Source organism: Solanum lycopersicum, chromosome 5, assembly GCF_036512215.1.
Source record: "Solanum lycopersicum chromosome 5, SLM_r2.1".
In the NCBI taxonomy this organism is placed as follows: domain Eukaryota; kingdom Viridiplantae; phylum Streptophyta; class Magnoliopsida; order Solanales; family Solanaceae; genus Solanum; species Solanum lycopersicum.
The window spans coordinates 68433284-68555179 of NC_090804.1; the positions used below are offsets into that span (position 1 = coordinate 68433284).

The 121896-nt window shown below is 32.9% G+C and overlaps 17 protein-coding genes, 2 long non-coding RNA genes and 1 pseudogene across 22 annotated transcripts; 9 read left to right on the plus strand and 11 right to left on the minus strand.

The window, feature by feature from the left end:
* The first annotated feature begins 7712 nt into the window (after positions 1-7712).
* Positions 7713-8168, plus strand: LOC138348448 (uncharacterized). Its single transcript, XR_011221050.1, has 2 exons — positions 7713-7867; positions 7979-8168. It is a non-coding gene; the product is annotated as an uncharacterized lncRNA (long non-coding RNA).
* A 9565-nt stretch (positions 8169-17733) lies between these two features.
* Positions 17734-21877, plus strand: LOC101263211 (probable protein S-acyltransferase 15). The gene is made up of 7 exons (XM_004239654.5): positions 17734-18410; positions 19824-19916; positions 20003-20104; positions 20180-20251; positions 20955-21053; positions 21135-21230; positions 21317-21877. Exons 1-7 carry the CDS (start codon positions 18138-18140, stop codon positions 21410-21412), a joined length of 831 nt encoding a protein of 276 aa, XP_004239702.1. The 5' UTR covers positions 17734-18137; the 3' UTR covers positions 21413-21877.
* Positions 21878-22458: 581 nt separating this feature from the next.
* Positions 22459-24667, plus strand: rpl38 (ribosomal protein L38). Its single transcript, NM_001247010.2, has 3 exons — positions 22459-22515; positions 24108-24291; positions 24469-24667. The coding sequence occupies exons 1-3, from the start codon at positions 22513-22515 to the stop codon at positions 24489-24491; spliced, it is 210 nt and encodes a 69-aa protein (NP_001233939.1). The 5' UTR covers positions 22459-22512; the 3' UTR covers positions 24492-24667.
* A 112-nt stretch (positions 24668-24779) lies between these two features.
* Positions 24780-26376, minus strand: LOC101262917 (uncharacterized). Its single transcript, XM_019213877.3, has 2 exons — positions 25385-26376; positions 24780-25292 (listed from the first exon to the last, which is right to left on the minus strand). The coding sequence occupies exons 1-2, from the start codon at positions 25895-25897 to the stop codon at positions 24948-24950; spliced, it is 858 nt and encodes a 285-aa protein (XP_019069422.1). The 5' UTR covers positions 25898-26376; the 3' UTR covers positions 24780-24947.
* A 4619-nt stretch (positions 26377-30995) lies between these two features.
* LOC112941585 (uncharacterized) lies at positions 30996-38371 on the plus strand. The gene is made up of 2 exons (XR_003247014.2): positions 30996-31151; positions 37932-38371. It is a non-coding gene; the product is annotated as an uncharacterized lncRNA (long non-coding RNA).
* Positions 33131-35081, minus strand: SP6A (protein SELF PRUNING 6A). Its single transcript, NM_001329447.1, has 4 exons — positions 34887-35081; positions 34053-34114; positions 33493-33533; positions 33131-33255 (listed from the first exon to the last, which is right to left on the minus strand). The coding sequence occupies exons 1-4, from the start codon at positions 35079-35081 to the stop codon at positions 33131-33133; spliced, it is 423 nt and encodes a 140-aa protein (NP_001316376.1).
* Positions 38372-40473: 2102 nt separating the features above from the next.
* LOC101262312 (uncharacterized) lies at positions 40474-41309 on the minus strand. Its single transcript, XM_069298637.1, has one exon. The coding sequence runs from the start codon at positions 41241-41243 to the stop codon at positions 40680-40682; it is 564 nt and encodes a 187-aa protein (XP_069154738.1). The 5' UTR covers positions 41244-41309; the 3' UTR covers positions 40474-40679.
* A 945-nt stretch (positions 41310-42254) lies between these two features.
* Positions 42255-59359, minus strand: LOC101260822 (protein transport protein SEC24 C-like). Of its 2 annotated transcripts, none has more exons than XM_019213878.3 (25): positions 59250-59359; positions 58086-58920; positions 56963-57193; positions 56646-56720; positions 56371-56469; positions 54929-55040; positions 53688-53815; positions 52793-52912; positions 51852-51932; positions 50951-51028; positions 50730-50822; positions 49411-49465; positions 48180-48256; positions 47673-47744; positions 47460-47543; positions 47219-47338; positions 47048-47116; positions 45973-46050; positions 45559-45697; positions 44443-44607; positions 43791-43936; positions 43500-43679; positions 43334-43422; positions 43062-43093; positions 42255-42527 (listed from the first exon to the last, which is right to left on the minus strand). In XM_019213878.3, the coding sequence occupies exons 2-25, from the start codon at positions 58278-58280 to the stop codon at positions 42421-42423; spliced, it is 2625 nt and encodes an 874-aa protein (XP_019069423.1). In that variant the 5' UTR covers positions 58281-58920; positions 59250-59359; the 3' UTR covers positions 42255-42420. The 2 variants fall into 2 exon arrangements, with proteins under 2 accessions (XP_019069423.1, XP_025887058.1); XM_026031273.2 differs by lacking the exon at positions 59250-59359 and adding an exon at positions 57654-57745 and having other exon boundaries at positions 58086-58225.
* LOC138348988 (protein transport protein SEC24 B-like) lies at positions 58419-58897 on the minus strand. The gene is made up of 2 exons (XM_069298616.1): positions 58476-58897; positions 58419-58428 (listed from the first exon to the last, which is right to left on the minus strand). The coding sequence occupies exons 1-2, from the start codon at positions 58895-58897 to the stop codon at positions 58419-58421; spliced, it is 432 nt and encodes a 143-aa protein (XP_069154717.1).
* A 981-nt stretch (positions 59360-60340) lies between the features above and the next one.
* LOC101262011 (2-alkenal reductase (NADP(+)-dependent)) lies at positions 60341-64112 on the minus strand. Its single transcript, XM_004239652.5, has 5 exons — positions 63659-64112; positions 61949-62126; positions 61375-61541; positions 61197-61279; positions 60341-60930 (listed from the first exon to the last, which is right to left on the minus strand). The coding sequence occupies exons 1-5, from the start codon at positions 63923-63925 to the stop codon at positions 60552-60554; spliced, it is 1074 nt and encodes a 357-aa protein (XP_004239700.1). The 5' UTR covers positions 63926-64112; the 3' UTR covers positions 60341-60551.
* Positions 64113-65490: 1378 nt separating this feature from the next.
* LOC101261711 (L-ascorbate oxidase homolog) lies at positions 65491-67642 on the plus strand (annotated as a pseudogene). The gene is made up of 3 exons (XR_011221475.1): positions 65491-66503; positions 66619-67081; positions 67164-67642. The product of XR_011221475.1 is annotated as an L-ascorbate oxidase homolog (transcript).
* A 690-nt stretch (positions 67643-68332) lies between these two features.
* On the minus strand, positions 68333-73776 carry LOC101261413 (probable methylenetetrahydrofolate reductase (NADH)). Its single transcript, XM_004239651.5, has 11 exons — positions 73235-73776; positions 72256-72316; positions 72084-72166; positions 71773-71946; positions 70784-70957; positions 70574-70674; positions 70381-70492; positions 69941-70021; positions 69684-69861; positions 68992-69326; positions 68333-68639 (listed from the first exon to the last, which is right to left on the minus strand). The coding sequence occupies exons 1-11, from the start codon at positions 73634-73636 to the stop codon at positions 68550-68552; spliced, it is 1791 nt and encodes a 596-aa protein (XP_004239699.1). The 5' UTR covers positions 73637-73776; the 3' UTR covers positions 68333-68549.
* Positions 73777-75032: 1256 nt separating this feature from the next.
* On the plus strand, positions 75033-77805 carry LOC101261120 (inositol diphosphatase DSP3-like). Its single transcript, XM_019213882.3, has 5 exons — positions 75033-75563; positions 76243-76336; positions 76779-76833; positions 77039-77082; positions 77363-77805. The coding sequence occupies exons 1-5, from the start codon at positions 75418-75420 to the stop codon at positions 77615-77617; spliced, it is 594 nt and encodes a 197-aa protein (XP_019069427.1). The 5' UTR covers positions 75033-75417; the 3' UTR covers positions 77618-77805.
* A 323-nt stretch (positions 77806-78128) lies between these two features.
* LOC101260537 (probable WRKY transcription factor 26) lies at positions 78129-81841 on the minus strand. Of its 2 annotated transcripts, none has more exons than XM_019213879.3 (5): positions 81643-81841; positions 81335-81550; positions 79472-80055; positions 79164-79322; positions 78129-79071 (listed from the first exon to the last, which is right to left on the minus strand). In XM_019213879.3, exons 2-5 carry the CDS (start codon positions 81410-81412, stop codon positions 78513-78515), a joined length of 1380 nt encoding a protein of 459 aa, XP_019069424.1. In that variant the 5' UTR covers positions 81413-81550; positions 81643-81841; the 3' UTR covers positions 78129-78512. The 2 variants fall into 2 exon arrangements, with proteins under 2 accessions (XP_019069424.1, XP_019069425.1); XM_019213880.3 differs by having other exon boundaries at positions 81335-81554.
* Positions 81842-83926: 2085 nt separating this feature from the next.
* IDI2 (isopentenyl diphosphate isomerase 2) lies at positions 83927-87074 on the minus strand. Its single transcript, NM_001247924.2, has 6 exons — positions 86961-87074; positions 85669-85724; positions 85244-85335; positions 84930-85032; positions 84695-84832; positions 83927-84402 (listed from the first exon to the last, which is right to left on the minus strand). Exons 1-6 carry the CDS (start codon positions 87023-87025, stop codon positions 84149-84151), a joined length of 708 nt encoding a protein of 235 aa, NP_001234853.1. The 5' UTR covers positions 87026-87074; the 3' UTR covers positions 83927-84148.
* A 4354-nt stretch (positions 87075-91428) lies between these two features.
* On the plus strand, positions 91429-97578 carry LOC101260819 (uncharacterized). The gene is made up of 8 exons (XM_004239649.5): positions 91429-91654; positions 92908-92931; positions 93041-93146; positions 93305-93373; positions 93842-94335; positions 94917-95178; positions 96978-97186; positions 97302-97578. Exons 1-8 carry the CDS (start codon positions 91650-91652, stop codon positions 97366-97368), a joined length of 1236 nt encoding a protein of 411 aa, XP_004239697.1. The 5' UTR covers positions 91429-91649; the 3' UTR covers positions 97369-97578.
* Positions 97579-97946: 368 nt separating this feature from the next.
* On the minus strand, positions 97947-101805 carry LOC101260233 (DNA repair protein recA homolog 3, mitochondrial). The gene is made up of 8 exons (XM_004240132.5): positions 101659-101805; positions 101525-101582; positions 100222-100439; positions 99811-99898; positions 99450-99622; positions 99186-99332; positions 98816-98950; positions 97947-98648 (listed from the first exon to the last, which is right to left on the minus strand). The coding sequence occupies exons 1-8, from the start codon at positions 101716-101718 to the stop codon at positions 98271-98273; spliced, it is 1257 nt and encodes a 418-aa protein (XP_004240180.1). The 5' UTR covers positions 101719-101805; the 3' UTR covers positions 97947-98270.
* Positions 101806-105134: 3329 nt separating this feature from the next.
* Positions 105135-109358, plus strand: LOC101260535 (probable protein phosphatase 2C 33). The gene is made up of 5 exons (XM_004239648.5): positions 105135-106647; positions 107195-107581; positions 107670-107787; positions 108266-108489; positions 108575-109358. Exons 1-5 carry the CDS (start codon positions 106402-106404, stop codon positions 109010-109012), a joined length of 1413 nt encoding a protein of 470 aa, XP_004239696.1. The 5' UTR covers positions 105135-106401; the 3' UTR covers positions 109013-109358.
* A 260-nt stretch (positions 109359-109618) lies between these two features.
* Positions 109619-116692, minus strand: LOC101260231 (aspartic proteinase 36-like). The gene is made up of 10 exons (XM_004239647.5): positions 116316-116692; positions 114433-114562; positions 114049-114290; positions 113648-113872; positions 112389-112527; positions 112187-112260; positions 111627-111717; positions 111035-111110; positions 110503-110574; positions 109619-110098 (listed from the first exon to the last, which is right to left on the minus strand). Exons 1-10 carry the CDS (start codon positions 116543-116545, stop codon positions 109944-109946), a joined length of 1434 nt encoding a protein of 477 aa, XP_004239695.1. The 5' UTR covers positions 116546-116692; the 3' UTR covers positions 109619-109943.
* Positions 116693-117073: 381 nt separating this feature from the next.
* Positions 117074-121673, plus strand: LOC101259936 (flavin mononucleotide hydrolase 1, chloroplatic). The gene is made up of 7 exons (XM_010323030.3): positions 117074-117315; positions 119064-119139; positions 119287-119338; positions 119823-119937; positions 120118-120188; positions 120884-120971; positions 121323-121673. The coding sequence occupies exons 1-7, from the start codon at positions 117074-117076 to the stop codon at positions 121465-121467; spliced, it is 789 nt and encodes a 262-aa protein (XP_010321332.2). The 3' UTR covers positions 121468-121673.
* The last annotated feature ends 223 nt before the right edge of the window (positions 121674-121896 follow it).

Genomic DNA, 121896 nt, shown 5'->3' on the forward strand with positions numbered 1-121896 from the left:
TGTGTCTGATATTTGCTTCGATATCGGACTTGACTAATTTGAATTCTCGTCGAGAAGTACTACTTTAGAGGGTATAACATTCTCTATCAAATGTAACTTCCTACCTAAAGTTGTGACCAGAAACATTTGATTAAGGACGACATATTACATTTACCAATACGATCTATCACAATTATTTTTGACGGCCTCATCAATTTTCTAACTTTTACTTTATATTTTATATAACGATGAATTCAAATTTTAAATGATATAAATTCTGAGTTAAAAAATAACTTTTTGAATACGTATCTAACTCTATATATTATACTATTATATATTAAGTACCTTTTTTTTATACTATAGTATGTTATCAACATTGATGTGACCTCTAATTAAGAGAAAAAAGAAGAATATGATCATTGCCCTTTTTATTTTGTTCATTTCTTTATATATTAAAAAAACAATGTAAATGTTATATTATTGGGGTTTTAATTAATAAATGTTTTATGAATTCTTTTAAAAGCAAATACAAGATCTAGACCAAAATTATATATCGATTTGGTTTAATGGTAAAATCAAATATTTTACTGAGGTTCAAAATATGAAAAACTAATTAATACAGGAAGTTATCGAAATGGAATACAATGTTTACACTACAATATAAATAAAATTTAACAATTTTAACATTCAATATACAATGTATATACAAAGTTGTTTAGAATTTAATTTTATTTCTTAATTAATATCAAAATTACAAAATTTAAAACTCATAAAGCTAAAATTTTGATTCTTTTTCTATTACCGTGGATTCATGTTGGCTACTGAAATTGTCACATAAAATTGTTATTCAATCCTATTTTGCTCATGCACTCTAATAGCTAAAAAAGAAAAGAAAAAAACATTAGTTGTACAACTAAATTATTATTTTATTTTATTTTTGGCCTATATTAATTTATACATAGGTCATGTGAAAATTTATGTATTATTTTATAAAAAGTAGAAGAAAAGTATAGATATTATAGTAAATAGTAACACATGAATTATTTTATTTGACAAAATTGCTCTCACTATCCTTAGATTTATTTTCTGATTTTTTTTCCTTGAATATATTCAACAAGAAAATGACCCCTTAAAAATTAATTGTCCTTGAATAAATTAATACAATTCATGATTTGAGTTTTTTAATTTTACTTAACTTGTCTTCGAACCAAATGACTTTTAAAGAATATTAACTCGTACAAATAATTATTGGATCAACATTCAATGATATAATTTCATTCTTAATTTGTTTTTTTTGTACAAATTTAGTTTATATATAAGCATAGGTGTTTAGAACTTTATTAATTAAATGCATGCATGTATAAATAATATATATAGTTCGAGCACACAACACACACTATATTTGATCGTAAAGAGAGAACGTATTCTTTTCTCTGAGCGAAGGAATGATGACTTTTTTAAAGAAAAAAAAATATTTTTTCAATAAGTTGTTGGTGATTTAATTTTATTATGTCAAAATTGAATAGGAAACACTCATGCATAGGTGATTAGACTGCACAATAGTTTAATACCAAATTTAACCCTTAATAATTGAACATTGAATTAATTCGTTTTGCTAAAGAATATTTCTTTGTAATATTAAAAAAATTTAATGCCACTTGAAATGTCTTAAGGTTTTAGTTAGACCACGTAGTCTTTTTTTAATTTGGATTATCTTAATCTTTTATCAAGGATTAATTAGTGGTTTAAAATTAACAATGGCAGAGAGGGTATTATTTAATTTTGTGGTTCTTGTTTCCATTAACTTTTTTCCATAGGATTATCATTGCCATATGTAAATGGACTAATTTTCATACAGTTAACTAGCAAATGTCATTATTATTTTTCTACCGTAGCGATATTTAATTTGACTAATTTAATAAGCTATATAAAGCAACTTTCACATATAGCAAACACAAAATTTATATTTGTATGTTATAGCAAAGTTTGCATTATTGCGCTCAGTAGCAAACATAAATATGTGTATTCGCTATACATATACAAAGAAACCAATTGTATGATTCGCTATACATATACAAAAAGAAAGCAGTTGTATACAAATCAATTATATAATTTGTGTACGTATAAAACGAGAAAGACAAAAGAAATTTGGGTTGGGGAATATTTGTATTGTATAGTTATAAGTGTATAGGACGAAGATGTATATATTTGCATGTGTATATATAATTTTCTCTTGCTTTATACAAACAGAAATACAATTTATACATTTTGCTTCTGTTTGTATAAGCGATAGAGACGAGGGTGGCGAGCGAGATCCGGGAGAGTGGCGAGCGAGATCTGGGAGAGAGGAGAGAGGTGAACGAAAATATATGTATATATATATAAAAAAAATTCTGGCTTTATGCAAACACAAACACATTTTATACATTTGTGTTTGTATAAAAGTGAGAGGGAGCGAGCGAGAGATGGAGAGTGGCGAGCGAGAGTTTGAGGGAGAGAGATGACTGACAAACAATTTGCTACAGGACACAATTAAACTAAAGCGTGGTTATAATATTTAATTTAATTTATTAGTTTGACATTATATACAATTTTTTTCATTTACCTATTATATAGGTGGACAACATCCCTTTATTCGAATTTAAAAATATAAGTAATAACAATTAAGATTATTGGGCTTGTAACACAATCTCAATTATGGGCTAATCTATGGTAAGCATAAAGGAACTAAAATTATGGGCTTTCCCAACCCCACTTTTTGATGAAATAAATTTCCATAGATAGCTATAGTTTGGATCATAATTATCATTAATAGTTATAATTTATCTAGTTACGACTTATAACAATAGTTTGAGAGAGGAGATAGGTGAGCGAGATGGAGGGAGGAGAGAGACTGACAAGATTTTGGAGAGAGAAGAGAGATATTAGATACAAATTGATACATCTGATATTTAATAAATACACATTGATACAAAATTGTAGCAATCAAAAAATTTTCGATAGAAGTAGGTCCTCAGAAGGGGCAGAGATAAAAATTGCTAAATTGAAACTTTAGTTTAAATTTAATATATATATTAAAAAATTATTAAATACTTATAAAAAAATAAATTCAAAACCTAAGTAACTAATACATAATGTTACTACTAACCAATTATATTATCACATGAAATAGCATTATAGAAAAATTTGTAAGAATCAATAATATTGATCAGCATGTGTAACGTAATTAAAATAAAATACTTTGATATATATTTTTTTCTTTTTATTAACTGCAACCGACCATATAATAAAATATTTATTTGTTAAAACATGGATTTATTAATGAAAGAGCCCACTGTTCCAATGGAAACAACATTAGCAAAATTAACCAATATTTGTTGTACTTTTTGTTTCTTCCCCTTCTTTGTTAAATTTACTAATTTTTTATATGATATTCGATATTTATTTTAAGGAGAATTTAAATAACTTAATTATTTAAGTTACTTGAACTTTCATCTTATTGGTGGATTCAATTTCACCTCGTAATTCCCCCACCCACCCACGCACAAATTTTGAAAAAAAGTAATTATCTGCAGTAAGATAAGAAACGCTCCTTTCAAAATCTTTTTCATTCCGAAATGCTAACCATTGTCCATTTTCATTCTCTTTAAATTCATAAATTTATAGTGAACTTTTGATTACTACCTTCATGTCAAATACTAATATTTAGCGTCTAACGCATGATTAATTTAACTATGTCATAATTTAAAAACCTATATGTAGGTATCGAACTATTTATAATAAATTTAATTTTTAACAAGAGATTTTACAAGTATTTTTAACTATTTTCAAAATTTATCGTACATTTCGTTTTTTAAAAAAAAATCTCAACGATCCAAAATGATTAATTTGGATTTTTCTACACACTCAAAAAAAAAAAACATGTGTAAAGGAATTTTTAAAAAATAAATATTTTTATGAAACATTTTTGTTTCTTTTTAGTGATTGCCACCGACCAACATGAAATGTTTAACATAGGTTTATTATAATTAATTAATAAAAATGTGTTTAAGATAATTCTAGTGAAAGTAATCATAGACATCTAATAATTATTGAAAAGTTAAATGTCAAATTGATCTTGTTAATATTTCATTAAGTTTTTTTTTAACGTTTATAAATTTCAAATTGCTTTTAATATATTTATTTAAACTAACATGGATTTATTCTTTGGATCTATTTCATCATCTTTCTCGTTTCTATATTCATTTAACTAATCATAATAATGATATAAAAAGTGAATCGAGATTTTACACGTATTTTTTATATTTAAATTTAATTAAAAACTCAAAATAATATTATACATAATGCACATGATCACATGCTCGAACATATCATATTATTAAAATATTTCTGATAAGTAGAATTTTTAATTAGAGATTTCATAAATATATCTTTAATTGTATTTTCTAAGTTTAAGGAATCTAAGATACCACCTTAGTGGAGCACATAGTTTATATGTAAACAACCAGGAAAATATAAATCTACTTGGGTGATAGTGTCAAAATTTTTATTAAAAGAATTCAAAAATATAAAATATAAACACGCGAGAATAATAACTTTAATCACATATTAATAATGTAATGTTTTACCGTAAGAGGCTCAGATGAATCTCATCGATCCTACTTAGCTTCGTGAATCTAGCTATTATGTGACAAGCATTCTTATTTTTACTTTAAGCTAATTATGATTAAAAAATAAAATAATTGATTGGGTATAAATATTTGGTTCAGTTTCTCTAACAATTTTTATAATATACGAACGTATGATGAAATAGAACATCTAATCAGAAATATCAACGAATTCTTGTGAAGTACTCATAAAAATAAATTATGAAATGACAACGTTATATTTTTTTTTAAAATGAAAATAATACGATAAATGCTTACTCGTCCATGTTATTTATACTAAATCGATTCAAATTACAATATGCATATAAATTTATATAAATATTGACACAAATTGTGTCATGAATTGGCATAAAACTATATCAATGTGACATTACTTTGACATTTAATTTATCACTATTTGTTTGTTGCATTTTTGGAATATTAAATTGAAGCAATAACTTCTTTAAATGAAGAAAATAAAAGTTTGCAAATATAGGTACCTCGTGAGATAATTTTTTTTTGGTCCAAATGATAAGATCAAAAAAGAAAAAAACTTCTTATAATTATGAAAATTAAACATACATAGCCCATATGGCCTAAAAAATTATGAAAATTAAAGATTCATAAATTCATTGTGTACTAGGTTGTTGGCCATGATTAGGACATTATATACCCCACTTTTAATTATATGCACTATGATTTTTGTTCTATAATTATTTGGTATTTGATGGAGAGCAAATTATTTATATATATAAAGTTTATAGTATTTATATATATATATATATATAGATCATATGTTTTAGTAATTAGTACATGATGATTATTTAGATTTATATTTTTTGAGGTGTCGATTTTTCTCAATTCACACAGTGTCTGATTAATAAATGAAATTTAAATATTTGTTAAATATAAATCGACACCAATATTATAATGATACGCTTTCTATAGAGAATTAAAGTAGAAATTATGAAAGAATTTTAATGTAAATTGACATCAATGTTATAATGATGACACACTACCAATGTTATTTAAGATAATTATGTTGATTATGTCAACATTAATATAAACAAAAAAGTCTTAGGATGATTATCTTTATTTTTTGTCTGTTGCTGGTAATGATATCATATCAAGATGAATATATATATATATATATATATATATTTTTGTTGTTTTATGTGTTCATAGTCCAATTATTTATCATGACTAGATTGAACTAAATGTTCAAATAGTGGTTTTGAGTTTAAATTTTAAAAATTTAATTTATTTAAAATTTTATATATAAATTTTATATTTAAATTAATTAATAATCTAAAATAATATATATCGAACATTAAATAAGTAAAATTAATATTTATATGCAAGATATTTTCCAAAATACACTTTAAAAAAAAGAGAATAACCAATAAATGTCTTTTGTTCCACCGGATCGAGTTTATATATATATATATATATATATATATACACACACATCATCTAACTATGTAAAAGACTTCATAAATTGTAAATCCATAAATCTCAAACTTAGAAATAACGTAAATAACCTATCACACCAAGTTCTACCCCTTTTCGACGTGGCACTAGCTTAAAAAAAAAGTTAACATACGCTGGGCCCACAAGATAGTATCGCATAGATTGAAAAGGAGTAGAAAATTATTTATAAAATAAATTTAGGGGGATAATAAAATTTTAGTATAATATAAATGTGTTTCTGAGATTTCGAGCGTATGTTAAAATAGTGCTCGTATATTTTCCCTAAATTATTTACATAATTATAATGGATGAACCTTATCATTATCATAACACCTCTCCCCCTCTTCCCTATTCCTTAACAACAAATAAAAAAATTACATATAAACTCAGTAAATTAAATCTCATAAGTGAAATTTGTAGATTTAATCGTGTATATTACGTACAGATCTTATCTTTATTTCATAATAAAAAGGTCATTCTCATAGTTCGTCGATTCTTTTTTTTTTAATATGATAAAATTTAGATTAAAAATAAATAAATGAATAAACCTATTGGTAACAAAAAAATAAGAAAAAGTCCAGCTAAGAGGTAGGTTAATTAATTTTCTATATAAGTATATCCTTCTCTTTTCTCTTCTCAACTCATTGTCTATATTCTTCAATTTTTTTCTTTTTCATTTTCTTCTATCTTTTTTTTTGTCAAAAAATCCAAATACTTTTTCATATAATTCTTTTCTCTTTACTGAATTACTTTCTACTTATATGAATAATATAATATGCATCTAGGTTTTGTTTTGTATAGTATTGGGGTAAAATGAATTTTATGTTCGAGCGATATGAATAACGACGATTAATATAATTTAGTCGTGATTCATATGTTATGTTTTATGATTTTGATTATCTTCTTTCATTGAGTACTTGTCGATTCATCAGATGATTGATTCATGTTTTTATATTTGTGATTTTTTAGATCGTAAATGAGATTTTTTACTCATTATAGACATCGATTCCTATTCAGGGTTCTTTAAACTCGTGAATAATACTTGAATTTTTAGTCTTATTTCAAATTGACTTTTTCTTAGCTCTTAGAACTAGATTTGTTCTATTATATTAATTATTTCTCTCTTCAATTATATTTCAATTTTAGATCCACCTAATTATTCACATCATTTAAAGGATATGACCCCAAATGTAAAGATTCTCATTTAGAAAATACATAATTTATTTTGGTCCTTTTTGTCTGCTTGATTTTTTATTTTTAAATTTTTAGTTTGATTTTCATTTTGGTGTCCGATATATATATATATATATATATATATATATATATATATATATATATATATTTCTTATTTTTGATATATATATATATTGATATATAATTAAAATTATGAATTTGCTTTTAGATTTGCACCTTTTTAATGAATTTTTTCGTTATAATTTCTTACTCAACTACTTAATAGGAATTGTCTCTATTTTTGTGAAGAATGAGTTAAAATCTCATGTATGAATCGATAAATCACTTTAGTACAAACTTAAAATTTAGAGTTTGTAAATTTTTTGAAGATACGATTTATTTTATTTTTAATATTATTATTCTGCCTCGACATACAGTTGTTACTTGCTAGTGCAGCACCATTAAGATTCACATAGAAAATATGGAACGAAATTTGCTCAATTTTTCAATATATGAGAATCTTGATGATGCTGCATTGGCAAATCGATGACTTGATTCTTTAATTCCACAAGAAAATTTGGGCAATTTATCTTTATTTGGTAAGTTTTTTTTTTACTATGATTAATTCTATGTAATTATTTATTTTGGTTAATATGATGTAGTTCTCTTGATATAAAATCCTAACGATGCGATTTTTCAAATAAATATAGGTTTTGATGCAGAGGATGAAGAATTCGTGGCTAAAATATAGTTATATCGAGCAAAAATTATGTTATTTTTAATATGTTGTTCTTCTTTCGCGTATTTTTTTTTGTGAAATCAATTATAATACAGAAATTAGAAATTAATTTTTTGTTTTAAAATAATTTGATCTAGATTAATATTTTGAAACACTTTAAATTGAGCCTCCATTGATTATTGACGCGTTGAAATTTATAAATTCATGAGTTTGATATTTCAAACTTATGATTAAGAGAAGACTAATGATATTTGTCTTTATTAATAATTATTTGTCACATCAATAATCAATAGATAGTTATATATATAGTTATTTTTTAGGTGATTAGTTCGTATTAAAAAAAATAAAACTATAAATGTGGAGAAGTAAAATTCGATTAATATATAAAATTCTACTTTGGACATGTATGGGACAATACATATCGAATTATTATATTGAAATTATTTTTTTGATACGGTAATTTAATTATTATGACATTAGGATGTATTTTAGAACTTTTAGTATTCGATATATCGATACAATATTTTTTTTTTGAATACCATGCTAATATACTTACATATAATACTAATAAATTTATAAACTCATATTGTTTTTCTAAAAAAACAAATAATCGCGCAAACATTAAAATTTTAATTCTTTTATTTTTATTGATTTCTTTTGGGGGTGTAATAGATATTACATGTTAAAGGTGTAATTGATATGACATAATTCATATGTTTTTTGAAAAAAATTAAAGTCACACTTCTATGTTAAAGCCGAACAAATTATGGTTAAATTTATCGAACCTTAAAATACTTCAAAATATTGAAGTCAGAACATAAAAATAAGAATCATGCCAAATTAAAATTTTGATATGATAATGATATAACTAACATGATTTCCTAATTATAGATTGGTAAGTAACATAATTTAAAAAATATTTCATCAATAATTTTACTAAAAAGGACTTATAATATTTTTATTTTTATGTTAAATAACAATTAATTTAGATATGCATAACCAATTAAAGAACAAAAAAATGGTCCAAATTTGTATATTGAAGACAAAAAATTAATTTTGATCTTCCATTATATTATAAAGTCAATATAATTCATATCTTTTATGTACTATAAAATAATGGGATGTCTGATTTTTTTTTTATGTGAATATAAATAAGACACATTTCCTTTTTGTGAACCATTAAATTTAGAAAAATCTGAAAAATAATTATTAGTTGGAGATTACAACATTTTGTTTAAAAGGTACAACTAATAATACCTAATTGGTAAGGTCCAAAAATTAAAATAATAGTACATCTTGAAAGGAAAAGAACAATGTTAAAAAGGTACAACTAATTAAAGAACCAAAAACAAATATCAGAGAGTGTATAAAGACATATCTCGATTTATTTTATGAGATATTTATTGCAATATAACTTTTATCGACAGAAATATGGGTGATCTGTTCATCAATTTTCTGAGATACTTACTATGATGTAATTTCTACTGACATTAGTAATTAAAAAATGAAAACTAATATCAGGAAGCATTTTATCTTTAAAACGAGACATACCTCAATTAATTTTCCGAGGTAGCTACTACAACGTAACTTCTATTAGTATAAGTATTGGGTGATTATATCCATTAATACTTAGACTGTTAGATATATGAAAAAAAAAATCAGTTAAACATTCGGTGCGGGTAATTTTTTTCTAATTACTTATCCATTTTAACAATTCAATAAAAGATAATTTTTTTAAAACTTATTATATCTTCAATTAAATGACTAATTACTTTAAAAAATAAAAACTTTTAATCCACTTCATAATTAATAGGGTGAAAAAATTATAAATTCACTATAACATCATTAATTATTTTGTTAATAAATATCTTAATTTAAAAATAAACAAATAAAAAAGGACCGAACAAATAATTCTCAACTTATTTCATTAAATGTTAAAGCCCACATTTGGGTGCATGTTAGACCCGCAATCTACTTGATCTAACTACGTGCAGACATGCCAAGGACTTGGGCATTGGTCTTGGCATGGATGATGGCAAAACAGTGCAACACAAGTTCAAGGTGCTTGGGTGTTGGCAAGGCAGCTTGAACGTGCATGGCTTACGTGCGGGCTAAGGGCGTTGGCAAGACAGCATGTTGACTTGATGAAGCAAGGCTGTGAAGACTTGGCAAGGTCAAAGACAAAGGCAGTTCACCCGAAATTGCTGAAATAAAACTAAGTGTGGAAGACAGCTAAAATATTCTAAGTGTTGGAAGCTGGCAGGATTATTCTAAGTGTTGGAATGAAGCCTGAAATATTCTAAGTGTTAGAATATTAGTATTTCGTGTAGATAAGAATGTAATTTGAATTAGATTCTATCTGTTGGAAATATAGCTGTTGGAAAGTTCGTTTTGAACCCTGGGCTGACATGTGTCGGACAGGTGTCATGTGTAACCGCCGTATGTAACTGCTTGTAACTGCCATTGTGCAGAATTTTGATTTAAGGTGGAAATTCGTCTAAGGCAAGACAGAGAGTTTTCTAGCCTTAGACTGATTTATGAAGCCTTCCTTTGTATTAATTATTGATTAATAAAGGTTGGAACTTGTTCCTGTAAACGCTGCCTGTTTATTGTTTGACATTGCTGTTTAAGTATTTCTATACTTAGTCAATTATGTGGGTGTAAGTAGGCTGAAGTATTACAGACGCTGTAAGACTGCCTAGAGTGGTGTGCGAGAAAAATAAGTCGACCCTCTTTCAATTGGTATCAGAGCAAGGTTAAACAATGGTGAAAAACGCAGAATTGTGGAAATTGGCAAGAAAAATAGAATCCTTCGTCGGGTTTACTGAAGATATCCTGGCAGACCCTACGTTTGTGGATTTATTCACACAAATCATTGAGTTGAGAGTGGACGCTGAGAAAGTTCAGGGAGAAATTGGTGGATATCGACAGAATGTTGATAACCACATTACTGAAATCTTGGACTTTCGTACTACAACTACGCAGAAACTAGAGGGACTGCAGAAGGAAAATGAAAACCTTCATGCAGAACTCGTTGTTTTGTGTCGGGCTGTGGCTGCGTTGAGTTCGACTCGTGTTGAATCATCTAAGGTTAAGATTCCAGATCCTAAAGCCTTCAGTGGCGCAAGGAGTGCTAAAGAACTTGAAAATTTCATATGGGACATGGAACAGTACTTTACCGCTGCAAGGGTGCCGGACGCTGATAAGTTAAACATTACCACAATGTATTTGTCAGGTGATGCGAAACTTTGGTGGAGGACTCGTAATGCAGACGACGTAAGTGCTGGTCGTCCTAGAATTGATACATGAGATAAGCTTATAAAAGAAATGCGCGATCAATTTCTTCCTAGCAATGCATCTTGGCTTGCAAGGGATAAATTGAAAAGGTTAAGGCAGACGGGTTCAGTGAGAGAATATATAAAAGAATTTACCTCTGTGATGTTAGACATACAAAATATGTCTGATGAGGATAAACTTCACAATTTCATTTCGGGCATGCAAGGCTGGGCTCAGAACGAACTACGAAGGCAGAATGTTAAAGATCTACCCGGGGCTATTGCGCTGCTGATTCATTGGTAGATTTTTGGGCGACTCGTCTTTCGACAGACGTCCCCTCCACTTCAAAAACTAAGAAAAAGAATGAGAAGAAAGGGGAATGGAGAAAGGAAAGTCGTAAAGACAATACAAATGATAAAGGAAAGACACAAATGAAGGATGAGAAAGACAGGCCAAAGAATAAAGATGGAAATTCGAAGGGCTGTTGGACTTGTGGTGGTCCTCATTTGACCAAATCTTGTCCAAACCGGGAAAAAGTGAATGCTTTGCTTGCTGGTAATGTGAATCAAAGGGAGGAGGATGAAGAAATTGTGGTTGCAATGGCAAATCCATTGGGATTGTCTTTTAATCACATTATGGGGATCAACACTGTTGGAGGAATCTCCAGCACTTCGAATCCTCATGCTTCCTTAAGTCATATAGAAATGAAAGTAAAAGAACAATGTGTGATGGCAATGGTTGATACAGGGGCCACACACACGTTTGTTGATGTGAAGGTTGCTGCAAAATTGGGGCTGAAGTTGTCTAAAAGCCCTTCCTATGTCAAAACAGTCAACGCGAAGGCACAAGCCATTGTGGGCATGGCTTATAGTGTATCTATGTCGACTGGAAACTGGGTGGGAAAACATAATTTGATGGTGATGCCGCTTGGAGACTTTGAAATTATACTTGGGATTGATTTCCTAAGAAAATACCAGTTTGTTCCGTTTCCTCACTTAGATGGAGTGATGATAATGAGTGGGAGTGATGCTGGTTTTCTGAAGGGTGTTCATCCGTTTGGAAACATTAATAAAATTGTGAAGAAGAAAGACAAGGAAATGTTGTTGTCTGCTATGTCAATCGACAAAGGGCTAAAGAAAGGTGAAGACACCATACTTGCTGCCTTGGTCAAAGTGAAACCTGACGTGAAGATGGAAGTGCCTGATTGTGTTGCTGAATTACTTAAACAGTATGCTGATGTTATGCCTCCTGAATTACCAAAGAAATTACCACCAAGGAGGGATATTGATCACAAGATTGAGTTGCTGCCTGGTACGGTTGCCCCTGCACAAGCTCCTTATCGTATGACTCCTAAAGAATTGGTTGAACTACGCAAACAATTGAATGAATTGCTAGATGCTGGATTGATTCAGCCGTCTAAGGCTCCGTATGGTGCTCCTGTTCTATTCCAAAAGAAACAGGACGGAACAATGAGAATGTGTGTGGACTATCAGGCATTGAATAAGGCAACTATAAAGAACAAGTATCCGGTTCCGTTGGTGTAAGATTTAATGGACAGGTTAAGCAAGGCATGCTGGTTCACAAAACTTGATTTGAGGGCATGCTATTGGCAGGTTAGGATAGCAGAGGGTGATGAACCAAAAACAACATGTGTAACTAGATATGGTTCCTATGAATTCCTTGTAATGCCGTTTGGGTTGACTAATGCCCCGGCAACATTCTGCAATTTAATGAACAATGTACCGTTTGACTATCTTGATGACTTCATTGTTGTTTACTTAGATGATATTGTTATATATAGTCGAACGTTGGAAGAACATGTTAATCACCTAAGTCTGGTTCTGTCTCAATTGAGAAAATACACACTTTATGTCAAGATGGAAAAGTGTGAATTTGCTCAACAAGAGATAAAGTTCTTGGGGCATCTTGTTAGTAAAAACCAGGTTCGAATGGATCCTAAGAAAGTGCAGGCCATTGTTGATTGGCAGACACCTCGTCATGTGAAGGATTTGAGGTCGTTTCTTGGCTTGGCTAACTATTATCGAAAGTTTATTGCTGGTTACTCAAAGAAGGCAGCGTCTTTGACAGATCTATTGAAGAAAGATGCAAAATGGGTTTGGTCTGAACAGTGTGAAGAAGCATTTCAAAATTTAAAGAATGCTATTGCATTAGAACCTATACTCAAATTGCCTGATTTTGAGTTACCGTTTGAAGTGTACACTGATGCGTCAGACAAGGCGATTGGTGGCGTATTAGTGCAGGAAGGTCATCCAGTAGCCTTCGAAAGTAGAAAGTTGAATGATGCTGAACAAAGATACTCAACACATGAGAAAGAAATGGTTGCAGTGGTACACTGTTTGCAGATTTGGAGAGTTTATCTCTTAGGTACTCGATTTGTGGTAAGAACTGATAATGTAGCAAATATATTTTTCAAAACACAGAAAAAGTTGAGTCCTAAACAAGCACGGTGGCAAGAATTCCTGGCAGAATATGACTTCATGTGGGAACATAAACTAGGAAAACACAACCAGGTTGCTGATGCGCTGAGTAGGAAAGAAGTGTTTGTTGCAGTATATTCAATTTCAAAACTGGAAACTGATTTCTATGATAGAATCAGGTTGTGTGCTGCAAATGATTCGTTATATGTTAAATGGATGGGTCAGGTGCAGGACGGCACAATGAGACGGTATTGGATCGAGGACGATCTGCTCTATTTTAAAGGGGGGAGAATCGTTGTGCCAAATCAGGGCGGGTTGCGCAAAGACTTGATGAAAGAAGCGCATGATTCTGCTTGGGCTGGACATCCAGGTGTTGAAAGGATGTTAGCCTTACTGTCTCGTGTGTATTTTTGGCCGAAAATGGAAGACGATATAGAGGCGTACGTTAAGACTTGTCATGTTTGTCAAGTCGACAAGACGGAACGTAAGAAGGAAGCAGGTTTGCTGCAACCTTTGCCTATTCCTGAAAGGCCATGGCTATCGGTAAGTATGGATTTCATTTCTGGATTCCCTAAAGTAGATGGCAAAGCATCTATCATGGTGGTAGTTGACAGGTTTTCAAAATATTCTGTTTTTATTGCTGCTCCTGAGTTATGCTCATCTGAAGTTGCTGCTGAGTTATTCTATAAACATGTGATTAAATACTTTGGTGTTCCGACTGACATTGTGAGTGATAGAGACACAAGGTTCACGGGTAGATTTTGGACAGCATTGTTTAATATGATGGGAACTGAATTAAAATTTTCTACTGCAAATCACCCACAAACAAATGGACAGACGGAAAGAATTAATCATTTGTTGGAAGAGTACTTGAGGCATTATGTGACTGCAAGTCAACGGAATTGGGTGGCATTGTTAGACACTGCGCAATTTTGCTATAATCTGCACAAGTCGTCTGCAACAGAAATGAGTCCTTTTGAAATCGTCTTAGGCAAACAGCCTATGACGCCACTAGACATTGCTAAATCTAAAAATCAAGGAAAGTGTCCAGCAACATACAGAGTTGCAAGGGACAGACTTGAAATGTTATCCGAGGCACAAGATAGTTTGCGCAAGGCTCAGCAGCGCATGAAGAAGTATGCTGACCAACATCGTCGCTTAGTTGAGTTCAATGTGGGTGACAAGGTGTTGCTGAAACTTACCCCACAAATCTGGAAACAGATTGTAAGTAAGACCAGACATCGGGGTTTGATACCTAAGTATGATGGTCCATTCGAAGTGGTAAAACGAGTGGGCGAAGTTGCTTATAGGTTGAAGCTGCCAGAAAGGTTGAAAATTCACCCCACCTTCCATGTGAGTTTCTTGAAACCTTACTTTGCAGATGAAGATGATCCGGACAGGAACAGATCAAAGAGGGCTCTTCCATCAGTACCTACACAGTATGATGCTGAAATTGAGAAGATCCTTGATCACCGGGTTTTGGGCACGAGTAAGAAGAATACTAAGACTGAGTTCTTGGTCCATTGGAAAGGAAAGAGTGAAGCAGACGCTGTTTGGGAGAAAGCAAAAGACCTATGACAGTTTGATGCTCAAATCGATGACTATCTCAAAACAGTCTGGATGAGGACATCGAGTTCAAGTGGTGCGGGTTGTCTGTTAGACCCGCAATCTACTTGATCTAACTACGTGCAGACATGCCAAGGACTTGGGCATTGGTCTTGGCATGGATGATGGCAAAACAGTGCAACACAAGTTCAAGGTGCTTGGGTGTTGGCAAGGCAGCTTGAACGTGCATGGCTTACGTGCGGGCTAAGGGCGTTGGCAAGACAGTATGTTGACTTGATGAAGCAAGGCTGTGAAAACTTGGCAAGGTCAAAGACAAAGGCAGTTCACCCGAAATTGCTGAAATAAAACTAAGTGTGGAAGACAGCTAAAATATTCTAAGTGTTGGAAGCTGGCAGGATTATTCTAAGTGTTGGAATGAAGCCTGAAATATTCTAAGTGTTAGAATATTAGTATTTCGTGTAGATAAGAATGTAATTTGAATTAGATTCTATCTGTTGGAAATATAGCTGTTGGAAATTTAGTTTTGAACCCTGGGCTGACATGTGTTGGACAGGTGTCATGTGTAACCGCCGTATGTAACTGCTTGTAACTGCCATTGTGCAGAATTTTGATTTAAGGTGGAAATTCGTCTAAGGCAAGACAGAGAGTTTTCTAGCCTTAGACTGATTTGTGAAGCCTTCCTTTGTATTAATTATTGATTAATAAAGGTTGGAACTTGTTCCTGTAAACGCTGCCTGTTTATTGTTTGACATTGCTGTTTAAGTATTTCTATACTTAGTCAATTATGTGGGTGTAAGTAGGCTGAAGTATTACAGACGCTGTAAGACTGCCTAGAGTGGTGTGCGAGAAAAATAAGTCGACCCTCTTTCAGTGCCCCAATAAGTTAAACATCAAGGTAGCTAATACAATGAGGACATTGATAGATTTACTGTCCGTCTCTCTTTGCTTGTTCATATTTTTTTTTATATCTGTTCCTGCTTAATTGTCTAGTTTAACAAATCAAGAAAGGATAATAATTTTTTTTTTCTAATATGCTCTTATTTAATTCTAGAAAATTTCTAATGCTACTAAGTTGTAAATGCATACTTTTTAAAATCAAAAAACACACTTATTATATTTGAAGGATAAAATTGTAACTAATCGATAATAATAATTGGTGCCTTAATATGTGTGTCACTTTTAAAATGAACAACTAAATAGAGACAGAGGGAGTACTTCTCTTAATAAAATGAAGCACCATCTAATAATTTGTACCCCAAAATGTGCAATAAATCCAATCATATGTGGTTAAATACTTACACCTTACATAGTACAATCTTTTAATAGAACTTTTTCTTGGTTGATCAACTTGGTACCTTGTAGTATTTATCATTATTGAATTTTTCTTATTTTTGAGTGGTTGACATTTGTATTAAAATTGATTGAAAAGGATAAAAATTTCAAAAAAAAATAAATTGAAAAAGACTTTTTCAAAAACATTTCGTATTCAATCAAATATCATCAAATGATTGATTTATAAATTATTTCCCATTTTCTTAAAAAAAAAATTCCAAAAAACTAAAATTTAGTGACCCCATGAAAAGTAAATTAATTGAGACCATGAAGTGTTGGTACAAATAATATATTTCATTTACTTTTTAAATTGTTATTATTATTAGTTTGGGAGACAATATAATATTTTTATGTCCCTCTGTTTATAGCAAAATAATTATTATTGTCTCATATTAGTATTGCAAATAAACATAATTTTAGGTCCCTCAAGTTTGGGCAAAAGGGAACAATAATATATACCATAGTTAAATTGTAATCACCTAATAAATGATCTGATTATGTAAATATTATTATCATGCATAAAACTTAAAACTTATTAGCTTTTTACACACAAACATAGCCATAACCCAAATATTCTCTAGACAAGGATCTAGGAAGCATAGTATAAACTATAATTCAAATACGTTTATTTATTTGAATATAATTGATGTTGAGTCTTAGATTTTTTGGTATGTTTTTGTTTGTTATTTCTCTTTTAAATACGAAAATTTAAGTATGACTGCAGATTGTATATTTTAAATCATGTTAATAAAAAATTTCAATTTCACCGCTACTCTTTTTATATAAAGTGTGTTCATTCTTTTTCCTAAAAGAAATTTATATAAATCGAAACGAAAAAATAGCATAATTTATTATCGATGTATAGTTGTAGAGTAGTTCAAAACTAATTAAGGACATTGTGATGATCACATGCTATTGTTTTGTGGACCACAAATGTTACATTTATATCCTTAGGTTTTGATGTGAACTTGTGATAAACACCGACCTAGATAATTGCATTTTTATATTTAGTATGGTAAAAGAGAGAGTTAAATATTTCAAGTCTTTATTATACAAAAGAGAGTAATTATACGTTATTGTGAAGTTTTGAACTTTTCAGCTAATACAGAGTTGTATGATGTTGTTGTATTCTGGAGAGGACAAGTCTAGAGTTGCTTGCTGTATTCTTTTTGTGGAGTTTTTCCCTTCCAACGAGAGCATGTATGTCTTTAATTTTGTCACTATAATGAGTTGATTTTTAATTTTTGCTCTTTAATCATCGAACTTATACCTAGTGTGACGTGTATATAACTTATGCGATATTATGATTCAAAAATATAAATTTATGGCTTGTGAATCAACCCTATGGGCTTAATGAAAGGTGACAACTATTTGGGCTCAAGGCCTGTTATCAAATTATTATTTTCATGGGCTTTTAATTGGAAAATTAAGCCCAATTTGTTGGAATGAACTGAAACTTGAAGAATTTTTTCACCATAGAAGCTTCCATTTTTCTCTTCTCCATCTCAAAAATCATCAATGGAGCTCAAGAAATTCTTGTCAATTCACATTCTATGTGTGTTAATTTTTGTGGGTTTTCTTTACTATTTCACAATTTTCGTTTTTTTGGATGATTTGTTGAGTTTACAGAGCTCAGCTGGCAAATTTCACTCTTTTTTCTTCACTTCCATGGCTTCTCTCTGTGTGTTCAGTTTCTTTGTTTGTGTTCTCAAAGACCCAGGTGGGGTTCCCTTTTCATATCTTCCTGATGTTGAAGATCATGAAGCTTCAGATCAAGAATCCAAAAGATCTGTAAGTTTTTTAGTTATAAAAATTGTGTCTTTTACTACTTCCTTTTGTAATCAATGTGTGAATTGAGAAAATTTAGTGCTAAAAAATGGATGATTAGTGGTAGTAGTGTTGTTGCAGCTTACATCAAAATGGTATAAAGTTCTATATCTTTATGTTGGATCATATTTTTGTTTCAATATATGATGAATGATATTTGGTAGTCTAGTGTAAGAAGCTGTATGTACAAGGTCAAAATTATTAGTATTTATAGATGGTAGATGTTGAAATCACTTGGCTTTTTCGTGTGCCGACCCTGCTGACATCCAGGTGAAGAGGGGCATTATTTGTGTAGCATCTTTGAATTTGAGAGAGGGCTTTCCGCTTATCTCTCAAATTATAGGCATTGAAGCGATTGAGAGAAAGCGAGAAACGATATTTTGAATCCTGTTAGTGTAAGTCTTGGTTCCGCGATCTTAGAACCTCTGATAATAAGGTTGTGCGGTAAGAGTTAGCAAGGAAGCAAAGGAAAAGATGTCCAATAGCTGGACCAAGCTTATAGGATTACATTGCATACCCAAGCTTTGGCTTGTTGGAGCAGAAGTCTCAGTAATTTTAGACCTTTAGAACAATTTTTGGGTGGTTAATACTCCTACAATGTGGCAAGGTCAAGGATTGTTAATAGAGAAAATGGCTTTATGTTTTTTTTTATTTCCCTTTGATCATGTAATAAGAGAAAATGATTTTTATGGTATTGGTGATCTTGCATATCAGAAAGAGAGTTTTTTCGGAACCTCTTTCGAGTAAATTGTGTAACCCCAGGACAGCCATAAGGATCTTAGCAGAGTATAGAGAGGATGCAGGGTGAAATTGAATGCAAAGAAATTGCTGGAAACACCTATTTGCATAATGTGCTCTGTGTGGCTGGAGAAGAGACAGAGATTCCTTTGAAGAATGTGTAGCACTGCATATATTGAATTAATGTTTATATCTTCTGTTTTCTTGGTGCAATCAAACACATATAGTGTGAGTGTAGCACTATTTTCTGTACACATGGGAAAGAGGAAGTGCTACATAGTCTCCCGGTCGCTCATAAAAAAAGTTACAACATGCTTGGCTAGTGGAAAAAAAATAACTTCAATCTTCCAAGTGAGATATCGTGTTAAAGGAACATTTAAGTAAATAGAAGTGTGATTTCCATAATAGTTTAAACTTTTAGATGAGGCGGTCTCGCAATTCAACATACTTCATGCATTATCCATTGCATTCTCACCACATCTTTTTGTAATTCCAATACTGTTTGGTTGTTCTTTTACACCGGAGCAATAACTCTACTAACTTATGAACATACTTAAAAGAAATGTGTGCAAAATAATAGTACCTAATTACTGTTTGTACACTCACCATCTAAGAAAATGTTGAATACCTGACATTCAGGGTTTGCTTAAGAAGAAATGTGATAAGTGTTCAGAATACAAGCCGCCCAGGGCTCATCATTGCCGTATCTGCCGAAGGTGTATTTTGAGGATGGTGGGTGTCTCTTATCTTTTTAACAAATCCTCTTTTACATGCAAAACAATGTATCTGTCTGCTAATTTGCCATAATATTTCAACAGGATCATCATTGTGCCTGGATAAACAATTGTGTTGGTCACAGGAACTACAAGGCATTTGTAGCTTTAATCTTCTATGCAACTGTTGCTATAATCTATTCCTCGGTATGGTTAATTTAGTCATATATGCTTTAGCTACTTGTGCTCAATCTGTGCGAGTATAATGTTTGTTGTTTTCAGGTTATATTGGTGAGCGATACAATTCATAAGGATTGGAATTTGGATGGAGTGATGCATCTCAAGCTATTTTACGTGAGTCAGTTATCATATTATATACTAATTAACATGTTTGATGTCTAGTGTATTGGGTTTTGGCCTTTTCTTCCCCTTTTCCGTTTTTTAGGTGATTGTTTATCTAAAGCTTGTTGATTGTTAGATTGGTTGATTGTTCTTTAGTATGTTTTTGGTATGACGGGAAATGTTTTCGTGAATGTTTCTTCAAGAAGATATTTTTCAGAATTTGGTTATATTGATCGAATTTCAGCATTTCATCTTCTAGAGAGTAGGGAGCATGGGACTCTTTCTCCATCAGCTGCATATACTGTGATTTTCGACCATTACCAGACTGTTATGTTAGGTGCTAGGTCCACCATTAGCAATATCCTGACCTAAAATCTATGATGCTTAGACTCTTCAAAAATTACTATCGGGCGTGTGTCGGATCCTCCAACAGCTATGCATTTTGGATAATCCGACATGGGTGGAAGGTCTGAGCCAGAGCAACACAGAAAAATATTTCCAATAAGTTATTTTATTTTCAAGTGGACTTCATATTTCCTTCTTATCTTTTCCTACTTGATATTAGGTTGTTACTCTTTCCAATGGGGTGAGTTCAAAATAATGCATTGAGATGAGCCTAACCAAATAATTTTTGCTTCTACTCTCGCTTTCCCTTATAGTGTGGTAGAGTGAATTCCAGGTGGTTGGAGAAATCTAATGTATCATTCTTAAACAGATTGCTGCTGGTGTTGTGCTTATTGGCTTAAGCTTGACACTTGGAACTCTCCTGGGCTGGCATATCTACCTTACAATGCGTAATATGACAACTATAGAGGTAATCACTCTGTCGAATGCACTAGTTTCACCTCATGGATTTCCCTATTGATGTAATTGCTAAGCGGAGGTTCTTTAACAGTACTACGAGGGAAAACGAGCAGCATGGCTGGCAAGTAAATCTGGGATGAATTATCATCACCCTTATGATGTTGGCGCTTACAAAAATATCAATCTGGTACCGTCTCTCTTCCTCCCTCTCGTTCTCTCCTACATAAATTGTAATGAAGTTGCATTCTGTGTTGACCTATTGATATTTAACAGGTATTAGGTCCGAACATGTTAAAATGGTTATGTCCCACCGCGGTGTCCCATATAAAAGACGGACTGAGCTTCCCTACTTCACGTGAATATTCATAACACGATCTCCATTAGCAGCAAGTGTAAATCTTAGTCAAGATCGTTGCCTCAAAACGAAGGTAACTAACAACAACGATACAGACATCATTTCTATAACTTCAAGACAATATGCAGTTGCCTTCCACACACAGTAATCAGGTCGGAGATTTTCCCATGGCATATCCGTCTACTGCTACATCATTCGAAAACTCTCAGTATATGTCTGTTTGTCGCGCAAGAAGCGAGATTGTTGTACATGAATTATGATCATATTGTTAGTATAGTTTTATACTTCATCACTTGTATTCTTTTGGTGAAACTACCCTCTGTAATATGTTGAAAGAATTGAAGAGGAAGGGAAGGAGTTGATGTTGCAGCAGAAGTGTTTTTTAGTATCGTTAGAGATTTATATGTCAGTAGAAAGTATAGAGAACTTTTACGAGAATCGGATTTAAATGGAGCTAGTATTTGGACAATTACGATTCATATAGTCGAGTTCAACTTACTTAGAATTGAGATATAGCTATTGTTGTTTATTGTTGTGTGAAATGTGCTGTTAATACCCTTAAACCAAATAAGTATACCTTTGTTTTTTTTAATTAAATTGAGGTTTAAAAGGTGGAAAATTGAATCTTGTTAAGTTCAATACAAATTGTTCGAGTTTGAGTTCTGATTATAAACACTTTGTCCCTTAAAGTGGAATTTTTCAACGCGAATACAGATTAATCACGTCCCAAAGCAGTTACCAGATACGTTTTTTTTGAAAGAAAAATAAAATAATATTTGAAATTAAAGTTTAAAAAAACATTTGAAAGTAAATTTGTGTTTATACCTGAATTTCACTTGGAAAAAATTAAAGTTTTTTTTGGAAGTACTAATCAAATTCGTATTTCGAGTTTGAAATTGAAATAATAAACTAAAAAAAATAGATATTTTAAGTTTGAAGATTAAATAATATTTAATAATATTAATTTATCCAAAAAAAAAGAAAAATAATTTTTTAAGTGATTAGGGTTTTAGCAAAAAAAAACATATATATACATCTCTCTTCACTTCACCTTTTCTCCATCTCTTTGAGCTCGCCGTCTTCTCCTCCTTAGCACAACTTTTCTCTACCAAAAATGGTACATTTTCTGCTTAATCTTCTCATTTGATCTCTAATATATCAATTCTTTGTATTATTTGCTTTGTTTTACAATATTTTTACTTAAATTTAAAGTTTTGAATCAACTGCTATGATGGTTAATTAGATCTGTATTATGTTATATTTGTTTATAATGATTCTGGTTTGTAATGAATCTTTATTTTGTGTGTTTCTTTTATTTGGTGTTTTTCTTGTTCCATTTTTATGTAAAGGTAAAAAATTTAGTTGTACAATTGATGTTTTTTTGAGATAAAAATGGAGGTTTTTGGAGGAACTAGTGTGAATAGTAGAGATTCATCCTATTAGCTTTAGTGGGGTTGCTCCAAGATTGTATTTTGACACAAGTTTGGTTATTTTATTGGAAGTTCTAGTTTTGGAATTGATAAGTTTGGTTTATAATATTTTTGACTTGAATTTTGTAGTTTCAAACTACAAAACATGATAGTGAGATCTGTATTAGTCTTTTGTTTCGTGGGAATGCTTTTTTTTTCTGATTTGATTTGTTGTTGAAAAGGTATAAATTTTAAAATGTTTATTGAGGTAAAAATAGTGTTTTGGGAGGAAGTGCTACAATGTGTAACTAGTGGTAGTATTGGAGTCATATTGAAACATGTTTTGCTTTTTTCAATGGAAGCTACAATGTGTATAGTAGTACAAGTATTGGAGTCATATTGAAACATGTTTTGCATTTTTAATGGAAGCTTCAGTTTAGGAATCAGTAATTTGAAGTTTCAAACTCAATACAATGATTGTTATTTTGTATTATGTACGATTTTGAAATGTAATGAGTCCTTATTTTGTGAATTCCTTATATTTTGAACAAGTCTGGCCATTTTATTGGAAGTTTTAGTTTTGAAATCAATGGTGTTAGTTCTTGAGAAGATAAAAGGAAAGAAATTGGACACTTTTGGACTAGCATAACTTGAACTGATTTGGGGTCGCGAGGTAAGTCTTGATTGAGTTACCAAGAAAGTATGTCCATTTTATTTGAAGTTTGATATTTTAAATCAAGAATCTCGTTAAGGTTGTTATTGATAAAATGTATCGAGGAGAAGCACTCTGTTGGTTGCACTTGGGAAACAAGTTCATGATATGGATGAATTACATATAGTTTGCGTTTCTTTCATTTTGTCAGGGGAGGTTAGATGGTATAATCCATCAAACTAGTTGGATTTGAACTCTATATCTGTTCTTCTCTATCCCAATTTTGTTCTGTTCCTCAATTCCACTGTGTAGTCGCGTTTTCTTTAGTTATTACTTGTAAAAAAGCCTTTTTAGTATTATCTTGCTTGCTTATTGAGCTCCTTTGTAATATGTGTATATGCCTAACATCGTCATGTTTGGGGATGGAGATCTCTCTTGTCGTTTTGTTCCATCCTCAGGGTGTAATTATCTGTGTACTTGTTTTCCGTTAATTTTCAGTTAAATGCTTAACTTTGATTGTCTTTGCCAAATGTTCCATAAGGAGATTTGATAAGTTGATACTGTATTTCGGCCTGTTAACGACTATCTATTTTTGTTCATTTTTATTCAATTTGCCGTAATGAGTGTTTACATTATATTTATTTGTAGCCTAAGCAAATCCACGAGATCAAGGATTTCCTTCTGACAGCCAGAAGGAAGGATGCCCGGACTGTCAAGATCAAGAAGAACAAGGATATGGTCAAATTCAAGGTTCGCTGCTCCAAGTACCTCTACACACTCTGTGTGTCCGACTTTGAGAAGGCTGACAAGTTGAAGCAATCACTTCCTCCAGGTTTGCACTCTTTGACTGCTACATTTTGCCAATTATGGTGAAATTTTCTGTTATGTTTATACGTCCATGTCTTTATTAATTCTAAGCTTCTCCGCCTTGATTTAACACACCCAAACTCTGTAACGGAACATTTTTTTAAAATTGAACTTGACTGTTGCATTACATTACTACTTGTAGGTTTGAGCGTGCAGGATCTGTGAAGAAGGATTTATGCTTTTCAGAGTTACTAGGGAATGGAGAATTGTGTTTTTTTTGTGATGTCTTGCCCTTTGGCATGTCTAAGATTTGAGCTTTGAGATATTACTTTGGAAAAACATTACTCATATTGACAATGAATTTTGATTGTTAGAAGCCAAAGTAATGTTGTTTCATGGTCTCATTTGAGTTCTTTTAAGTTATTTTCACTATCTTTAACGTATCCGGTTTGATACTTGTGTTGATGAGAGGTGACAAGTATTTGACGGAGTAAGTCAAGGTGAGTACTGCTATTAGTAACACAAACATGTACTTCATTATTTTGCCAAAGTTACTAGTGGGACATCATTTGGCATTTCAATATACACAGTAGGCAAAGAGTGAAGTTCCACCAGTATTTTTGGGATTAAAGACTCCTATACCAGATCTATAACCATGACCAACATAGAAACAGCCATTGCTCACTGACATACCCCAAACACAGTTGCACCAGTCTTGTTCGACCACAATATCTTCCCAGTTTTCGCGTTAATAGCGTAGATGGGGCCTCTTGGATTTTGTGAACCTGCTAACAGGACTCCATTGGCAACAGGGTTTGATCTACCATTGTCTGGAACTGCAGTTGTCCATAAGATTTTGCCGGTTTGAGCATCCATTGCCACCCAGGCTCCGCCTGTTGTGATGTTCGTCGATGGATACAGTGTGTAGTTTAAGTCACCGGTGTTGACAATGCCGGTGTATACCCTCTTTCTGTCTGTGGCTGCTCCCCATATACCTCCTCCTCCTGTACCTCCAGGACCAGCCTCCTGCACACATCAACATCATTTCATTGCTTATATGAAATGAAATAGTCGAAGCAGACACAAGCTGATCAGATAAACGATTGTTCTTCACTCACCGTAGTCCAGAAGAGTTTGCCATTATCACGCTTCAATGCCCAAGCGATTCCACTCTTCTGCACAGCTGCTACAATGTCTACCTTCTTCCTTCCATTAACAACCACACTAAGCATCATCGGAGCTTCCCCAAAATCATAATCCGGGCTCGGGCCAATTGGGCAATTAGGGTTTGTCGAATTTGCACATGCAACAAACCACACATCATATCCTCCAAGTTGTTTATACCATTTGATCTCACCGGAATCCAGATCCAATGCCATAACCGAGTCGGAGTGGTTCTCCGGCTCGATGCACTTGTCGGGTTGGGTCGGATCTGTATGGTTCTGCTCCTTTTGGCAATCTTCGATGCGTTTGGGAACAGAGTAGAGGTTTCCGGTAGCAATATAGACATGGTTTCGCCGAATCGATGGATGGACTACTTCCCCATACCGCAGCGCCAGAATAACCACCCATTTTTCCGCCGTTCTCCGGCAACATGAAGGTTTTCCATAGAATTTTTCCGGTAACAACATCTAACTTGAGGACGCTACCGCGAAAGTAACAACATTCATCGATTTCAACTCCTCCTTCTAGCGATGACGTAAAAAGCACTGCAAAATGGAACTATTAAAAACAAAAAAAAACGATTGAAATTTCACAAGTGCGATCTGAAGATAAAGTATGTCCCAGACATAGTGACAACACTAGCAGGATGTTGATCCAATTTTGTACTCCAAACAAGATTTCCATTACTTCTTTTCAATCCAAGAACCAAACTTGGTCCATAAACACCAACAATCAACAAATCCCTATCAAACACAACACTTGGTGTTGGCCCTTTAAACTCCCATTTTAGCCTCAATTTTGAAGCCTAATTTTCGTTTCTCCATAAGCATATCTTTGATTGTACAAATCACCACCATGGTTTATCCAATTTCCTATGGTGTGATGCTGGGAAAAACAAAAAAAATCTTTTACATTATACGATGATAAATTTTATTGGCGGTTATTCAACTCTACATCGATGATATTGATAGCTCCAAAATTATTTCTTTCAAAGTTTTTTATATCATTTTTGATATATTTTATATGAATTTGAGTAAAATTCTTTGTTCGAAAATTGTGATGAATAAATATCGGCTAACTTTTTTTTATACGTAAAAATCATTTATCTTCTTTCATCTTCTTCATATTTGTTCCTTATTATTATGAGATTTGAAATAAATCATACGAAGATTTTCTTTCAAATCAAAATCTTCGTAGTTGATTTTCATTTATCTTCATATTTGGAAGATATAAATTTTTTGTATATAAAAAGAAAAAGAAAAAAAACAACGTTGGGGCTAAAATAAAGAAAGTTCTGTAAACTAAATTATGAAGAAGATGATAGGTAGTGGAGTGCTTTCCTTTTTTGAAAAATGTGTAACTAAAAGAAGAAAAATATTTTTTAAGTTAATTATAATGCCAAGTGTCAATAAAAGAAGAAAAAAATATTTAAAAAAATAAAAAAGACATTGTTTTAAGTCTTTTCACGAGCTCCAGGGAAGTGCAATACACATTTTTTGTCATATCTGTATTTTGTGTCTGATAGATACATGTTTTGAACAATTTAGGTGTTCAATAGGTACAAGTCTTAGTTGAGGTGTCTAAGTGAATTATGCGGACAACTTTGAGGGGCGGTCGATGACTTAAGCCATTATTATAAGTGGGAACAAAAAAAATTAGAAATTGAATTACGATTTTACCCTTACTATAAATTAAAAATTAAATTACCATTTTATCCCTACATTTAATTAAAATGTAACAAATTATTAATAAATTAACTATTAAATAATAACTATATCATATTGTTTCATCCGTCTTTTGACTTTTGATTTTCTTCCTAATCTAAATTACTCTCCCATTATCTATAGTTATTCACTTCTATTATTAAAGAGGGTGAATGAACAATTCAACGGTATTGATTATGACTTTATAAGAGAAATGCATGACTAGTATATATATATATGTAACAAAGTTTATTCGATGTACTTTAATATAACAAATGAAATACAAGATGCTAGCGAAATAATCGATCGAATAGTAACTAGGGTTAAATGATGTATAGAGAAAAATATACTTACATTTGGATGAGAATTGACACTAATTGAAAGCATAGAGAAAATCCATAATATAAAGAGGAACATATTGTTAGAACATTGATGGAATATTGCCATGGGAAATATAAATAAGTATTGGTTCCCTTAAAGAGTTAATTTATATTTCTATATATAGAAAAATAAAAATATAAGAGCTTAATTGTGGTGGTGGTGGGGTGTTTTTTTTTTTAAAATTTAAATTCGTAAGATTTGACTTTTCATTTTTAATTCAATATTTGATTAACTTGTAAGTCATGGACAAATTAATCATATGCATGTTATAATTAATTAAGAGGTAGCGTCTATATATATATATATAATTTTTTTTTATCAATAATATTATATGGTCTATGATTTTATTTAGTTATATATTAATACTCTAATGATTTTATTCAATTAATTAATTAAATTAATTCTCAAGGTTTAATATAATAACTAGTAAAATTTATCGCACTTCGCGTGAAAATTTATTATCATGAAATATATAATAATACTTAAAATCAATGAATCATTAAAACTAAAACAGTATATCATCTTACATACAAGATTATGTAGTAACAAACATTAATAATGTAAAGGACAATGAAAATTATTACATCTTATCATTTATTCTTAATAATCTAAGCATAAGTTAATCACTGAAAAAAATCCATACCAGAATCTGTAACACAAACAGTGGTGTCCTCTATTTATAAATAACAAAGGGTAGTGTGAACAAATATTTATTATGCCTTATCGGAAATGTTATAACTATTTGAAAAAGTTACAGCCCTTCGAAAAGGTCACAACCGTTCATAGAATCGTAACTTTTCATAAAAGTAGCAACTCTTCATCAAAGTCGCATATTAAACTTACCCCTTGTTGCAAGTCCCAGACATAGTAACAACAAGTAAAATGATACTACAATAATAATTTTAGTGGTAATAAATATGCATATTAGTAAAGTTTAACTATCACTAGTTGAAGGATTATTATATTTTTTTATCATATATATAGCGATACAAACGACACATCGTTATTATTCTTTTTTTAATGTCAACAAAAAACCAAACTAAGAAAGGAATAATTTGAAAACAATCGATCAAGTGTGTGTTGCAAAAGAATGTGTAAAAGATGGAAAAAAAAGCTTTTGAGAAAAAGATACATGCATCTATTTTGCAATATTATTGGATTCAGTATCGATCCAATGTCTTTATAGACTTTATAGAAATTTATAAAAAGTGATAATTATGATTAAAAATAATGTTTAACGAAAATTAAATTATTATCATTAATTAATTATTAATAAGATTATTATCAATCCGCAAAATCAAGTTGACAATTATATCTTATTGTTTTGCTTCTTTTACAATTTATAAAAACTTGAGTATATGATTAATTTAAACATGGAAGTCCTATAAATGCAACGTTATAAAAATAATAACAATAAAATAATGCAACATTAAACACGCAAAATACAGGCAAGAAATTAGTAATTAAATCTTTAAACATTTTTCTTTGATTTTGACTTTGTCTATAAATTCCCTCTAATAATTTATTTGCATTTTTATTTAATTTATATTATTCTAAAATACTCCCCCTCCCCCCACAATTTTTGTGACATAAGTTTTACTTTGATACGAAATTTACGAGATTTTTAAAATGTGGTATCTTTAAATAAGCCATGACATGTATGTCTCTATAATTCTTATTAATGGTAAAATAAAAGATTAAAAAAATAAAGGAGAATGGTCTGGTAGACCCTTATACATACTTGTATCAATTTGTATTCTAATATTTCTATTTAGCCTTTTGTAATCTGGACCCCGGAACCTAACCAAAATGAGATTTTTAAACCCCTCTGACCATGTGTATAGCTCACTTTCTCCTTCACTAAATGACATGTCATATCCACGTCAGATATATTAATGCCATGTCATAATTATTTCATAACTATTTTTAAAAGTTATTAATCAAAATTATTTAATAAAAAATAAAACAATAAAATCTTAATTTATTTTTTAGAGTATTATTTCACCATTTTCTTTTCAACTTTTTCTTCAACTTCATTACTCCAATTTCATGTTTTGCATTTTCATATTTTTTTTGTGTTTTGTTTGATCTATTGATATGTTTGTTCGATGATAGAAAAAGTGGTGAAGATCTTTGTGAGCTATAATGGAAAAAGATGAGACCTCCGTACATCCAATTTCCCAATTCACAGCCAAAATCTATGAAGAAATTTCAAGCCAAGCCAACTTTTTTTTCCCTTCTTCATAATCATTTTCAGCCATTTTCATCCCAAATACAACCTTTTTCTTTTCTTCTTCAGAATCTATTAACATCAACTTACCAAATCGGAGCACTAAATCGCAATAAATTGAAGCATTAATCGCAATCGCCGGAGACCATTATTTCATAGTGGAGTAAGGGAGAGAGAGGCGGCACCGGTCAATGTAGAGAAGAACGAGGTGGTGAGGGTGCAAAGTAATGGCGGTAAAGAGGTTTTTCGGTCAGATCTAGTGGTGGGATGACTTAGGTTGTTGATTTTGTGGAGGTTGGAGGAGGAAAGGAAATGGTGATGGTGTACGGTGGAGATGTAGACAGGTGAGGGAGAGAGTTTATCGATTTCGCCGACAAAAATGGCGATGACGGTGGTGATAGTTTTCCATAAATTTTGGATGAAAATGGTGAAAAGGATGGGATATTTGGTGAAGAAGAAGGAATTTTAAATTAATTGTTTTTTTTAAAAATTTATTTATTATATAATTTTAATTTTTTTTAACCCAAAAATGTCATTCACTCGCCTTAAGGAGTGTGAAATCACACATTTTTGCCAACTCAGCTATTTTAAAGCTACATAAGCGTAGTCAATGGTCAGAAGGGTCCGATATATTGTGTTTTATTAAGTTTAAGGGTTCAAATGACAAATAAATAAGTAGAAGAGTTCAAAATACAAACTAATACAAGTATAAGGATCCACCAGACTATTTCGCCAAAAAGTAAATGTCTTCATGTATAAAAATGTGACATTTCTTTTGCAACAGACTATTTAACTAGCTAGCTAGCTTTCTAAAACCAAAAATATAATCAATGAAAAAAAATATCATTTTAAGAGAAGTATAGTACATGATTGTTAAACAAAATAAAAAAAAAATATTGTCAATAAATTAATTTATCACTAAATAACTCGTAGCTACTAATTTTTTCTTGATTATCTATCACTAATCCAAGCATTAACATACTTTTTCTATTATATATATAGCGATACAAACGACACGTCGCTATTTTTTTAAACTTTTTTTTGGGAATGTCAACAAAAGACCAAACTAAGAAAGGAATAATTTGAAAACAATCGATTCAAGTGTGTGTAATTGCAAAAGAATGTGTAAAAGATGAAAAGAAAAGCTTTTGAGAAAAAGATACATGCATCTATTTTGCAACTTGCATGGTACTAACAATTTATTTTTTTCCCCTTCATATATATATATATACACACACTACTTTAGACTTTGGAAAAAAATAACTTGTTAAAGTTCAAAGCTCCACTACTTTAAACATAAAAATATTCAAAAAAATAAAAAAAATTGTCTTTCTTCATTGTGGTTCAATCTTCTAGCTCAACTAGCAAGTCAAGTAGTTATGAAGATCCATCGACATACGAAAAAAGGTACGTATTTATGTAATTTAGAAAAATAACTCGTTAAATCGAAAGCTCTACCTTAAAAAAAAGAAAAGTCAACAAAAAGTTCTCTTGAAGTACCTCTTCTTAAATCTTGTTTCCTTAGTTACTATTAGCTAATTTTAGATGAAAATTTACTTTGTCTATCGATAATTGACTCGTTAAAAAAAACCCTTAATGGCAAACTAAGTTTTTAGAAATATATATACATTCACGAATGATATTCTCTTTTCTTCTTTGAATTTTTCGCCGTCCTATTTTTTCTCTCTCCTATTTGTTCTTAACATAAGAAAAAAGAGAAATAGGTTTCTTGCTTTTGTTCTATTTTCTATATGAAGCAGTGATTGAATCATGATTTTTATAAAAATAATTATAGAATGTCAATCCTCTCTAATTTCAAGAAAATCCAACAATTTGTATATTACTTAATCAATTACGATATAATTTTTTGACGAAAGATAATATCGATGCGTTTTATATATATATATATAAAAGAATTAATGGTTTTTGTCTTTTTTGTTTGAACTTGTACACTAGGTAGTCACTGCTAAATTTTTAAGGAATCATTATATATTGGATGGTCCTTCTATTGTCCAATAACTTTTCTCACAATTTTATGAGCAAAATGATTCCACTTTTATATGAGATTTAATTTATGATATTATGTGATTATTAATGAGATATCAAGAAAATTTTTAATTGTATGTATAAATTAATCAAATTGATAAGTTTGCTAATTTTAAAAAATTATATCTTCATAAAATATTGCTAAATTTAATGACATTAAGTGTTTGTACCTTTAGCATTAAGTGTTTGTACCTTTATATAAAAAAAGGTATAATTGATCCCTTCTAATGTAGGACTCTTTCAAGGCCCTATTTATATTTATTAAACTCCAATTAAGCCAATAAAACTCAAGGAGTCATAAACAAGAAAAGTTAATTTAAAGTCTCTAGGACCACATTTATTCTTCAAAGGTATCAAAATATTTTTGAGAAAAAAATCATAATTATGGACCATATTGAAATATACTCTTCTCTTTCTTCACAAGTGACACAAAATTCTCATTTAACTTGGACAAAAATATTGTTCACTTTTTTTTACACAAAAGATTCTCCATTACAACTTGTCTTAGGACTATATGTCTATATCATTGAGTACAACTTGTTCTTTTATTGTCCAATAATATATTTTGGGAATCCTATTCAATTAGGGTAGAAACAACCCTTTGCTACCATCCTTGACTAGATGTACGTATATATATATATATATATATATTAGATAGAAGTTTTTTTTACCATCATAATTATTTCAATCGTCGTTGAGCTGAAGGACTATCAGAATACCAGCGCGCTAGCCATTGGTAATAGTAAGTACTTAATTGATTAGTTATAAAATGAGAGAAAACCCTTTAATATATTGGACCACAAGCGTCTAGGTTTTACATAAAAAGGTTAAGTGAGACTACTAGAAAAATCAAAATTTTCATATATAATAAGGAATTTTCGATAGAAAATGTATCGAAAATAATTGTGACAATGCAAGTACAATTTCGATGGAAGATTATTATTATTATTATTATAACAAACCATATATTTATCATATGCTAACCAATACACTCTATTTATTTATAACATCATGAGGGTAAATCCCCCTTACTACTAGACATCAAGTATCTAGGTTTTTAATTACATGAAAATTAAAATCAGAATTTCGAATCGACATAGAAAGTCAATTAGAAATTCTGATTTTTCTCACACATTATCGCTCTTGAATCATGTAATTTTCACTTTAAGATCTCGCGATGAGATATTGGTAACACTTTATTTTTATCATACGTATGTATCTATGTATGTACGTATTTGTTTTATGCGCGACGTCCTCCAGTACCACTCTCTCTATGGCAATTGTAGTAAACAGATGCAACAGGCAATCCAAGATTATAAAGCTCAGCAAAGTCTCTTGTGTTAGAAATTTTGACGCCATCCTGGGGGATACACTGTTTCACGTCCCAATTGTCGAAATAAAACCAAAACGAATCGATGAATTCCCATCGTTGGCGTTGGATTCTCGTAGCATACTATTTCATTTCCTAGTATAAGGTAAAATAATCGAATAATTAATGACGACATAAAAAAGATTTTTAAAATTTACGATCCTTTCGTGATTTTTCTAGCTAGGTTATTGACCATATATGTGTGTGTATATGAGAGATAAGTTATCATATACTATATGATTTATTTTCTCAAAAACTGTTACTTTATAGTGTCAATACATAGAACTTTGTGTAAATGACAAAACAAATATATTTATAATTAAAAGGATTTACCAAATCTTGTATCTGTAGTTGCTGGGATATCTGTGACCAGCCTGAAAAAAAATATATTAAATAAAGTGTTAAAATAATAATAATAATAATAATATATTTAGTATAATTATATAAGTGGTGTTTAGGTAGAGTGTTATGTGTATTTACGTACGATATATCTGCATTGTGAAGGTAGAGAAATTGTTTTTGATAGACTCTTGATTTAAGTAGCATGTATGAATAGGGAATATAGTAGTGAAGAAGTTATGATGAAAATAATCGAGAAAACAATACAATAAACAGAGAAAAAGAAATAACGTATTACCATAAAAATCGAAGAATAAAATATACGAGAGATAATAAAAATAACAATAATAACGACGATGATGATGATTAGGAAAACTAGAGTAATAGGATTTTCAGTACACATGACATTATGATTTTATGTTATCAATTGTGGGTTTTCACTTTGCATTATGAGCCTAACCAAGTTTCTTGATTCGAGTTTCATCGTCATTATTAATTCAAAAAAAAAAAAAGAATTTTTACGTGTTTGATCTAATAAGATCGAAAATACTAACCAGTGTAGATACTCCCTCAAGTTAGGATTGCTTGGGCTTGGAGCATCAGGATCCACCATAATCTTCATAAAAAAACAATTACAAAAGAATCTCAAACAACAATGTAATCAAAACATAAATAAAGAAAAATTAAAAGAAAGTAAATACTATCTCCAAATATTAATAGCGTCACAAAAAATAGAACCGAGAGAGTCAGAGAAAAGTAATAGTCAATAGCTCATGAAAACAGTGAAAACATATCTAATACCGTCTTGATAATAGAAAATGAAGCCTTTGTTTAACTCTCAGAATAGTAATATTATCACCTAAAGTAAAAATGAACGAGCGAATATATAAAAAATAATATAAGCGATAATAGTTAATAATAACAAAAACATTAGAAAAGAGTAATAAACCTCTTATAGCTTCACATAAAATAAATAAAAAGAGTGAATTTTCTTCTTTTTTTTTTACTTAAGAGTAGTTAATAGCTCATGAAATTAACATTAAAATAATATCTTAAATCGTCTTGATCGTTGAAAATTAAACCTAAGTTTTAACTCTCAGAATAGTAATAGTACCACGTAAGATAATGCAAGTGAGGATGAATATATAATATATAATTAATAATCCAAAAAATTAGATAAAAAATATTAAACCTTTGTGACGATCTCCAAATGATAATAGCGTCACATAAAATAAGAGAGAACAAAAAAGAAATACTATAATTAATAATATAAGAAACAATAGTCGATAATTCAGAACATTAAACCTCTATAACTCTCCAAATAGTATATAATAGTGTCACATAAAATACAATAGAACAAGACAGAGCGAGTAAAATTTAAAATTTACCAGAGTGTAAAAGGTGCGAAGATCGTCCCCTCCGATATAAACCTTAGGTTGCATAACAACTTGTGAAGGTTTCAACACACATGCATTGTTCACTTCTCTATTATTATAAACAACTCTAAGATCAACAGACCTAGTGAATGGATCTAAAACTTCACCTATCACACGACCAACTATCAATGGATCAACTCTAGGCATGATAATATAAAGTTTATATATAATATATATAATATGACAATATGCTAGGATATTTTAGTTTTTTCTTCTTTCGATTGTTATTGCAATGATAAAAATTTTTATCAAAGGGTATGGCTATTTATATGAGTAGTAAACTTACTATGTTGATATTTTATTGGTGTCAAAGAATCTATAACCTTTCTATGGTATTCTTTTACTATGAAACTATATTATTCTTAGGTGATGTTGATCTTTGTAAGATGTATAAAACCAACTCAAGAAGCCATGCGCCCTAAGTAGAGGTGTCACATGTGCGGATTAAATCAACATTCAGGCCAAGAACGGAAATAAACGATTATGATTCAGTTCGCCAAAACTAGCTTGAGTTAAAAAGTGTACATTAAAATTTTCGTCGATTATTCCTTTTTCTAGATAAATGTTTGGTAAATTACACTCTTTTAGAAAAATCTTAGGTAAAAATTATACCAAAGTCTAGATAATCAATCGAATACTCAAATTAATATATGTTGACTATGCTACACAAAATTCCTAATTTCCGCCAATAATCATAATTACTCCTATTGACTGTTTCAACTTATGTGAAATATTTTTTTATGTACTGAAAAAATGACATTTTTATCTCTTGAAATTCTTCTTTTAATATTTATATTTTACTCATCAACTCGACTAAACTACAAGATATGTGAAACTCACACATCACCACTTATTTAGAAGAATAGTTTTAGTACTTTATGTATATTTGATTTATATGTTAAATTTTTTTTTTAAACTTCGTATCAAATGAAAAGTATATATATAAAAAAAGAGGTGGGATTGGGGGTGGGGGTCACTTACAAGAATCCAGCAGATGGATACAAATGCTAGCTGTAGATGCAAAGGGTGCTATTTTAGATAGCAAACACACTATATTTAGTCATCTTTTAGAAACAAATAGGATAGGGTGGAGATTTGATCAAATATATTGTGGTCGTTCTAATTTACGTGATATAATTTAATTTAATTTTTAAAATTTGATTTTACTTTAATTTTTTTTTAGATATTCATAAATAAACAATCAAAGGTAGCTTCAGCAAACAAGCAAGCATTTCAACTTGAGATTTCATATCTAGATATCTCAATTTACGACTAAACACTTTAACGCGTTCGTGCACTGTTACATAGACATCCCATGCTGATCTGACACATAATTTAGTTGGAGTATTCAACTGATAAAATAGAGACAAATTGATTAATGTTTATTCATGCATACTCAAAAGTCAAAATTATAGTATTTACTCGATCTCTACCTGGAACTAATGAAGTTTGATTATTTTTTTTCTGATGTTACGGATGTTATTCAAACATTATAAGAGAATTAAAGTGCTATAAGTCACAACTTCTGATGTCTTTATGATATACATTTTTTTTTCATTGACTCATTCTATCGCAAAAATTCATCGCTAATTCTATTTTTTAATAATAATGAATTAACAATAAATTATTAAACGACAAATTAAAAACGAATTGACCATTTAATTAACTATTTTTCCCATGTAGTTATTAGTCATGACTTCGTAAAGAACCAACTCCTATTTAATTAAAAATCATAATTTAATTACCAAAATATTATGTTAATTACTATAGATTATTTAGTGGTATATGAATGTCAAGTTTTATCTCTATTTTAATTATTTATTCTTTCGTTATTTTTGAGTCATGACTTTATAAAAAACGTAAATATACTCTTACAAATGATTGTGCTTTTTAAATAATCTTTATGCTGTCAATGTATACGATGTAAGATACCCTTTTAGTTTATTATGGCTAAGAAATCATGTCTAGTCAATTCAGATAAAATATTCTTGGATAAAAAATTCGAACATGAACGTGAAGAAAGTGATTTAATAACACAACATTCTAATTCATATCTCATCTTTATTAAAGGTATTGGAAAAAGGTGGGGGCAAAAAGAAAGAAAGATACTATTTCCGTTTTAATTTATTTGTGTTATTTTAACGTGACACAGCATATAAGAAAGTAAAAAAAAGAAATTATATTATGTAATTACTAAAAATATGTTAAATGTATTAAAATATTTTTTAATTTTATAAAAAATTGAAATCAAAGAGTTATTAAATACAAAAAATATATTTATTTTAAAATAAATTTAAAAAAAAATTGACAAACAAATTAAAACGAAACGAGTATTCTGTATAGATTCTTTTCACTTTTACATCCTCCAATGTTATAAGACTAAATGTATGATTCTCCCAACCAAAATGAACCTCACAACTTTGTCCAATCATGTATATCCTTAAAGCTTCTTAGACAACACCTCAACATTCCAAAAATATTATAGTATTACCAAATTTATTATTATTATTATTATTATTATTATTATAATATATTTAATATAATTTCATAAATATAGTAAGGATAAAATAGTGTGTACGTAAATTTAACTTTTATTTTATTGAGTAGAGAGACTTTTTCTAATAGATCCTCAATTTAGATAACACATACTAAAAAACAACGGAGAAGGTACGTAATAGGGGTGGTAATTGAAGTAAGAAAAAAAAACGATGATACTTGAATCAAAGAATGAGATAATAGGAGAATAATAATAGTATATATTAATAGCTATTATGATAAGAAAACTAGACAATACTCAACTACCTGCTAATCTTCTTCTATATATATTCATTTGACCTCCATATTTTGTCCTCGGTAAGCTTGAGGTTGTGTTATATCTTATCTAAATCACTTCTAATACTTTTTTCGGTTTACCTCTATCTCTCTTTATACACACACCCATAGACAATCTCTTACACATCCTCGTTGGTGCATCTGTGCATATCCTCTTTGTTGAAGAAGAAGGAAACTGACGATTGAAACATGTCAAAGGGACGGGTGCAACACAGTTGACTGATCTAACCGCAGCAAGTGTTGATGAGGAAGGAAGCTAATGATTGGAACATGTCAAAGGAACAGGTCCAACGAAGCTGACCGACGAAATTACATTAATGCTGTAGAATTAGAGTCGCATAAGGATTAGACTAATTATATTTCGTCTAGAATTATATTATGATTATAATTATATACGACTAGTATTAGATTACTATTAGAATATTATTATAGTAGTAATAAGTATTGTAGTATCTAAGTATAGTTAACTTAAGACTCTATAATTCTATCCTATATAAGGAGTTTGTAACTCAGCATTATTATTATTATCAATTTATCAATATTGATCAACCTATCAATACATTAATACTATCAATACATCAATAAATCCTTGATTTCTTTCTCTACGTGAGATTTCTACATGAATTTCTTCATTCTTTACATGTCCAAACCATCTTAGCTTTGCTTCTCTCATTTTGCCCACCGCGAAAGGCTACTTTCACCTTATTCCGAATATCTTTCTTCAATCGTGAGTAATTCATGGGTTGTTATCCTTTAAGATAGACGTGTATTCAAAAGTGAAATGTCTCTTATTTAATCTTGTTAGACATTTATGTACCAATTTACAAATATAGAACTAATACTTCTAGAGAACCTAATTCTTCAAGTAGTAACATGATAGGTGAGAGTTCATATAACTGATCTTATATATGTTAATTCGAATATCTTTAAAAAAATCATGTTAGAAATTAGTATTTTAGTAGAAATATAAAAAAATTATAATGCTATGTAAGTATATAACTTAAATCTTCAAACTTGATTCATATAGTCTAAAAAAATAGCATTGTTAGTAAGAATTCACATAATTGACACAAATTTATTTGAAATTTAAGCATAGTGATCGTTCGTTGCTACAGTATGAAATTTTGGCTCCGTCTCCGATAAAAGTTTGTTCTACGATATTTTTCAAGATTGAGCCCTTTTCAATTCTTGAATTACTATTAGGGACCAAACAAGGGCATTGTGGTTGGATGAATAGGGATCATCCATCCATCATGATACAAATGTAGATTATTCAGGATCCCAATATGAATATCGAAATATTGGAGGAGAGACAAGAAGAAAAGAATTGCTATTGGTGGACAAGGCATCATAATTCATAGCCATGTAACGACTAAAAGATAAATGAAAGAATGAAATTGCATTCAGAATCACTAAAGCTTTTGTGTTATTTATATAAGGTATTAGTTATAAATATTCGTATTTATTATTACGGTTAAAATATATCATTACCGCTATTTTTTTTATTTGTTATAGTGACTTCACTTAATTAAAAATAGTTAAAATTGAAATTAACAGGTGAAGAAGAGATGCATGACATTTTACAAAAATATATACAATTTTTCAACACATGTACACCTATAAAGGGGAGAATTGACTGCCCAATTTAGAAGGCATAAGGAATCCAATTCACCTAGGATCTTTTCATATTAGAGAAATCTAGTCCATATATATAGAGTATTCGGATATTTTCGTGGGATTGTTCAAAAAGACGTATACTGTAAGACGTTGTTCGTTTGTATATGCTTCAATTATTCCTTAGATAACTATCCAGATGGGAGCAAGAGAGTCATCCTTCGATAAAAAAAATTACATTGTATAGGTGCTAGCTCACCTGCTTACACGTAGATTCTATAACTTCTATCAGTAAAGATTTGAGTGTTAGTGCTATAGATTCAACTAAACAGAATATTTTTGACACGTTATATTATGTATGTGGCGTAAGATATTCACATGAACGATATTCATGGTTAACTCACAAAAATTGTACAAGTGGTGAAATACGAGATTCTTTTCGTTTTGATGGTGGTGATAAGAACCTAAATTCTAAAAAAAAAAACTACTCTAATTATCTCATGTAAAAGCTTTAAGTTGTAGTAAGTAGCACGTGTATAAAATATCTTTCAATATCACTCTAAGTATGGGCCCTTTTTCCTAGTTCATTTCAAGAAGTTCACATTTACAAAAATAACCACAAGTAGTAAAACGTTGCATGATAGTGGGTAGTGGCTATTTATGCAAATGTAATAAATCTTCCAATCAACAAAGTTGACATTTGCAAAAATAGCCACTAGTAGTAAAATATTGCATAATTTCATTTTCCTCATTATACAAAGTAACATGGTTTATTCCAAAGTCAAAAAATCTAATCAAATTACAACAACAAACCAAATTAAATCAATGAATAACAAAATAAAAATAGAACCTCACATTTGCAGAAATAGCCACTTTTACTCATTATACAAATTACATATATATTAATAAAATCAACCTTTCCAAAGTCAAAATCCAATCAAATTACACAACAATATATCAATAAATTAACAAATAAAAATAAACTTTCCCATTTGCAAAAAAATAGCCACTTTTACTCATCATACAAATTACACATATATATTAATAAAATCAACCTTTCCAAAGTCAAACTACACAACAATATATCAATAAATTAACAAATAAAAATAAACTTCCCCATTTGCAAAAAAATAGCCACTTTTACTCATCATACAAATTACACATATATATTAATAAAATCAACCTTCCAAAGTCAAAATCCAATCAAATTACACAACAATAAATCAATAAATTAACAAATAAATATAAAATTTCACATTTGCAAAAAATTAAAAAAATAGCCACTTTTTTGTTTTCTAGTTAAACTTGAAATGGCCATGGCCAATTCTTCACATCTTGTTCATCTTGAACTTTACCTCTATTCTTCATTGCAATATTCCCATTATTTCCTTCAATATAATCATAATATTTCAAGAAAAATGCTAATGTAATAGAAATCCATTCAAGACAAAAGATTAAAGCACATAATCCACCAGCTAATCTCAAAATCATAACACCATCCTCTTCTCTGACATAGGAATTCAATTTTCCAAGAAAATCCCCTGTTTTCGTGAATATAAGCACGAAAACAGAGCCTTGGAAAATTGCTATGAGTACGGAGCACACCATGTGTGCTCCGTACCCTCTAGTGTCAGCACTCTGCGCTGACACTGTGGCGCAGCCAAAAACTGCGCCACCTATGGTAAGGATGTGAAGGAGGATGAATAAGAATCCGTAAAGAGACGGAATCAATCGGAGGGATAGAGTTAAGAAAATGCAGCTAGAGGATGCACCAAGAAGAATGTAGTTACAAAAAAGGAAGATTTTGTGGGTTTTGTGGTGATGGGGTTCACTTGAATCTGAATAATAATTGTTGAATCCCATTTTTGATGATTTTTTGTGGGATAATTTTGTGTGTGTATATATATATATAGGTGGGTGGTGGGGGTGTAAACGGTCATATTATTTGAAATTTGAGGTTTATTATAATGTTAGAAGACCGTTTGGGAAATGAAAAGTGAAAATATACAAAATATTTGGTGTAACGGTTACTTAAGGAGTCATATGTATTACGGTGTTTGTCTCGATTTGCGTGTATCTCGATTATTTATGTGGAATATTTGTTACCTCTTGCAAAGTATGTGTGGATCGGGTAGCTGTATCTATCGAAACTCTGAACATAAGAGAAAAAAGGATTTCGGATATAGTAATATGTAGTTGTCTCTGTTGAAATTTTTGGAATCAAGACTCGTTTACTGAAAAATGTATAGACAAGTCATTTTATTTTAATTTGATATATGTATAATGCATAAACATGTCTTTTAATATGGCCTCAACCGATATTTATGGATGTGTACAAGTAGATAAATAAAATTAAACAGGTAGTAGATACACAAGTTTTATGTGGTATAATACACGTAGGTCACCATGTAGGACCGCAAATTGTCATATATTGTGCACGTAAATCGTGTGTATCTACTTATTGAATTAAATACAAGTTTAAGTATCTATTTGTGTGAAAATAAAATTGAATGGCATAGATATCAAAAAGGACATTTATATGCTTAGCAAAAGTGGAACACAATTATTGCAAAGAATATAGTGTGCATGAGGTTATATTTACCTACCAAAAGCTATTCTCAAACATTTTCATCAATTTGATCTTAAACATTTCTCATCATTCAATTTCATAGTTTACTAAAGTTGATTTCACAAATAAACAGTTGCGTATTTGAATACAAATATTGATATTATAATAAAATCAAGAATCCCCAATTAGAACTCTGAATATAGAAACCACCCTGATAGGTAATGCTTCCTTTCTAAAAGGGCTTACATGATATACAAATAGATTTAGTCGATATCTAAATACATGTATCGAACAATCGATGGGAATTAAAAAAATAAAATAGATAAGCACTTGTGTTAGTAAGAAAGTGTTTATGAACACTTTTTTCTGATAAAATAACTAATATGCCCACAAAATATCTGTGCAATGTTCCCATTTAACACCTTTTTCTCTATATAGTCAAAATTTATGAACAAAAACTGGAAAATTTTATCAAGCCATTTTGCGTTGAACATGTCGATGGATATGTGCCAGAAACTCGACATACGAAAGTCCAATGGATGTCTTGTCTTCAACCATGTTGGAGAAAAACAACATACCTGAGTACAGAATATACAAACATGTAAGAAAACAGTAAGAGAATACCAAAGAAGAACAATCGACAGAGTTACTCAAACACATCTTTGTGTTTTAATCTGTATAACTTTTGGTATAGATGATCATCTTGAAGTTGGTTGTTCAAAAGAATAACGTCAAGTTGATGCTCGGGCAAACGGATATGTTATATAAAATCAACGATTGATATGAATGTAGCAAAGGAAATGATCACCTCAGCTTTATGAGGGTAAAAGATATCCTTCCTTAGGTATCGTGATGATAAAAAAGTGAGTTACTGCAGATGGCTGAGTTTGTTTTATGTTATTGTATGATCGAGTATGAAGTATTATGCATCCAAGAATAGGAGAGTGCAAAAAATATTGATATAAAAGCATCGATATCTATGTAGATCATCCACATAATACGGTAGTTCAACCCATATTCCACTTTAGAAGTGTTTCTTTTTGTTTGTTCTCTTTTTTACGTTTTTTTTTTTTGTGACGGGAGAAGGTATAAAGATGGGTTGATGTACAAACCTGATGAATCTCCCTTTTTGCATAGTTTTAAGCTGCCAAGATCAAAATAAAAACATATATTAGAAATACGACATACAAAGTGAACATATTAATCAAATGAATGTCCATTTTGATTTACAAGTAACCAAATTTAAACGACAAACTATCTCCTAAAACCTATCCGACAAAAGGACTTCCAAGATGGACCTGGCGACATTTTTGAAGAGTCCGAGCAACATAAAAGTTAAGACAACAGAAGTGAAAAGAAGGGCAGCAAAAAAGAAACATCATACCTGAGATAGTTACATCTTTGGCGTCTAATTTCATTAATGATATTGTTGAGCTTCTTAGAGAATGGATTGTCATGCTGCTGCAGAACAAACTACAGAAAAAACAGAGGCATTATGTCAAATTTGCCACAATTTTTTTTAACATCTAAGTAGGGAAGGTCCAAATCACCTGTGCAGGAACTTGTTCAACAGATGAAATGCCAAGCAGTTGATGCATAACACCAGGATCTGCAGAGTTACCAACATAAATTAAACAGTCCTCGCCATTCTCGAGAAGATAGATACCGTTGTCATTGATATATTCACTGGAAAGTGGAATAGGAGGAGGAATAAGAGATTCATCATTCTCCTGTAAGTTCAGAGACAAAAAGTGAAAGGTAAGAAATAAAAATGGAAAATAAATATAAAATTGGATCAAGAATGAATTAACAGTGAAAACTTGTCAGTGAATAACCCCTACCTTTGTATTGAGTTCATGAATGGCTATCAATCTAGGGTGCACCCAAGAGATAGCCAATGAAATGGACAGTGGGGAAACATAATTAATCCAGAAGGACCTAGTATCAATCGGTCCATCAGTTCGCAATCCCGTGCTTTTAATCAGAGCTGAAATCATCAGGAGGACTTGAGTGAGTAGATCAATTTAACATTATCTTTTGCACAACATGCACTTCTTTCAAGAACAAGGTTTTACAGCAGCAAAAAGGAACTAAACTCGGCATTGCGAGATGCAACAAAACAAAACAAAAAACTCATTCAACACGACTGTGTAGTTAAGCACACATCCAACTATCCGTTAGATAACAAAAACAGGGTGATCAGACTTTCTTGAGACTACTTTCTTCACTATGTTGAACCACAAGTGAATCGTCAGTCGCTGCCATAGCCGTTAGCTACAACTATATATAAAGGACTGACACAAAGATGACTAATTGGTCCTCCAACTGGAATAGAAGTAAAATGTGGAACATGGACATTTTAATTAAGATATCAGAAATAAAAGCAGCAAATTCCAGAAAAGAGTAAAATTGAATAATAAACTCTGTGGATAGATTGGCTCCATCAAATAATTGGGAAATGAAAGGCTTGGGTAAAAGCAGTGCAACACATACCCAGTGTGTAAAGAGGAAGAAGCTTAAGTGCATCAGCAAGAATAAGATGTCCAGAGGATGAGACAGTAGCACAAAATTTACGATAAGAGTATATAATGTTAATGCAATGGTTTGTCACATGCTCTCGGATATGTGGGAGAGGTGCTGTTGGAACTTCACTGGCCGCTGCATGGAAAATAAAAGCTCTGTATGATTAGAATTAAACATAAAAGAAGCAGAGAACAAAGAAAAATAAACATTAGATAATAGTGAGTGGTTAACTTTAATGCACAAAAGTTGGGTACAGGGAGGAAGATGTGCTGCTCATGCTGGAATAAAATAACTGGAATCCTTCTACATAAAGATTTAATATAGTCACTAATTTCCCAAAGAAAATACTTGATCTAACATGCTACCACATTCTCATGGTATGCTCCATCGAACTAGATTACCGAACAACAATTTCACAGTATGTACAGATTGGTTAATTTTATCAATCACATTACCAAGTACCAAAAAAAATCAAGCCAAAAGAAGAAGAAGCAAGAAGCAATGGTCAGAGTGAAAACCCAGAAAACATCAATTCCTGCTAATCCAGACAATATCAACATCTCTTCTTTTACTTTTTCCTGCACTTTAGTTGTCTCGGAATGTTCTTCAGTATGGATTCCCAGAAAAAAAGCACCCCAGCTAATAGGTTCGATGCATCCATCTACTCAATATTCATAGCATAACCATCTAAGAAGCACAGAATCAATAGAAGAATGGATGAACTATAGCAGTAATCATAACTTGCAATTCACACCTAAGGACAAAAATATGATTTAGTTGATTGGCTGCAGTTTGCTTTAGTTCCATGGATAATTTAAGGATTTGCTGATGTGCATTTGAGAAAGGTGAATGCACAGATACAGCCATCCTTTGGTAGTAAATAAAGCCATAAATATTGGAAAAACTTTCACAGCAAAGTCAATCTTGCAGTAAGTAGGAAAAAGGTGGAGGCTTGCCCCCTCGCACGAACATAAACAAGGACCATTAATGTTTAGGTAACCAGCTTATTTACACAAAAGTGAAAAGTTAGGTGCATAATAAATTGTACTTGAGAGACATGTCTACTTCATGATATAGTATCACAACCTTGCTTTAAGATGCATGCAAATTGGGTATCCAAGTCAGCTGATCGAAACAAATCACTAAGCATAGTGGTGCAAGGCAGAGAGAGAGTTGAAATCCTGATTCTTCTTTGGCCATAGATGGTGGTGTAAAGAAGAGCACACTGGAGACATGGAAAAAGCTATTGTAAATGACCACCAAACTGCAGCTGGGAAGGGAAGAAAGGTTGGGGCGATGAAAAGAACAGGAACAGTGCAAATATAAGATAGACCAGACACCCATTGTAAAGAAAAATGAAACGAGGATCTGACTCGACCGCGAAGCTGCTCAAGAGGTGAGTAATGTCCAAAGCCATATGAAGAGACTACAGACCATTCGCTCAACCATTTTGAGACACTCTTAACATATACAATTGAAGACGGACCACCAATATGTAACCTGACAAGAGCATTCTGAACCATCCTGCAATTTGTCTTCATGCTTCAATGTTACCATTATTGTTTTGTCACAGTCAATCTGCACCATAGAAAGGTATGTTATGTATGAACACATTATATTCAGAAATCTAAGTCAGACAAGCATGTAACAGCAATTGAGGGAAGGAACATACATACCCCATCTGCACACCATAAAGAAAAGGCAAACTGCATACAACTATACTATTAAAATAAGCAGCAGAGAACAGGAGGTTTTCCAGTATTGCGGCATTGGAAGTGAAGAGTCCGCAACTTAGATTCTACTTCATTTTATAAATCATATCATTGAAATTAGGATATGAATAAAGCGAAAGAATATAGAGATTTTTATAAAGCCAGCCCCCACGGATGTGAAATTAATATCAAATCAATAAATGATTGATTGAGTTATTAACATGTAGAACATGGATGAGGTCTGTCCTTAATGAATTAGAACCTAATTATAAACAAGCCCGTAAGAAAGTTAGAGGTTTGTTTTTGGGTGATAAGATGAGTGAAAAGACAGGATAGTGTTATGAGCATATAGAACAGATTAAAAATGTAACAAGAGAAAAATTGGCAAATGACTTTGGAAATTATTTCTTGTTCAAAATTTCGATACAATGCAATTTTATAACCTATTATAGCCAACCCATTTACTCATTTTGCGACCTTTAATGCTCAAGAATATAGGATACATTGGTGTTGACTTGAATTCATAAAAGTTGTAAGCACTATGAGAATTATCTCCCAATATCTGCAAACAGTTTTCAGTATGGAATGACACAGAAAGGAGTGTTAAGGTCTTCACTTAGATACGACTCAAGAAAATAGGCCAGAAAATCAGATAAACTCAAATAGCTTATGCAAGTCTTAGACAAACTCAAAAGATCTGCCAGGGATATATTAAATGCGGTATATGTACGTCTAGTTTAATCTTTTTCACGCGTCTACTGTATTTATCATTGTCCAACTATGCTAGTTGTTCTGATCCCTTTTCCCTTTTTCTCAGAAAGTGCATAAAGTATTCCCAGGAGAAAAGAGTTAAAGAAACAAACCGAAGGTAAGTCAACATCTGATGGAATTCGTTTACAATAATTCCCGGAGTACTCGTTAACTTGAAGACCCTACAAAAGAAACAAATCCAGCATGAATTTTGCACTTCTGTAGTCATCAATGCACTATGTTGCCGCTGAGCTCAGAAGAATCCAGAAAACAAGCAAGAATACCTGACTGCATCTTACACGCATAACTGCCTCAAGCCCTTGGGGCCGAGTAATGTTCCATCGCAGATCATTGTAAAGCTTGGCAGCATCAGAAATAGCAGAGAAAGGGAAATAGTAGTACAGCTGAAATAGGAGGAAAAATTAAGGTCCAAGCCTTGACATAAGTCGACTATTACAAATGTTTATGATGCTAAGAACATTCTGAAGAAACACAACCTAGAATTATATGTAACTGCAAACTTACCTGTCCTCCAGTAGTTTTAGGAATGACAGAAAAGGAAGCTATGTCTACATATGATTGTGTTGTAAGAAACACATCAACACAAACCTGAAGGAGTTGAGATGTAATTAATCAACAGGGGTAGGCAAATCAATTAAAACATATCTAACGACATTCAGAAGGTATATAGCTATGTGTAACTAAGAACTGTTCCAGAGGAAGAAGGTGAAAGCTCACCTGATACTCAGCAAACTCGATAGCCATTGTCTTCAGGGTTTTGTCTGCTGGTTGGAGTAATTTGTGAGCCTCCTGAAATTCAATTTATATACAAGAATCTTCTGAATAAATTTGGTTCTCGAGAAATCTACTAACTACTGTGACAAGACAGTGGGTGCCAGACACTGGGCAGGAAACCAAAAAATTATTTCTATGTCGACACCTTGGAAGGCAACAGACTCTTAACACTTGTGTCATACATTACCTACTTGAATTCTACACTGACGATAGTGGAATGCAGTTATTGACTTCCTTTAAGAAATGATGAACACATTATATGCAGAGACAACCCAAATAAATGATAGTGTATGTGAACTAAAATTCAAGAATCAAGACTACTTGAGTGAAAGAAGTGTATATCAACTTCTGAACAATCTAGAAAAGAGTGAGAAACAGATGTGATTGTCTGAACCAGCATCCTTTTGCATCAAAGGAGAAAGGTCCAAAATAAACATGTAACAATTTTACCTTTTCAGCAGCTGATACTGCGCTTCTTCCTTCAGCCTCTCTAGCAGAAAGGGCTCCAACACCAGTAGAAGGCAAGACTATAACACAGAGCAAGTATAGTGAACTCATAATGTTATAGAACAATTTACAGACATTAAATACCTAGCACATGCAAGACTAATTTACAATATGTATAACATCATTGAAATATGCACTTATCAATGCTGGAGGTGTAGAGACAAAAGAGGTACTAAGAGTTCCCTGCAAATAGTTTCTAGATCCCCAAGCTATGATCTATGCAATTAGTCGTTAGGTTGTAAAATATATAACAGAAACACTACGTGGTTGCTACTTAAACAAGTTTTAATCACTTCATAGATCATAAACAAATTGAAAGCGTAACCCTGACCTCTAGAAGTTAGATTAAGTAAGGGGTACTACAGGTCCAATGGGTAAACTCTAGAGTGGTTTGCTCATCAAGTCTAAATAGAAAGAGATGAATTTTTCCAAATGAAAAACCATCATCAAATGTCGATTCATTCAAGCAGGAGAGCTACAATAGAAGTGGGTTTAGCAAAGACCCAACAATAATATAAATATCCTCTGAGAAAGTTTAAGTGTAATTGGTTAAACAAAGAATTCTATAACAAGCCTCTTTGGTTTTGTCACTCATATGTTCCCTTGCTTAGTCAGACTGAATTTAAAACTAGGACCGTAGGAACAAAAGTGATTTTTCACTCCCAATTGATTGGATAGTAGAGTAACAGGCGACAGTAGGAAACTACACTTGATAGACGGTAGATCATACTACCTACTCTGAAACCTCTTACCTAAAGAAACTCCATGCAACAATCAAGAAGCCTTTATCACCAAGAGTGAGTTTTTCCTTTTGTAAAATTAGGAAATTTAAACGAATTTGTTCTTGTCTTAGGTATATAATTTGAAATTTAAATATAGATAATAGAGTTTTGTATCTTTCTCTATCTCCTGAAAAACCATTTAGCTAAAATTCATGTTGGATCAGATTCGAACGAATCTTTCAATAATCAGGTAAAAAACTCGGTATCTATTTTTAGAAACTTAGAAGACAAGAACAGAAGACAAAGGGGGTCCATGCTGATTCACACGGAATTCCACGTGCCCCATGCTACTCGGGTCAGACACTGCAGCAGTGTATATCCATACCGTTCATGTCGCCTATGACTATGACTATATACATGTGATACAAGTTTCATTATATTTAGTTATTTACCTGATTGAAATACAAGAAGTTTCCCTCCGGTGTTTTTCATTGCCAAGAAAGCAGCCTAAGGTAACAAAAAGAAAATAACAAAAACAATTAATTCATTATTCCAGCATTGATTTGACTTAAATTACTTACCTGCATGCAGTAACACAATAATGGAATTCAGTGTTCGATATATCATTCACTAGCCTTAAATCTTCTTTATTTCAATGAGAACGCATGAAAAATATTTCTTTTTTCTAAACTACTAAATGACATATGCTACATGAATCATGCCATAAATTGCTAATGAAGACCGAGTCCCCAGTCGCTGACAATTGAGTGCGGCATTCCATGCAATGAAACTGTCAGTTATGACGTATAAGTTGCCAAGGTAGATCTTTTTCTTTTCCTTTCAAGATATTGCGTATAAAAAGAAAGATAGTTAGTCCTCTTGGACGGCCGAGTCGCTTACCCGGAGGGAAAAACCTATAAGGGTAGTCCCATTACTTAAAGTTTCATAATCAAAATCATTTTAGTGAAAACCTTCGGGGTTGCCCAGTGGTTTGGGCTTTGGACTTCCATGTTAGAGGTCTCAAGAAGCAAGGGGTTTGCCTTCCGGGTCGAGCTCGTCGCACCGGGCTTGCCTAGTGCGGTTACCTCTCCTATGTGGTTTGCAAGCTATTGCATAGGAGCGAGAGTCTTACCATGTGCGCACCCAAAGGGTAGACGCTCCTATGCAATAGCTCGCAAACCACATAGGAGAGGTAACCTTTGGGTGCGCACCCAAAGGGTAGCGGCTGCCGCTTTCCCTTGTCATAAAAAAAATCATTTTAGTGAAAGCTATGCCCCTTATAACTTCTGTTGACAAACTTAAAGATACAGGACACATATAGTTCCCTAATAAACTTGCCAATGCCAACAGTCACTCTCTTATGACATGATTAGAGGATAACTCCTAGATTTCCTTTGGCATCCTCAGGCATCCATTCACCAATATATTACCCTATAACCAGGAACCATTTCATTGTGGAAAAAATGAATAAAATCCTGGATCCATTTCAGTGCCACGAAGGCAATAGCTTTGTCGCAAAAAATGTCTGAGCAGTGTGAAGCCCAAAATTGTTCGGGTTAAAAAATTTTAACCTCTAATGATTTATTTTCTTCTTTCTGTTCCTAAGTACTTTGGTCACTGGTTATCAAAAACTAAGTACTCTATTCCATTATCCTTTTGTGATGAAAAAAGTATTTTCCTTACTCTCCTTAAAGTTAGCTATTAACTTCTTTTGAAGATACATGTAGCTTTCTAGTGTGACAGATTTTCTATTTGAAATGCATATTCATACCTTGACTGCAGCACCAAAAGCTGAATCAGCAGTCCTGTTATGCCCGAACATTGTTGAGATGTTTTCTAGGAGAAGCTCTAGATGTTCACGGCACTGGAAATGTAAAAAAGTAACAACTTCCACTGAGAATGACTGATGTGTTTTAGTCATTTTCTTTCAGTAAAAGGAAAATAAAAAAAATTTAAAAAAAAATCAGGAAATCAACATTTTGCAGGACTAACCTCCGAGAGTTGAACAATAACATCACTCTGAAGGGGAGTATAAACATCTCGAACATCAGGGACAATAAGCATCAATGGCTGCAAACACAGACTCGGGATCAAAAACACAGATTCAGGATCAAATGTTCATGCACTTTTACTTCAAAGTAGATCAAACCACTTCCACAATCTAAATTTGCAACTGGTGTCGATATTAAATGTAAAAAAATCCATCATTTCTTAATGAAATAAATTAGTTTACACATAACAATAAGAGAAAACCCACTCCGAGATGCTTAAAAAGGTAAGAAGCAAAAGATAGAATAGAAAAAAATAAAAGAACACCATCATATCAGAAAAAGAAAGCAGAAACTCCCAAGAAGAACAAACACGGAACTGCATAATCAAGTATAATGGAGCAGCACCACCGGTTAAGGACGACCAGAGCGCTGAGGAATAACTCCTTCCTGAATACTGGAAAATATTCTCTTATAATGAACCTATGAACTACCATTAGACAAGATAAAGAGGAAAAGGAAATAAGGCCATTTTATTCCTCTTTCTGAAACTATTACACTCCTTCACAATCTGTTAGCTAGATTTTTATTTCATTTATACAAAGTTTTGATGATCTGTTTCACTTATAATCTACCAGAAAAAATGAGAAATGTATTCAACTAAAACCTTTGGCTACAATTACATAGAAACAAGAAATCATTTTTGAAAAGCTGCAAACACTTCGTATCCAGATGTCTTTCTACATCTAATTTCCCTGCTGAAAGTAATTGTGAGTCATCATACATGTAAGAAACAGAAAAATACAGGTACTGGGTGATTTTGAACATTGATACCAAAGCATGCTTTGTTTAATAGGAACAGTAGCTATATCTTGCAGGGTAAATGAAATCCCAATGTGTAAAACCTGCTGCCGTGCACGTTTTAGACTGTAAAAATGGATAGTCGTGTCAAATGTAGCAATTCCGATCAATGTTCGAGGACCTTCCTGCCATATAACAAGTTGCCAACATCAGGGACAGCTCATATACTCTCTCCATAAATGCTGAGCATTAAAAATCAAACCAACCATAATAATGCATGATAGATAAAATAGCAGAGTATCACGATCAATAACTACCATAAACTCGATTAACCCATCCTTTGACAAGTAAAGACAATGTCGTGACCACTTGCCTAATATCTTCCCTCATACTTTTAATTGGATGATGAATTTTACCAAATTAAGATCCAGTGAATTGATTTGACTTGACTTGGTGACAAACTGGGTGAATTAAAATAGATGACTTGTCTCTATGTTCTCTCATAGAACTCTCCTATGTTAAGGCTTGAGGCTGCTGCTGGAGTAGCCACTGGCTCTTTGGTGACAGCTGCTTATTGTCAGTCAAAAACAATTAAGCAACTATACTTTCCTCCAAAAATGACCTGAATTCTCCAACAATAAATAATATCACCTACTTATGAGCTTCTTTGCTGAAACCCCTCCCCTTCCCCCATAAAAACCAACTAAGGCCTACACAAGACATTCAGCCCTATAAACCAACATTACCAGGACATCTTCCTTACTACACTGCACTATAAAGGACTTAAAACAAACTGGAATTTCCTAAGTCAAAAACCTCATAACCGTTGTCACGCTCCCAAAGGATGAAAAGGCAAAACTAGCTGCTTGAACACTAACATTAAAATTGAGCTTCCAGTTATGTCAAGAACTTCAGTATGAATGAAGTTGTTTTGTGAGGATCCCAGTTGAAAAGACAGAAGGCTGTATTATAATCTGTCTTTAATGTAAGAATATTACCAATTGTAAAAGAATTAAACTACCAGTAATTAAAACAACAGACTTACAGGAAGATCAGAAATGACTTGGCTTATCGCACTGCAAGCAGCTGCAGTTGAACCAGTTTGTATGGCATTCATGGAGACATCAATAAGGAAGAAATATACAGCAGGCATTGGCTCGCGCACCTGGATTTGTTTCCAAGTTATCACATAAAATCAAAAACATTTCAGCATATATCAAGGAAACTACTCCCATCAAGAACAAGAAGTGCATACGTCTAAATTGCTAGCTCAGATAAACAACCATGAGCAAAGAGTAGTTTTGTCTAAAATCATGAATCATTTGTCAATAAACATTCTCTGTTAAAATAGAGTAAAATGAGTTCAAATCATCACCAGCACCAATCTCTTTTACTGTCAATAGATCTTGCAGAAGTCCAGGACCAGTAACTTGACAAATCAGCCACAGTGTAATATATCCCTTTTGCCCTCCCTCTAGCTTCCCTCTTTTCTCTCTCCACGAAATTATTTGCATTAGTTTGAATATATGCAAGCACTACCTAAAGAACTACATAGTTCAGAACTGTTTCCCCACCAAGACTAACGAAGATGATTATCGGTACAATCCTCAGTTCCTCTAAAATAGGTTAAATTAGCAATAGAACAGTACATACATACTAATGAACTACTGCTGAAAAATCGTACATTAGCAAATATTTGCAATGGGTATGACGTACTAGGTGATGTGCAAGCTTCCCTAAATATCAAAACAAATCTAGATAGAATTCAGAAACTCTTTGTTCTCTTAAGTTAACGATAACCCTTTGCTTGGAGTTCGATTTTAAAATGATTCTACTTCTATAAAATCATCCAACCAAGCCACCCAATCAAAGTGTTCAAACTTGAAATGTAAATCTTGAATAAATTTATCCAATATTAAAGTCCGCCAAAGCTCACCAACCATATATTCCTTAGTAGCTACAAATTCAACAGTTCCTCGGCATAGTTCTGGCCTTTCATCAGCATCTCGACGCCTGCCATCTGGACCTAAGTTGCAGTGATAATCCTGAGGAGTTTCATCAGTATATCCTGCAAAAAGATGTCAAGCATGTGGAATTAAAAATTTCAGAATTCCATTCAAACTTCAATATTTGGGAATTCATAAGAGTTTCCATGTTCACTGTTTTAATTTCAGTTGCAGCTATTAGCGTGTTTCTTAGATTTTTAGGATTGGTTGCACAATGAAAAGTAAAATGCACAGTATTTGATCATGAAATCAACTGTTTCCTGCTAAATTAGAGTTATCTAGAAGAAAAAGTAATTTTGGAAACAAGACATAACTTAAGCAATTACTTGAGTGGAAGCAAGGGAAATCACTAGAATATTCTTTTTTCACAGTTGTAACCGTAGTAGGAAAAGGTACACTTTTCATTCAAGCATTCGGAGAAATAGGTGGATTCCTTGATAATTTCCTCATCACTGTTCTCTAGTGTTCTGCTGCTGCGTAGCTCATTCCTTTTCCTAAGGGTAGACCATGTCCAGACTTTACTTGCCCTGTCCTTAAAACTCATTGTTTTGTTCCATCACTACATCACCTTTTCTATATGGACCTTCTTCCACTACGTCATAGCAACAATATAGGGAACCAGCCATCCTGATGTTCTCAGGATATGGCAATACTGTTTACAAGCCCAAAGTAATACTTGGATAAAATTTGTCATCTTTCCCTCCTTACTGAATAACTTGCACTAAAATAGAAACAATCAGGCCAATAAATATTGCACCAATCCAACCACCAAATAACTCTCAGACATCAAACCAGTCATTGGACTTATCAACTTCTGCTGCCAATATTTTCCAGATAAACATATTGTCAAATATATGCTTAACACTAGAATCAATTTTCTAACACTAAATATGCTCAGTTGATAAATAGGAACGTTCTTTAGAAACGTATTAATAAGACGATTTCAAGCAGAACTTAGCCTTCAGGAAAAAAAAATTGTAAGTTTCCGTGTTTGCAGTTTCACATCCTATATTTACTATAAGTTGTCCTGCACACATGTCAGACTCGTATCCTTGTCCGAGTCTGTGTCCATGTCCCCTAGAACATCAATTATGATACAGTAGATGTCATCAAGAAGCGGGCTCTAAACTCTAAGTATCACATAAGTTTGGTGAAAGAGATTCATTCATTCATACCACATAAGTTACAAATGAAACGCCTTCCCTGATCAATGAACTTCATAAAAGGATTTATGTAGCCTTTGCAGCGAGAGCAACGAACAGGACCACTTTCCCCAAAATCAACAACCTATCAAACAATCCAACATGTCGTGTGAGAAGGAGGTAAATGTACCAATATAAGTATCATTTTCTCGCTTGAGATAAGCTACCAGAACCCAACCAAAGCTTTTTTATATGTAAAGGTAATGTAAGAACCCAACCAAAGCTATTTTCATCCAAAATAGTCACAATAAAGAGTAAACATAAATGATAAGTATGTAAGAAGCATACTATATCTATCAGTTACTACTTCACAAGTCCATAAGGTCTACCTGCAACTCAACCTTATCCCTATAATAGTCACAAAAGAACAGGGAAAAGCACCCTATTGCACCTACGAGGGATGTAGCTCTCTTAATTGCACCTTCTGAAAAATTACTGCTTGTAACACTTACACATAATCTGAACAAGAATATATCTAGGACAAACTTAAAACCATGTTGACACTATCAATGCAATTCATTAGCAGTCAGCATCCCATGTGAAGCTATAGAGTAGCTCAAGATCAATGAACATATCGTCCCCCTAGAATTTACATCCAGAGCTAGCTTTGACAAGAAAGCTAAGTATTTACATTTATCAAATAAGTAGATGAGTTTAACTCCAAACTCAGGAATGACCACAAAATAGTGCACAATGGTCTTTACGGCCATCCATCTGCAGTCAGGAACCACTATGGTAAAGACAAAGCAATAACGAGTAAAAGCTCATTTTTTTGTTTAATACAAAGCTACAAAATATTGTCATCTATTAAATGCAGTGGGTGCATATATCATAATATAGTTATCTGTCTCATGGATAAAATGGTGCAGTATATCACAGTTTGCAAATTTATACTTACTTCACAGAACAAGATATACTAGCCTTTTGAAATGCAAATGCAAGCTATACATATTATCATCTTATCTCTTGTAATTCTTTAAGAACTTCTGTGAAAAGAACAGCTCCAAAAACTTTTTCTTTTTGTTGGTAACGGTGAGGTCCAAGTCAGCTTGCTTGCACCTAGACTATACCACCAGGTACCTGTTACCTCTCACCAATATACATATCGAGTAACTTTGTCTAGCAAGGCTTAAACAGTCACGAAGAAATCACCTAGTCTATTTGTCTACGTTGGAAATTAAAACCTAGCCTCCAAGGTTTGCACCCACTTCATTGACCACGTCAAACAGCAAATTAATGTTCTCCTTGGACATCAAAAGATGGAAATCTATTCTTTTTGTTATGATTACCAACATACATCTAGATGGCAGAAGCCTATAAACAGGAAACAAGGTAAATATGCAATATCTGGCAAGAACATAGCACTGTCTCAGACAGTAAATTTAGAATGTTTACAAGAAGAAAAGGTGAATTACTTGAATGGGCTGTTCAGACGGATGAGGAAGAGCCAAGGGTTGGACCAACAGAGACAACTGCATTGCAGAAGTCGTCAAAAGGTCACTGGTGCATGGAATCTGTTGAACAAATAACAAGGACCCAATCATCTACAATCAGTACTCATGTTCAGATGGAATAGTAATGGTCAATAAACTTGCTCTTTCAAGTGGAACAGGAAAAGGTATAAACACACAAACTTGATTAGATTAAACATTATATACAGATATCAAAATAATGTGAAGAAGATCAGCACCTGATTGACAGTACACCTCATGAACCGTGGACTGCAATTTCCAGTATCCCAAACAATGTAGTCACTGGTAGCAGGCTTCAAGGGAGACAAGGGAAATAGAAGGATATTAGAAAAAGAGCAAGGAAAAGAAATTTCAACTATTATGAACCTTTTCTTCTTTCTTTTCTTATAGTTAACTTATATATCTATTTCTAATGCACTAGAATTATTATTTAAAGAAAAGCATAGCTCATAGCTGAGTAAACACAACCCCTGGAAACAGTAAACAATACCATGAAGAAATACAACTTCTTTCCTGCAATGAAGAAATAATTTACCGGAGGGGGATTGGCTTTATTGCCTTGACGAGTTTCATGCAAGATTACTGCAGAATTTGATATTGGGCGTGGAATTTGACTTGAATCGAAGTTTGATTGCCCAGCAAATGCAGATCCAGCATGACCCATCGAAGGAGTTATTGCAGCTTCTGCTTGATTTGAATGCAGAGACGCCATCCCAAACATCATACGTGGTTGCATTGAACCAGGGACAACAGAAAGTGGAGCAACCTATAAAACCAGTAAATTCAGCTTATGTACCTCACATTAAAGTGGATATATAGTACACAACGCATAACAAAAGACGGAGAAGTACAAAAAGCATACCGGAACCCATTACTTTATCCAAAAACTTAGTGCTCATGATTTTAGGTATTTTAGAAGGAACAACAAAGAAAAGTACTTTCAAAAGCACTGTGTTTATAGGTGTTGCTCTTTGTTTTCTTCTTTTTTTTTTCTTTTTTTTTTTTTTGCAGAAGATCACTATGCTACTTCTGATTACATAAAGGACAGGTTGATTTTTAGATTCTTTATGGCATCACTTTTCTTTCTCTAATATCACTTTTCTTTCATTAACAACTTAGGCATCAAGATGAAATTGCAACACACTTCAACATAGGTATCAACGCAGGCCTCCTACATTCGAGTCGCACTGCTATGCTACACAATTATCAAAAGAATTTCCACTTACTTGGCCATTAAAAAGTTTCAGAGTGACCATGTTTCAACTGCCATGACCAAAAAGATGCAATTTTTATGTTTTCCACTAAACTCGTAATTATCCTGTGATAATGATCAAACAAAAACATAAGGGGCATAGACAAATAATATATTATCTTTTTAACTCCCTAGAGCTGCAATCTCTTATTTATGGATTGTTGATTTTTAAAGTGTAAACAAAAAGAATAATAAGTGTCCTATGAATTGTTCTTACATTACATCAATCTCTAAGTTTCACATGTTACGCTACTAGACTTTGCAAATAAATTAACTATAAATTGTCTGTATGCCATGATGTAAATTTTGTTTCCTTCAATAAGATAAGAGTTGTTCCACTACTATCAGGAAAGACAGAAACTTTTTCCCTTAAAAAAACAATCACAATATGATAAGCATATTTTACCTGATGGGGCTGTGTTTGCAATGTTTGCATTCCATAAGGAGCAACCATAGGAGGAGGCATCGCTTGGACCGGTGGTGCAAATGTGGAGGAACTTGAAGAAGGTGGCACATTCTGAGTTGATCCCAGAAATGGAGGCGGTGGTTGTGCAGTAACTGATGTTGTGCTTGAAGGTGGAATCTCAAAGGATGGATGCATCCTTGGAGGCTGAGAAGGAGTTCCAGATGAAACATTGCTGACAGAGGAGCTCCATCTGGTGGCCTGCTTGGAGGAGGAAAACGTGATCCACTCTGCATTGTCCCTGGACCAAATGCAGGTGGCCCATTACTAGCTGAACTACAAACACCTGAAGGAGGCACAAAAAGACCTGTTGAAGCAGCAAAAGTTCCTGGCGGGCCAGCACGAGGACCCGATGCAGAAGGCAAAGCACCAGGTGGCGGTCGAATGGCAGGACTACCAACAGAATGAAGCACTGCACCAGCAGGAGGTGGCCTAGATGCAAAGGACGGTGGAGCTTGACCCACAGAAGGAGGGATGGTTGGTCTAGAAACTACATTTGAAGGCAGTGTAGTTTGCTGAGGACCCCTTTGGAATGCACCAGGTGGAGGAGGTCCTGGACGATTCGCAGGCAGCCCACCAGCAAAAGAGGGTGGCACCTGCCCAAAAGGTGTTGCACTAGGCCTAGGACCACCAGTAGGGTTTGTAAGTGGGTGGTTGGGTCTATTAATTTCCAAATGCTGCATTCCATGAGCAAGTGCATCAGGATTGTAATTGGGTGGTACATTCCCTGGTCTAGGTCCCCCTGGAGCTTCCATCAATTATAAAGCAAATTTCCCACCTAAATTAAAAAAATCCCAAGTCATAAAAAAAGGCAAAACCTCTGTGTCCAACAACCACGTCATCTCACACCGAAAACAACAGAGATACACAACATATGTTTGATATAAGAAAAAACGTTTTCCACCAAAAATAATTTTACTTTGTCTAATCATTTCTCAAGCATTTGCTTCAGTATAAAGTAAATTTACATATAACAATCCTAGAAACAGGAGAACATACAAAGTACCAAAGATTCAATTTTTAGTATAGTTTTACCCCACTATTTACAGGGAAAAAAAAACACTTTTTTTCTGGAATACAATGTAGTATGGAAAAAAGAACTCTCACCAGCTCGCCGTCGACAGAATTCTTCGCCGGCGGCAAACAAAAAAGGCGTTTCCGATGAACTGAATCGCTCCGGCGAATTCAAATAGTGAAATTTGAGAAGGCGGCAATTTGTATTTTTGCTTTTTGATTCCCGCAATATTTCACCTTCTTTATATACTTCATTTTTTTTTTTAACTTTACCAAATAAAAAATATTAATTGAAATTTAAATTTTGCTAATTATATGTGTATTAAAATTATTTATATAGCTATAAATGATAAAATATTTTTCAAATATGGTAATAATTTATTTCTTTTCCTGTTATATCTTCAATTTATTAATATTGAATTAATGTCTTCGAAAAATATAGCAAAGAAATATATTTGGTATCATATCAATTAATAGGGGTAAAATCGTAAAGTCTTTATATAAGTCAAAATTTGACTAGTTATATTTAGACAAGTTCCCCTTTAAATTTTACGTTTAAACTATCACTAATTATTTATAAAAATTACCGTTATAATCAATGAGTCATCTGCTACATCAATCAAATTTTATAGACAAATTAAATTGTCACGCACCTTTAAGGGATGGTATTCCAACACTTCTTTTAGTTTACGTTAAGAATGGAAACATCTCATAGTGCAGATATAAAACTCATAATAATAATAATAATAATAATATTTTGGATAAATTTTTTTTATCATTATCACAATATTTATGTCTATGAAGTAGCTACTGAGGCGAAACCATAATTTAGAAAAAATAAAAATTATGTTCTAAACTTGTCAACAAGACATTTTCTTGTTTAATTATTGATGCATAACATATTAAATGATTTTCATAATATAAAGTCTTAGCAATAGTTATACATTTATTAAATACAATCAAACATATATTATATTTTGTCTAACTATTTTAATTTAATCGACTGGGTAATTTATTATTTAAGCTAAATCTCTAAAAGAAAAAATAATAATTAGATTCGTCTAAACTCATATCTACTATAATCACTCCACCACAGAGTAGCTGGTTTACATTAAATTTTTATAAATTGAGGGGTTGCTTGGTTTAGTAATAAGTTACGCAAAAATTAGCAATGCAGTGCTTAATAATACGAAAAATATAATGCATGAATTTGATAATATTAACTATCTAACAACAGAACATTGTCTCATCATGAGTTTACAACTTGGTCTACATATGCCTTGTTCCTGATGCAAAAATGATCTTCTTTTGCTAACAGGGAAGGTCATGATAAGCTCGGAGGTAGAAGTAAGATCTGTGTCTCGAGAAAAAAAACTCGAGGGGTCTGGACTAAGATCAATGGTGAGCGACACGGATGACCTGTTTACCCATGTTCCGTCCAGAAAACAGTCCAACAAAGGCGGAAGGACCACTCTCGAGGCCTTCGTTCATGTCTTCTAAGTATGTAATCTTTCCCTGCTTGTACAAGCTACTAACGTCTTTAAGAAAGCGCGGAAATAGATGTAGATAATCGCTCTGAAGAAAGCCCTGCATCTTAACGCGCTTAGTGATGAGCTGAAACAAGTTGTGTATACCTTGTGGATTAGAAAGGCTTTGCTGAGAAACCATCCCGCATATGGCAATCCGACCATGGATCCTCATGTTGAGCAATGCTGCGCCTAGAATGGACCCGCCCACGTTGTCAAAGTAAATGTCGATCCCCTCGGGGAAATGTCTATCAAGAAAAGTGAAAATGAGAGTCAGAAGTTTCGATGTTGCTATGAAAGTGAACTATATTCATCTTTATCGTGCTCTAAGTAGAGGTAGAGGCAAATCCAGGATCTAGAGTCAGTGAGTTTAGAACGAATGTGATCTTACTATGTTTTGCTCTCATAACAATGAATCCATTTGAACTCACAAAATCGATCCTAAATCCACCTCGAGCTCTAAATTAACCTACATACCAATCGTTAGTGACGTTTGTTTAGACATTTTCCTCACCTTTTGAGAGCTTTATCGATATCTGCTTCTTCCTTATAGTTGAATGCTCCATCAAATCCAAGCTTACTCTTAAGTATGTCAACCTAATAATATGTGGTTGAATGTGCAGTCAGTTATAACATGAAATACAGCAAATACAGTTTCTAAAAGACGTTACAATCTGCGGAAACAGACTAACCTTTTGTTTTGTCCCAGCACATCCTACAACGTAGCATCCATGTAACTTCGCGAGTTGGCCAACGAGCTGGCCAACTGCTCCCGAGGCAGCAGAAACGAAAACATAATCCCCTTTTTTCGGTGTGCAAACCTCGTAAAATCCAGCATAAGCTGTAAAACCTGGCATGCCTGTATAAAGTCCACATTCATGAGACATCATAATATAACTAGAAAATTGTGTCTAACAATACGAGGAATAGGGAAGTCCCCGATCCTAATGATGCCTTTCTTTTTCGCCCGGATGGTTAGTTCAAGTGGTAAAGATCGAGGGACTTGTGATTTAGATCACAGGTTCGAGCCCTGCATCAGGTAAACTAAGCCTGATATTCAAATGGATAAGGGTAGAGGGACGGCCCATCATCCCCGAGTTTCAAGGTCTGCGGGTGATCCTAAGGATTGACCCATACGGGAATATGACACTAAAGATTCGAAAATAAGACTGCAAAAAGCTCAGAGAAGAGAAACAAAAACCATAAGAACGAATAATGCTACGGTGCTAATAAAAAGTTGAGACTTCAGGTCAAGATTAACCATACCAAGAAGACCGATATGATAGGATAGAGGCATATCATCCGCCTGAATTTTCCTCAGCTGCTCGGTATTGTATATTAAGCTGTATTCTTCCCAACCGGTGAAACCTGAGATTATATCACCTGGCTTGAAGTCTGGATTATCCGAGTCTAAAACTTTGGAGACGCCAAATCCTTCAATTACCTTTTCAAAACGTGTGTAGGATAAGTTTCATTCAACAAAACTTATGGCCAAGACTCAAAATAGGAAAAATCTCAACTACTAGTAAATGATCTTTGTACTAAATCAAAGTTCAACTATAAATGCAGCTATTTGAACTGGTTTTTTGGTGCTTGTTGTCAGGTGTATGAAAATATTGGCCACCGTGAATTCGACAGATCTTGTTTGTTACACATTGGAAGCAAATATTGCCTCCAAAAACAGTGGTTCTACTGTTGTGTAAAATGTAGTTTGCCACCATCAAATGTCTCCGTTAGACAATTGTACTGAACTTCGGACACACATAGCCATATAAGTCCACTATGTAGCTTACTTTTACAGAAACAACAAAACTATGATGACAACGGCAGTGTTCAAGAAAAAGAGACTTGTATTCCCACCAACAATTGTATCTGTTAATTAGATAAACAATAAACGTAATTGAACTTCGGACTGGCAACCAACTACGCATAACCACACTAAGCATCCAGTTTCTCTAAAAACAGAAAGCCGATGTTGTTCAGACTCTTCCAGAATGATGACACGGGTGAGTGTTGGATCTTCTAAAAGTAGTGCATTTCTTAGGAAACACAAAATGTTATTATTCATTACGCAAAACTTCTGGCCGAGACAAAACAGAGAAAATGTCAAATACGAGCATGTCATGATCTTTGTACTACATCAAAGTTCAATTACAAATGCAGCTGCTAGACCTGGACCTATGGTGTTTGTTTTCTGGTGTATGTACATATTGGCCGTGGAGAATTCGACAAATTTTGTTTGTTATGCACTAGCAGCAAACATCGCCTCCAAAAAGAGAGATAAACTGTAACCGTAATTGAACTTCAGACACTTCAGATGGGCAACCAACTATGCATAACTACAATAAATATCTCTCTATGAAAAAAGAAAACCTATGCTGTTCGGACTCTTTCAGAATGCAGATAGGCGAGTGTCCAATCCTCCAAATGTAGTGCATTTCTTAAGGATCCGTGCGACAACATTTTGGAGAATCCGAGCAACATAGCGAGAGGTAACACGGAAAACAAAGCAACCACATTTACTATACCAAGTAAAACAACACTCAACTCAAAAATAACTCAATAATGTCAGTATATATAAATTAAATCCTTATCACATTACTTAACTCTCCCCGAACAAAAGGAGGGAGGTAACACGGAAAACAAAGCAACCACATTTCTCAAACTTAAAATAACTTGACATTGTCAGTATATATAAGTTAAATTCCGATCACATTACTTAACTCTCACGGAACAAAAGGAGGGAGGTAACACGGAAAACAAAGCAACCACATTTCTCAAACTTAAAATAAGTCGACATTGTAGTATATATAAGTTAAATTCCGATCACATTACTTAACTCTCCCGGAACAAAAGGAGGGAGGTAACACGGAAAACGAAGCAACCACATTTATTACACCAACTAAAACTACACTCGAGTTAAAATAACTCGAATATGTCAGTATATATAAGTTAAATCCTTACGACATTACTTACCTCTCCCGGAACGAAAGGAGGGAGGTAAGACCCGGTGAAATCACGCATCCGTCCACGCATAAAAGGATCACAAGATAAGTATAAATTCTTCACCAATAATCCATTTGACCCTTTTGGAACTTTATCAAGATTCAATTTTTTTCCAATTTTCAACTCCATATCACTTTCTTTTGGAATTCCTTCAATATATCCTTTCAATATTATTTGTTTGTTCTCCACTGTTTTCCCTAGTAGCTGATCTACTGCTGCTTCCTCAACTTTCTCCATTTTTTTTCAAAATTTTTTTTTGCAAATATACTCAAGAACACTTTTTTTTGAAATCCCTTTTGTTGTGGTTCTAGATTGATCACAAAAATGGTGGGATTTTGGGAAATTGGGGGTTGAGTCAAGTGTGTAATTATAGCTGGTGTTAGGTGCTAACTACCCCATTCTTGATTTTTTTTTCTGTTGGGGTGGGGGTGGGGGTGGGGGTGGGGGAGTAGGGGGATTTGATGTTTTTAATTTTTTATCGAGTGTTTCATTTTTATATGAGAGTTCGATTGAATTTAAAATACTTTCTAATAATAAAGGGGATTTCATACTCCGTAGGATTCAAACTCAAGACCTGATAATTGTATTGAGATTCGGTTAAATCCAGATATGGAATCACACTAGATTTAGGTTCGCATTTGTAGGATTTGCATATGCAATTTTTTCTGTTGGATTATAATAAAAGGTTAGTAGGTAGTAGATTGTTATTTTGCTCATTCACGTGATTTTCTCTATTCTAGAATCTAGTTTAGTCAAGTACCAATGGTAGGACAACTAGATATTCAATATTTATGATGTTCGTGTAAGGTTCGAGGATTGATTACGCCCAAGGAATGATAATGTAGGCATCAAATGCAAACACAAGTAATTGATTTCACGGCTCTAACTCATTACTCCAAGGCTCTTTTTCAAAAAAAAAAAAAAAGTAATAGATAATTATTTTTTTACTAAGGGAAAAATCTTAAATATGTCATTGAACTTTATGTCGTTATCGTTAAAGAAATGACTCATTCATGCCATTCTTTTTTAACAGTGATTTTACAAAACTATTTTTGACACGTGACCAATTATAATTCGGTCATGTCATTTATTTTTTTAATAAAAAAAATAATTTTTATTCAGAATTTTTTTATTTAAAAAATTAATGACGTGGATGAACTATAATTGACCACGTGTCAAAAATGATTTTACAAAGCCATTGTTAAAAAATAATGGCATGAATGAACCTTATCTTTAACGGTAATAACATAAATAAGTTAAACTCTTAACTGATGACATAAATGAGCCTTTTCTAAAAGTTCGATAACATATTTGAGCCTTTTCCCTTTTATTAAAATATGAGATTCGTAAATTCAACGATAAGATATAGTACCTATTTTTTGATAAGTAATAATGCATTAGTGCACTCTTAGTATAAGAACATTTCTTTGTATTATCCGGATATACAAGTTAAATTCTTCAAAAATTACTTCTTTGTAGCCTAAACAATTATAGTTCTTTAAATCAACTTAATTTCTCTCTATATATATTATATTCGTCATCAATCCTAAATTAAAGGAAAGTAAAAATTCAATCTTTTGCATTACTTTTCTTGTACTTACATATTTTATTTCTAATCAAGAAAAAAATAATGACATTTAAAAATATATTTTTTTTAAAAAAAAAAAAAAGAATGGCATAGCACAAGAAGAGCAATTTTGTTTAAAAAAATAACCAAAGAGCAAACTATAATAACGGCCAAACCATAAAAAAAATAAATGGCTATATTTTCCTTTGTGAAATATATAAATTGTCAACTTGTTCTTATTTAGTTGTCCTTTCCTCTCATCAACATATAAAAAAAAAAATTAAAAAAAAATTGTGTTTTTTTATATGTTAGACTCAAAAAGAGGGAGAGAGAAAAAAAAATAGCAAAAGATGAATAAACCAATAGTAAGTTTTGTTCTTCTTTTGCTGTTTTCATGTAATTTGGTACATGGAGAAGATCCTTATATTAATTATGAATGGAAAGTTACTTATGGTACACTTTCACCACTTGGTGTACCACAACAAGTTATTTTAATTAATGGTGAATTCCCAGGACCTAAAATTAATTGTACATCAAACAACAACATTGTTGTAAATGTTGTGAATCAATTAGATGAACCATTTCTAATTACATGGAAAGGGATTCAACAAAGGAAGAATTCATGGCAAGATGGTACATTAGGGACAAATTGCCCTATCCCTCCTGGTAAAAACTTTACTTATCGTTTCCAGGTCAAGGATCAGATCGGTAGTTATTATTACCACCCTACAACCGCGCTACATAGGGCAGTTGGAGGGTATGGTCCTCTAACTATACATAGTCGCGCTTTGATCCCCGTCCCATTCAATCCCCCGGCTGATGACTTCACCGTTCTTGTAAGCGATTGGTATGCTAAAACGCATAAAACATTGAAAGGTCTTTTAGACACAGGACGCTCGCTGGGAAGACCGGATGGGATTGTTATAAATGGTAAAAGTGGTAAAGGGGATGGTAAAGACGCGCCCATGTTTACGTTGGTTAAAGGTAAGACGTATAGGTTTAGGTTTTGTAACGTCGGTATGAAGGATACGATCAACGTTCGATTTCAAGGACACACAATGAAACTTGTGGAGATGGAAGGATCTCACACTGTTCAAAATATGTATGAAATGTTGGATCTTCATTTGGGACAATGCTTATCTGTCTTGATCAATGCTGATCAAAACCCTAAGGACTATTACCTTGTTGCCACTTCACGTTTTACTAAGGAATCCCATTTCGCCACCGCCACACTCCGTTACGTCAACGGTAATTATCATCATCTATAAGTTTAAATTGTTTTGAGTAATGACACTTGGATGGTCTAGGACTTAGGTCACATGTGTTTGTCTGTTACTTATATTATTATATTATATCTGAACAGGTGTAGGTGGAGCCGCCCCTCTTGAAAAGAAAGAAGCACCAAAAGGATGGGAATGGTCATTGAACCAATTCAACTCGTTCCGATGGAACTTAACCGCGAGCTCAGCTAGACCTAATCCTCAAGGCAGTTACCACTACGGTCAAATCAACATCACCCGAACCATTAGGTTGGTGAGCACCGATGGCGTTGTGAACGGTAAACAGCGTTACGCGATCAACGGTGTGTCACACACGGATCCCGAGACACCGATTAAGTTGGCTCAATATTATGGTGTCGCGGACAAGGTGTTTAAATATGGGCTATGTAAGGATGAGTACATGCCACCAAATGGAAATGAAGTAATCACAATTGCACCTAATGTTGTGAATGTTACATACCGCAATTTTGTTGAAATTATATTTGAAAATCATGAGAAGAGTGTTCAATCTTGGCAATTAGATGGATTCAACTTCTTTGCCGTTGCGTAAGTACCTCGATCGATTTATTAAAATCCCTTACGTGTTTTTATTAAAATTCTAACTCTACCACCACCACTGATCGATCAGGATCGCACCGGGGAGATGAGACAAAACTACAACTTACTTGATGCTGTGAGTAGGAGTACAATCCAAGTGTACCCAAATTCATGGGCTGCAATTATGACAACATTTGACAATGCTGGGGTTTGGAATTTAAGGTCCAATGCACTTGAAAAACAATATTTGGGCCATCAACTATATTTAAGTGTTAATGCACCAAACACATCATTGAAAGATGAGTACAACATGCCTGATAATGAATTGTTGTGTGGAATCATCAATGGTTTGCCTCGTCCAAAACCTTACGCCATATAAGTACGAAACGATCGATCGAGTGAGCAAGCGATGTGTGATATTATGTAACGATGGTTTTATGAACCAGCATTTTTTGTTGTTGTGGTATGAATTGATTAAATTACTAGGATTTATTCTCAATTGTACATCAAAGAAAAATCAATGTATTTATGATTCTTTTTCATGTATCAAATGATTTATTTTCTGAATAATTTTGTAGAAAAAATTCTACCTCATGTATTATGCAATTTATATTTTTTCAATCCAATTAGTAATTTGTTTCTTTAAATGTTTATAATATATTGACACCATTTCAAAACAATAAATATGTATCAGTTTTTGAGATAAGAAGTAATAATTCGAAACTCGTTCGTTACAAGTTGCATAATTATTATAAATAGATCGATTACAGAAATTTTGTACAAGTTACTGGGTTTGGCTGGATAGTAATTTAGATTCACTCGTTTTTTTTCTTAGAAAACTATGTATCTCGTGTTGATTTGAGGTTTGAACATATGTCCTACGACTTCAAAAAAAAACTGTGGAAATTTAGTCTTCCCAAGTATGTAACATCTGAAGTTTTATATATTTATTTTGTTTAAAAACGACTAAATTTACAAAAAAAAAAATAAAAAATCAAAGACTTCGATTTCCTTAAATGGAAGTCTTGAAGTCAACTATTTGTGCACTTCCCTCAATTTCACATATACTATACTCATAGCTTATCGAATCAGTTATATTTGATATGTACTACACTCATAATTTAACGAATCAATAACTTTTCCTTTCGTTACGACTATCATGTACTATACTCGTAGCTTATCGTGTCACTAATCACAGCTCTCTTACTTCATACCTCTGACATAAATCTAAATTAGTCAAAACCAATCAAATATCGAATATCGAGTGAAAAATTCAAAATATATATATATTTTATGTATAGAGAGATAAATGAAAATTGTATACAAATGCTCATGAATTTGCCAAAGCTTAAAAGAGCCAAGGTGTAGTCTAAAAAGAATGAAGAGAACAAATACAAAACTGAATTAATAAAAAGCAACAATAAATCATAAATTTTCTACTCAAATCCAAAGAAGAAACTTCATTGTGTGTAAAGAACTAATTCCAGATATCCTTGAAGATGGCAAACAAATCTCCATTGATGTAATCGTTATCGACAAGGCTGACCAAGAAGTAACTGTTTTGAACCTGTAAAACGAAATGAAAACACCGTCTTACTAGTAGTTTTACGAGCAAAAAACAGGTGTAATTTCACGGATGGTCATCGTAGAACTAGCTTTTGTAAAGAGAAAATAACTCAACTATATGCTATATATTACAGAAAATTAACAAACATTGGGAAATGCTGAGTCTAGTATTGATATATAGAGCACAGTTGAGTTATTTTTCCGTTATTAGTTTCATCAATTTGAGAGAATAAACTGGAAACGTGGATGATCATACGAAATTAACTCAGAAAATGTACCAACACAACTAAGATGAATGGAAGGGACAGAATTTCTTTTTATCAAGACAGAGGAAGGTGTGTGAATGAATGTACCTGTTCGAGCAATGTTCTAGATGGATCGTTCTCGGGGTATAATTGAGCCCAACCTCTTGACCAGATTTCAAATGCCTCGTCTTTCCATACCATGAAGCTGGCAGGATCAACGACGGTTGGCTGTACAATCTCCTTAGATGGGAAGACGCCCCATGTCACTGCATTGACATCGATTTGGTTGAAGTTGGACATCCAGTTTCCTTTCTTGTTCACAGCCATGTAGGTAAGGAAGGGGTAAGCCGTGCATTTTTCGATAACAGCATTTAACTTCTCACGCGAGCAAAAGAACTCTAAGTATGCCTTTTGATAAACATATCCACCAGGACCACCCCATCCTGCAAAAGAAGGCAAAAGACGTTATTTGAAATTAAAAGAAAGCATTATAGATAAACTGACGGTCTAGCTTGGCATCAGCTGACAAGTAAGCACTCCAACTTTGAGAGTGTCCATCTAGACACCTCAACGTGGTCTCAACCGGCAACTAAACACTCAAACTCGTCTCGGTTGTGTCTTGTGGACACACCCGATGCTGATGTGGGACATAATTTTGAAGGTGTCTAGATCATTTTGAAAGTCGGAGTGTTTAATTGCTAACTGAGATCAAGTTTGAGTGTTTGTTTATGTATTATGCCTTACAAGAAACAAATTAATCGTCCTTGTGTACAGATGAGAAGTTTAAGCATCTAACTTACCAACTAAAGGAGCATCGGACTTTGCACCATTAACTGATGGTTGGCTGTTAATAGTCAGGAAACCTTTCGAGTTTATATTACCCAAGTGATCATCGATGATCTTTGTCTCTGCCTGAAGCCCGTCTAACTCAGACCAAGGACAACTTCTCAGCTTCCCGAGACAGTAGTACATAAATCTCTAACGATATGAAAATTCTGTTAGGACTTGGAAATAAGTCAAGTTTCGACAATAAGTGCAGTGTAACTCTAAACAATACCTCATAGATGTCTTCCACACTATTGAGAGCAATAGCCCATTCCTCTTGAAGTTTCTTATCACGTGAGCGTGCCCGCATGAACTGTTGGAGAGTGACAACAAGACCGATCAGCCCGAGAAACAGACAGTTCATGGGACTTCAGTCAGATAGTTATATTACTTTGACCTTGTTTGCCTATTTAACCATCAACCGAGGTTAAAGCTCCACAACTAAAGCAGGATGAATAAAATCCTTTCTCGTCTACACCAAAAGAATCTTTCTCCTTATTATAGCAAATATGATTCAAAACGAAAAAAGAAAAGAAAAGAGGGGCTTAACAATGCTCTACGAGTGGATGGTTTCCTATACTATACCTTATAAATTCTGCACTTTTAGGAAATCATTCAACTAGTTAAGACCCTTAAACACAGAAAAATATGATCTCAATCATCGGCAATCACCTGATAATCACTAAGTGCTCCATATGACGGATTTTTAGCATTGCCCCATCGGCCATGTGGAAACTCGTCCCAACCAATGGTTCTTGAGATGTAGCTCTTTGGACGGTTGGCCCTACCATCATTGCAAATGGAAGATCAGCTTCTAACTACAATAAGGAGAATTATTTTGACATAGATTTGTATCTCCACATACCAGAATATCGGACGGACATCTTCTTTGATACGAAAAACATTTGTAGGACGTCTCCAAGGTAACAGCCTTGAAATTTTGGACTCTTCAATCAATCCAAGATTCTGCATTTTCCAAACAACTCACATTTTAAGCAACATTCATTCTATTTATGAAATAATATCACTATTTCAACATATTTTAAAGCAGAGATTACAAGGTAAGAAGATTAACCATCAAAATGGCCAATGCTGATTTCTCCATGTTTAATGTATAAAGATGCAATGTCTTAATGCCACTGGCCATAATCTTCTTGCACATTTCAGTTCCAAGGTGAATTCCATATGCTTTGACAGCCTCTTCGTTATCCTTAATAGGTTCCAAGGCAGCTGTAATCTCTGCCGGGATCTATAATGTCATTAAGAAAGGGGGAAAATGAGTATCTGGAATGCAGGAGACGGAGCAGCTAAACATCCAAGTCAATCAACGTGTCGTATTCAAAGTTATCTTTTTTACTAAACATAAATTACAATAACGGCTCACAAAAGCGTCACCAAATATATATATAAAGAATAAAACGGATACCAACTGAACATATGAATTTGGTTGACATAAGAAACAACAAGAAGAAAAACACTGGATTAAAGCTTCCAGTTAGCATGTCTATGCAACACTTGGATAAATCATCTTCACCACCATGCTGTGGTACAAATTAAGTCGTTCATGCTTTGAGGTGGAAATGTGGAACAAAGTATAAAGTTGTAAACAAGAACTGTGCCAAGTCGTGAGGGGTGGTTAAGAAGGTTCACTGACGAGGCTTAAGTAAAGTAACAGATAGACATTCCAATAATGCAGAATATTGTGGTTAATTGAGGAAGACGAGCAAAGGGAGTCTTATTCAAGGAATTCATTCGACGAAAACAAACAATTAGTCAGGATTAGTAGATGAGAATAGCTTGAAGATCTCTTCTTTTTTCTGGTTCATCGTGGCCCCGTGACCGGCCCACAAAACTTCTTAAACATTAAAGGCTTCATAACATTACACAAGATTAAGCACCAAGACTCCGAGAGGATAGTGCCAAAAAAATATTTTGTAAAAATGATATTTCCGAGTTGTTGGATTTGTCATGCATCACAGTGTGCAGAAGGCAACATTTGAGCTGACATGCAGACACTTAATTTGAGACTGAAGATGGTTTGTACTCTAAAAAATAAAGGAATACCCTAGTTTTGCAAAATCCAGTCATGCGCAAGAAGCCCTTATAATTGTTGATGGGCATGATTCCTGGAACAATGGGACAAGTAATCCCAATTTGACGACAATCACTGACGAACTTGAGGAAATTATCAGTATCATAGAAGAGTTGAGTTACAACGAGATCAGCTCCAGCATCAACCTGAAGAACACAAATTCCGCACAAGTGTCAGAAACTTACGAACAAAACAAGACCACTTAACTTCCCTTCTTCATGGCAGATTAATGTAAAATACATTATGTTCACCCAAAGATGAACATAATGCTGGGAATAACGACCTTCTGTTTGAGATAGGCAAGTTCGTTTTCATATGTCTCTAGTGTAGCTAGCCCATTCGCAGGTATAACATCAGGATGAGCCTCTGAGAAGCAACAACATATTCAATATCAGCACAGAAACAGAAGAAGTAATGAAATACACCAACAAAATCCCAAGAGATTGGAAACTAACCTGGGTAACCCGCAACAGTGATCCCAAAGTAATCCCCATACTTGGCCCGCATGTGCTTTACCTGCAAAGGATAACAAAGGCAATCGAATCATAACACAAATGTTATAGCAGTAGGCGAAGAATTACTGTTTGAGATAATCAATCAGATCTCAGATTAAAGACAATAAATAATGAACCTAAGTTGCATTCAAGAATTAAATTCAATGAGTTCGGAGTGGACGTCGCCATCACATATATAATGTTCGATTTCTTTTTCCATATGTATACATGTTTCAAGATAAAAGTTATGTGTTCAGTTGGAACTGCTATGAACATTTGCAGATGCAGCATATTATCAACAACGGTTCCAGCTGAACACCTAAGCCCGACATTCTTTTTCCTTTTACAACCGTGGTGTTTGGTCCAAGCTTGCGCATGTCTCAACTAATTCCACGGGGTGCTGCCACCTCCCACCAACAACAAGTACCAAATAACTCTACACCAAGACTACAACATATGCGAAGAAATTAAATAGTGTTTTTTGTCTCTGCTGGAATTTGAACCTAAGATTCCACCTCGACACTTTCAACACAAAAATATAGATATATATGTACAAAGTACTTGGAAATTCAACAAAGCAACATTTCAAAATCTGTAATGCATTCAGCAATCAAACATGCTGCACCTAAGACCCCATGGTTCCCACCTCGACATTTTCAACACGGAACTACATATATACATGTACAAACTACTTCAAAACTCAACAAAGATCAAATTTTGAACCCAACATTTCAAAATGGTGTAATGTATTCAGCAATCAAAACACGTCGAACCTAAGACCTCATGGTTCCCACCTCGACGTTTTCAATACATGTACAAACTACTTAAAAAAGATACAAACTTTGAACTCAAACATTTCAAAATATGTAATGCATTCATCAATCAACCCATTCTAAACACATAAAAATCAAATCTTTGAATCAAAATTAGTAATTTTTACCAGATCTAAAGCACAAGCAAAACCACCTTCAACTTGAACAAACTTATCTTGTCCATGAGGAGGATCTCCACGAAGAGCAAGAACATTTTGAATCCCATTAGACTTAATAGTTTCAAGAGCATGATCAATTTTCTCAACAGGCATATTAGTACAAGTCAAATGCATCATAGTCTCAACACAAACCATATTCTGCATCCTATTTGAAATTTCAAGAGTCAGATCTGCTGTTGAACCACCAGCACCCCATGTAATATCACAAAAAGATGGGTTATGTGACACCATTCTTTCCATTCTTTCAAACAAATTATCAACCCCATCTTCAGTTTTTGGTGGAAAAAACTCAAAAGAGAAAACTACTCTGTCATCTTTCACAGATTCTTGAATTTTCTCAATAACCTTCATTTTTTTTTTAACAATGTAGGATCAAGTTGGGGATGTTTAGGAAAAAGGGTTAGTGAAGAATCTTGAAAATGGTTAGAGGAAAAGTAAAAATAGGTAGAAAATTGAAGGAGTTTGTGGCCTTGCCATGTAGTCTCTCAACAACCTTCTTTCTTCTTTTTCTTTTTTGTAGGGTCACAAAGTTTTGTGATTTTTTTTTATATAATTATTTGGTATTCGAAATTTATTTAGATGTATTTATTAGTTCTTTTGTTACTTGTGCTTGAAATTATAATTTTTTAAATCAAGGATGGTGGAATTATTTTGGAAGCCACTTCTAATTTTATAATCAAAAGTATCTATCTTTTCTGTTATAACGGTTATGTCTAGGTCAGTTTATATTATGTTGTTTGGACGTTTTAAAAACGTTATTAAATACTATGTGGTTAAATTTTAAAAAATTTATAAAATTAGTGCATGTTTAGAGAATTTGACATTGATGTGTGATGTCTTTTTCATAAAGCTCGAACAAAGTAGATTTATGAACAGTCGGCTATTTTACTAAATATGTCACTTTCCACTAGTATAGATACTGGATCGCTCTAGTACAAAGACTTATCAAGTAACCAGAAATCAATACACTTTTCTGTAAACTAATTATGATTTACGAGTTATCTAAACATATTATCGCACTCGTGTTGAATAAAAATTTTTTATTATTTTTAAAGGATCTTACATGCACCCAATGTATCTGAGTAGAGCTTAAAGTTCCTTCACTCATAAGACTTGTGGTAATTGTTCTGGTTGACACCTCTAATTTTAAAATTAAAGTATTTTTTATTTTCTTAAACAATGATATTTTAATAGTTTCACATAAAATCTATCATCAATGTAATACATAAACCAGTTAATGTCACTTTCCCACATGACAATATCATACGAGTTCATTATCCACTGAGTTTTGAATCATATCACACTAATCCTCGAAAATTTCTCAGCTATCAACAAATAATATTTCTAAATAAATTGAGAAAGGTTGAATTAGACCTTTTTATTAGTGCAGTCTATTTTGTTGGTTACAATTGATTGATATTCCCCGCAAGTCCAAGACATAAAATGGAAAGGTGGTCCAATTAAATCTTTAATATATTATCTTGACCATGTGGATGGTAGCTAGAAGATCGAGCTTTGTGAATAGAAATTTTTTGATATATATTATCTTGACTATGTGAACGATAGCTGGCTACGAAATCGAGCTCTGTAAATTGAAACTTCTTAATAAAATATATTTTTTTAATAGATTTTATGCAATTTAATATTAAATTATTGTGACCCCTCAATATTTTTTTTCTTGGACATGATAATTTCTAATAAAAATAAACATTATTAAATTAATTTGAAAGGTCAAAAACAATTGGATAATGAAAGAAGACACAACATATGAATAATTGTCTATATAAACTTTTAAAAATCCTCAATAATCCCAAAAAATGAACTTTTTGTAGTTGAACTATTAGAAGAATTTTGATCCAAAAATCCCCATATAACAACTTAAACCTTTTTCTTGATTTTGAATTTTTTTTTTTCAGTTACGATTCATATAGCAGATTCTAACCTTTTATGAATTGAGTCGCCACTTCAATTTTCTTAGAATTGAGGTACGACTCCAACTTTCTTCGAATTCATATAGCAGATTCTAACCTTTTTTTAATTGAGTCGCCACTTCAATTTTCTTAGAATTGAGGCGCGACTCCAACTTTCTTGGAATTGAGACGTAATTGTTAAATTTTATTTTTTTTTGACAAATGGATATTATTTTGCAAGAAGATGATGGTATTTTAGTGCCACCTATTAATTTCTCAGCAGTGGAAGATAACTGCATTTATAGATCTGGTTTCCCTCAGTCCTCCAATTTCTCATTTTTGCAATCACTCAATTTGAGCTCTATCATGTTAGTCTCTTTCTCTCTTTTTTTTATTGATAGTGAAGTCCTAGTATTTCTTCTGTTGTTTCTTGTCTCACGATTTCTGTTATTATCTATTGTTTCTGGTAGGTATTTCAATTATCGCGCTATTTTATTATAGTTATTGTTCTTTTTTTAGAATGATTTGTCATGCTTTTTATGGTATTTTGTCATGATTACTTCACTTCTGTTATATCTTTTTCGACCTGCTTTGATATGCTTTTACTTGAGTTAGATGTCTTTTGGAAATGAACATTCAACCTCCCAAGGTCTGCGTACACACTACTCTCTCCATACCTTAGTCGTGGAACTAAATTGACCTAGGCCAACTTTGTGTATCACGTTCGAGGGGTGACCTAGTGGTTGATGAAGTTGGTTGAGAAAACCGTAATGTCTCGGGTTTTAATTCCAAGCATAGTCAAAAATATTAGGTTATTTTCTTTCCATCTATCCGAGACTTTGGTTGATAGAGTTAACTGTATTAAATTCTACTAGTAGCGTAAGTGCATATAAGTTCAATTTTTCATTCATCTTTTCAAGATTTTATGAATTTTTTGTTCTTATCATTCTTCCTTAGACATTGCTAACGCGGAATGTTTTGTGCATTGAACTGCCTTTTTTTGTTATTGTTATGTTGAGGATTGATATTTTGGCTTGTTGTTTACAGATGTTTGTGTCCAGAGCCTTATCCTGAAGAGAATTTGGAGTTTCTTCAATTTAACAAAGTAAAGCTTTTCCAATTTGGAATGGATGGAACCAAGGTAGTTCATTTATATTTCTTCTATAATTTATTCCTTTTATCGGAGAGGAGGAGGGTTGCGATAGGTTAGCGATTATAGTAAAAAACTAATGTAATTTATAAGTATCCTAAAGGGATACGAATTCATATAACCGACTCCAACTATCTGAGGATTGAGTAGTAGTTGATTTATAGATATTGTGTGTATTTGTTTCATTGATGCGACTTTTGGTTTTATAACGAGTTTAAGTTCTATGCATTGACGAGTGTGTCAAAAGTTGGTCAAAATGATAAATGACCTGTTATCACAGAGTAATATTCATTGATAACGTAAAAAGATCTTTATGGTGTCACTGTATATAACTTAAAATTCTCATGTAACATGATCAAATGGAAGAAATATTAGTTAATTTTCATCTTAAGAAATATTCAGATTTATGAAAATTGAAGTTTTTTCTGTTTAGGAGCCATCGACTATGTCGAGGAGTGCTATAACAGAGGCTTTGAAAGTGTTAACAGGTATACTACCATGTTTTTAGGCTCCTATTTCTAGTCTATGTTGCTCGGACTCTCCAGAAAATGGTGTCAGCTATGTGTCGGATCCCTCCAAAAGTAGTGCTTTTTGAGGATCCAACATGGGTGAGGTGACATTTTTTAAGAGTCCGAGCAACAGAGCTAGGTTCTAATACATGAATGTTAACTTTCTTTCTGTATTTGTCTCCAGATGTTAGAAACCATCCAGTTCTTATCCACTGCAAGCGCGGAAAGGTACATTGATTTCGTTATTTTTAGTTCAAGCACCTATCAGATGTGCACTTTTCTACAGTAATTAACCTACTATAACCGATTAAATTACACCGATTGTGTAGATATTTGTTACATTGTTGGTGTATATAAGTAAAATTTGCTTCTTGATGTCAGAGTTGGACGTTTAAGCTTGACTCTTATCTGATTTGTTTTCTTAACTTCTGTTTGATCTTGGCATTGCTGCTTCGATTCTCATTTCTCGTGCTGATTGTAATGACGCATACTATATTTGCTCCTGCAGCATCGAACAGGTCGCATTGTTGGTTGCTTAAGGAAATGGCAGAATTGGTGTTTGTCTTCAGTGATGGACGAGTACAAGCATTTTGCTGGCGCAAAATGGAGGGAAACAGATGTGAGATTTCTCGAGACTTATGATGTTTCGTGCATAGGGCATTGCCTCGAGAGCATTATCTACACGAATTATGGTTCAACGAAAAGATGCTTGCTATGTATAGAAGAAATTCTGCAGAAACCTCTGATGACTTCTGTTCTATAAAGGCACTATATCCATCCTTATTGTATTTTGAAGGAATCGGATATTCTTTTGTTCGTTCAGTTGTAGAAATCCGTTACTAAGTGAAAAGTTATGTCTGGTTCTTAGTAACAATCCGCGACCTCTCCTCTTTTACTTCACCAATTGTTCCTAATGGAAGGAAATCAATTCAGAGATAACGTTGATTATTCGGGTCTGTTTGCTGTTTCTTTTAGCATGGTGATGTCTAATCCAGCTTTAGTGCACCTCGACTAATTCACTGGGCATATGCTTCCACGCACCTGCACGTGTATCGGGTAACTTTACCACTCATTATGCGCATTGAATCACCTAGTGTCTCTTCTACCGGGATTCAGGTCTTGTTTCCGAGATTACTACTCCAACTTTTTGATCGCTAGGCCACTCCCTCGAGAGCTAAGGTTTGGTATTAAATAGTCTGAAGATATTTTGGAGATTTTCTGCATTTTTCGAGTTATCACAGAGGCAACACTTCAAGAAATGTCAACAGAGAATATTGATGGAAAATCGGGTAATTCCCCTCATATTCATTGTTGGCTAAAGAATCGTTTACATCAGTTTGCTTAACGCTATACAATTGATGTTTACGTTAGTAACAATGCCAACAATTAGGCCAAAATACTTGGCCTGTTATGCAAGTTGCAAGTTCTTGAAATGCACAGTTATCGCCTTTAATTGAAGTGATGCTCCACATAGCTTGTTTGCTCACTGATATGTTGGTTCCAATGTGTCGTAGCCTCGATTGGTTCCACCTTGATCAAAGGGGATAAATACATATATATTTCTAAACGTCGAACTGTGTGTGTATTATTTAAGTCGAAAGCAGTGACTGCAAAGAATCTATACTGAATGATGTATCAGAAGACAGCTAGCGGAAGAGCTAGGTCCAGTACTGAATCTCGTCTTTGGCTTTGACGAGTCTTGAATTATTGTTGTCACCGTGAATATTTTGTGTACTCCCATCTGCTAAAAAAGAATTGGATGCACCATTTGGCAGTAAGAAATTGGTATTCAAATGAAAGTGAGATTCGTTCTGTCTTGCAGGAAAGCTCATTCGCGATGGCAATGGCAATGGTAATGGGAAGTCTGGGAGTTGTAAAGAAGTAGCTCCGTAACTCAAGTCCCCGAGGTAACTTGGCCTTAAATATTCGCTTCCCATGAAATGCTTTCTTTCGAATGGAATTGGTAGATCTTGAAATTGCACTCTCGTATTTGAATCTTTGAGACTTTTACGAGATGTTGTTGTGCAAGGCTGTTGCCCGTTGTTTAACATAGATGCTGAACGAACATTTCCTGAAACACCATTCGTCTTGTTTGTTGATGGCACTTCATGGTTATGTTTCCCTTCATATGTTGTGATTACTGATTTGAAGTCATCTGCTGCCCTTTCGACGTGTTTCCTCACTGTGCATCCACCACTCGTACATTTGTAGTAGCTCCTACACACAAAACAATATACTAACTGATTTAAACAGTTGCGTTTCTCGGACTCAATTCAAAAAAAAGAAATTGTCAACATACACAGCTATACCTGGGGTTCGGGTTTCCTTTGACAACTTTCTGGCCATATTTTCTCCAGCGATAGCCATCTTCAAGAATATCAATTTCACTCGCCACCTGTAGGACTACTTTTGGTTCTCTCACTGTTCTCGACAGTGAACTTGGTTCAGCTAAATAACCGTCTTTCTTCCTGAGGTCAGTTCCACCATTCGTGTTACATACAAACAAACAACCATGAGTATTGGATCGGACAACATTATTGGAGCAGAGTTTTTACCCGTATATAGATGGTCCGAAAAAATGAATGAAACAAAAGAAAAAGACTTATGATTCACATACCTTCTTTTAGTCTCGAATTCATACTGATTGATACCATCACCAAGAAAATGAGTGGCTAAATGTTCATTTTCAGCATCAAATGTAGTAAGTTTAGAGGAAATGTCATTAGATTCAAAGACGTTATTGATATTGTTGGACAACATTGAATCGGAGGCATCAGAGATGACAGGTTCTAGTGCTGCTGCAACATCTCTACTGTACTGATCATTTCTCCATAATAAATCAGATGATGATGATGATCCATTTTGTTGTGCAACAACATCACTAGTTTTTCGTCGAGTTTTCGGATGAGTATGAGCACCATTGTAGACAATTTCTATAACATGTCCATTTGGTGCAGACTCAACTTTTTTCCTCACTAGACACTTTGGTTCAGTACATTTATAGTAACTTCTTGGAAAATTACTCCCTTTAACTTGCTTTTGTCCATATTTTCTCCATGTATATCCATCATCTGATGAATTGTTAGCACTATTATATATGCCTCTCTGCTCATATTGTTGGTTTTGTTTCTTGCTAAATTCTTCTTCATTCTTTCTTGATTCAATACAATTCAATATTTCTCCAACATTCTTAGTTGGTGTCTGCATTTCAGTTCCAAAATATATCAGACAAGTATTGAAAACTTGCCGCAAATTATTAGTTTCGTCTCTGAACTATATATTTTGACAGTTTCAAAAACATTCCTTTACTTGACTGACTAAACTTAGATATCGAAGACCACATGACATTACAACTAGTCACAATAATTCTTGTAACACAAGTGTTGAAAACGCCCCTAAACTTGGCAAGAATTTAGGGGAGTGTATTTCGTATTTCACTCATGTTGCAAGATCGGGGTGTATTTAAGTACAATTAGTCAAGTAAAAAATGGTGTTTTTAAAGTTGTCAATAATTCAGAGATGAAACTAATAACTCACGTCTAGTTTAGGGATTTATTCAATACTTCTCTCATATATTATATAATGTGAGACACTAAACACCGATAAAATTGTTTTCATATATGACCTATACAAAAGTTACATACCAAACGGATTCACTGAGGCACTAAACCACGGATCAAAGTTGTTTCTGTGTAACCTATACGAAAGTAACACACCAACAAAATGTACGAACCAAACCGAAATTTCAGGTTGTACATGTTACATTACATCAATGAGACGCTAAACTAGTAAAGTTGTCTTCATACAACCTATACAAGTCACAAGTTCGAACCGTAGAAACAAAAACTATTGATGTTGTTATGTTGTGTATATACGCAGAATGTTTTATTCATCGAGCTACATTTTTAGACACTAAACACTGGCACAATTATGGTTAAGTACTACTCAATATATCCTTAAGGCATAATACATAAAGCTGCCCTTTAATTAACTTGGCTTCATTGTACGTTTATGTCCTCTAACTTTGGATATACACGAGTGACACTAAAAAACTTGTATAAAGTTGAATACGTGAGTCCTACATGACACAATACACGTCGAACACCGCGTAAGACAAAAAATATCTTGTAGGACATGTGTATTTATTTGTTTAATTTTATACGAGTTTAAATATAAAGAACATAAATATAATATAAAGTCAAACTAAGAGCGTATATATATATATACACACGTACATTTCAGATTCAAACCTAATAATCTGATTGCCTAATAATTTCTACCTACACATCATTTATTAGAAAATTAAATATAAAATCTTTTTGACTAATAATATCCACTTTTGACTTTCACAAAACATCATCTTTCAATATACCCTAAAATAAAATAAAAATACATTAACAACAACAAAAATCATGCAAAATATTTTTAAAATTCCATAAAATTAAATCCAAAAAAAATAATAAAATTAAAAACTTTATACCAGTGAAGTTGGTTGCATGAACGGAGAATCAAGCAATGCCGCCGGACTAATGCCGGGAGGTATCGTCAGAAAATCCATCCGGCAAGGTGGCGATGATGATGACGTGGCCGGTAAACGAAAATAATATCACTAGAAACTCGTAAATAAACGTTCACCAGCAATAACAATAACATCGCTTCAATCCCAAATAAATTAAGAGAAGTTTGCTCATATTGTCTGTCTCAATATACATAACATTAAAAAAAAAAAACGATAAGTCGATAGCCAAATTAAAAAAAAAATAATACTTTGAATAATTTTAATCATACCTCAAAAATGTCACTACGTCAACTTGTTTGCCTCAAAAAAAATCACATTTGGTTGCCTAGCATTCAACAAATGCTAGGCTTATTATTACTACTAATTAAGAGGAATTTTCACTAAACATTTATTTTGATTAACTTAAAAATTTTCACAAATTCTTGTTGAGTGAAGTGAAAAAAGTGGATTATTTTTTTGTTTATGGTAAGGGAAAAATAGCTACTATAAGTAGTGAGATTTTTAAGTATTTAGTTACCATAAAAATAGGTTCATTATTTGGTTATCCTGAAAATGTGACAAAAGAGGTTTTTAGAAGGTTGAGAAATATAGGGATTTAGTTTTCTATAATTACTGTTACTTTATCTTAAATTAATAATAATAATAACCTGAGGATTATTTAAGTTATATATACTGATAATTTATTTAATTACTTTCATAATAAGTGAATTTTAACCTTGGATAACATGTCATCAATTATTATTTTTATTATAGGCTAATTACCAAACTTCATATTTATAATATATTGTGTTTAAACTATATAAGTTTATCATGGTTAAATATTTAACTAAAGTAAGTGAATTATTATACACCAGATAATAAATAAATTACCATTTTAAACATCTTATTCATCTCCTAATATGTACTTATAATTTAGGAAACTACCAATAAATATTTCTACCATATTTACTAATTTTTTCTATAGTTTGAAATGATTATATATTATTTCACTAATTAATGATTTCATATATCACACTATATATATATGTATCTAATATACTAAATATGTGTATTTGGGATACCAAACACACAGAACAAGCAAGAGAGAAGAGTGGCACTAGAGACGTGTATATGGACATCCCAAGAGACATGTGTGCGAATTTCAAAATTTAATAAAATTCGTAATATTATAAATTAACGTGAAACTAAATAATTATCTCCTTAATTAATAGAATCTTTGTAAGTTACATTATAATTTATTCAAGAAATGATTGATTGCATACATATTAAATACTAATAATAATAATAATAATAATAATAATTACGTATATATATTACCTAGAAACTCGGAAATACATGATGACTCAACAGACTGAATGACTTAAATCAAATTTTAGAAAAAGAAATTATTACGTCAATTTTATTTTTGAAAAAATAATAAAATTTCATGCATAATATTAATAAGAGATTACCAACAAACTATTAAGAAAATTTCAATAAGGGCATCATTATTTTTCAGATGGCGAATATTGAAAAGAAATATGAAATGCATTTATTTATTTGATGAAAATATAGAATTGGATTAAAAAAAAAATTATAGTTAGCATATTATGTTATTCTTGTAACGTCAAAATCAAAATTAATCACTAGTTTACTATTTTTGCGTTACAAGGGTTAACTAATTAACTAACCTAAGAATTTATGGTTCTTCTAAATGTCTTTTAAGAAAATAAATAGAATTTTTTATTTATTTTTATTGGATATATAAGCAAAAATTTATTATCTAAAAAATATTATTATATAATGTAAACTAATACTGTAAAAGGTAGAGGTAAGGTGACGGTAGGGAGTGTAGGGTGGTGAAAATGAGGTACATATGTTGCCATGTTGGAGGGTCGAAAAGATATGGACAATATAAAATGTCATTTGTGGAATTTATTTATCTAGTTTCGTAAGAAATGAAGAAGTCGTGATAAAAAAATAAATCAAGAAAGCACGACAGATTATATTGAAAAAAAAAATGGATAGTAACTATGACAAAATGATAAGGTAATCGAAGTATGAGAAAAAAACAATCGAGAGTAACAGAAACTAAAAGTAAGAGTATATACTATTACTTATATGAAAGTAGAAACTACGCAAATACACAACTATCTACTAGCCTTCTATTCTAATTTGTATTTTTTGTAACCTCTTGTTAAGGTCATACTATATCGGTAAGCTAAAGTTACGTCATGTATTGCATCTCCTCAATATTTTGTCGACCTGCTTCTACCTCACCTAAAACTCACCAAGGCTAATTTGTCACACCTCCGCCCTAAGGTATCCGTATGTTTCCTCTCTACATGTCTGAATTACCTTAATCTCACCTCCCTATCTTGTCCTCTAACATCTTATCCTCTACCGAGATCACTCTATCTTAACGTCCTTATTTTCGTAACTTTTAACTTCTGAACATATGGACATACGCAATTCCGCAAGTGAGGTATGAAAAGGCTAAAGCATATAACAACATATAATTTGCCAAGTACAAAGCAGCAAAGCTACTTCATTAAAATTCAACAGAAACATGTCTATGTTACAAGCTCTGATCAGTTCAATAATACCTCTGTTCTATTCAACAACAACAACAGAACATATTACCAAATTTATTGTCTAAAAAGGAACAGAAATGTAGTTGTTCAACCATGTAAAAAGTTGACTCCGTTTAAGCTATGTTTGCTCAAGACTCTTCAAAAATGATGACAGGTGCATGCATTGTCACGATATTTTTGGAGAGATTGAGCAACGTAGCTTTTAAGTCAACTTGTGAATGGTTTTCATATCAGCAGCTTCTTGGATGGTCCCCTTCTCAACATGATCCCACCATTTGAACAAGAAGTTGTCAACAACGAGTCTGAACCAAGGAGACAGCTTCAAACCTTCTTCACCAGCATCAGCTTTCCTCAAAAGCTCTTTTAGTTGCTCTTGGTTCACATATTTGATGTCAGCAACTTCGTCTGGGTTCGGGTGAACGTTGACATCACGAACGATGAACAGAAGGTAATCAACTGCAATAACAAAGAAGGAATCAGCTCGGAGTTATACCTATCTGCTCAATACACATTCATGCTTTTATGATATATGCAGTTAATTTAGTAACTACGACATTATAATTAGAGATAATAATCAATAAATAGTCAGATAACCTATTTGGCCAAGCTTCCGAAATTTACGTAGTTTGAAAAGTATTTTTGCCCAAAGCAGACCAACTTTCTTAAATAAGCCCTTTTGGCTTACTAAAAGGTTGACAAATAGGTTAAATAAGCACAGCAAAATTAAAATACAGAAGATGTTTCATACGTTCATGTTCTCCCCACTTTCCATCAGATGGAGCCTTGTAAAGCATACGACCCAATGGTGTGAACTGGTCAACCGGGACATCTTCAGCAGGGATACCGAGTTCATCAAGCAGCTTCCTCTGTGCAGCGTTTCTTACACCTAATATTTGAAAGTACAAAACAGAATAAATAGAATTCGAATAAGAGAAGTCAGGACGGTAAAAGTTAAAGACTTTCAGCTTAAACAGAAAATATACCAAGAGCATTCTCCTCGATAAGCTCAGACTCTCGGTAGAGAGGATGGCTGCAGCATGTGTTTGTCCACACCAAAGGAAAGGTTACCTTTGTTGCAGATCGTTGCTACACACACAACACAAGATAACACATCAAGTTTTTTAATCTTCAAAAGCAACAAAGATGTGTCTCAACTACAGCTCATTTGACTACTTATTTTATACCTTGTCTAAATATCAAGATTCTAGTATTGAGACGATATCTTATGATGCCAAGAACTGACACAATAGTACACTACATAATCATTCAGCACAGGCGATCTATCTCTGCGACATACCTGAAGAAGAAGTTCATACTTTGAGTTGAAAAGAAACACACTGAAAGCTCTGTGCAGCAAATTCTCAGATTCGATCTTTTCCATCAAATGACCTGCACATCAATAGCAGGTAATTGAGCAAAAATAGGAGACATGAACAAATGATCATATAGACATGATCGACTGCTCTTAGAGATAAGTTTGGTTTACTCAAACTTTCACAGAATAAATGCAGCCTATAAAGTGATCTAACATATAAAGTTAAAATTACAAAATTTGTGAATTCTAGATTATCCACCGATAAACTCCCTTAATTGTGAGATAGCAATAACATTAAATTACACAGACCTTCAACGTCAAAATAAGATACAGCTACCTAGGGAAATACACAAGAAGATAACACAAACCGGGGAAATTCCAAAGACGGAACAAAAATCTAAACTTACAATTGTACTTGGACTCATGACCAACAACCTTGTCATTCACATCCACCAAAATACATCTGCAAGTGTGTTAAAGAAAAGAGCTTTAAACCAGGAGAAAGGTCATAAAGTTGCCAAAACTATAAAAATGCAGATCAAACACTGAAAACAACAACAACCAAGTTAAAAGAGAAATGAGGCAGCTTTCTTAGTGAAAGTTCCCCAAATATCGTCTTGTAACAACTAACATGAATTTAACGAATTTTTAATATCCTGTACATAAAATATCTTGAATTGAGAATTGATTAAAAAGTCGGAATTCTAAGAATATTTGTCCAGGACAACCAGAAAACAAATCTTCAACTACTCATACACTGATAAAGCTTGGTCTCACAAGAGACCACACCAGTAAAGTCATGGTCATTTTATAATATTAGAAGCAAAATCTACACATTCAGAACTGATTTTCATGCAGAAAAACAACCCTCCTTAAATTCATATTTTCTCACTTTTATTCTTAATCTATCCCAAAAAGATTGTATCTTTCTATAATTAGAAAGTCAAACAGTGCTACATAAATTGGGACAGAAGGAGAACAACCATCAATCCAATGACAAATCAATGAATCAATTTCAAACTAGATGAACACTCTGTATCTGTCCTGTTTTTATTCAATCTCAAACTCATTCTAATACTTGCATTAACTAATAAATCTTATATCTACAAAGTTTCAAAGATTTGACCTAACGATCAATAAATCATATGCAAAAATAAGAATACTAGGGCACAAAAACTATACTCCCTCCGTTTTAATCTCACTTTCCTTTTTAGTCCGTCAAACAAAAACAACGTCTACTTCCTTTGTTAACAACTCTTTAATTCCAATTCTCCACATAAAATGTTTAACACTTCACGATCAATACATTCTACATATCTTTTTCAGTTTAAGACCAAACAATTCAAAATTCTTCTCTAATTTCTTAAAACTCCGTGCAAAGTCATAACCAGAGAAACAAATCGAAATCAATGAACAGGTGATAGGTTCATCATTACTCAAACCCTACCAATCATCAAACGCGGTTCTGATTCAAATCTCAAGGCATTTACACTAGCTAATTCCTTTCAAATCTATCTCAGCTTTGGTGAACAGAGTTACCTGATACCTAAACACCACGATTACTAACCTGAGATTACTATGCGAATTCATAAACTTTAAATCATAGATCTACATCAATAAAGTGAGATTTGTATACAATAACAAATTAAAAATACGAAAAAAAATAGTAAAAAATTGAAATGAGAGATAGCGAACAAACTCATCGTCAAACATGAGACGGCGCTGTACAGCATCCATGTTTGCATCAGCAATAACATCAACCATTTTTGCAGAAAAATACAGCTCTGTAAACAAGGAAAAAATAGTGAGATTTGAAGTGAAGAAGAAGGAAGAGGACTATTTATAGGTGAAAGAAAATTATAGAGGGGCTATGAGGACAAATTTGAAAAATTGATTCTCATTTTTGTCACCTTTTCTATTTCTTTATTATTATTAAATTTTTTTCCTTTTTTGATTTTTTTTAAATGATATTAATCCATCTTTATTATTATTAAACTTTTTCCTTTTATATTTTTTATAATGATCTGATATTCGAAAATAATGAGTTGGAAGAACGTATGTGGAGTGGTATATATGGTAAGTAGTATGGTGAGTGATTTTGTTTTATAGTATATTAAATTTACGTCAAATAAAATTTTAGAATTGAAATTTAAAATTTATGATTAGACAGAGAAAATTTATCTATTTTATTTATGTTTTTACCTAATTTGTCACTTATTTATTTCTTTTCCTTTTTTTTCTTTCATTGATAATTTTTCCTTTTTTTGGATCATTACCAAATGTGCCCTTTTTTGTTTTATTTATATAATTTGTTATTTGAAATTTAGTAATACGATCAAATAACATGTTAGTTGTGAGGAAAATAAACGAGAGGTAAAAATGAAACTGTATGTGGAGTGGTATTATAAGTGATTGTGTGATTTTGTTATTATAATTTTACGATCATTATCTTATATTCTTAATTTACACTTAATTTAGTGTCATGTAAAATATAAATATTTGAAATCAAAACTTATAATTAAAAATAATTATTTTATCTATATTGTGTTTCATTTGACTATGTAATATGTCAAATATAATATTATAATAATAATAATTAAATTTAAAATTTATGATTAAAGTAAAGAAATTCAATCTCTTATTCATACTTTTGCCTAATGTTCTCATTTAACTTTGAAAGTAATATATATATATATATATATATATATATATATTTAGGTCATATAATGTTGTAATTTTTTATATTATAAGTGAGATTTAATATATTGGACTAGTTAGTGATATGTGAAGTTTGTTAAAGCCATCTATTTTGATTCTCTTTTCTGTCACATCTACACTTCTTTTATTGTTTATATTAAATATAAAATATTAGTTTTCCCTTTTGGACCATTATTTTAATATCATGTCCTTTATGTTTTAATAATTCGACATTTAAAATTTATTGATATTACTAAAATAACACGTGATATACATTGAGTTATTAAGATGGATGGCTTTAAGATAAAATACAATTGTGGGGAAAATGATATTATTAATAGATTTTAAAAGGTCCATTTATGTTGGAAGAAACATTCTTATTTAATGATCTATTTATTAATTTAAGTAAATACCAAAAATATTATGATGATCATCTTGTTATGTAATATTTATCGAATATGTAATATGATACTATAAGTAATTAAGCGATTTTGCCGTCATAACTCACAATTATCATTGCACATCTCGTACTTTAATTTGCGATTATAATAGTTTAGTTGATAAAAAAATATATATTTCAACGAGTCAACATATGACATTTGTACCAAAAAAGTGTGGGTTCCACATAGATATATTTATATTATTTTTCTTAATATGACACAAAAAAAATAATCTACAATTAAGAAAATAATTATTTCAGAGTGTGTCAACCACTATGGTCCAAGATTCAACATTTTTTTAATTTAATTATGTCAGATGAATTTTTTTTAGTCAAAAATGGCTAGTTGCCTAATTTTTTCTAGTTAAAAAATCATTATAGTAGTGGGAGTAATAGACATATTTTTTAGTAATCAAAGCTAAAAATATATTTAATCAATAAATTCATGAGATGTTTTTTGATCATCTAATTATGATTAATAAATTGATATATTTATTAACTTGATTTATTTTTTTAATTTAAGATACTTAATATATTGATACGTACAATGAGTTTAACCTCGCGTTTTTCAATTAACATTTATTCATGTGATTCGGGGTCATGCCAAATTTATCAAAAAACATGATTTAGGATTTTGAATTATGACCCCTTCTTTTTAAGTTGTAAAACTTGACCTAAAAGTTCATAAGACGAATGCTCGACCTGAGAAAAATTATTTGTACCATGTGAAATAATTATATTAAAGGATAACTTAATACTACTATTATTGACTAGTGAGTCTTTATAACATTACGTATATTTAAAGGTTTGTGATTACGAACAATTATTTTTTTGTAAAAAGGAACACGCAGATATACAATTTATAAATACGACGTCTTATAATATCTTGATATCTTGTTCCTAAGATATTAAGATTATAACAGTTGGGCCAACAGCTTGGGCTCTTCCAAACTAAGATGGGCTTTCCAGCCCAACACAGTGTAAATCCCTTCTTTAAATTTTAGCATTTTAACCAATTACATTGTTGTGACAATATTACATAAATTGGTATATTTTAATAAATAATTACTGATTTAAGCGATATTTTTTATTTATTACCATTTATAATAATATTATGTTAAATCTGCAATATGAATTAAAAGTGAATTATGTATGTAATGTATATGAATTATAATTTTTTTATAGAATATATTATGTTCGTTTGGTAAAAATCACATTGTATTATAAATGTATTAAAATGTGTGATAAATATATCATATGTCATTAAAAAATGTATTATATTTGAATAATAAATTGTTCTTTGTAATATGTATTAAACTTGTATTATGAATGAATTAATACTGATCAAGTGAAAAAAAATATTGTTACTATAAATGATAAATATTTTTTTTATTACAGTATATTTATGTAAGTCTCCCATCGTATAATTATGTTCGTAATTTGTGTTATTCTTTAATTTCCAGTTGATGTTATACATAAACTTAACATCAAATTCTTGTTTTTACTAGCTAATGTGTTTGGTTGACATTCTTTTGGTTAATAGTTAGCAAACTTTTTCTGTTAATTTTTTCAAATTAAAAAACTCGAAGAGATATATTATTAAAGAAAAAACTATATTACAATTTACGGATTGTGAATTTAATTATAATTTGAGCTTAAAATCTTAAAAATTGTATACAATATAAAAAATCAATATATATCTAATTGCATACTTGATTGTAAACTCAACTATTGTTATATATCTACTTAACATCTCGTCATAAAAATTCATAAACTTTAAATTCTTGATCCACAAAATTAGGATTGTTATTTTGTATTGTCATGAGTTTTTGTCAATTAAGAAGTGGGCTCATGAGAATGCACATTATTGAACTTAAACATTAACATCAAAGCTCCAATTATATGGGCCAAGTATTGTCAAATCAAATGGGCCTCCACAAGAAATTCTAAAGCCACGTGTCATCTTTTATAGACAAGACGACATTTTAAATGGCTCTATTCCATCGTAATTAGTTAAACATAATAACATGTCAAAGATTCATAAGAATGATTGAGTGATTGAAATTATAATATTACGAATACACTTGAGTAAAGCCTAAAGGTATTTTAAGGACAACATAAATTTGTAACTCAAGATACTGATAACATAACCTTATGATAATAACATACGCGATAAGATCTTATAACAGTAGAGCCCGCCAAAAAGTAAGGCAAGAAAAATATACTTAGTTAAATATAGACGCTATATTTAAAAAAACGCAAACTTACAACTAAAAACGAGCCTTGCGACGAGACCCAAACACACTAGAGTTTTTCTTCTTTTTTGCCTAAAATCATCACTCAACTATGACTCTAATCTAATGTACATCCTTATATTATCTAAGTGAACAAAAAAAATATTCTTGTACTATCCAAAAAAATAACAAGAATCATCCTTCACTATAGATCTATTAAGAAACTGATTGAACCTATAAAAAATATTTTTTAATCTGGTCATATCTTAGTCACAACGAGAAAATCAAAGTTACCCAAAGATAATAAGGTTATAGATAGAAAATGATTTTTTCATTCTCATAATTTAAAATTTACGTGTTGTTAGGTTATATGTTTTTTCGCATCATCAAGTAAATTGACTTGCAACAATACACAAAACTTGAAATATTTATATAGTAGGTTCAAATAGTTAGAAAAATTATGTAAAATGAATCATTTTAAAAATATTACGCCCAACTATTTATAGATTTTATTTAATAAATTTTTTAGCATATATGTATGTTATATACAATATAATTCACATTTTATACGATGTAGAAAAATTAGTAAAATTATGTAGATATTTGATAATGAAAATTAAAAATTAATTATTTTATTTAAATTTTTTGAAGCTCGAGATGTATTTAGCCATACTTTTTATGAAGGATATTTAGAATTTGATTACCACATTTTTTTTATTGGTGGCGTGATTACTTAAATAATAAATTTTGCAAATTTTTCGATGGTATATAATACAATGATGTACTTTAGGTTAGTTGCGGAACAATACCAACTATATATTGCAAAGTAATATTCGAACCCGAATTTTTTCGGGTCATATAAAAGTTACTAGTATATAGTAGTACTATATAAATATCTTTATCACAACATTCACGAGTACTCCATTTGCCTCTTTTCTTCCTTCTCTACCATTTTTCTCTCATCCCTAAATCCGCAGAAGTCTCTGCATCGATCTCGATTCTTCTACCATCTTGGTTTATGAGGTAAAACGATTCAATCTCTATGTATTTCTCCTTGTTTTTCTGATTTTTTCCGATTTTTTTTCGATTTTTTCTGTTTGATATGTAATTACTTAGGGATTTGGATCTGATAATACCGTATCGGTTTTCAGTATGAATGATTGTACGTATTTGAGTGTATAGTTGTAAGTTTTCTCAGGAATCGATCTATGTTTTTGTTAGTTAGGGTTTTTTTTCTTCCTTGTAGTATTCGGAAGATCTGTTCTATGAGGAAAATTATCAGTTTTTATTGTTGTAATTTGAGGTGTTAATTTGAAGGAGAACAACTATAACTAAGATATTATTTTATTTCATGTTGAAATGAGCATTTTTCTTTTGTTTTATATGTATTATACAGAGGTAAATACTGTTGTAGCATTATAATTGTTTGAGTGTGTGTGGTGTTTTTGATTGGAGAGTGCTGTGATATCAGGCGAATAATAATTAAGTCCTTATGTAAGTTTGTATGAGAAGATATGAACGGGTAAATTCAACCAGCTGTTAATAGGAAGTCGCAAGGTAATAGTTATGCATGTTTGTTGTATGTAGAACAAAAAAATTGAGCAGAATGAAATTATTAAGTGAAAAAGTTACAGTATTTGTTTAAATGCAGCTATAATTTATTGTGAATTCATTATCGGAAAAAAAGTTGAGCTGGAAAGTGTATTCCCCCTCCATCTCTAAATATGTGTATGCAATAAAAATGTTCAATGTATTAAGCCTCTGTAGTCAGTTTACTCTTCAATTTTAAAAAGACAAGAAAAGTGAGATGGGGATAGTGTGCGATCCCTCTCTTATTGTGAGACTTGATGTCAAATAGTTGATAGGTATTTTGTACATTCATTAAAGAATATACAGCACCGGAAGTGCATAGTCTATGTCCACTGGACTAGTATCTCTGCTGAGTGCTGTTTAGGTTGATTATGTATAGGAATGCATCCATGCTCGTTTGATGACTTCAATACGTTCTAGTAATTTTTTATTGATGTACATTAATCCACTGTAGTACTTGTCTACTGTTGGTTTTCCTTGATCATTCTTGTTTATATGTTGCAAGCCAAATAAATGCGAACTTTTCTCCGAGTTTCTTTCGTTGTGTTATTTTTTGCACTGTTAGCAGTGGCTTTTGTGGAGCTTGTAGCTATGCTGTTTCTGCTGCATAGTCTGTTAGATTGCAATGTTATGCTTCTTGTCCTTCTTCCTTTATTAAACTTTTGTTTTTGGCTTTGGAATGACAGCTCAAAGGAGAAACCCACTCTCGGGTAAGGCTTCTTTTTCCTTTTCACGAGCACCTAGATCTTACTGTTATTATTGCTGTTCGCTATTCATTGCATGCCTGTAATTTTTGTTGATTTTGTCCTATGATTACAGTGGCACGCGGATTAAGACCCGCAAACGGAATATTGCAGCACCTCTGGACCCTGCAGCATTTGCGGATGCAGTGGTCCAGATTTACCTGGATAATGCTGGTGATTTGGTAATTTGGATATTTAATTTTGATGCCAGCTTTATTCTTCTTTCTTTGTCCGTCCTATTATGTTAATGCCATTATGATTTGGTGATCAATCTCAATTAATTGCTTGATGCTGGTAATACTTGGGACAAAAGCTTAACTAAATTTTTTATAATGCACAGGAACTTGTTGCTAAGAACCTTGAGTCTTCAGACCTCAACTTCTCAAGATACGGTGATACCTTTTTCGAGGTAAATAGTATATAATAAACTTAGAAGATTGTGTCACATACAGGAATTTTATCACTATTGCCCTCAAGGTGCATATACATAGGATTGAATTGTAGGTGGTGAAAAGCATCTTTTTGTTGGTCCTATGGAGTCTGACCTTTTTCTCTTTGTTTATTTCTTGAGGTATTATTTTCTCGTGTTAAAGACCACTTCCCTTTAAAATCTTTATACTAGTATAGAGTATGGCGGTGCATGTTGTGTTATGGGTTGTTTTATGCTGATACCTCTCCTTGTTTTGACCTAAGTAGATCATATAATGAATTGAGCTGTTCCAATTTGCTGCTAAGCATCTTACATGTGCTTGTCAAGAAGATATGTTGTTTAAAATGTTTATTGTTGCATGGATGTTTCAATGTCAATACTACTCTATTTGTTGTGTCATTGATGCTTCTCTTTGGCATTTTATCTTAACATGTGGTGTTGTGATAGGTTGTCTTCATTGGAGGCCGTACACAACCTGGAACAGTCAAACTTGATGAAGGGGAGCGCCACCCTTACTCTGTGATTGAGTGTGAACCTAAACGTGAAGCCATTTTGCCATCTGTCATCTATGTGCAGAAGATATTAAGAAGGAGGCCGTTTCTTATAAAGAACCTTGAAAATGTCATGCGAAAAATGTTGCAGTCATTGGAGCTCTTTGAGGAAAATGAAAGGATTAAGCTCTCAATCTTTACAGCCCTTGCTTTTTCCCAGAAGCTGTCAGGCCTTCCCCCAGAGACTGTTCTCCAGCCATTACTCAAAGATAACCTTGTCGCCAAAGGGCTAGTTCTCTCTTTCATCACAGACTTTTTTAAGGAATATCTGATTGACAACAGTATTGATGATTTGATCTCAATCCTTAAGCGGGGTAAGATGGAGGATGATCTTCTCGAGTTCTTCCCCTCTACTAAGAGGACGCCTGAAGCTGTCTCTGAGCATTTCACGTGAGTAGATTTCTAATTTAGAACATACATGAATAATAGAGCTGTGTAGGGATGTGTGGTGGAAGATACTGAAGTGGCTGAACTCTTTCATTCACACCCTCCACCACCTTAGATCAAAAAGGGTACTGAATGTGGCGTTTGCAACTGTCTGTCTCCTACTCAATAAATCCCTGTTGATGATTTGTGTAAATAATTATGTCATTTGTTATTTAGAGCTTCATCATTCAAGATATAATCATGATAAGAAAGTTCAAGAAATTGCTTTAGGTTAATTTCTTTTCCCTAAAATGGGGAACAAGGCAAAATGGGGGATCTCATGATTGATATTTTTTTATTTGTATAGAGTTTCAAGTTTTACTGCAAGCTATTTTTCTGCTGTCTTAGGCTAATAGGGCCTACGGTTAGGTCTCTTTCGTATGCAAATTGAACAAGTAATATATCGTACAATCATTTGCTCTTGACTTTTTTTTTGGTTGTTTGGTAAGTAGGCATTGAAGGTAGAAAAAATGTTCACTTTATTCAAGCCATCTTACTGTAGCTTTTGAGTTTTGTCTAATGGTGTATGGACTTGCTTATTTCAGCAAAGCTGGCCTTTTACCTTTGGTGGAATATAATGATAAGAAGATATTTGAGGTGAGGCTCAAGGAAATGAAATCTACATTAACAACTCAGCTAGCAGAAGAAGTTGCTATCTCTGAAGTCATAGAAACTGTGAAGCAACATGTCAAAGATGCCAAATTACCAGATATAGAGGTTGTACGGATTTTGTGGGATGTCTTGATGGATGCCATACAATGGTCAGGAAAGAACCAACAGCAAAATGCTAATTCTGCTCTTCGCCAGGTAATAAATACTTAAGTCAGCTACAAAGCTTTGTGAGTAGTTCTATTTTCTGAAACTGCAAATTGTTATCTACTTCAGAATTTTTTAAAAAACTTGCGAGTGGAACCAACTAATTGTAACCTGATAAAATATTCTGATTGTAGTTCCACGAATGAGGAATTTCTTTTGGCTACTTCCTAAATAACAATACTCAAAATGCGTGCATATCTTTCTATGACTGAATGCTGCTTGAAGAATTTAGCGACTTTATCCATTTTTCCCTGTTTTAGTTACGAACTTTTGTTGTATGTCAATGTAAGCTGACCACAGTTCGTGTGCTAGTGGATTTCAAAACAATGAGATAAAACTTGCTTCAAGAATGTACTTGTGGAAAAAAACATTTTTTGTATTGCAAAAAGGTTGTTCACGTGTTTCTCTTGCCCTTCTGTTTTATCTATTTTTGCTTTATTCCATATGCTTGTGCAGATAAGATAATATTTGTAAGGTGTTACTCCAACTTTTATACATTAAGGTGAGATTATTTTTCTCTTTGTGGAATTTGGTGTCTAATTAATTGTTCATATCATGTGTACTGGAAAGATTCATTAGAAGTGTCAGTGGGCATAACACGAGAGGCGACTTTAAGATCAGAAATAGCTTATATCCTCTACCTGATTAATTACTTATATTCTACATATAGAAATATGTTTAGGCATTGACTTTTGGCAATTTAGTCTTGCTGTCAGCTTCACAAGTGAACTGGAAATATTGATTTTGAATGGGCAATAGTAACATGACAGTATGACACCTTGCAGCAACAGTGTCTTGGTTTTAGCTTATTTTTGTTCACATGTTCAATTTCATGGCTTGCTGGATTTACTAGTTTTTCCAAGTAAATGGTTTTTTTCTTCTGTTATTTGGATACCTATCATTCTGGCATGTAACATCTAGCATGTTTATACGCGTTTCTGTTTAGCAATTTGTGTGTTTGTAGTAAAATACAGATTTAGTACTTTATTGCATGAATAACATATTTCCTGTTTGTCTATAGATTTTGTTTCAAAATTTTGAAATAAAATTTGGAGATTATTTCAAAGAAGTGTGTCTAATTGGCCCATCATTTCAACTTCAAAGCTTGAAATATGGAAGCTGAAGTTTGAAAAAGTCTTTAGAAGCTTTCAAGTTTTTGTTGAAGTTTTTATCTCACAAATCTTCAATTGTATTTTCATGTCCAAACACAACAGTCAACCTCCAAATATGTTCGTTTAGAACATAACTTCAAAATGCTATTTGTCTTCAAATTTCAACCATGTAACGTCCAGACACTCCCTCATGTGTCTTGGAAAGCAACTTAAATCTTTTTGTTTTTAGTTTTCCTCTACTTAGTCTCAACTGTTCATGATATAAAGCTTGATCATATACACTGAACCCAATTTTGTTGTCATTGACACATAGTTGATTCATTTTGTCATAGACATCACATGGTGGTAGGGCTGATCAATTATTCTTTATGGGTTCTTTTGTAGAGTTGTTGGGTAGGAGGGTGTTTGATCATCTAGAAACTTGGCTACATCAAATTGTTTATTCTTTGCTTCACAATCGCTATCCAAGTAATGGAAGTTGCCTATATTTCAAGTCTTGGAACAGAATTGTCTGGCTTATCTAATGTTTCATCTGGTGCTGTCTAATTAGTAATTACATCATTTTTGGATGCTTCTGTTGTCTATCGGTTAAAACTGTTAAGATGTCTCTCAGTTGTCAAATTTTTTGTTAGTTGTACATAATCATTGGTTCTCTTCTTCTTTTTCCTTTTTGTGTAGGTGAAAAAATGGGCAGAACTGCTGAATACTTTCTGCACCACTGGAAAGCTTGAATTGGAACTCATGTACAAAGTCCAAGTCCAGTGCTACGAGGATGCTAAACTGATGAAGCTGTTCCCTGAGATTGTGAGGTCTCTGTATGACCAAGATGTTCTGGCAGAAGATACCATTCTTCACTGGTTCCAGAAAGGAACAAACCTCAAGGGCAGGTAAGCATTTGTTTCGACTTGCTCGGATGTTAGATATTTCGAGTCTTGTGGATGTTAAGTACACTGTTCACCCTATTTTTCCTAATGGGGTTTACTGTCTTTAACAATATGGCAGGCAAAACTTTGTGAAGTCGCTGGAGCCCTTTGTGAAATGGCTGGAGGAGGCGGAGGAAGAAGAATGAATTTCTCATGAAGTGTCTATCGTCTCCGTGTAGCTGACCATTTCTGAGAAGTGTTTTTCCTGGAGAGTAGTATTTGTATTCCCCTTCTGAGGATTGAAAAGAATAAGAAAGACTTTATGAATATTCTCACAATTTGACAGTTTGTTATGATGCTCCTTCACGTTTTATAAACACAATCTGTATGGGTTTGCTTCCCTTTGAGGATCTTTATATTCGCGTGCATCAGTCGTATTTTTTTTAATACTAAGTTTTGAGAAAATGATTGACCTCTTTTAAGGCACTTTTAAGAAGAGGATGAACTTGAGTCGATCTGCTTATTTGTTTGATGATGAATCTCAAATTTTGTGGGTCTATGTTATCCCTACAGAACACAATTTACAGTTAATTATTCAGTTCCACACTAAATATTTAAAAATTGAAATTTTTCCCACCTTCGTTATAATTTATCGAACACCCAGCAGGACGACTGAGGGCGAGAAAATGCATCAAGGAAATTCTATTTGAGTGTACGCAGACTTTACCCGTATCTTGTGGATATGCAAAGGTTGTTTCTTAAATAAATCAGACAAAAACGAAGCTTTCTCTGAAATCAATGATTGGATACACATTCTCTCTGAAGTTACAATTGTTATATACAAGAGAATTTAGCAGGTTACCAGAAAAAAATTGAACCAAAGTCACAGCATTGGCCTTACCTTCATCTAATCCAATAATTCCACAGACCACGCGATCAAAATTGACGTTGAGACAACTTACAGAGCCACGGGTAGGACACGTGCAACGGTGCAAGAGCAGGTTTTCTTACAAATGATGATAATCCGAGGATGCTGGTTACATACTGATATGGACAGGAAATCCAGCAGTTCCATTAGGCAAGTCAGATAAGCTTTTTATCAAAGGATTCATGCCTCGACTGCAGTTGGGGTTTCTTCATCAGTGGTATCATTCAATACAACCTCCTCAACAGGGTCTACATCAGGTCCCTTTTCGTTGTCCCCTTGGTCAATAAGCTTTTCTCGAAGTTTCATCATAAGATCCTCCCTCGCACTAGTGTTCTCCGATAGGAAAAGTTTTACAGCATCTCTACCACGAAAGTTCTGATTGTTGATATTGTAATAACCACCACCACCTTTTGTAATGAACTTATGTTTGACTCCCAAGTCAATAAGTTCAGCTTCACGAGAAATTCCTTTACCAAACTCAAGCTCGAATTCTGCAGTTCTAAAGGGAGGAGCATGCTTGTTCTTCACAATCTTGACAAGAACTTGGCTTCCTATGGTCTGTAAAATAGAGACTCCGTCAAAAAGACTGTCTTAAAAATCAGATTCTGGACAGTCAACTCCCTCATATTCACTCAACAAAGGGCATTCATGGAACTCTCAACATAGAAATCATAACAAAAAGAGTGACCAACGATTAAGTTATACTATCATACAAAGATATGTACCTCTTCCCCCTTCTTGACGAATCCAATTCGTTTTATGTTTAGACGCACAGAAGCATAGAACTTCAAGGCATTACCACCACAAGTAACTTCACTTGGTCCTCCAAATCCCCCAAAAGTTGAAAGTTTTGACCTGACCTGAACCAGGGTGCAATTAATCAGCCGAGTCCTTTACACTGACTAGATATTTTGGATGTCTCGATCAGAATGGGAAATGCATTAGGAACTAATTAATCCAAAACATGCAGTCTAATCACATTGAAACGTTTCTTTGAAACATAAAAGAAAAAGAAAGAGATTCGACAAGACAGCAACAGAAGGAAAAATGAGGGCAAGAGGCATGATGTGAACCTAGGCAGCCTATGACTCTTGCCTGATTTATGAAGATTAAAATGGTCTGTGATAACGATAGAGAATGACTGAGCTTGCGGAGTGCTTGACTCATCAGTCTAGCTTGCATCGCCATATGAGCATCTCCCATTTCACCTTCAAGCTCACCTTTCGGGACAAGGGCAGCAACCTGCCATAGAAGTCAGTTGTCCACATAAGGTGTTTAGATAACTGAGAGTATTATCATCATTGACTCTGAAAGCAACAGAACCAAGAAACATGAACCAACAGTTCCAATCTTCCTTACACTGTCCACAACAACAACATCAACCGAACCACTCCTTATTATTGTATCTACCAGACTAAGAGCTTGCTCACCACAATCTGGTTGAGACAGAAGTAAATTTGAAGTATTTACTCCAATGGTCTCAGCCAATGTTGGATTAAGAGCATGCTCAGCATCAACAAAACAACAATAACCTACAAAGAAACAAGACAAAGCATAAGTTATTTCCATGTGTCAGTTGCAATAAGCTAAATAAGTATGTATCCTTTGTGTTTCGGAAGGCATTATATCCTGGTCCTGATAGATGTTGCAAATGGAAAAGAAAATGAATGATAGTTTCTTCTCTCTCAATGCATGTTACTGAAGTACAAACTAGTCAAACCTCCTTGTTTCTGTGCCTCAGCAATTACATGCAAAGCAAGTGTTGTTTTCCCTGAAGCCTCTGGACCATATATCTCTATTACGCGTCCCTGCACAAAAGCAAGACATAAGTTATAATGAAGAAAAGAATATAAACTATCATCCTAACATTGATAAGCAGCTATCTGTTTGTCTCTGTAAATAGATTCGCATATCTAGTAAAATAGTCACCTAGCTGCCTAAGCCCTAAAGTGACAAAAGAACCTGAATAATAATGTTGGGTGTACATACTAATTTTTCCAGTTCTCCAAAGTAAACATTACTCAGAAAATTATTTGCATAACATCTGGGAGCCAAGCGATCATCACCACTATTTTTATTCACCGTATTTGAAATGCCCCCCAAAAAAATGTTAATAGTTCTATTCTTTTACCTTTGGAAGTCCCCCTATCCCAAGGGCAATATCCAAAGAAAAAGATCCAGTAGACACTACAGGGACTTGTTTGGGGGACACAGTGCGACCAAGCCACATGATGGATCCCTTTCCAAATGATGTCGTGATCTGATCTAGTGCATGTTTCAAAGCCAAGTCTTTCTTGGACAAATTCTCTTCGCCTGAATCACTGCCATCTGAATTTGACTTTTTCTTACCTGAAATCAAATAGATGACAAGGAGCAATGAGCATCCAAAGACAAAAATTTCATGTCTATTTAGAATAAAGTCTTAGAAATGGAGAAACCTTGTCACTCTATGAAGAGGGCAACGACAGAAAATATTCAAAATATATCAGCAAATTATACATCTCAATGGAATTTGAATTCCATATATTGGTGGACAGACACTGAGCTAGTGTTTGGTCATAGATATTGGATCAGATTTAGAGACTTACTAATATGTTTAACCATGAAATTTGATCAGATCTTTTTACCATCAATTATTTTTCAAGTTCCCAAAAACTGGTTCAAACAAGTTTTTGGGTTTTTCCAATTTCCACTCTCAAGAACTTCAATAAAAAATTCAAGTAAAATGCATGTCCTAACACAACTTCAAATTCCAAAAATCACAACTTAAAAAACTCAAAATTTTAAGTTTCAACTTCAAAAGCTCAAATTTTCAAGTTTCAACTTCCAAAACCTATGACCAAATGGTAGCGTTGGAAATGGGAATAGAAGCATTAAAGCCCAACTAGAAGCTTTCAAGTCAGCTACTACAGTTCAAATCAAAGTGTAATATTATCCCTCTCTAAAAGCTCACATCTTTTTGCTCCACTAGTAATCCAAACCCACAACTTACGATTAAAGGTGAAAAATGCTTACCATCCGAACAACCCCTCTTGTCATAATCTGAACATCTGAACTACTTCTCCTTGTACTCTCAACATTTCTTTCCTCTTTTTATCATCCCTACCGGAAAGCTACGCTTTTTTGCTCCGACCCTACAACTTAGCTTTCGTCGACGGATGCTTACCATCCGAGCAACCTTAACATTTAACCTATTTCTCCTTGTACTCTCAACATTTCTTTCCTCTTATTTTTCACCCCTCCCTGAAAGCTCACACCTTTTCCCTCCTAACCCAAAAACTTAGCATTTTCAGTAAACGATGCTTACCATCCGAGCAACCCCCAAGAAGGGATTTTTAATGAACAGCAAGAAGTTACAAAACCAAGTATAACATAAGTTAATATGAAAAATATATCAGTAATACATAATCCCCAAGTCACAAATTTTTACATACCTCTAGAAGAAAAGTAACATAGTTGATCTGATACCCCAAATAAGCTTTTGCTCAAACACTGAAAAAATCAAGAAACAACTCCAAGAATGGATTTTTATGAATGAAATCAAGAAAATGAATAAAAATAAACTTACATTTTTATAGGCTGAAGAAGCAAGTTCACGGCGATTAATAAGTCTCAGCAACATCGCCATTGTTAGGGTTTTAGAGGTTTAAGAGGGAAAAATAGATACTCTATCAATTATATAAGAGAGACATAAAAATATGACGTGGCACTCTAATATTTGATTTTTTTTAAGGTATAGTTGTTTTTTTTAACAAAATAACGAATCGAATTAAATTATTTGACACACTCGAGAGAAAGAATGATTGAGATCTCCTTTTACCATATTCAATTAGAGGTGTCGAGTTTAAATACGAAAAAATGAGAAATATCATGTTGAGAACAACATCTTTAGAAATTCTAGATGTACACTTGAATTGGTCGAGCTCTGATTCGATCATAAATATGTCTTGCAAAACGCAAATTTAAAGTAGTCTGATTCTAACATAATATTAAACATGCCCTGCAAACTCAAATTAATTAAATTTTAATGCGATAAGAAGGTTAGCATTTATGTCACCAATATGCTTAAATGATTTTTAAAAAGGTCTTTTAAATCGAATAGAACATATGGTTGTTGCAAAAGATGTAGTTATTCTTTAAAAAAATTGACTGAACCGAGTTATTTGACACCTCTAAGTGACAAATGATTGAGATCGCTTCTTCCTTGACATTCAATTAAAGTTATCGAGTTTCAATACTGAAAATGAAAAGAATTATGTTGAATGTGTTGTTCCTAGAGATGATCACTTAAATTAATCTGAATCTAATTCGATAATAAATATGCTATGAGAAGTCAATTTATAGAAATATATTCAACTACTAATAAATAATCAACAAGTAGGTAACATGAGTCATGTGGTTGGAAATATATGAAACAAAACATATTGTTGGTGTAATGTATCATAAATATAATAAATTAAAGTTAGAAAATAAAATAACAAAAATGACTAAAAAACATATTTAGGTTGAGACGCTTATATATTTCGCTCTCTTAAAGTAGATTTAAGCTCATTACGACATAATCTATCGACCCAAACAGTATAACTCTTGACTTGTCTAGGATATAATAACACAACAACGTCGTACAACTCAAACAATTCATGATTAGTTAAAGAGCTCAAAATTTCACAAAAAAAAATACCTTCATTCAACATATAATTACCCTCATTGTATAGTAAATTAGTTGAACACTTCAAATATTCCTTTTAGTCTCAAATTTCTCTTTTACTATAGTATTTTTTCACAACTCTCGTCTTTTTTTGAAATACACTTCACAAAGAAAGAATCACCACTTATCACCATGAAGAAATTTTTTGTATTGAATAAAAACAACGTGAATAATAATTATTACACTATAATAATAACCACATTCTTGTCAATTTATATTCACAAACATATGCACATAATACTTTAATTTTGACATTAAAATACATAAACCACAACACATAATATTAATTTTTTAAAAAGACTCTAAATTTGATTCCAATCACCCCATATAAAGTATTTATATTCGAAATTCACTTAATCGACTAACACATTAATTTTATAAACTAAACTTCTCTTCAAGAGATTTTAATGACTTAATGAAAAATATCCTGTTAGTGGAAAATTCACATCCTATCATATACACTTATGACAATTTTTAGTTTTAGCATTCGATATTCAATCTATTTTTGTATTTATTTTTTCATATATTAATATAATTGTCAATGAGTGATGTTTGATTGACTCATCGCTATATATGACTATGACACTATAAACAAAAGTGATTATCATATTTAAAAATTAAATTCGAAACTGATAATTAAAATTTCGAAGCACTCTATTCACATGTTTCACCACAAATTTTTTGGTCCTAGCTGGATTGGTGTATGGTTTATATTTATTTTTCTTTCCCTTATTATTATTTTTTATTTTAAAAACTGAAAACTCCTTACCAAATATTGACCATCTCTATTAATTTGGAAATAAGTGGTTCTATTTTAATGAAATGTCACCATCTCTAATAATAATATCAAATAAATCATAGATATTTTGTGTTATATCAATTTAATGTGTTCAAACTTAGTCTTCTGAAATTTTATAATTATATTTGTTGTTTCATTTATATCTATTTTACAATAAAATTGATTGAGTAATAAATATAATTAAGTGATGTTTGTCACCAAATATTACTTTTTTTTCTCATATAACAAAATGTTTTATATAAATAATATACAACACAACATAATATGTCTTTATCAAAGACAAAATCAAATAATTATTGCATAATAATCGATTTGTAAGGCTGGGCAAAAGCCTTCCAAAAATCATTTTTACTTTAATTAGAAGTTTGACTTTTTTTTTTAAAAAAAAGAAATATTCTAATTTAAAATATATGCTGTCATGATCAATAATCTCCACACAAAATTAACAATTATATTATAATAATATAAGTTGTGCTTCTCCCTAATATTTATTTTTTAAGAGATAGAAAAATAACACCTCTAATTAGTAATGTTAACACTTAAGTTAAGAGTTATGCTAGGATGAAGAAGAAAAATAAAATTAACTAGGTTTATTAACTATATCTATGATATTTATAAAATGTCATGAAACTCGTATATGTTTAAAGGTTTAAATTTCATAAGATTATAGATTTACGATACTTAGTATAATATTTTATAAACAATTTGAACCTAACTTATATTTGAAAGTTTAATTTTATATAATGTACATGCACAATATTTATAAAAAAAACATTCTGAGACATATATATTTAAAAGCTTAATTTCATAAGATTAGTGTATTTAACATCTATTAAATAGTAAAGTAAATGACATTTAACAACAATATTGATAAATTAATGATTGTTTTATCATTTGTCTTTATGTTAAATTACAGCTACACATAATCCAAAGTCTACAACATTCAAATTACTTGTTCTTATCTCATGATAAAACTATAAAAAGAATTTATTATTTTAAATTTGTATAATATAATCCTTAAAGTTTCAACTACCTATGTATTAATAATGTTTTATATTTATTTGTAAATTTTACATAGAGAAATTATAATTTATCCCGGGTTAGTATCCAAATATATAATAAAATATTTTAATAATGTTTTCGTCCTAATTTGAAGAAAAAATATTATTTGTATTTTAAAATGTTCATTTCATAGTTATTATATAAAATTTGATACGCCTATAATTATGAAGATGGTATTTATATTTTAAATGGTTAATTTATTTACGAAAAATTCATAAATTTCATCAATATTTTAGTTAGAAATATCTTATAAAAATAATTTAATTATCGTATTTTTAAGTGCTTAAAACTAAAACCTTTTAATATAGGTGAATCTCAAAACGTTTTATAAGTGTCCACATACATTAATCTTATAAATAAGTGTTATAAAGTTTCACAAGTGACACGCCACTCGCACCACAGAATTCAAATCTTATCGGTAAGTCTTAAAAAGTTTCACAAGTGACACGCCACTCGCACACAAAATCCAAAAAAAGAACATAATAATATATATATATATATATATATATATATATATATATATATATATATCCACAGTAACCGAAAAACAGAGTCTTATCGGCGCCATTTTTGGTGTATTTTTTCTTTCTCTCTGTTGTGTGTCACTCTGTTATTCGATTCGATTCCTATTTTTGTTCTCCTCCTCTAAATTGAACTAATCCATTCAATTTCCCCTTTTTTCTCTTATCCATATCAAATAATTTTATCCATTTACACAGTACAAAACTGTACTGGAAATTCTACTTCAGCTCATTTCTACAGAGTTTTACATAGATGGTATTTTTTTTCTCCTGATTTGGGTTTGATCTGATCAGGAAAAGAAAGTTTTTTTTGGTTGTTTTGAGGTGAATTGTTGGTGGGTTTTTTGTTTCTTGAAGCTGAATTGGATGTGGGTTTTTGATTGTGGTTTGATCTAAATTGAGTTTTTTATGGGTTTTGTAGTTTATGGGAGATGATTGGTTCCTGTGTTTAAATTGAGCTTAATTGGAAGTGGGGTTTTTGAAAATTTTGATATTTCTCTTGATTAGGTTTGATCTGACCAAAAAATCAAGTTTTTTTTGATGTAGATTGGAGTTGAATTTTTGTAATTTATGGGAACTGATTTTGGTCCTGGTGTTTAAATTGAGCTGAATTTGAAGTGGGTTGTTGAAACTTTTGACAAATACTTGTGGCCGGTCACTGATTTGACCTTCTTATTGTGCAAACTCTGATGGGTGTTTTTTTTTGGCCTTAAAGCTACGTCAGATCATCAGATTGTGTCTTTATCAGCTGAGTTAACCTTTCTTGTAAGTGAAAGGTGATTAATAGTGGGAAGAGAGAGAGAGAGAGACAGAATAAAAAAGGTGTCTTTTGGGGATACTGTTACTAAAAAAATTGAAAGGGGACAATAGTTTTGATAGATCTGTTCTATATGTTAGTTGCAGTTATATTATTTTCATACTTGTAAGTTGTGATGTAGAGGATTGTTTCAGGAACTAATTATGTATGCATGATTGTTCAAGGGTTGCTGAAAAGTTCACAACTTTTTGGTGGATTAGATTAGATACGGACTGCTTTTGTAGTTGAAGTGAATTGGATTTCCATTAGCCGTCTGTTTATTGGAATTTCCCCCCTTTTTTGATTGTGTGATGATTGTGAAGTTGGTGGATTGAGGGAGGATATACGGATTTGAATAGGGGAATAGGGTGTTTGATTATTTAGTTGTTCTGGAGTGCTTACAGAATTTAGTCCGGGGCCTCGGGATGGGGTCCTGCTTGTCATCTGATAGCAGGAGTCCTCATCCTGGTTCTCCTGCATCTGCAATTAGGAAGAGGAAGAACTCAAAGAAGAGGTCAGGATCGCGGAATTCTTCCTTTGACTTTCATAAGGAAGAGCTTCTGCATAGGATTCCCGGGCGTATGTTCTTGAATGGTTCTAGTGAGGTGGCTTCACTCTTCAGTCAGCAGGGAAAGAAAGGGACTAATCAAGATGCTATGATTGTGTGGGAGGTTAGTCTTCGAATCTTTTCATGTTAACTTTGTGAAATGGCGGTGATTAGTAATTGACTTGCAAATATTCATGATCACTAGAATGCATATGATCATGGCTGCAGTGGAAAAAGCTCAAGGAGTTAACATGTTTGTGTGGTAGTTATCTTGTAGATCCAAGTTTTGGTGCCTAATTGTTTTTTTTGCTTCAGCCTATACATTTCTTGAATCTTGTCACATCACCTGATTGTTTGAGTAATACTTTCTTATTATGTTTTGTGAGTAATTATGATGTTTACAACTATTTTTTCTTGATAACTTGTTCAAAGGCCCTACATTGTGTTCTCTGCTTACTTATCTATAAGCTTGGTAGAGTTAGAAGGGACGAAAATGTACCTTTGAATTGACATCATTTTGTACAGATAAGCTTTTTTTTATTTTTTCCCCTCTTGTGATGTGTAGTTATTGGCCATATATATAGTTGAATTACTTTCTCGTGATACTGTCTCAGTCTCATTAAACCTTATGTAACCGCGTTCTTAATCTGCTAAAAATTATTAAATTCCAGAATTTCGGTTCCAGAGAAGATACTGTTTTCTGTGGTGTTTTTGATGGTCATGGTCCTTTTGGTCATATGGTTGCAAAACGAGTCAGAGATGCACTTCCCTTGAAGCTAAGCACACACTGGGAAGTTAATATAAAAAGTGAAGACGTTCTAAGAGAGATCAGTCTCAACACGGGGAGTAGCCTATATCCCGAGGATGCTGTCCTCATCTCTGCTGAGGAGTCGAGGCTCTCAATTGATGTTGAAGAGACTAAAAATCATTTAGAAGTATTTCAGACATTGAAGGAGTCATTTCTGAAGGCGTATAAGGTTATGGATAGAGAACTGAGAAGCTATACCAATATCGACTGCTTCTGTAGTGGAACAACAGCAGTAACGCTAGTTAAACAGGTTAGTTGACGTATTCATAAAGTTGAAGCTGGCTAGGGTTTCTGCCATTTTACTCTGTAGATGAACTCTGTTATTTGTTTTTTGGTAGGGTGAGCATCTTGTTATTGGTAATGTTGGAGACTCTAGAGCTGTGCTGGGTACGAGAGGCGAGGATGATTCTCTCACTGCAGTGCAATTGACAGTAGATCTTAAGCCCGATTTACCAGGTGCATACATGTCTATATACAAACCTAAGCCGATTATTCAGCTTTCTCTTCTTTTAAGTAATAGCAGATGGAAGCTCTCCCCCCCCCCCCCCCCCCCAATCTTTTTGAAACTTCTCCATTTTTCTAAGTTAAGCTTCTGCTTAAATCTTTTATCAATTTTCTCTATAAAATTTTCTGTACCTCTCCCTGTTAAAAAAGTTTTTTCGAATTCTATTTGACGTGAGAAGTGAATAGGCAGTTATACCTCCCCTGTGTCTATGATTAATTATGTACTTCAATCACAGTTATGTTACGTAATTGTGTATCACAATGTTAACATGTAAAACAAAAGGAATGTGGTACAATTACTTGGAACTATCATCTAAACAACAGTATTCTTGGAAGCAGAAATTTTCCTTTTTGATAAGTGATGTTTACTGATTTCTACTGATGCTTGCCTCACTATAGTGTTTCGTTAACTCTTCTTCTAAATTTACAGCGGAGTTTGAGAGGATTCGCAAATGTAAAGGGCGAGTGTTTTCTCTTCAAGATGAACCGGATGTTGCAAGAGTGTGGATGCCAAATAGCAACTCTCCTGGTCTTGCCATGGCTCGTGCTTTTGGAGATTTTTGCCTCAAGGATTTTGGTGTCATCTCAGTACCTGAAATTTCTTATAGGCGTTTATCCGAGAAAGATGAATTCATTATTCTGGCGACAGATGGGGTATGGTACTTGAATCCTGCTTTGGCATTACTTAGATTCACTATCTATCTTGTTGCTAGTTGAATTAATTTGATACTGGTTACAGATTTGGGACGTGCTTTCAAACGATGAAGTAGTAAATATTGTGGATTCGGCTTCATCCCGTTCATCTGCAGCTCGAGCACTTGTTGAAGAAGCCGTTCAAGCCTGGAAGATAACATACCCAACTTCTAAAGTCGATGACTGTGCTGTTGTCTGCCTCTTCCTCGATTCAAACTTGAATAATTTCTCTACTGCTTCTAGTACAGAAGACAACAACAAGTCTTTCATCTCAACGGAAATGAGTGAAGTTAGCTACAATACGGGTGGTGCCCTTAGTCCACCTGCATTGAATCGTTCCTGTACTCTTCGAGAAGGTGAAGAGGTTCCAGCAGTCAGCAATGAGGAAGCCTGGGAACAGGATGAGTTGCTACCTAAGACGGAAAAAGAATGGTCTGCTCTTGACGCGGTAGCTATTGGAGGATCAAAATCAAAGATGAAATAGTAAGAACTTGCCTTGCACCAGGCGCTTACACCAAACCAATGGATGCATGACATGTGTTTGCACATCGACTTTCCTCGCTTTAACTATGGTTAACATATATATTCACCTCGTTAAATCAGTTAACCATGGTCAGTCGCGTCTAGGTGTTAGTAAGTTTTTACCATGTCCAAATGTGGATTCATTTCTGTCTTCATTTCCATCTTGTTAAGTTCTTATGATCATTTTTTTTACTGTAATAGTTCTTTCTCTATATATGTAACAGTACTAGTTATTTATTTTTCGTTCTCTATTTTCTTGTAAGAAATTTTGCATGAGCATATGTTTATAAAGTTCTTTCTCTTCTTTATTTTCAATTGTGTAGATAAAATATTCGAATTTCGTTACGAGCAAACTTTATTTTTCATCTTATAAAATCATGATGTTACCTTGTAGAAAAATATCATGATCTTGTTCGGGAGTTAGTCGAACTTAATAACTTTTGCGATCTATAGTCGAAGTCATCTATGGGACATCCGAACAGAAATTACTTGACCAGCTGCTATATGAATGATTCTATGCATATTAAAGCACATACTAAAATCTTCTAATGATAATATGCCAGAGAAGGATCAGGAACGACGAATCTCATTATGATAAACAAGTCGATTTTGCAAGTTCGTTGTTACAGGATGTATTATAGTACATGAATTTTCGATGTAGATGCTAACATAGTTGGTTCTCATCCTTCAGAAACTACAGGCGTAATAGGAGAATCTGTTGACAACAGGATCACCCTCAGATGATCAACTCAGTGGAAATTGAGAACGAATTAAGCAAATGGTTCTGTTTCTCCATCTGCTCCTACGAATCCAAGGTTGAAAAGACTAAAACCCCTTCGATTTTCTGAATGTTGATGGTGCAAAAATTACTCACTGTACAGCTGTTTCTGTTGTCACTTGAACAAATTGAACAAGATGGAGATGGTTATCAAGAAGGACGTGAAGAACTTTGTCGAATCCATCATAGAAGCTGAAGAAATATTGTGAGAAGCCACAGTGTACGCGCTACCAGAACTTTCCTCGTATTTGAGTTTGATGGTTGAAGAACCTGAAATTAACAACACACACTTAAGGTGAAACTTAGAAACGATGGATCGGATATAGCATTAACATTTTGAATTCTCCAGACTCTGTGTTAGCTGGGAAAGTAGAAAGAAAAGAAGGCATTTTTATAGCTGATTCATAAAGATATTCAAAGGCAGAGAGTTCCTCCCTCTAGAGTTCCTAAATTCGGAAAATAATAAGCATTATTCCTCTCCTAGTAAGTAGTAGTATCTAGTGATCACGTAAATTCTTATTCTTCAATGTGTTTTACCATCTGTTGCTTCATTTATTTGATTCTTGATATTTTGCTGTCATTTTTTTCGTCTTGTAACCCTACTCTGGATAACTTCTCTTTTGAGTCGAGTGTAGACTATAGAAGAATGTAGTTGATTAGCTATATATACTCACAGTCATATTCCGTCCAACCAATTGCCTGATTTTCAATATCATAAACAACTAGCTTGTTTGATAACACGAGATCTGCAACAAAATATCAAAATGTTACTCTTTTGACAGAATTATGTTACAGTATATCAAAACGTTGAAACAAACTATGTTGTAGGTGATTTCTTCCAATATATCCTAGTCTTGGTGGACAGAAATACGTGGTACTTGTTGCTGGTGGGACGTGGCAGGTATCCCATGAACTTAGTCGAGGCGCTAGCTGGCCCGGACACCCTGGTTATCAATTTTTTTTATCACTAATCTCTAAGCATTACAAGCTTGACCAGCAACCAGATATATATTATCCTACATTCATTCATATTCCTCAAATGTCTTATCCAGTTCATGCTTGCTGAGATAAGATTAATATAAAATATGTCTCAAGCACGGACAAGACAAGCTTAATTTTCACAAACATGCTTCGATGAAAATTATAAGGATTTACTTCAGTTTAGATGCATTTCTCTCAAGAGAAAGAGAAGGTGTCAAATACTACCTCCCAACAGAGTTATTTCACTTCCATCCTTTGTCTGCATTTTGCTGTCTTGCCAACCAATACACCATCTATTCTCCTGCAAAATTTTATCCAGAAACTGAGATAAGATTTCCGTGAGGAAACGGGATTGCAAGTTATATCGTCCATCCTGTTGCATTTCGCTTTTTCTGCACCCAAACAACACACTTCACAAAACTTTTTGGCCCTATCCTCTGGTATGGAGCAATATAAATATACATGCAGACGTATAAACCAACAAAAAGGTAGAATAGAACATACGCGTTCATACTTCATACTAGCTAGACATGTCAAAGATAAATTTCAAGAAAGTATCAGGCTGGAATCTAACATGGTAACATAGAAGACTATCATAATACTGACGAGAGATTCTAGGAGACAAATCCGAAGGCCTAAAATAATGATTGCTAGGCTGATAATGGCTCGAGAACCTAAGAACTGCTATTGTAACAAGAAACAAATCCAAATAATTTTTTTTAATATTGAAAAAGGAAGTCTTCTTGGGAAAATAATAAACTCCATCTGATTGAATTAGAAAAGAGCTAAAGAACTTCAGCATATTTGGAGTACTTACTTCGATTTGGAAAAGATAATCGTGGGGATAAACTGTCAAAGGAAGCGAATCTGCAAATCGAAAGTTTACAACTGGGAACCCATCATCAATCCTGCACCAGCAGAGGTAGAAGAAAGTTAAAGACAATTGAGTTTATAAGTTATGGTAGGCATTTTATCTGACTTGTCCTATTTAGTCTCTATAGAACTACACTAAGAGAACATTCATGTTTTCAGCAGTATTCTTTCCTTATTAACAATCCCCGTATAAATATACCAAATCCAATAAATCCAACCATACTCTTCCCCTTATTCACTCCAAAAATAAAATATTCCTCCATCCCAAAAAGAATAATAAGATACGGAGAGCTCTCTCCAAAAAGCATAAATTCGCAAATATATTTGGAGTGACCAAAATAGAAAATAAGTTAACAAACATTAGTAGTATATACAGTTTTAGCGTATAGTCTTCCATACTGTATCAGTGTACATACTCAATAGCGAAAATGAGAAGATCTGACATACTAAACCTTTGACAGAAAAAAATATGAAACTCACACGAGTGGCCAGAAAGAACCTTACTTCCCAGTGTAGTCAAAGCAGTGGAAACTCTGCTCAACAAGACGAATATTCAACTGTGGGTGCCGTTCAATCAGCTATGCCAACAGTGAGAAGGAAAAAATCAAGCAGAAAGGTTAAAAATATATCCACGCATACATGTGGTGTAAAGCTCTCTAACAAATAAGCCAATTACATTATTTCTGAAATTAATGTCTGTAGTTACCTTGTCCATGAGAGTACTGTAGACCTTGTGTGGAAGATAAGCTAAGGTTGTTCCACTGTCAATTATTGCCATAGTTGTGGGAATGTCTAGTACTTGACCATCAACCTCAATTCCTTTCATAATAACACTATAATGTGGCCTAAAGAGGAGACAGATATTTTAACTGAGTTCAGAATAGTGGACAAATGGAGAGGTTAAAATCATGTAATCAAAGCACAAAAATAAATAAACAAAATACAACAGAAGTCACAGTTTCTATAATTCAGACTTGAAACTGACTAAGTAAATATATGCACCATCAGCGAGTGAGTCGAGAGAGTTTTAAACTCCTTACATCTACGTGGTAGATTTTTTGCAAATCGAGTAGTAATGTATCCAGTGATAGTACTCGACAATCTGCATTGAACTACTTTATAAATCAAAAAGCCAATATTTATCTCCTCGTTTCAATATGGTGAGTGTCTTAAGGGCTCTAACTTGATTTTTCACTACCAAGGTGCAGTGCCAGCTCTAACAATGTCCCCATCAGGCTGTAGTTACAGTGGAATCATATATCACCCTTCTTTTCCCTCATTTGTCGCAAAAAGAGGGAGAGGGGAATACATTACTTGAGTGCACAAAAACTTCTTAAATTCATTGCTAGATCAAGCACATAAATAGAATGAGAGTGAACAAGCAGATGTGCGAACGATAAGAGAATATACAAATGTACAATGTCATGCAGAAGCACGCGTACTTATACCACATAGGGACCACTTCGATAGGCTATGATGATGTTCATGGCAGTTTCGGCTTTGGTGATGATAGATCCGAAAGAGGAGTTTCGCTAAAGCTTTCGATTTGGTCGTAGCTAACTACTGTACATTATTCATCCCTAGTAAAATATCTATCTTTTCTTATTAGTCCGTCTCAGTTTTGCTTCCTGAAAAGAAAAATTACATGGAAGCCATTTCACTTGTAATAACTCTATATATTTTTCTTTATTTCATTCTATCAAATTAATATATGACCCTACATGTTCTACAAAAATTATTAAGCATATCAATTTTCAGATCTATTCTTAATAAATGTGGAAGTTGAATTAAGACATACAATTCATTTGGAGGTAGAGAGATGCAAATATTGATTCAAAAAGATTTTATCATAACATTTGGCATACAGTGTTTGAGCATTGTATATTTACCATCATTTCGTTTAATAAAGTATTTACCATCATTCCTTTTAATAAGGAAAGAAGGGGTAAAACTAAAAATACTTACGCATCTGGGACTAGTGGTGTTGTATTTACTTTTGGATTAACTACTGGTCCAATGGTGAATATGCCACCTCCATTCTTTCCATTTAGGCAATGTGCAAATATTTTCTTAACCTTCCCACTGGCAGCTAGCTGAGAAATTACGGATGAACTTGCTTGTCCAAAACCAAGTATTCCATCAACTGCTTGATTAGATGCACCTAGCTCTCCAGATTGTCTAGATGAGCACCTATGTTGGATAAAAATGATGTAAACTACTACATGTCATAAAGAGATAAATTACATATCGAGTGTATGCAGACCTTACCCGTACCTCTTAGAGATAGAGAGGTTGCTTCCGATAGACCCTCAACAATAATAGGCATATTTAGTTTTATATTTTAATCACAAGGATTAAAAACTTACCCAAATGATATTGACCCGTTCATCAACGTTGTTTGTAGGTCTCCTGAAACTTGCTCAAACTGAATATCATCCTTCACAAAGAATCCAGCTGTTGAGCTACCATCTCCATAACTAACCTGAAAATCACATGGCATTCCAGTCCTGCAATCCGAGTAGGGAGTATTGAGCAAGCAAAACTCTTCGTCACAAGAAACAGACTTCCCAGTTACAGAGGCTTTCGGGTCATATTTCATCAAGTCTATCTGTAAGGTAATGACTAAGATGAGAATATAATTGGGAAAAGAGGTCGAGAATATCAAGCGACTAACTACAAATAATAGAACCAACATCCATTTTATGCACAAAGAAAGACAAGTGACACATATATTGGAAGAAGAATCATACCCCGAGGTCGCTTTTTGTAGGACATCCCTCACAGCTGGCACAGTTCACCCATAAAATTTCACTTCCAGTATCAACCTGGACGTGAAAATCCCTTGAAGGATTTCCAATAGATATCTTAGTGTAATAGAGCCTGCATCATTTACATACAAGAAAAATGCATGACCATAATGGCACATGATAGTATGAGCATTCATAATATCTCCACTGCCACAATCTGAAGTTATGCCCTGCACGTAAGCAACACTTTTTTTTTGATAACCAATACCTGCCACCTCCCAACATCGACAGGTGACAGGTAACTCTGTCTACCAAGGTTGACAAGGTTAAGACATATGGGAAGAAATACCTAGTGTTTTTGTCTTTGCTGGGTTTTGAACCTAAAACCTCATGGTTCTTAACTCACTTCATTGACCACTAGGTCACATCATGGGCGCGTACTTTTATTTATTCTTTGGCGGTGAAGTTGTGAGGGGGGCTTCATATTAAACTACGAACTTTAAAAGTTAATGTGGTTAAAAAAACCAAGTACTAAGCTAAGCAAAGAAGCCATGATATCAGTTAGTCATAACGTTGAGAAACAAAGCTGCATGCTTTCTTAAAACATCTACACCTTGTCCTCCTCTTTTAGAAGAATAAATACAAGAACCAACCAATATCATTATTCAAATTATCAACAAGCAAACCTTTAACTGTTTCAACCCTTTAGATGATGCAAATAAGATAATTTGATAGAGAAAACATCAAACAAGAATTTGAAATTTGTAGTATATGAAATAATAAACATGGATCAAATTGGAAGAGTGTCATATAAATTAGAACAAACACCGAGAGATAGTAAGAATTATCAAAAACCTGTGCAAAGGAAATAACTTTCCACACAACAACAATATTTTTATTCCTCAATCCCAAGCAAGAAAATGTTTTCGTGTAGCTAATCTATTCGAGTGTTCTCTTCACTCGAGTAAATCTGATTGGGTTTAAAAGGAAATGACTTCCCATACACTATCAAAACTTGCCACATGATAAATTAGGAGGGAGATAGAGAGCACTAATTATGAATAAAACCATGCAAAGGCAATAACTTTGCCTACAGAGACAAAGTGCAGACACGATAAATGTAGAATAGTCTCGAGTTAAAATCCTAACAGAGGCAGAAGGAAAACACTAGTCATTTCTTCCCATCTGCCCAAGCCACAATCGACAAAGTTACCAGATACCTTTGCAGCAAAGTTGGAGGTAGCAAATAAGGGCAGTAATAGTGTTCTCAAAAGCAAAAGAGCACAAATAAACATGATACTTAATAAAACAAGGTGCAAAGGGAGAAAATAAATATAAATACATGTCTAGTCCAAGACTAATAATTATAAGCTTGAACACCAAATATGAACACAAAAATTGAATTTTTTTACGATAAGCTGAAATATCAATAGTTTAATGCCTCACCTCTCAAGAAAAAACATGCTATAGAACCTGATGACGACACTAAAACACACATTAAACTAAGCAAAGCACTCAAAACATTTTTAGCCTCCTTCAGGGCTAAACGCGCCTTTGACAACACAAGGCGGGAGCTAGCTTTATGGTTACAAGTTTAGCAGAAAACCAAGTAATTTAGGCTCAAAATCTTGTATTCATCTTAAAAATTCATTTAACATGCACAAGTAATCTATATATCAATCCATAACCCATAAACTAAAAATCGTAGCTCCCAGTTGGCCTAAATATGAGATGAAATTGACAACCCGATACACTAAGCTCCCGCTATATACAAACTATGAGGAAGAGCCCAAACACAAGGGTCTATTAACCTACATTTCTGCAAGAACCTATTTCCACAACTCGAACCCAAAAAACACGAAAATAAACAGAGAAAGGGAACTAACGCAGCATCAGTAGGCAATCCATTTCCACCCAATTTGAAATCAATAACAGTAAGCATTCTGCTATGGCGTCGATTATCATGAGCTTTAAGATCATTCAAAATCGACCCATTACCATTCCTCCCACCATATTTATGCTTCACATCAAAAACCAAATTTTCCCCTTTCACATCTACACCATAACCCATCAAAATCAACAACAAAATCAAACACCCATTTATCAAATCACCCATTTTCTTCCAAATTTCCTTCAAATTATACAATATAAACACAACCCCACCTCTCAAATTGCATTTTCTGTACGTATATACATTCTTTTTATACGTACAGATAATTTTTTTTAATTTGAAATTTGAGAAGGAAGAGAAAAAGGAAGGACTTTTTTCAATTTTTTTCCTTTTTTCCTTTTATTTCTCTTGAAAAAATTGTAAGAAGAATATGGAATTATAAGAGTAATTTAAGTTTTTTTCTTCAATGGAGAAAAAGACAAGTGGATTATTGTTCATAATTTTGGTGAACAGAAGAAGAAGAAGAAGAAAAGGTACTATCTTTTTGGCCGAGAATGCAGGGAAAAAAAAGCAGCTTTTTCTGAGAAAAATGTCACTGGTCGGTCCAATTTTTATTTTTAACAGTTCGACTAAATTTAGATTTATGATTAATTAATATATAAAATAATATAAAATATTATTTTTGTTAGCCAAAAAAAAAAAAAAAACACGTTATAAATCTGAGCAGAAACAAAGAAAGAATCCAAATTCTATATGGCTTTATTGTTATCATGGAGACCATCTTCTGCTTATAATATCAGTTTTCCATTTACAATGAAGAATACATCTTCTTCTAAATCTGTAAAAATGGGGTCTTTTAGCACTATCAGCTGCAGTATCACTTCTTCATCAGCGTCAACAATGGTGGCTCAGAGGAAACTTCCAATTTTGCTTTTTGATGTTATGGATACTATTGTTCGTGACCCTTTTTACCATGATGTCCCTGCCTTCTTCAGGTGTTTACTATGTTGAATTTCAGTTTTCCCCCTTTTACTGTTGACTTTAAAGATCCAATTTTTATGTTGTCTTGTTATGTTGGAATTCTTGAATTTGCTGTGGCAATAGCTCTATGTTGAATTTCAGTTTGCCCCTTTTACAGTTGACCTTAAAAATCCCATTTTTATGTTGTCTTGTTATGGTGGAGTTCTTAACTTTGATGAGTCAATAGCTCAATAGGTATTTACTCTGTTGAGTTTCAGTCTGTTGAGTTTAAAGATCCCATTTTTATGTTATCTTGTTATGCTGGATTGTTGAATTTGATGAGTCAATAACTCAATGGGTAGCCAAGGGTGTATCGAAAATAGTCTTTCTACCTCGGATAAGATTTTCGTACACTTTATCTCTCGACTCCATTTTGTGGGACTTTAGGGGTATGTTGTTGTTGTTGTTGTAATAACTCAATGGGTTTTTAGTATGTTGAACTCCACTTAGCTCCTTTACTGTTTTCTGATGTTTTCTGTTGACTTTAAAGGTATCATTTTTATGCTGGAATTCTTGAATTACTCAATCAGTAAGTCAATATTAATCAACTATATCTTAATGGGGTGGGATATATGAATCTTCTGTTACTATTTCACTGGGGCCCAAATCAATTCTTGAATTGCTATGTGTAAGAAATTAGCAGATGGAGTTTTGACCTTTGACCCCTCCATTGGAGACACAAAGAAGTAAAAGAGAAAAAAAAGAAGGGAAAAAGGAAGTTGTAGCCACTTGAGCTTGATTAGAATTTGACTACTGATCCGTGTAATTTGACTTCTGATCTGTGTGAATATGTATATTTAGTGTATGATTTAAGTGAGTATACAAACAAAACAACTATGCCTTAGTCCAAAACAAGTTGAAGTCGGCTATATGAATCTTTACTATTCCATTTAATCTCCATTCATGTAAAGTTTATAAGTGAGTATACAAGATAGGTTATTTTGGGACACTTCTCCAATTTGAGGAGAAGTGGAAAAACTATAAGAAAAAGAAGGTGTAACTGCTAGGAGAGAAATTAAGATATACTTTTTCTTGCACAAATTCATTCACCTTAATGGTTAAAGTCCATAATCTTAATTGTAGAGTAAGATATCTTGATCTTCTGCATGTCATAACATTCCCCTTAATCTTCCTTGTAATTGGAAAATTATCTTCACATCGATATATGTAGTAATATTTTTGCCTTTGATTGTTGTGGACTTCCCTGTTTTAAAGATTTTAACCACGGCGAATATGGTCCCACGTTCTTGCATGCTTGAAAGCCAAGTTGAGCATTTCATATATGTGTAAATGAAATAGTTTATTGTTAGTTCAATCAACTTTTACTGTTGCTCAGCATATAGTGAACACCATGTTGTATAATTCTTAAAACGTGTAATCCTAAACAGTCAAGGTAGAAGTCCCCTACTTCAGCTGGCATATGTAACTTAACTCAGATAGTTGAATTACATATCTTACTTGTCATGAAACTTCTACTGCTCATCTTGCAACAGTATTTCGGAACCCCTTCTATTGCAACAGGCAAATACCGGTTATTTATGAATACCAAATTCATTCCATCTCAGGTTGATGTAATCTCTTCTGGTAATGGTCCAGTGCTGCTTTGGGCTCCTTTTATCTTGTTTCTTTTTATTATTTTTCGTTCAAACCAGACCAAATTTTGTTCTTTTCTCCTTTAGCTTCTAAATTTTTGTCCTGTTTCTAATTGAGATTTTTTATTCAGAATGTCAATGAAAGAATTGCTGGAAAGCAAGCATCCAACTTCCTGGATTGAGTTTGAAAAAGGCCTTATCAGTGAGGTACATTGAGAAGTATGCTTCAAGAAGTTCGACATTTTAATGGAGGCATATTACTATACATTTTGTTTCTCTTTTATCTCGAAAGATGTAGATTATGATTGTTCTCTTTTCTGAATTTATAAAAGTATGTTGTACTACTCTTTTCAGGAGGAGTTGACTAGGAAATTCTTCAAGGATGGAAGATCTTTTGATATGGAAGGTATGTTAGACATTCTCGGATGTCAGCACCTTATCACACAGTATCCTACAACTTCACGACATAATCATGAAGTATAAATTTTGACACGATGAGTTCATATTTTCATTTGAGCTCATGCTTTCAGTAAATCTGTCCGTTTTTCTCTCTCAATCTTTTCTTAATATGAAAAGGAGATGCAAAATTTGAAACAAAATGTTAAATGGTATAAGATGTTGGCCATGCCTCAACCGTTTATTCTTGTCTGAATGAGTAAAGTCGACAAGGAAGTGCAGAATGGGCCTCATTGCTAAAACTGATGTATAAAGAATACTCTCAACTTCTTTTCCATGAAGATCCTACCATCATTTCCTAATTGTTCCTTCTTCTTCTGCATGCGTTAGTTTGATCAATGAATGTTAGGCGAAGGTTGATTTAATTGTTACTTCTTCAATAAATTAGTATCTTTTGTTTGTTCATTGAACTGAAAACCCACTTTTTTTTTCAGGTCTCAAAAACTGTATGAGAAGACGATATTCCTACCTTGAAGGTGTTGAAGGATTATTGAATTCTTTGAAAAAAAATGGCTATGAAATCCATGCTTTCACAAATTATCCAATCTGGTATGACAACTACGACTCCGTCCCAAACAAAGATGTAGTTGGTTATATAATTTCTTGCTTACCATGATTCTCCATATAAACTCGTCTGAGGCCAATATTATACAAAATAATAATAATCAGTCAAGCCTTCGTTACTTTCAAAATACAAACATTCAAGTGTTACAAACTTTGTTCTTTCAGGTACCAGATGATTGAGGACGAGCTAAAACTCTCAAATTACCTATCTTGGACATTTTGTTCCTGTATATTTGGTAGTTTTCTCTTTACCTTCACAAACTTTCTATCTCTGAAGTCTTGTTTGATCAATATTTCCTTAATCGAACCGTGAAAGCAGCCATTAATGCTTGCAATAGGATTGACTGTCTACTTCACAGCCATTGGGGTGCAGTCCTTTCCCGGGCCTTGTTAACATGGGATACCTTGTGCACCGGGCTGCCCTTCAATATTCCATTGTTGATGTGGCTAGCTCCTGTTTTTTTTTTTTTTTTTAATAACGGTAACTGAGATGTGGCTGGCTCCTTATGTATTCCTCATATGTAGAGTTTTGGGATGCTTACACAAGCAACCTGAGGCAGATCCGGGATTTCATTTATGGGTTATGGATCACAATCTTTATTATTTACTCGGTTATGGATCACAATCTGTATGCTTAACGGGTCGAGTATCTATCTAGATGTGCTCTACAAGTTTAATAAGTTCAATTTTACAGTCAAATTGCTGTTTTGAAACTTGGTTCATGAAGACTCAGAACTCAAATGCTGATCTTTTTATCCTTTTTTTTCTGTTGTACTGCATCTCAAATTTGTGAAGTTTCGGATGCTGATCTGCTTTTGTTCCTTGTTGAAAAGTTCCGTAACCTTAAACTTGTGGAGTTGTGACACGTAAACATAATATGAAGTGTGAATTCGATTGGAGCATAGGCCTGACTTATTTCATATGTTTACAGGAAAACGGAAGCCTGATCCCGATTTTTATTTAGAAGTTGTAAAGCATCTCAATGTAAATGTTTCCAACTGCATTTTTGTTGATGACAGGTATGTCCCAATAATAATGTATGCTTTTAAGCTATGTTGCTCGAGCTCTTCAGAACTATTGTAGTACGCTGTACGCTTGTCTGATAACTGATAACGAGTCATCCCTAACAATGTACAGTAGTTATCCTTTGACCACAAAGTTGAGTTTGGCCTCGATATGATTTTCATATCACCACTATATAGACAGAGTCCGCGTCTTGGATGCATCACCACGTCCTTGTTAGTTGTCGACTTCTATTCATCTTTAGAATTTTATCCATGAAAAATGCAGTTCTATCTACTCATTACAGTAACCTGGATTTCAAAAAAGGTCCAATTTTTCTCACGCAAGTTGTATCATTAATCATTTAGGATGGGGAACGTTGAAGCTGCAGTTAAACTCGGACTTAAAGGCCTTCAATTCAAGAATGCAGATTTGTTGCAGAAGGACTTATCTCTCCTCGGTGTCGATATATCAACAAATGAAAGTGAAGATCTGATTGAATGTTCATCATAAGATTATATATCATGATAGTTCTGTGTTTTTTTTATTCTGAACATTTTTTCTTGCGGAACAGTTCCTCAAAATGTCACAATTTTAGGCCTAAAAAAAGTTGTATATTATATGTATAATAAATGTATACAATCAACTTGACAAGTGAAAGGACATTAGACAATGTAAATGTCTTTTAGAATTATTTATAAATTGGGCCTTCTTACCAAGCCACTTATCCATCTAAAAGTTCATTTTGATTAGTACTAAGTAGGCGTTTAGTCATTCGATATTATATAAAAGAACTGTGAGATGGGATCAATGTTTAAATATGCGATTTTACGCTGATTCTATCTCATGATTCCATATCACGAGATCTGATTGCATATTCTCCAAAAACCATGATATGGAAACTTTATATCATGATTTGAGATATTTTGAATACAAAAATTG

Coding starts and splice junctions, on each gene's coding strand:
- LOC101262312 (XM_069298637.1), bottom strand. CDS start 41,243: ATGGGATTCAACAATTATTATTCAGATTCAAGTGAACCCCATCACCAC.
- LOC101260231 (XM_004239647.5), bottom strand. CDS start 116,545: ATGGGTGATTTGATAAATGGGTGTTTGATTTTGTTGTTGATTTTGATG. Junction 111,111..111,626: donor ATTATCTTTTCCAAATCGAA/GTAAGTACTCCA, acceptor AAAATTTTGCAG/GAGAATAGATGGTGTATTGG. Junction 110,099..110,502: donor TGGTTGGACGGAATATGACT/GTGAGTATATAT, acceptor TGTTAATTTCAG/GTTCTTCAACCATCAAACTC.
- LOC101262011 (XM_004239652.5), bottom strand. CDS start 63,925: ATGGAGAAAGTTGAGGAAGCAGCAGTAGATCAGCTACTAGGGAAAACA. Junction 62,127..63,658: donor CTCCTTTCGTTCCGGGAGAG/GTAAGTAATGTC, acceptor CGTTTTGAAAAG/GTAATTGAAGGATTTGGCGT. Junction 61,542..61,948: donor CTATCATATCGGTCTTCTTG/GTATGGTTAATC, acceptor GACTTTATACAG/GCATGCCAGGTTTTACAGCT.
- rpl38 (NM_001247010.2), top strand. Junction 24,292..24,468: donor GAAGCAATCACTTCCTCCAG/GTTTGCACTCTT, acceptor TACTACTTGTAG/GTTTGAGCGTGCAGGATCTG.
- LOC101260822 (XM_019213878.3), bottom strand. CDS start 58,280: ATGCATCCATCCTTTGAGATTCCACCTTCAAGCACAACATCAGTTACT. Junction 48,257..49,410: donor ACTTCTTGTATTTCAATCAG/GTAAATAACTAA, acceptor TCTGTGTTATAG/TCTTGCCTTCTACTGGTGTT. Junction 42,528..43,061: donor CAAAAAGGGAGATTCATCAG/GTTTGTACATCA, acceptor TTCTGTACTCAG/GTATGTTGTTTTTCTCCAAC.
- LOC101260819 (XM_004239649.5), top strand. Junction 92,932..93,040: donor AAGGAGAAACCCACTCTCGG/GTAAGGCTTCTT, acceptor CTATGATTACAG/TGGCACGCGGATTAAGACCC. Junction 97,187..97,301: donor GGAACAAACCTCAAGGGCAG/GTAAGCATTTGT, acceptor ACAATATGGCAG/GCAAAACTTTGTGAAGTCGC.
- LOC101263211 (XM_004239654.5), top strand. CDS start 18,138: ATGGAGCTCAAGAAATTCTTGTCAATTCACATTCTATGTGTGTTAATT. Junction 18,411..19,823: donor ATCAAGAATCCAAAAGATCT/GTAAGTTTTTTA, acceptor CCTGACATTCAG/GGTTTGCTTAAGAAGAAATG. Junction 21,054..21,134: donor GTAATATGACAACTATAGAG/GTAATCACTCTG, acceptor GTTCTTTAACAG/TACTACGAGGGAAAACGAGC.
- LOC101260537 (XM_019213879.3), bottom strand. CDS start 81,412: ATGGATTTTCTGACGATACCTCCCGGCATTAGTCCGGCGGCATTGCTT. Junction 79,323..79,471: donor GAATTCGAGACTAAAAGAAG/GTATGTGAATCA, acceptor AACTGACCTCAG/GAAGAAAGACGGTTATTTAG. Junction 79,072..79,163: donor AAAGGAAACCCGAACCCCAG/GTATAGCTGTGT, acceptor TTTTGTGTGTAG/GAGCTACTACAAATGTACGA.
- LOC101259936 (XM_010323030.3), top strand. CDS start 117,074: ATGGCTTTATTGTTATCATGGAGACCATCTTCTGCTTATAATATCAGT. Junction 117,316..119,063: donor GATGTCCCTGCCTTCTTCAG/GTGTTTACTATG, acceptor TTTTTTATTCAG/AATGTCAATGAAAGAATTGC. Junction 120,189..120,883: donor ATTTTGTTCCTGTATATTTG/GTAGTTTTCTCT, acceptor ATATGTTTACAG/GAAAACGGAAGCCTGATCCC.
- LOC101260535 (XM_004239648.5), top strand. CDS start 106,402: ATGGGGTCCTGCTTGTCATCTGATAGCAGGAGTCCTCATCCTGGTTCT. Junction 106,648..107,194: donor ATGCTATGATTGTGTGGGAG/GTTAGTCTTCGA, acceptor ATTAAATTCCAG/AATTTCGGTTCCAGAGAAGA. Junction 108,490..108,574: donor TTATTCTGGCGACAGATGGG/GTATGGTACTTG, acceptor TACTGGTTACAG/ATTTGGGACGTGCTTTCAAA.
- LOC101261120 (XM_019213882.3), top strand. CDS start 75,418: ATGGATATTATTTTGCAAGAAGATGATGGTATTTTAGTGCCACCTATT. Junction 76,834..77,038: donor GGCTTTGAAAGTGTTAACAG/GTATACTACCAT, acceptor ATTTGTCTCCAG/ATGTTAGAAACCATCCAGTT. Junction 77,083..77,362: donor TCCACTGCAAGCGCGGAAAG/GTACATTGATTT, acceptor TTGCTCCTGCAG/CATCGAACAGGTCGCATTGT.
- LOC101262917 (XM_019213877.3), bottom strand. CDS start 25,897: ATGTTGTTACCGGAAAAATTCTATGGAAAACCTTCATGTTGCCGGAGA. Junction 25,293..25,384: donor GCAAACTCTTCTGGACTACG/GTGAGTGAAGAA, acceptor TGATGTGTGCAG/GAGGCTGGTCCTGGAGGTAC.
- LOC101260233 (XM_004240132.5), bottom strand. CDS start 101,718: ATGGCGATGTTGCTGAGACTTATTAATCGCCGTGAACTTGCTTCTTCA. Junction 101,583..101,658: donor CTTCTTCAGCCTATAAAAAT/GTAAGTTTATTT, acceptor TGATTTTTTCAG/TGTTTGAGCAAAAGCTTATT. Junction 99,899..100,221: donor GGATAGGGGGACTTCCAAAG/GTAAAAGAATAG, acceptor GCTTTTGTGCAG/GGACGCGTAATAGAGATATA.
- SP6A (NM_001329447.1), bottom strand. CDS start 35,081: ATGCCTAGAGTTGATCCATTGATAGTTGGTCGTGTGATAGGTGAAGTT. Junction 34,115..34,886: donor TTCGCACCTTTTACACTCTG/GTAAATTTTAAA, acceptor TTTTTTATGAAG/ATTATGGTGGATCCTGATGC. Junction 33,256..33,492: donor AACTACAGATACAAGATTTG/GTAAATCCTTTT, acceptor ACCTTATACTAG/GAAATGAAATAGTATGCTAC.
- LOC138348988 (XM_069298616.1), bottom strand. CDS start 58,897: ATGGAAGCTCCAGGGGGACCTAGACCAGGGAATGTACCACCCAATTAC.
- LOC101261413 (XM_004239651.5), bottom strand. CDS start 73,636: ATGAAGGTTATTGAGAAAATTCAAGAATCTGTGAAAGATGACAGAGTA. Junction 70,958..71,772: donor CTGGATTTTGCAAAACTAGG/GTATTCCTTTAT, acceptor ATGACATTATAG/ATCCCGGCAGAGATTACAGC. Junction 69,327..69,683: donor GTCCGATGCTCCTTTAGTTG/GTAAGTTAGATG, acceptor CTTCTTTTGCAG/GATGGGGTGGTCCTGGTGGA.
- IDI2 (NM_001247924.2), bottom strand. CDS start 87,025: ATGGTTGATGTTATTGCTGATGCAAACATGGATGCTGTACAGCGCCGT. Junction 85,336..85,668: donor TCATGAGTCCAAGTACAATT/GTAAGTTTAGAT, acceptor ATTGATGTGCAG/GTCATTTGATGGAAAAGATC. Junction 85,033..85,243: donor AGTATGAACTTCTTCTTCAG/GTATGTCGCAGA, acceptor TTGTGTGTGTAG/CAACGATCTGCAACAAAGGT.